The sequence below is a fragment of the Dermacentor variabilis genome, chromosome 5 (genome assembly GCF_050947875.1).
Source record: "Dermacentor variabilis isolate Ectoservices chromosome 5, ASM5094787v1, whole genome shotgun sequence".
Lineage (NCBI taxonomy): Eukaryota > Metazoa > Arthropoda > Arachnida > Ixodida > Ixodidae > Dermacentor > Dermacentor variabilis.
In genome coordinates this window covers 168,045,656-168,189,834 of record NC_134572.1, presented here as the reverse complement: position 1 = coordinate 168,189,834, position 144,179 = coordinate 168,045,656, and the positions used below count along the sequence as shown (strand labels likewise).

The window sequence follows — 144,179 nt, the reverse complement described above, 5'->3', positions numbered from 1 at the left end:
TCATTGTAATAAGTAACATGTATAAAATGTTTTCAAAAACGCTGGCGTGAGTGACTGGTAGAGTAGCTGACTCCCATGCAGTGGGCACGGCTTCGATGCCAGCGGGTACTGGTTCTTCTTTTTTCTCGTTCCCGATTATATCTGTGAGGGACGCTGTCGACATCCATAGTGATTGTTGTAATGATCTTATAACAGCTTACGCCGTAAAATTATTGTGAACCGTGCAAATCAAACCACGCAGGCTCTCCGTGTAGCTCAAAGAAGTACTCAACTAAGTGAATTGCTAAAAGTAAAATACCTCACAAAAGTTGTAAACTACGACTTGCACACAACCTATAGACATGATAGCGTCTCTTTGTAACTTGAATAAACAGGAAAACAAAGTTCCGCTACCCGAAAACTCAAACACCAGCCCCCTTTCCAGCGTTTCCACCATACATATACCGACCACGCCGTCCGATCATTGCGCGCGCCTGCCCACACAAATCTTAGAGGCTACAGAGTGGCGCGCCTGGTTCCTTGCAACACCTCCAGATGGTGCTCACTTCCGCCGCATTTTGGCCCAAGCAAGAGGCCGTGATTCTACCAGAAAGTTCACGTACGTGCATGGCGTTCGTCGCCAGCGTATCCCGGCAAACATTACAATTATATAAGCTGCAGTTGCAGGGAAGCGTGAGATGCCCTCAGGGATCTTTGAATACTATGGCGTTCCACTCTAAAAGGCGAACCTTCCGATTCTCCAAATTTTACAAGTTTGGTATCTTTGTATCTTCTTATCACCGGGCGATACCGAAGATTGTGCCTAATGCCATGGTGTTTCCGTTACTTTTGTGTTTCAAAGCATAAAACAGCGGTTTCCTAAAAAGTAACTGGAATGCCAAGGCATTACATTGGACACTTTGAAACTAATATCTCAAAACCGGTGCTGTCCATAGAATTAGTTCGGATCGGATACGCCGTGCGAACTCAGCGGCTATAATTTCTAGATTGAAATATGTTGTGTAACTAATTATAGAGAAGGTAATTACTGTAACTACATGAATTCTTAAATTGAACGTTTTGATTTCCTGCAGGAGCAATGGCCGCCTTATAGAGCAATATATCTGAGGTTAAAAATGATGTTATCTTCCATAGGCAATGCAAAAGATTTGCTGCAGATAAAGAAAACCTGTTTATATAGATTACTTAGGAATTCAACATCAATCAAATTCTAGGACACCAGGCTTCGAACAAAGAACACCTACGCACAGCAGCCCAATGCTCTAGCCATTCGATCATAGTCTCGAGCCCCCTCATTCAGAATAGAACACCCTCAAGCCTTTGCCGCTGCAGGCCAGCGCGTTAGGCACTTGACTTGTTCTCTAGCATTATCCATTATAGAAGCAATCCATGCGGCATTTCCACTCGTCCAGGTCGTTGATAGTTACACATAAAGGTGCTAATTTCTTCTGTTTGGTTACCTCTTCTGAAGAACATTACTCGCATTAACTGTTCGCTATCCCTATGCGTCAGAATTCGAACACCAGGCGGCGAAATATGTCTAGGCGTGTTTGCACTGCGATCGCACATATCGGCGCACAGAAGCTGCTGTATTCTATGACCTCAGGAAAGACAGATTTGCTTGTTGCAACGAATTGTACCACAGCTATGCAGACCTTGTCATCTCCTGTCATCGTTGTTCCATACGTAGTAGCCATGACCTCTCGACGAGGGGTTACAGCAGCGAAGCGCCACGTCGCTCTTGTCGCGCACACATGCCTCCACGTCCTAATTGTGAGAACGCTCACCTAGAAGCCCCTGTGAAAAGATGATCGCACTGCAGCAAGGAACGTCCGCACACGTCCCATGATCACTCTGTGGTCTAGGAGAAAAAAAATACGTGCTTCTGCGTGTGCCACGCACGCTGCCGTTCAATGCCGGGGGCACTCAGACACGGTGCTGCAAAGCAGGGCGCTGAGGCCAAGCGACAAGGCGGACGAAGCCTTTCAGTTCAAAACTGCGACGTGAACGCCCATCGTGCCCGCCGTCAGCGTGGCGCAGTACAGGAAGCTTGATAGTAATTAGCCAAGTAATAGTGCAAATTAGAGCAGCCAACTTGTCAAGCAAAAGAGCCATGCCATTAGGTCAATGGAAGACTTGAGGCACGCATTCAGAGGAGGTCGGAACGGTTTTCATAAATTGAAAAAGTCGATATTGTTAATATTTACACCCTAAATAATTTCAGCCATTTTCGCATGGTAAAGCTAAAGCGAACCACTTAATAGTGCAACTGGTACGACCTCTGCAGATAGTCATAAGTGACATGACTGCTTGGACCTAACAGGCGCAGTGAGCCAGCCCCAAACGAGTGTTATTTACAAACCGCGATCTAGCGTGCTTCATGCTCACCCGGTCAGGAGGCGACAACAGTCACGTCACTCTTGGGCGCCTAGGAAGGGTGCGCCAGTTGCACTGTTCGGCGGCTCAGTATCGCTTTTCTCGTTGAAATCGGCGGGCATTTATTACGCTGTAAAAATTTGCTGCGGTAACTATTGCTCTGTTTCCCAAAAAAGGTTCTCAGATGATCGGTTGGTAAGCTTCAAGTTTTCCATTGTTATCTACCCCCTGCATGTTTTGCGCAGTATGATAAGTGCTGTAATTTGCGTATTCTTTTGCCAAATTAATTTATCGAGTCATGTTCAAGCGTACGACTATATGTTGAAAGCTATCAAGAGTAAATCATTTATTATCTCCCTTTTTTCATATTTAATGGCCTTTGAACGTCATTTTGTGAAGTACCAGCCCGTTAGCTGGTACTTCCATTTGGCGCTCAGTAGCACCTGGCCACAACCAGCGGCTCAGGTTGGCAGTAAACTGCCAGAATTTGACAAACCGCGAAGTGGAGGGAACCGTCAAAGAAAGCTATCGCTTGATAAAGATGATGTCCTCCACTGTCACTACACAACTCTAGTGTTTTGGACAATACTAAGCCCGAGAGACTTGCTTATGTGCAACACACCGGGGCACCAGTAAGAGCGCGTATGTCTTTACTGTTAAACCAAGCAATAATCCCTAGTTGCACATGCCAATCACTGGTCTATTACATACGAATAACGACTGTCAATTTATTTGAGGTCTTGTGCTCCACGCATACCTTGAGAACGCTTACATTAGTACAAATTCCTTAGCGTGTAAAAATAGACAATAGTGCAGCCACAAAAATACCATTGCGCGCATTGTATAGATTGTGTTTAAATATAGCACTTTTTTTTACTGGTACATCAAAGTTTGCTATAGCGGGTAACTGGCCTATTTTGCGAGTCGCGTAAACACTTGACGTGTGCGGCAGGTGCTAATTTTGAATAAAACAGCTGCTCACACGAAGTTCTGTCAGCTCACAAAATAAGAGTATAAATTTGATCACGAATAATGGCCAGTTAATGTAAAAATAACAGTTAACCTTGTAATGGCGTGGCGTTAAGCTCGAGTGTGGTCCCGCTGTGCTTTACTTGGTCGCGCACCACTCTAGGGAAGACGTACATTGCGAACGCGCCTCCATAGGCACCTGTGAATTTCTAGAGACGCACATTCCCAGTGCCACTAAGTGCCATTGGGTATGTGTCCATGCATACGGGCATATATGTATAGAATGGGTACAATTGAGCTTTGTTCTGCAATTCATTTTTCAGCAAGGCGGCCACTAGATTGTAAAGTAGTTGTCACTGTCTGTTTGCTAGTTAACAACGCACAAAGCTACGTATGAGGTATGGTTCTTGCGTCGTGCAACCATCGTCTACAGGCAGAATGGATGACACAGGGGGACGGGAATGAAGAGTAGCCTTGGGTTTCATATGTACCCGTTTAGGCCCTGCCTGAAGACTAAGTTGACAAGGGCTGGAGTATATGTTGCAGATGCCAGGGGTCCTTTTTTGGGGGGGTAGAACCATTCGGCATTGTGCGGTAGTTCGTATTTTTGATAGCAGCGTCGGCAAAAAGTTGCTTCCTGCACGATTTTGGTTTTCGCCCTCCCATACCAAGTGCTCTGAAATCCCTGGCGTTTCTCTATGACTTGGTGGACACGGACTTCATGATCTTTTAATAATGTCAAAGCATTATACGCCCCCCTTAGCGAAAGTCTGACCCCATCGGTGTGGCTACCGAGCATTGGTACCGAAATTGCTCGACGGCGCCATGAGGAAAAAACACGTCGAAAACACAGATTCACGTCACATTTCTTATAAAGGTTCCTGTAAACAAAGAAAATGAATGGCTGTCAAAAGCAAATTGGGTAGGTTTCGGTCTGGTTGGGAATCAAAGCGGGCCCTTCAGGGTGCGAAGCACTCTTCCTTTACGCCACGGTGACTCTATGGTTCTGGTTTACTTAACGTGCACATTTGCACAAGCCATGTGTCATCGTACAGGTGACGTCAAAATGTTTTGCCTACTCATGATGATAACTATTGGGGTTTTATGGTGCAAGGGCCACTTCTGATCAAAGAGCGACAAACGCTGACGCAATGAAATAGGAATGGTTCCTGAAGTCAGGCGTGTACCATGGCTCTAAAGGTGTCTAAAATCAGTCGCTGTGTAAGCCCATCAAATATATGCGCTAAACCAGCGACAATGACAAATTAGGTATGCTATCACGATAAGACATACCTTATGAAGTGATTGTAAGATAAAAATATAAACGTGCGCAAGTAGAACTAATCACTTACTCGGGTCCTTTGACGCAAGAACCGGGAGGCACGTACTCTAAATTCTACGTTTAGATTAGGGGCAGTGTTACCGATCGCTTGGGTGTATACGGTGTGGTACACCAACATCCTTTAAATGTGCTCGGGTAATTTAACGTGAAAAGCCGCGTAATTACATAGGAACGTTGCTGAATGCACTTGAACTTGATAATGTGGCAAAACGACAGCTGTTTTTCTGTGAACCTCTAATTCAACACATTCCATGAACACGTGAAGGTCAGTCAACGCCTCGCCACATTAACCACAGATAAGTAACTCCTCATCAATTCGCAAGCACGAGAGTTTGCCATACGTGTCACCGATCGAGTCGACACATGAGTACCTCGGCTCTTTGTACTTTTTACATGGGTGGCCAACTAGCTAACTGGTTTAATGACGTGCAGCTTATTAGATATTTCAGTGTGCCTTAAGCGTTGCCAATGACTCGTAAGCGTTTTCCGCAAGAAAGGTTTCATGTCTATGGCAGAGACCGCTACAGAGAATTTCGTGACTTTTGTAGCCATTGATGCGGTCGTCTCGTCGGCAGGCAAATCGCCTTCGATACCTCTAGGGCCAGGTATCCAGCGTATTATGATATGCTTGCTGGTGATTGTACAAACCAGTGAGTAAAGGTGATTAAGGGCAGGAGATTTATGTATAGTGAACGACATTATGGATCTTATCAGACTTAAGCATTCACTGAATATAATAGCTTTTTGAATCTTTGTTTCCTTGGTGTGTTCTTGAGGCTCGACTATGCTGCATAAGCCTTTGTCGTGAATACACTCATTTTCGGATGTGGAATATCTGATTCGGGGATGGAAGGACCAAGCGTAAGACACGCCGGCATGAGATGCGTCAGTGCGCAATTCTTGGACAGAATATTTTTACTTAAAGTCGCCTAAATGCATTCGAATGGGTGCCTCTGCAGCCCGTTTTGTAACTTCTACAAATGATATATCACATTCTGTGTCCGACCAGTGCCACGGCGGCAACGGTGACACTGGGGCAATCAGGCAATAGTGAAAAAGTAGGAAATCCATTTCTTCGCTGAGGCTCTTCAGACGAAAGAGGAAGGCTGCAAAATAAGGTCAACTGCAAAGGTCAAAGGTGACCTGCAAAGGTCAACTTACATTGACTGCAAAGTCAACGTAAGGTCAACTGAAAAATAATGGGGCACTGCTCATGTTGTGTACGCCAGAATAAAAGAGATGACCAAAGTTGGCATTCACTTTCAAAACGTACGTCACGCTGGAATAGTACCGTTGCTGATGGAGTGACCTTTCTTTAGGCTCTACGAACAGGCTTGCCACGGGACTTGTCCTGAAAGCGCATGTGGCAAGGTGAACGCCTAGCGGGTGTACGGGATCCAGTATCTTTAGAGCGCTTGGCGTAGCAGCTTGGTACACTATGGCACTGTAGTCCAAAGGTGTACGTAGGAGAAAGAGAGAGACAGAAGAAAGGGGAAAGGCAGGGAGGTTAACCAGGTGGGTAGACCCGGTTTGCTACCCTACGCTTGGGAGAGAGGGGAGGGGGAGGTAAAGTGATAGCAAAGTAGAGAGAAAGAAAGAAATGAGTACAGACATACAATGATAGTCAATTACTGTCACCGTATGCCATCACGACACAGCACAGTAGCACTTGGAGCATCATAAACATTTGTTCAGGCTACAGCCACTTGTCCAGTTCTGTTGCCCTTAAAGAGTGCAACAATGCCTTCGTCGTGCTCCGCTGCGATGGTTTGCGATTTCGGCATTCTAAATAAGTTCCTCTGTTAGAGGTCTTTGGTCGAATCGCGCTATCACGATTTCAGGCGATCGTCTCTGTAAATTGGAGCGAGGATAGTCACAGAGAAGATGTTGAAGAGTCTCCTCGTTACCACAGCCATCACACGAGGCATCGTCGGCCCATCCGATTCGGAATGCAAAGGACTCAGTGAAGGTCACCCCTAGCCATATAAGAAAAAACAGGGTCGGTTCGCGACGGCAAAGGCCAGCTGGAATACAAAGGCGTAGAGAGGAGTCTAGGTTGTACAGCCGGTTGTTTTGAGAACTTACTGCGTTCCACAAAGAGAACGTCATATCACGGGTGAGCATTCGAAGTTTTCTAGCGGCATCTGTCCTTGATAACGGTATCGGCTCCTCTTCGTCGCCATGAAGAGTCAACCAAGCAGCGTTATCGGCATGTTCGTTCCCCGTAACACCGCAGTGACTTGGAAGCCACTGAAATGTCATGTGGTGTTCTTTTTCAGCCAAGGTATGGATGAGTACTCTAATCTGGAATACCAGTTGCTCGTGTGGTCCACGCCGCAGGGCTGATAGCAAAGACTGCAGTGCTGCCTTCGAGTCACTGAATATTGACCATCTTCGAGGTTGTTCTTCTTGCTAATGAGGCACTTCCTATCGCTACCCCACATACAATGCGACAGCATTTGAATAATGTCCAGTGTTCTTACGCATTTTTTTATGATACATTTTATGTGTAATGAAAGTTAGGTATGAGTACAGTATGATGCCCAGAAATATGTCTTCTTTGGTAACCGACACGTGCTGTCTGTGCGGTTCTAGATTTAGGCGTCCAAACAAGCTTTTCTTTCTAGTGAAAAAGACACATGGACTTTACGAGGATTTCGAGCGATACTTCTGCCCATTTGAGCACTTTGTTAAAGGAAAGCTGAATACGTGACTCACAGACAGCGGGGTTACATGAGTTGAATCCTAACTCTATATTATCTACGTTTCTTGTTTTACAACAAAAAGATAAATTTTAATAACGTACCTTGCAGTACTTTACTTTATTTAATAAATGGCCTGGATAGAGCTTTGCCATGTCTAACACAAAATGTAGGGTGTGGTAAGTAACTTCCAGTTACATTCAGCATATTACCTCCTACACCCGTTTCTGAGAGGTTTCTGAAAATCCCATTTCACCAAGTTGTGTCGTATGCTTTTTCCGTATATAAAAACACGGGAAGAACTGCTAATGGATAAAGGCGTCGCAAATGTTTGCCGCAATCCTCATGAGATGGTCGGTAGTCTACCGACCCACTATGAATGCGCACTCATAAGAGTAAAACATTTTGTTAAATGGAAGAAAATATAAAGGACGACGATTTATCATTTTTTCGAAGTGTTTGCCTAAGCAGCTTGTGAGTGCTATTGTACGGTAACCTGATAGGTTGGATGGGTCTTTAACTATTTCAAGACCGGAACAACAATAGCTTCTTTTGATGTGGATGGACGGTATCCGGAAGATCAAACAGAGCGGAAAAGCTTCACCAGTGTCATCTGCGTGTCGGTGTAAAGGTGTTTAATCATGTCAAAGAGAATTCTTTCACCTCCCGCTGTAGAGCTCCTACATACGCTCGCTGCAATTGTCAGCTCGACAATATTTTAAGGCCAGTTGTACGGTTCATTACGGCCGTATTTACGGGCCAGTGCTTTAACTTCTGATATTTGCTTGTATTTAAGAAATGGTTCTAAGTAGCGCATTGAGCTTGAAACACGCTCAAATTGTATGCCAAGGACGTCAGCCTGGTCTTCCAAGCTATTCCATCGGTCATCGATCAAGGGCAACGGGTGTATGTGCTGCCTCTTTAGCCTTCTGAATCGGTTCCAAACTTTTACCTCCTGCATCTAAGAATTTATGTTTGACACAAATTTCTCCCAGCCTGTTCTGCTAGCCTACCATCGCGTCCGCCTCCCCTTTGATTTGATGTGTTTGAAATTACCAAGATTTTCTGCGTTTGGGTATCGACGCAGCTATCCCCAAGCATTATTTTCTTTCGTCCACGCTTGCTTGCAGTCGTCAATTTATCAAGGCACTCGCGTTTTGTATTAACTGCGACTTGCTTGTAGAATACAGATTTATCATAGCAGATGACGTCAAACCATAGACCCCTTTGCGTTCTGTTTAGAGAAAAATTACACACTTCAGTGCGCCCTCATTCGGGAGGACTAACAGGGAATTTGGGGAAAGATGTTCTCCCATAAGTGTACTTGTCGGCAGAAACGCCAGCCGCCAAGGGTGATGCCCAAGAGGGGGACGCAGCAAGACTCATAAGCAAGTCGTGCCGATGCCATCTGTGCGTCGCTGCTCTAACCAAATATGTACAAATCAGGGTGGTCGTTCCACACAAAGTTAACCCTTGATGCCCGGAAAAATTGGGAGTAAAAGGAAGCGAAGAGAGGAAAGATGCAAAGAAATAGAGAAAGTTGTAGTTTGGAGAGAAGACCAAGAAAAGATAGCTATTTTTCCCGGTCGGGTAACTCCGGACGTGCCGTCTACGTAAAGCGGAGGTCAGAGATGTGTTGCGTCCGCCGAGAAGCCATAAATTTCTGAAAATCTAGCTGTAGATCTCACCCCCCCCCCCCCGAATCCCGTTTCTCCTGACATGGCTCAGCGACGCACGGCTGCACGCGGTAAGCACCACCCCCCATGTGATCGGGTCCTTGGTGTCGCAACACACCAAACACCTGCTTACGCAGACGCTTCTTCGGGGAGGGGTCCCCTAGTCCGTGCGTAATCGAGCTGGTGACAGCGCAGCCAATGAGGAGGAGGTGCAGCCACGTCGTGTGTGTATAAAATCAGTGTATGAATTAAAAAGTGGTATAGTCTAATCGAACGCCGCTGAGTAGTCCTTAGAGTAATGAACTCATCGCGGGCAATCTAGGAGTCCATTAAAGCTACCTTTACAATACGGAATCGAAAACAAGTTATTGAGCAGTTCTGTTACGGAAATTTGTATTTAGTGACCGGACAGCGAAGGCTATCCCATTAGCCAGTGTGCGCCATATTTCAAAAGCACACTTGAGGGCTTAGACATTCTCTAGACCACTGGCACAGGCTCAAAAAATGCTGCTAACTACTGAAAACGTGAAAACCAATCACCTCTATAAGTTTTCGTTCTTCTCCATGGTCGCATTCATTCTTATGACTTTGCTAACAAAACCACTGGCAAGAACTATCTTTTCCTTAAGGTCAGCTTGCGAACTTTCATGCTAATTTGGGAAGTATTTTCTATGATAAAAAATACAATAGGGCTGGTTGTGCTTTTGTGGGCACCTATTTTCAAGGTTTCAGAAATTAGAGCTATATATGCGTATTGGGCAAGTGCCCTAGCACATTCAAAAGTTGATCCTATAGTTGACGCTACAATTCATGCTACAGCTTAGGCTGCAGCATGCGGATCGGTAGCCAAATGGCACCGTTTTAATTCCACCACGACATACATAAACTTTGTCAAACGCCGTTGCATATACTAGTAGGAATATATTCAGCTGCACGCTACATGTTGGTGACGTCTTACCAGACGCGGCACTTATAATGCTAGGTCGCATTTCCATTTCGTGACCCATGCTATGGAAACGTGTGCTCATGTATGCGCAGTTACCTTTTAGGGTATTGCTAACTTTGACGCACACAGGAACAGAAGAAAGCTTGTATGACGTCAGTTTTTTGTGCCAATGTTATTGTTTGTCCCATATTAGCTGTAATTATGTGCATCGGTCACCCAGAACCAACTTTACAATAAAACAAATACAACAAGTATAGCACAAACAGAATTTCGTTCTTTTGCTTCTTTCAGAGTTGTTTAGAGGTAGGCATCACGCAGGTCGCACACTCGGCACTTTCTTTTGTAGGTATTTGCCAGCGCCTATATATGTTAGAGCTTTCAGGTGGTAATGCGCAATTATGATGTATATGTTTGCAAACACAATGCGATTTATGAAGACTGCGGAGTCAGGACCAAGCCACTTTTATGCAGCAGGCGCTCCTTAGGTGCATCTACAATGCCAGCTGAAGGCAATAATGCCTCGGCCACGTCGGCACCCACGCGGGCCCTCATTCTGGCACAGCCGCGCGACCCTGGAACCTTTTGCGGCACCGACAGCGCTGATGTTGAAAATGGGTCCGAACTCTATGAGCGGGTGAGCACCAACAACAGTCGGTACCATACCATCATGTTTACTAATTTGATATTAGACCTCACGGGAATGGCGTGCGTCTGGTTTCAGATCCACGAGGATGAAATTACTAGCTGGGACACTTGTAACCAGCAGCTCAAGTATTTATTTGGCACGTCTGTAGGACGCTACCAAAATATACATCCCCCAGCGTATCCAGACGTGTACTAGGAAGGTTTGGGCTAGTTGGTTTTCTATTTTAGATTGTGCGGTACAGTGCGAAGCAGGGACAAGGGACGCAAGAAGCGCTTGTGCTTGTCTTTCTTGCGTCCCTTGTGCCTGCTTCGCGCTGTACCACAGAATCTGAAAATAAAGTGCACTGAATGCTGCCTCACGTACATCCAGGATGTGCTCGCTCTGTGCCCCAAAGTGGGTCCGATGATGTCCGAAGCTGATAAAGTCGAGCATGTCTAAGGATTTTCTACCATGCATGCCATCGTTAACGAATGCGGTGGTTTGAAGAAGCCAAGAGTCCTCACAATGCCCACCCATTTCCCCGCGTTCGCAATAGGGCTGCTACGTCCACCTGCGAACACCTTCGCAATTTTCCCACGCCCAATCACTCTAATAACATCGTACAAATGATCCGACATAAAATAGAAGCCGGATCTCCTATCACAACCCCAACTCTTGGCCCCGACAAGTGCGAGGCGACCATCTCCCTGATCTAGACCGTTGTGCGCCAGGAATTGGCGAAGGATGGCTTGGCAAACGTCTGCCCAATAAATCGGCCTGACTGTATACACTCCGTCCGGCACTGTCACTAACGACCGCAACCTGAATGCTCCTACGTGGTATCGGAACCCTGCTAAATGGTGCATTCCAGACGACAGGCCTATATGTTTGCCTTGTGGCCGTATCGGCCATAATTCACGTCACTGCCACCCTTCGTAGAATTCGACCCCTGGAAATATGTTCCGACCCACCGTCCGCCTCATACTGCTCCTCGCCTTCCATCACAAATGCAATCAGTAACTCCTGGTTACACTTCTCTGTGCACCCGATCTACCCGTTCTGCTTCGCCGCATCGCCGTTTCTCCAATAGCCTCCTTCCCGTCGATCAGCGTCCCCTAGCTCCTTATGGCGCACACTTCCGAAAAGTTAGCGGGTGCAGCACATGGAGGTGATGCTGCTATAAAGATGCGACGCCAAAATCTTCTTCCGACCTTACCCACACATCTAAGCCTCAACAAAGGGAACGTGGATGATTTACCTGCTGCGGCTCTGATTGACAATGGTGTGCACTTATCTGTGATGAGTGCCAAGCTTCGAAATCGTTTCAAGAAAGCCCTAGCTGCAGCCTCGTCACCTGTGGTCCGAGTCGCCGATGGTGGAACACCTGCCCTTATTGGAATGTGTCCGGCTCGTGTGAGTGTCGCCGGACCTCGTACTTAGGACTGTTTTATTTTATGTTCTATAGCACTGGACCTCATGGCCTAATCCTGGAACTTGACTTTCTGTCAGAACATTACGCCCTGATACACTGTTCTGCTCGTATTCCGCAACTAGCTCTATCTATTACTATGGATCGTCCCGATACTGCTGCCATACTTCTGTGTTCCGCAGAGCATATTCGCCTCGGCAACCTTGCTGTTACGTACAAAGGTGCTTCAGCCGTTCCACCTATATCAGGCGGTGACTACATCGTGTCCCCTAATCAAGATATCTTGCTCTCTCACAACGTTGCGTTTCCTCACATCATCATTGCAATTATGGAGAACAGGTTCTGCCTTCCGTTTGTGAATTAGACTTGGTACTCAAGTTCTATTACGCGACATATCGCTGACGCAAATCTCGCCGGCCCGAGAGTACCACAGAATAACTTCTTATTGGGCGAGTTGGTGTTTACTTAACCTGCTGCTCTCTTTAGCGTAAAAACTAGAAAAAAAGAAGACAGTGAGAGCGAAAAGAAAAGCGCTCGTCTTTTGTTTCCTTTCGCCTCTCACTGTATTTTTGTTCTTTTTTCAGGTTCTTGAGCTAAAAGGAGCAACATGTTCACGAGGCTACCACTTTTCGGCTTTAGCTTGTGGCAGCTCCTCGTGGGCAACTCTTGCTTCACCTCCTGCCCCTTCAGACGCGATGCCATAATGACAATAATTGCTCCCAACCTTCCGACCCTGCGTGCTCATGAACTACGTGACCACTTTGCCTCGTACTGGGACATATCCGACTTTGGACACCGTCCTCTAGGACAAATATCCGTTAACACCGACGATGCGAGCCCGATCCATCGGCGACCCTACCACATCTCGCCTACTGAGCGACACATCATACAAGACGACATCAACTAAGTTGACAAGATGCTTTCTCTTAATATCCGTGAACCTTATTGCAGCTCATGGGCCTCCCCTGTAGTACTAGTTAAGAAGGACAACAATTGACAATTTTGCGTGGATTATCGGCACCTCTTCAGTGTAACAAAGTGGGACGTCGAACCGCTACTACGCATTCAAGATGCCCTGGATTGCCCCCACGGAGCACAATAGTTTTCGTCCATACACCTTCGCTCCGGCTACTGGCAAATTGCCATCAATGGCATGGACCGTACGAAGACGGCTTTTACTGCCTCCGATGGCCTTTATCAGTTCAAAGTGATGCCTTTTTGTTTATGTGATGTCCCGGCCACGTTTCAACGAATGATGGGTCCCATTCTACACAGTTTTAAGTGTGTAGAATGGGACCTGAGCCTGAACGTCTATCGACGATCCTGTTTATTTTCCGTAAGGCGGGGCTACAACTAACTTCATCCTAATGCCACTTTGGTCGTCGCAAAATTTCTGTGCTCGCACATCTCATCCGTTTTTCTGGTGTAAGCCCTGATCAAGAAAAAAAAAACAGGGGCAGTAAAGGACTTTCCCGTGCCTGCGTGCGCCGAGGACTTTCGCAACTTCTTGGGCTTCTGCTCCTACTTCGTCCCTTTGTCCAAAATTTTGCGGCCTCTTAGTCAGCTCCCCAAGAAAGACGCTGCCTTCATTTGGGGCCCTGAACAAGCTGGTGCTTTCCCCGAACCTGTCTCGGTGTTTATATCCCTCCCATTCAGGCTCAAAAGCGGCAATGGTAGTGCTATTCGGCATGCTGGCCCAGAAACAAGGGCAAGAACGTGTTATTCCGTATGCCAGCCGCCTTTTTTCCCCTGCTGAACGCAATTATTCAATCCCTGAACGCGAGTGTCTGGCTCTCGTTTGGGCAGTGGGTAAATTCCGCTTCCCTTTGTACCGCCCGCAGTTCACAGCCATCACTGGTCACCTCGCTATGTGTTGGCTTTCGTCTCTGAAAGATCCTTCGGGGCGCCTTGGCCGCTGGGCTCTGCGCCTTCAAAAATACTACTCAGTTGTATACAAGACCAGCCGCTTTCATCAAGCTGCAGATTACTTGTCCGGCCATCCTGTCGACCCAACAGACGTTTCTACGGCCGGAATACCTGTCACCGTTCTCTCTCTCTCTCACTGCCTTTCGCGATATCGGAAAGGAACAGCATGGGGAGGCCTCCTTACAAGATCTTATTTAGCGGCTGACTTCAACGACGCCTTTTCGCATGTTCGAACTTCACGATGACATATTGTACCGCCCTAACGTGCGCTCTGACGACCCTGACCGACTCCTCATTGTGCCTACGCATCTGCGTCAGACTGTTCTCGCCGAGTTTCACGATGTACCGACTGTCAGTCGCCTTGTCGTGTCGCGAACTTAGAACCGCATTCGTCGGTGCGTCTTTTGGCCTGATCTTTACCGTGACGTCTGCCGTTATATTGCGGGGTGTGACCTTTGTCAACTACAAAGAAAGCCGACCACACTCATTGCTGGCCTCTTTCAACCACTTGATGTATCATCAGAGCCATTCTTGCGTGTAGGTGTTGATCTTTTTGGCCACTTCCCAACGTCTGTTTTGTGAAATTAGAGGATTGCTGTGGCAACAGACCACGCCATCCGATACGCAATTACACGGCCTCTTTCGACAAGCTGTGCAAGCGATGTCGCTGAGTTCCCCCAAATGAACGTCATCCTTAACCATGGTGCTCCTCCACAATTTTTCACCGATCGAAGCCGCTGCTTCCTGTCTAAAGCTGTTCATTCTACGCTCGTGCGCCAATAAACACAAACTGGCTACTTCTTACCAACCACACACAAATAGTCTAACCGAGCATCTAAATCGAACCCTTACTAACATGTTCAACCGTGTATATCTCTGCTGCTCATCACGACTGGCACGACACGTTGCCGTTCGTTATTTTTGCCTATAATTATTCTAGCCACGATGACGCAGGCTTCTCTCCATTCTTTTTCTTGTTTGGCAGTGACCATTAGCTACCTTTCGACACCGTTCTCTCTAGAAGTCTGAAGTTCACATTCGAGTACGCCCATGAAACCATGATCAAAGCACAAGAGGCGCGCCATATTGCCGCATGTAAGCAGGTAGTCTACCTTCGGATCCGTTGTTTAATAGCTTGAAAAATAGTGCAGGGGAACATAAAAAAAAACAAAAAAAAACGTTTAATGCCAACGTTCCGGCCGGGGTCCCGCTATAACCTAGACTCACTCTTGATGAAGTCCGGAGCATTGCCGAAACGTCAAAAGTGAACGTTTGGTTCGGCTTTTCTACGTGCGTCGGCACATCATCCTATTCAAATATATATAATTTTATAGAGAAGCTGAAATAAAAAAACATGTCGTTAATTCAAATGTAGCATTTTCCTCAGTTGGGAAGCTTTCTTACAGCCTAACCCGTATCGGCTTCCTCAGTTGCTTTGTGGTACATTTGGTGGATGACAATGTTTCTTTTCATGAACATTGCTCCGCCTTTCGCGATTCCGCTGAACTGATTTGCCATACGTATTACATAAGTACACACCTAATGTGTTTCACAATACTTTCACTAAACGATTATGCCTTCTTCTTTTCATTGGTCCGTCTTACTTTCTTTTCAGACCGCGTCAACCCAGCTTTCTTGCTCGTGTTACCGCTTTGCTTCTGCGCACATTTACGAGGCTTTGTTTATCCGCCGATCTATTTTATGCTCTAAAACACTGATTTGGTTTGGTCTGGTTTGGTCTGGTTTGATGTGTTTTTTGCAGGAATCGTCGTAGTCCATTATCGTCCAGAAGGATTGGTCAATAAGAGCAAGCATACCTTCTGTCACAGATAGTATGGCTCACATAAAACAATTAATCAGAATCAGATTGTCCGTTAAATATAATTTTGTCAATCCAATAATATTTTCGTGCGCTTTAGAAAAGCTTGTGAGCCGCCATTACGGGTTCAGGTTTTATGTTGGACGGTATTCTTGAAAGACAGTCTTAGCGAGTACGGCAACCTTTACATATTGGGTATGTTTCTAGCTTTTTATTGCGGGCCGTTCCCGGCAATAGCGCAATCTAAAAAATGTTCACACCGATATGTGCTACTCTGACCACTGCTCGCCGTGATGATACCGTGATGATATATATATATATATATATATATATATATATATATATATATAGTGATACATGATATTGCGTGTTGCTTGTGGCCGATGCACGCGGGCACCCCGACGAAGACGGTGAACGCTCCCTGGCTCTCGAGCTGTTGTCGGGTGAACTGGCCAGCGCTGCATTATCTTTTGTAAATATACTTTGTAAATAGCCTCCATTCTTAATCCTTCGTGAGCATAACATGTCGGTGGGGGTGCTTGGTATCGATTTCAGTACCTTAATAGCCAGCTGTGTCGTGGCGCGGTGAATTGTAGGCGAACGTGACAAATGGTAGAGCAATGTCTCAGTCGTGATGATCGAAAAAAACCTACATTGATAGAATGTCAGTTAATGTGCGGTTCAGGCGTTCGTTAAGACCGTTAGTTTGAGGAGGGTAAGCGGTAGTAAGTTTGTGTTTAGTAGCACATGATCGAAGTAGGTCGTCTATGACTTTGGCAAGAACGTATCCGCCGCGATCGGTGAGACGTTCACAAGGTGCACCGTGGTGCAAGATAACGTCGTGAAGCAAGAAATCAGCGATGTCTGTGGCACAGCTGGTCGGTAGGGCTCTAGTAATGGCATAGCGAGTTGTATAGTCTGTAGAGACAGCAATCCACTTATTTCCGTCATTTGATATAGGGAATGGTCTCAGAAGGTCAACGCCAACGCGAAAGAAAGTTCGGCCGGTATATCCAAAGGCTGCAGCAGTCCGGCAGGAGGCACAGCTGGTCTTTGCCGGCGTTCACATGACTCACACGCAGCAACATAGCTCCGAACGGAGCGGCTGAGGCGGGGCCAAAAAAACCGTCGCGCAATTCGGTCATAGGTCTGTGTGACGTCCAGGTGTCCAGCAGAGGAAACATCTTGGAGTTGCTGCAGTGCAATCAGTCGAAGATGAGAGGGAATGACGGTTAGGTGCTCGGGCCCGTTGGGGTGCATGTTGCGGCGATACAGAATTCCATTTTGCAGTACGAGTATGTGAAGGGATGGGTCACATCCCATCCCTTCACACGATCGCTTGCTCTATGATCCGTCAGAGAGCAAGCTTTCAATAATTGGGCGTAACGATTCATCGCGTCGTTGTTCAGCGCCAATGTCTTGCAAGGCAGAGAACGAAAGAACGCAGATCGGTGCGACATCCACTAAACCGTCCGGTACATCGACGGGATGACGAGATAGGCAGTAGGCGTCCTGGCGTAGACGACCTGACTTGTAGACCACAGTATGTGTATTCCTGCAGCCGTAGGGCCCAGCGACCAAGGCCTCCGGTGGGATCGTTGAGGGAGGAAAGCCAACAAAGGACGTGATGATCGGTTGTAACTGTAAATGGTCGACCTTATATATATTTAGGGTCAGAACTTGCCCACCGCCCAAATGAGGGCGAGACACTTACGCTCAGTAATCGAGTAATTGCGCTCGGTGGGAGAGAGGAGCTGGCTGGCCTAGGCGATAACGCGGTTGTGCCCACAAGGGCGTTTAGCTAAAACTGCGCCGATGCCATGTCCACTGGCGTCAGTGTGGATTTCTGTCGGAGCGGAGGCGTCAAAATGGGCGAGAACAGGAGGTGTGGTGAGCAGCGTGATGAGCTGCGAGAAAGCAGACGCTTGTTCCGAGCCCAAACAGAAAGGAGCGTCTTTCTTCAGGAGGTCAGTCAGGGACGGGCGACACGGGCGAAATTTCCCACAAACCTGCGGAAGCAAGCGCAAAGGCCAATAAAGCTGCGAACATCGTTGGCACAAGTTGGTACAGGGAAATTCTGCACAGCATGAACTTTAGCGGGGTTGGGGCGAATGCCTGACGAATCGACGAGATGTCCGAGCATGGTTATTCGGCGGTGACCGAAGTGGCACTTGGACGAGTTGAGCTGCAAGCCAATGGTGCGAAAAACAGAAAGAACAGATGAAAATCTTTCAACATGAGTCGCAAAAGTTGAAGAGAATACGATGACGTCATCTAAGTAGCACAAGTTTTTTGTGCCCCAAGTAGCACAAACAGATGGACAATTTCAAACCACGCAAGGTCATGTCCATCATGTGTTCAAAGGTCACCGTGGCACTGGACAAGCCAAAAAGCATTACCCAGAACTGATATAAGCCGTCTGGTGTGACGAATGCCGTCTTTTCACGGTCTATTTCATCCATGGCAGTTTGACAATATTCAGAGCGAAGGTCTATAGATGAAAAATAAGTGGCACCGTGGAGACAATCCAGTGCATCGTCAATGCAGGGAAGTGGATATACATCTTTCTTGGTGATCGCGTTTACATGACGATAGTCTACGCAGAATCGCCAGCTGTTATCCTTATTTTTGACGAGAACCACAGGGGAAGCCCACGGGCTGGAAGAGTGTTCAATAATCCCTTTGATAAGCATCCTATCAACCTGGCTCTGGATAACTTGTCGCTCAGACGGCGACATCCGGTACGGGCGTCGGCGAACAGGTGCTGCATCGCCGGTATTTATATAATGCTTCACGGCCGTAGATTGACACAAAGGGCCTTCGTTCAGGTCGAAAATCTCGGAGTAGGACTCGAGGAGGCCACGGAGCACTGCGGCTTGTTGGGTTGAGAGGTCCGACGCAATCATTTTTGTAAAGTCGGCGGTCGGGGCCGATGCAGAAGGCGCAGAATGGGCCTTGGTCGAAGATGGCGCAACAGATAGAGCGGAAATCTGGCACTAGTGCGACGGTGACAACGTGGCAAGAGACATGCTTCGAGGAAGTACCTGTGGGCACTGTCCAAAATTTAGGATGCTAATACATGTCTGCTTGTTCGCAACAGAAACAATGGTGTGTGGGAAAGAGACATTGTGAGAAAGCAGGACTGAAGTCGCGGGAGTGAGGACGTACTCTCCGTCAGGTACAGGTCGGCAGCCTAAAACAGGCATGCAGGCTGCTGCTAGAGATGGCAGGCGAATAATATCGGCGGAACAAAGTTTTATGGAGCTTGTGCAGGAAGGTCAATGGTAACAGGTAGAGGTAGGTGAAGTTGTACAACACCGGCGGAACAGTCAATCAAAGCAGAATGAGTGACCAAAAAGTCGAGTCCGAGGATCACATTGTGAGGGCAACGTTCGAGCAGAATAAACAAAACAGACGTGTAGCGGCCGGTGACACTGAAACGAGCAGTACACATTCCAAGCACAGCCGGAGTTCCACCGTCGGCGACCTGGAGTAGTCGAGTCGAAGCAGGAGTAAGTACTTTCTTCAAGCGCGTTCGAAGCTCCGCATTCATGATGGAAATTTGGGTTCCAGTGTCGATGAGTGCTGTAACGGGCAAATCATCGATGCCCACGTGCAGAGGGTTCCGATCAGTAGGCAGGATCAGCAGAGGAATTTCAGGCCGGGGTTCTAGAGCAGCGTCACCTCCAGGAGCTACCCCAGTTAGTTTCCCGTCGAAGAACGGCAACAGTAAGCTTGGGATGGAGACAGACGCAATTGGGGCGAATGAGAGCAGTGACTATGGGGTGAGGGCGAGCGGCTAGTCGCGGTGGCTCGAGCGTAGTCAGGTGCGTCTTCAACCTCGGTGGAGAGCGATGGCGGGCGAGGATTCAGTGGGGATCGGCGGTAGGCGGGACAGCTTGGTCGAGAGTGGGCTGGCCAGGAACTTGTGGCCCGCACGTCCACAGTAAAAGCAGATGGGTCTGTCGTCATGTGTGCGCCATTCAGCCGGGTTGCGATAGCTCGGATATGGACCGTGTTAGCTCCGGTTAACAGGGGCAGAGGCAGCAGACGAAGCAAAGTCAGGACGACTGGCGGAGCCGATGGACCAAAGAACCACATTGGAGAGTTCTTGGCGAATGACCGACTGAATGAAACTCACAAGCGGCCCGGAATCGTCAAATCACTGCGTCGCTGGCGTGCCCGGAGACACTGCTTCGATTTCTCGCCGAACGATACGTACGGCGCTCTCGCAGGAGGTGGGCTCACGTGGTGGACAAATGTCTTCACACGTCGATGAAGCTGCAGTAATAGGGAGGCGCGTAAACTGTTGAACTATGCGGCGACTGTTCGCTTCTTCAAAGCGGCGACATTCGTTAATGATCTCACTGACCATTGTTAAGTTCTTTAAACAAGCAGGTTAAACGCGTCGTCCGCGAGTCCTTTTAAAACGTGGCTGACCTTGTCGGCCTCTGCCATATTGTTATCCACTTTGCGGCATAGAGCGAGGACGTCCTGGATATATGCCACATAAAATTCAGTGAAGGTCTGGGCTCGGGTCCTAAGGTCCTTCTTTGCAGCACGTTGGCGGCCGAACGGCTTGCCGAACAAATCCCTAAGCTTCTGTTTGCAGTGCTCCCAACTTGTAATCTCTTTTTCGTGTGTTTAGAAGCAGACCCAGGTTGTTTTCTTGAGGTAGAATATTATATCAGCCAGCATAAGCGTGTTATCCCACCTGTTATGTGCGCTTACCCATTCGTATTTATACAACCAGTCATCAACGTCAACGTTGTCAATTGCGGAAAACATGCCAGGGTCTCGAGGCTGGGCCAGGATGACCATCAGTGGCGACGACGGGGCCGTGGTTGAACTCTCTCCTTCGGATGACATGGCGGCCAGGTTACGTCTACTGCGGAGCTCCGTCTTACGCAAGTGATTACCCAGCATTTCCACCAATGATGTTACGGGAAGGAAGAAGCGTGCGTCTCTTTACAGATGGCTTTTATTGTTTGAGACAACCAGCGTAGAGCAGCGATAAAACTAAACTCTTCGTCTCCAAGGCCACCATCAGCGTCCTCTTGTTCCCACTATAACGACCGTGAAAACATGTATATATATATATATATATATATATATATATATATATATATATATATATATATATATATATATATATATATATATATATATATATATATATATATATATATATATATATATATATATATATTGAGCAGCAACGCTCTTACTTGAGGCGTTTTTTTTTTCAAAATATCGAGTTAGCGCACCACTACCGGAAGCGCCCAACCTGGCGCACCACCGATGGACGGAAGCGCCCAGCCTGGCCGCAAATTAGGCTAGCTTAGAGCACTGATATAATGGCTTAAGTTCGGAAACATGCCCGGTTTCTGTACCGCTTTAGCGTCGGTCAGTAGGTGTGTCAGCAGGTGTAACGTGGTTGTTCTCTGGGGAGGTCTGTTCTATGAGTTTGTAGGGGCTTATGTACCGATAATGAAACTTCTCGCATAAACCAGGCATTTGCACAAGGGCACAACCCCAGCAGACGGTGTCATCATCATCATCATCCTGGCTGCGCCCATTTGAGGGCAAAGGCCTCTCCCATACTTCTGCAACTACCCCGGTTATGTACTAATGGTGGCCGTGTTCGGGCTGTAAACTTCTTAACCTCATCATTACGTGCTGCCGTACTTGGCGTCTCTGCGCGGCGCGCGTAAATACCCGCACGGCGAACTTGCCTTGGAGGTAGTTAATCTCATCCGCCCCCATAACTTTCTGGCGCCCCATGCTACGTTTCCCTTGGAATCCAGTCCGTAACCCTTAATGACCATCGGTTATCTTCTCTCCTCATCACATGTCTTGCCCATGCCCATGTCTTTTTTCTTGATTTCAACCAAGATATCGTTCTCTCGCGTTTGTTCGCTCACACAATCTCCTCTCATCTTATCCCTTAAGGTTACACCAATCATTCTTCTTTCCATTGCTAGTTGCGTCATCTTCAGTTTAAGTAGAACCCTGTTCGGAAGCCTCCAGGTTTCTGCCCAATACGTGAGTACTGGTAAGACACAGCTGTTATACACTTTTGTCTTCAGGGATAATGGCAAGCTGCTGTTCATGATCTGAGAATGCCTGCCAAACGCACCCCAGCCCATTCTTATGCTTCTGATTATTTCAGTCTCATGATCTGGATCCGCGGTCACTACCTGCGCTAAGCAGATATATTCCCTTACCACTTCCAGTGTCTGGCTACCTATTGTAACTGCTGTTCTCTTCCGAGACTGTTAAAAATTACTTTAGTTTTCCGCAGATTAAATTTTAGACCCACCTTTCTGCTTTGCCTCTACACGTCATGAGCATGCATTGCAATTGGTCCCCTGAGTTACTAAGCAAGGCAATATCATCAGCGAATCGCAAGTTACTAAGGTGTTCTCCATTAACTCTTATTCCCAATTTTTCCCAATCCAGGTCTCTGAATACCTCCTGTAAACACGCTGTGAATAGCATTGGAGATATCGTATCTCCCTGCCTGACGCATTTCTTTATTGGGATTTTGTTGCTTTCTTTATGTAGGACTACGGTGGCTGTGGAGCCGCTATAGATATCTTCCAGTATTTTTACATATGGCTCATCTACACCCTGATTCCGTAATGCCTCCATGACTGCTGAGGTTTCGACTGAATCAAACGCTTTCTCGTAATCAATGAAAGCTATATATAAGGGTTGGTTATATTCTGCACATTTCTCTGTCACTTGATTGATAGTGTGAATATGGTCTATTGTTGAGTAGCCTTTACGGAATCCTGCCTGGTCCTTTGGTTGACAGAAGTCTAAGGCGTTCCTGATCCTATTTGCGATTACCTTAGTAAATACTAAGGTACTAAGTGTCGGCCGGCCGGGTCGGACAGCCGTGTTGGACGGCCGGGTCGGACAGCCGTGTAGGACGCGTCCACAGCTGGCGGGGTAGCCCTGTGACCGCTCGCTCGAACGCTCGATCGCCCCGGTTCAGAACCGCCAGCCCTCCTGGACCAGTTGTCCAGCGGAAGAGAGGGGCCAGGTAACCTCTCAGCGGGCGACAGCGTTGACGCGGACGTGGAGTAGTGACGCGGGCGGCGATAGCTCCTATGGGCCACACGCCCAGCGAGGAAGCTGTTTGGCGTCAAACGCCGAACCTCGCGCACTGCTCTCGCTACGGGGCCACGGGCCACACTCTCGCGCCACGCTTTTTTGAGGCGCCACTTTCGACGCTCTAAATCGCTGTCGATGATGATGATGGCTCTCTTCGCCACCGGACGGCGCACTGTCTTCATATGTTTATGCTTCCAACTCCCGCGTGCCATATATTATCACATCTGTAATGCGTCCATGACTGCTGAGGTTTCGACTGAATCAAACGCTTTCTCGTAATCAATGAAAGCTATATATAAGGGTTGGTTATATTCTGCACATTTCTATATCACCTGATTGATAGTGCGAATATGGTCTATTGTTGAGTAGCCTTTACGGAATCCTGCCTGGTCCTTTGGTTGACGGAAGTTTAAGGTGTTCCTGATTCTAATTGCGAATACCACAGTAAATACTTTGTAGGCAACGGACAGTAAGCTGATCGGTCGATCATTTTTCAAGTCTTTGGCGTCTCCTTTCTTATAGATTATGATTTTGTTAGCGTTCTTCCAAGATTCCGGTGCACTCGAGGTCATGAGACATTGCGTATACAGGGTGGCCAGTTTTTCTAGAGTGAGTGAGTGAGTGAGTGAAAAAACTTTATCAGCTCTAGATTCACTGGTCTTCTGCGGTCTTCAGATGGAATCGTCCATCTTCTAGCACAACGGTCGGTTGCCCTTAGTCCAGGGCTCCGCTGGATGCTGCTGCCAGTTGTGCTCGCCGAATCAGACCTTCTTGGTCGACCTGGCGATCGCTGGAGAGCACTCCCTCCCATTGCTCCGCACTCGGGTTTGGTATAACGGGTACCACGTCTATCTTCTGGCATGCCCACGTTATGTGATACAGCGTGGGTGTTTCGTGGCACCAGGGGCATTTGTCATTGTATTGTGTGGGATAAATTTTGCTGAGTACGTTTAGGTTCGGGTATAAGCCCGTTTGCAGCTGCCTCCACGCGACAGAGTCCTCTCTGCTAAGGGAGTTGTGCGGTGGTGGATACCGCTTTCTGCAGCCCTTGTAGTAATTTAGTATCGCTGAATACTCTTGGGGTACAGGTTCGGTCTCCTCGAGGTCGCCTATGTTGGATGCTCGGTAATAAGTGTACCCTCGAGCTATCCTGTCCGCCTCTTGGTTCCCTGCCACTCCCGTGTGTCCCGGCGTCCATACTATCGTATGCCTAATTGGTTCTTCTTTTGTTTGTCGTTCTGTTATGGGGTCTCCGGAGCGGAGTATGCGGAGCGCTCCGTGCCCTATTCTGCCGCGTAGGTAGTTGCGGCACGCTGTTTGCGAGTCTGTAAGGATTGTTAGAGACCGTTTAGACCGATATCCGGCCGCTGCTGCTAGAGCGACGGCCGCTTCTTCAGCCTCGACTATCGTACAGCCTTGTAGTGATGCGCTGGTGATCTCGCGTAGGGTCGAATCAATCACCGTTGCTACCGCGTTGCTGTTGCTCTGCCCCGCTGCTCTGGCGTACGTGGATGCGTCCACGTATACTGTCGTTTCTTTGGGTGCCAGCGTCTTTTGTAGGTATTCAGCCCTCGCTTCTCTGCGTGCTTTGTGTAGGTTGGGATCCATGTTCCGGGGTATGGGTGCTACTTTCAGTGTGTTGCGATACTCGTCTGGAATTGTTTCGGTCCTCTGTATCTCTTGAAGTTGATCGGCGCAGCCTAGTTTCTTCAGGAGCTCCCTGCCAGATGGGGTCTGCTGTAGTCTGCGTTGTTGGGAGACTAGTTGCGCCTCTTTCAATTCGTCGAAGGTGTTATGTAGTCCTAAGGCTAGGAGCTTTTCGGTTGAGGTGTTGTGGGGAAGGTGGAGTGCGGTTTTGTAGGCTTTGCGTAGAATCGCGTCCGCCTGTTGTACCTCACTCTTGATGGGATTGTAGTATGGAAGGGTGTATGCCACTCGGCTGACGACCAAGCTTCTGACCAGCTTGAGTGTGTCCTCCTCTCGCATGCCGTGGCGTCTGTGTGAGATGCGCGTGATCATGCGGGCCACTTGTAGGGTGGATGCCTTGAGTAGGGCGAGGGTGTGGGTGCAGCGTTGGTTTGACTGTATCCACATCCCCAGGATTCTGATGAGCGTCTTTTCCGGTATCGGCTTCCCCTCGAGGTAGACGTGGAGCTTTAACTCGTCGCTGGTGGGGACTGTGCGGTTTTGCTTGTCCACCATTCTTCAAGAAATCTGCTGTAACCTGATCCTCCCCAGATGGCTTCCCCCTTTGCATAGCTCCCAAGGCTTTCTTTACTTCTTCCGGCGTTGCTTGTGGGATTTCAAATTTCTCTAGACTATTCTCCTTTCCAGTATCGTCGCGGATGCCACTGGTACTGTATAAATCCCTATAGAACTCCTCAGGCACTTGAACTATCTCACCCACATTAGTAATGCTATTGCCGGCTTTTTCTCTTAACGCATACATCTGATTCTTGCCTATTCTTAGTTTCTTCTGCACTGCTTTTTGGCTTCCTCCATTCCGGAGAGCATGTTCGATTCTATCCACATTATACTTCCTTATGTCAGCTGTCTTACGCTTTTTGATTAACTTCGAAAGTTCTTCCAGTTCCATTCTAGCTGTAGGGCTAGAGGCTTTCATACATTGGCACTTCTTGATCAGATCTTTAGTCTCCTGCGATAGTTTACTGGTATCCTGTCTAACGGAGTTACTATCGACTTCTATTGCACACTCCTTTATGATGCCCATAAACTGTCCTTCATTGCTTCAACACTAAGGTTCTCTTCCTGAGTTAAAGCCGGATACTTATGCTGTAGCTTGATCCGCAATTCCTCTATTTTGCCTCTTACCGCTAACTCATTCATCGGCTTCCTATGTACCAGTTTCTTCAATTCCCTCCTGAAGTCTAGGCTAATTCAAGTTCTTACCATCCTATGGTCACCTCAGCGCACCTTTCCGAGAACATCCACATCTTGTATGATACCAGGGCTAGCACAGAGTATAAAGTGTATTTCATTTCTAGTCTCACCATTAGGGCTCTTCTACGTCCTTTTTCGGCTATCCCGCTTACGGAAGAAAGTATTCATTATCCGCATATTATTCTGTTCTTCAAACTCTTGCAGTAAATCTTCCCTGCTATTCCTAGAGCCTATGCCATATTCCCCGCCCCCCTGACTTGTCGCCACCCACCTTCTTGCCTTCCCTGGCGTTGAAGTCACCCATCAGTATAGTGTATCTTGTTTTGACTTTACCCATCGCCGATTCCACGTCTCCATAGAAGCTTTATACTTCCTGGTCATCATGACTGATGATGACGAGATACAAACTGGTCGCAAATGAATGAAAAAGTGCTCACAGCGCCAGAAAGGAAAGAAAAGTGAAGGAAAGAGGCTGGATGGTGGCCGTAGACGAGAAGAACTTACAGTACCCTCTGGTGCGCTGGACAGCGGTGTTTTAGGCAAATGTCAAGAAGGGAAGAATTGCATCCCAGTTACGATGAACAGGTTCGATATACATGGACAGCTTATCACGGAGTGTGCGATGAAATCACTTTGTCAGGTGATTCGTTTGGGGGTGGTAGCCGGAGGTTGGTTTGTGCACAGTGTTGGAACCTCGGAGAACTTCATCAAGCGTGTGTGAGAAATGCTCTTACGCGGTCTCTCAAAACGACGTGAGGGGCTCCGTGGCCTAAGTAGATACATTCAAGGAACAAGGCAGCCACTTATGAAGCAGTCCCTGAGCGGACAGAGGTACCTTCGGCTTGCCGCGTGAAGTGATCCACAGCAGTGACGATCCATCGGTTGCCGTTCGCTGTGGCCGAGAGAGGGCAGTAAAGGTCAATGCCGACGACAGCGAAGGGTTCTGCTGGACAAGGTAGTGGTTGTAGCGTCCCGGTTGGTGCAATGGTAGATCGCTCGCGGCGTTGGCACACAGTGCACGGTGGTTGAAAGACTTGATCAGAAGAATGGTGTTGTGGTTACCGAAGGGGCCAGACTTGGGTTACAACAAGTGTCGTCGGGAGAAGCCTGGAGAACACCAGCACGAAGAGAACGCCGAAGCACAGGAACCCATCGATGGCCCTCCGGGTGAAAAATGTAGCGCCAGAGCATAGGTATTTGAATATTTTTAGATGTTCTTGAAGCCTGTAGTTGCGTGGAAATGAAACACCAATGAGGTGATCCATGATGTCGTGGCAATATGGATCACTGTGCTGGTTAGCGGAAAACACAGAAGGGCGGCGGGGTGGCACCTGGTTCAGGAAACCTATACGTAACACAGAAGACGCGACGTCCGTGTGGCCAAGATGACAAGGTGACGTAACATGATCGAAAGATGGCGATAATGGGTAGCGAGAAAGTTCTTCGGTGCATTGGTGTTTTCTTGCGGACTTGTAAACAATATCGAAATCAGAAGCTTGTAATCTGAGAATTCAGCTGACAAGCCGTCCTGACAAGCTTATGATCGTTCACTACCAACATAAGACATGATTATCGGTAACAACAGTGAAAATCAGACCGTGGAGGTATGAGCTAAATTTCTGCATGGACCATACAACAGTCAGGCACTCCTGTTTGGTGATTGTGTAATTCTTTTTCCAAAAGCGGCTTCCAAACGCGGCTTGCGTATGCGGCGACTTTCTCGAAAGAAGCGCGGTCGTGCTGAAGCGGCACGGCGCCAAATCTTTGGCCGCTAGCGTCAGTGTACAGTAGAGAGGGTGCCTTACCATCAAATTGACAAAGGGCGGATGGGGAGGTTAAGGCATGCGTAAGTTCCTGAAAAGCTGCTTCACATTATTCGCACTGGCAATAAGTCAATGTAGGGGTGCGGCAATGGTGGCAGAGTCCCGAATGAAACGACGGAAGTACGAGGCGACACCGAGCAAGCTGCTACGCAGTTCTTTCCCACAAAGTGGGCGTGGAAAGTTGAGCGCTGCAGAAATCTTATTAGGATGAGGTTGGACGCCGCACTGTTGGTGCAGCACATTAATCTCGGAGCTAGCGAAGCGGTACTTCTTGGCATTTAGTTGAAGACCAGCAATGTCAAGGCACGTGATCGCTTTGTCGAGACGCTACAAATGCTCAAGGTAAGTCGTCAAAAAGACGACAATGTCGTCGAGGTAACATACGCTGGGTTTCCACTTGAGACCGCGAAGAACAGTGTCAATCCCTCTTTCAAACGCGGCGGGAACACTGCATAAGCCAAAAAGCATTAGGTTGAACCCGTAAATACCATCAGGAGTAGAAAAGGCGGTGTTTTCTTGTCATATTCATGCATTGAAATCTGCCCATAGGCCGAAATAACATATAAACTGGAGAAGTATTGCGCCTCTCTCGAAGAATCAAGAGCGTCATCGATACGTGGCATCGGATAGATGTCCCTGCGGGTGATCTTATTGAAGACGTTGTAATCGACACAAAATGTACCGATCTGTCTATCTTTTATACTAAAATGACAGGTGATGACGAACAAATTGCACAGAGGCGTATGATGTTCTTTTCGAGCATGTCGGTAACATTATCCTGGGCGATTTGGCGCTCGGCTAAGGAGACGCGGTAGGGACGACGGCGCACAATGGTTTTGCTATGGGTGTTGATGCTGTGGGATGCAACAGAAATGTGTAGGCAAATGGATGTAGGCAAAAGGATGCCTGTGACTTCGGAAGCAAATATAACGATGCCTGAGTCTGATAATGCAAAAGGGTAAGGGCGGCGCTTATTGCGGAAGCAACGGCGGATGGACTAGCAGATTTTTTCGGCCGAGGGAGAGCTCGAGAAGTATTAAGGGGAAAAACAGAGAAAGGTTGAGTGTCCACGCAGCAACTGACAGTGGTGCCTTGAGGTAGAAGAATAGTCATTTGGGTTGTATTCATAGCGATTATAGACGCACAACTATCTTTAAAACGCACCAGACCTGAAGGGAAGACAACCCTACAGGTCACCATCGGTGATGGCGGGACACGAGAGGGTAATAAGCTGCTTTTGGCCCGGAGGGAGCACTGAATTGGCCGATGTAAAGAAAGGCGATCGCCCTTCGTTGGCGTCAGCAGACTGATAGGTCTCGGTCATTTGGAAGACGCAATGGTGGCAGGAAATTAAAGCGGACGCTGAGGAGAGAAAGTCCCACCCTAGAATGGGTTCTTGAGAGCACGGGAATAAAATCCCAACTGAATGTGCTGACAGATATCACCAATCATGACGCGTGCAGTACATAGTGGGGATGTACGAATAATTGCGTCATCAGCTCCACGCAGTGGCGGACCAATCTAAGGGCTTTTCACTTCTTTAACGCGAGAGCACAAGTCCGCACGCATAATAGAAATGTTAGCTCCCATGTCAACCAAAGGCACTAACCGCACACCTTCCACAGACACCGATCAGATGTTCGACTGGTGCTCAGGAGAAATTAGGAGAGTTCGCGAACCTGCAGCTTTGCCTCCAAAAGCTGAACTCGTTAGTGTTCCAGGCGCTGGACAGGGAGTTGAGAAATCGGGCGAAGCGGAGAAACAGGGCGTTGGAATGGCGATGGGGAGCTGCGTCACGTGGTACAAGAACTCCTGTGCGTGTTGTAGAAGCCGGCCGGAGATGGAGATCGGTGAGAGGACGAATTTAGAAAGAGTCGGCTGTATGATCGAGGCGGAGAATGCACATCGCTCTCAAAGGCAGCATAGCTTCGCCATTCGTCTTGTTGGTGCCGTCTGCAAAACCTTCAGATGCACCCCCGTATATGCCGCAGTGTTAGCAAGTCGGATGCGACTGACGCCAGGAAGAGAAATAACGCGGATTGGGCGCTTGCGTAAGTAAAGGGACTAGCTAACCTTGAACCCGCATATGCGACGTGGCACAAGGGGATACGAGTGGCATTGCAGCAATGTGGGTGCGCGAAGGCCGCGGCAGGCAAGGAGAAGTGGCTGGACGATTGGCGCTGTTTAGAGAGGGCAGCTCCTCTTTATTGATGCCGCGTATGCCGGTAGCAGCAGGATGGACGTGAGCGCTGGAGGAAAGTGATAAATGGTGAGTTTGCAGTTCTTCACCAATGAGAGCTCGAATCATAGCTTGGAGCTTAATACTGCTGGTCAGGGGGCTGTCCGACGAGTCGGACTACAAACAAATTGATTGCAAGGAATGGAGGCACTGACACACAGAGATGGCGTCGCGTACACTCATAGGATTTTGTACCCCAAAGGGCTGAAAGCAATCCATCCGATGCCTTTGAGAAGGTGGTGGATACGGTCAGTTTCTCGCATGGCGTTGTCGACTCGACAGCAAATTGCAAAAGATCCTCAGTGTGTGACGTGTAGGACTAGCCACAATGGTGCAACTTCTCTGAAGTTGCAGCGTTATGTTAGATCTGGAGTTGCTACTTCGCAACTTCAGAGGGGACCGTACGCATGCCAAAAATACACCGAAGATGCTCTTTCAAAGAAGACCGATCACGGAAGTCGCACTCGTGATTCTTAAACCATGTCTTGGCAACCTCAGTGACGTAAAGGCAAAGTTACGTTGTTTAGAAGCATCGTCCTAGTGGTTACAGGAGCTTACTGGATCGTAGTTGTGCAGCCAGTCTGCGACGTCATCCCAGCGAACACCTGAGGATCGCACTGACGGCTGGTTACAAACGAGGAGGGTGGGGGCTGGCAATAGCACTTGGCTGGTCATGCCAATGGGTACTTGACATCCATAATACAAATGCGCGCAACACACGCATATGTATGTATATATATATATATATATATATATATATATATATATATATATATATATATATATATATATATATATATATATATATATATATATATATATATATATATATATATATATATATATACATACATACATATACGTGTGTGTGTGCGTATTCATACGCTTCATATTCTCACCTGTCAGTATTCATCAACACCGCAATGGGGTCTGGTGGTGGGGCTTTCACTCGGGAGAATAGAGAAGAGAATGGCTGCCTAAACCTTGTCTCACGAGGGGTGGAGTTTGCTGTCCGGTTTCTTCGTCCTCTCACTCCCTCTCTCCAGCTTCACCTGCGCTACATCCCTGGAGCTCCGCTGGGGTCGCCGCCTCTACAAACTGCACTCGACCATATACCAGGACCAGCAGACCAATACCACGACATCCACCTTGCCTGCTCCTGCGGGAACTCCTTGGATGGTCACCATCCTTCATAATGATCCACCAATGTTTGCTGGACTTCCAGGTGACGACGTTGAAGACTAGTTAGAGCTACACGAGCGCGTGAGTGACTTTAACCACTGGAACGAATATGCAAAACATGCTCACGTCGCCTTCTACCTAACTTACGTCGCGAAAACTTGGTTTTACAATCATGAGCTCGATTTCGTCAACTGGAGCACCCTTAAACACCACCTACGCCAGATTTTCGCGAACTCGTCTGCCCGCTCCGATATCACCAAGAAGAAGCTTGCTAAGCGTGTTCAGCATTCGGGCGAGTCGTACACTTCGTACATAGAGGACGTCGTAGCCCTCTGCCGCCGCCCGAACACCCATATGGCAGAGAGTGACGTGTACGCCACCTGCTTAAGGTTATTGGGACTGTGGCATTCAATGCTCTTGGAGTGCTGAATCCCACTACTGTCGCAGACATCATCAGTACGTGTCAGCGTCTCGATGAGATTCATATGCTCCGCTTACACCCTGACACATCTTATTTCAAGGCGTCCGACGACAGCGAGCTACGTCCCTGATTCGCTCCATCGTCCGTGAGGAACTGCACGCCCACGCTTCGTCAACCCCTCCTGAGGTCCATATGACGCCTCCTGGTGGCGGCCTACGCCATATCGTGAGGGAAGATATTGTCACGTGGTGGTGACGTTGAAGAACACAGCAGCAAATATTGTGAAAGACAAAACTAACTTTTATTGGGCGGAACTGTGCCCACAAAAACAGGCTACACTTATAGCACAACAATAGCGGCGAACACGGTCGGCGATGGTCGAAACTCTGATCAGCGGAACAAGCGCGTCGGCTTTTATAGAGCAGTCGTCGAATGTTCCAGACTAATCGTTCGGACCCGCGTGCGTTCCAGAAAGTTCTACACCATTCGCGTCAGGTGATGAAATCAGATAACATAAGGTTCGGCGACAACAGATAGCGGATAGAAGCATCGATAACTTTCCAGAAACTTCGGATACATGCAGGCGCGTCCCACGCTGCGCGATTACATTTATTAGGCGGCGAAACGTGGTTGCCCGATAAAGATAAGTACACGTGTCAATACCATCCTCTCAGAAAGCATCGACCCGATGCTGCAAGCAAACGAAAGTAATAAACAAAAGCACTTGTAGCACAGAAAAAAAATAAAGAAGTTCGTCAGCGTTCGTAAAAGGGTTTAAGGCGCACCACGTGGACCACTTCAGATCGTGCGCGGCGCCGCTGTGAATGCGAAATGCCGTTTGGGACGACCTCATAGTCCAGTGCGCCAATACCTCGGATGACCATGTAGGGTCCGAAATAGCGTCGCAGTAGTTTCTCACTGAGTCTTCGTCGGCGTATCGGGGTCCATACCCAAACACGGTCGCCGGGCTGGTACTCGACGAAGCGTCGTTGGAGGTTGTAGTGTCGGCTGTCGGTCCTCTGCTGGTTCTTGATCTGCAGGCGGGCGAGCTCTCGGGCTTCTTCGGCGCGCTGGAGGTAGGTAGCGACGTCAAGGTTCTCCTCGTCAGTGACGTGCGGCAGCATGGCGTCGAGCGTCGTCGTCGGGTTCCTGCCGTAGACCAGCTTGCACGGCGTGATCTGTGTTGTTTCTTGCACCGCCGTGTTGTAAGCGAATGTTACGTATGGCAGAGCGGCATCCCAGGTCTTGTGTTCGATGTCGACGTACATCGCTAGCATGTCGGCGAGGGTCTTATTCAGCCGCTCCGTAAGACCATTCGTATGCGGGTGGTAGGCCGTTGTCCTCCTGTGCCTTGTCTGACTGTATTTCAGAATGGCTTGTGTGAGCTCCGCTGTAAAGGCCGTTCCTCTGTCCGTTCCTCTGGTGATGAGGACTTTTGGGGCGCCATTTCACAGCAGGATCTTTTCGACAAAGAATTTCTCCACTTCGGCTGCGCTACCTTTCGGCAGTGCTTCTGTTTCAGCGAAGCGGGTGAGGTAGTCCGTCGCCTCGACGATCCACTTATTTCCGGTTATTCACGTCGGAAAGGGTCCCAGCAAATCCATCCCGATCTGCTGGAATGGTCGGCAAGGAGGCTCGATTGGCTGTAGTAATCCGGCTGGTCTTGTCGGCGGTGTCTTGCGTCGCTGACAGTCTCAGCATATTCTGACATAACGGGCGACGTCGGCGGTCAGTCGCGGCCAATAATACTTTTCTGGTATCCTCGATAGCGTCCGGGAAAATCCGAGGTGCCCAGCGGTCGGATCCTCATGTAGGGCGTGCAATACTTCTGGACGAAGTCCTGACGGGACAACAAGAAGGTAATTGGCGCGGACTGATGAGAAGTTCATCTTCACGAGTAGAGTGTTTTGAAGCGTGAAGGAAGATAATCTGTGCTTAAATGCCCTGGGGACAACGTCTGTGTGCCCTTCCAAATATTTGACGAGGCGTTTTAGCTCCGGGTCTGCCCGTTGCTGTTCAGCGAAGTCTTCAGCGCTTATCATTCCAAGGAAGGCGTCATCATTCTCGTCATCTTGCGGCGGCGGGTCAATGGGTGCGCGTGATAGGCAATCGGCATCGGAGTGTTTTCGTCCGGACTTGTAGGTTAAAGTGATGTATTCTTGTAGTCTGAGGCTCCACCATGCCAGTCGTCCTGAAGGATCATTTATCTAGCGAACACAACGCGTGATGATCACTGACGACTTTGAATCGCCTGCAACAAAGATAAGGGCAAAATTTAGCTGTAGCCCAAACGATGGCGAGGCATTCCTTTTCGGTCCTAGAATAGTTTCTTTCCGCTTTTGACAGCGACCGGCTAGCGTAAGCTATCACCTGTTCGACTCCGTTTCTTCTCTGGACTAGAACGGCACCGAGGCCTAGCCTACTGGCGTCAGTATGGAGTTCTGTATCGGCGTACTCGTCGAAGTGCGCAAGTACCGGCGGCGACTGCGTGCGTCGTTTGAGTTCTTCAAATGCGTCGGCCTGCGGCGTTTCCTACTTGAACTCAACATCACATTTAGTTAGACGTGTTAGGCGATGCGTGATTAATTTAGTTAGGCGATGCGTGAAAAGTTCTTAGTAGGCACACATGCCAAGGAATCTACGCACTGCCTTCTTGTTGAAGGGTTGCGGGAACTGTGCGATGGCAGCTGTCTTTCGCGGGTCTGGACGGACACCAGATTTGCTGATTACGTGGCCGAGGAACAGAAGCTCATCGTAACCGAAGCGGCATTTTTCCGGCTTCAGAGTAAGCCCTGACGACTTGATGGCCTCTAATACTGTCGCAAGCCGCCTGAGGTGATCGCCGAAATTTCCGGCGAAGATGACGACGTCATCCAAATAAACCAGACAGGTCTGCCACTTCAATCCCGCTAACACGGTGTCCATGAAGCGCTGGAACGTTGCAGCCGACGAGCACAGTCCGAATAACATAACCGTGAACTCGTAGAGGCCGTCTGGGGTGATGAAGGTCGCCTTTTCGCGATCTCTTTCGTCGACTTCTATTTGCCAATAGCCAGACTTGAGGTCCATCGACGAGAAGTATTTAAGGTTGCAGAGTCGATAAAATGCGTCGTCTGTTCGTGGGAGGGGGTATACGTCCTTCTTCGTGGTCTTGTTCAGACGACGGTAATCGACGCAGAAACGTAGGGTTCCGTCCTTTTTCTTTACCAGGACCACAGGGGATGCCCACGGGCTTTTCGACGGCTGGATGATGTCGTTGGGCCGCATTTCGTCGACTTGTTCTCTTCATTCTTTATTCAGTGAGTGCCCCGCTTTGCCAGTAAGGCGTTACAGCAGGGGGAGTTACAGACTTAAATAGAACACTTCTTCATCTATACAGCACACATATACCTGCACGTTCTCGCGGCGAAACTGGGTAAGGGCTCTGGCGGAGTGGTCGAGCGCACTCCTCGGTGATTATGCGATGCTTGGCGATGGTGTTTGTCGAATCCTCGATGACGTCTAAAAGCAGCCTTTGTATCGTCGGAGCAGACTTCTGAGCTGCTGTTGCTTAATCACGGGGAGACGTGGATTAATGTCGTTGTCCGGTTCGGGAATCATCGTCGTCGGTGTAGATGCGGCGGAATCCGAAAGGACAAACGCATTACTGGTTTCCAGAATTTCCTCGATGTACGCGATCGTCGTGCCCTTGTTGATGTGCTTGAACTCTTGGCTGAAGTTTGTCAGCAACACTTCAGTTTTCCCTCCATGCAGTCGGGCGATCCCTCTTGCGACGCAAATTTCACGCTCCAGCAGTAGACGTTGGTCACCTTCGATGACGCCTTCTACGTCAGCGGGTGTTTCGGTGCCGACCGAAATAACAATGCTCGAGCGAGGCGGGATGCTCACTTGATCTTCGAGAACACTCAAGGCGTGGTGACTACGAAAGCTCTCCAGCGGTATCGCTTGATCTTCCGACAGCGTTATCGATTTTGACTTCAGGTCTATGATTGCGCCGTGTTGGTTCAGGAAGTCCATGCCGAGAATGACGTCTCGTGAGCACTGTTGGAGGATAACGAAGGTGGCAGGGTGAGTCCGGTCATGAACGGTTATTCTTGCCGTGCAGATTCCAGTCGGCGTAATGAGGTGTCCTCCAGCGGTTCGAATTTGGGGGGCCCTCCCATGCAGTCTTAACCTTCTTCAACTGGGCGGAGATGTGTCCACTCATTACGGAGTAATCGGCCCCTGTGTGGACTAAGGCAGTGACTGCGTGGCCGTCGCGAAGTACGTCGAGGTCGGTGGCTCTTTGCCTGGCGTTGCAGTTGGGTCTTGGCGTCGGATTACGGCTGCGTCGCGTTGAACTGAAGCTGGAACGTCGCGTCGTCAAGTCGTCTTTCGTCGGTGTAGTCTTGGCTTCCTGATTTCGTCGGGACGGCGGCGTGTCGTTATGTCGTCGAGGTAGCTTCTTCGGTGTCTTCGTCGGCGGCAGAGGATCTTCATCAGTTCGACGAACAGCAACCGCACCTCCATCGGTTACTGCTTTTAGTTTTCCGGATATGGGCTCGCAGACCGGCCCCGGGCTGGGCCAGTGTATGGCCGGCGCTGCGAAGACAGGTAGCGGCCTGGTGATGGCGAACGCGACAGTCGTCGAGAGCTCCACGGAGTAGCGGCGAGGTACTCAGCGATATCGCGAGGGCGTTCGCTTTGCTGCGAGCGCGGAGCGTTCACGGCGAAACCTCGCAGTCCCATCTCCCAGTATGGACATCGTCGGTAGACGTGACCCGCTTCTCCGCAGTGGTAGCAGAGCGGGCGGTTGTCAGGAGCGCGCCACATGTCCGTCTTCCTCGCGTAGGTGCTCTGGGCGACGGGTGGTCCTGCTGGCGGCGGTGCCGGCGGACGACGGAACTGCGGCGTGACAGGGCCCTAGCGCGGTCGTGGAGGGGGACCTTGATGGCGTGCGACGGCGGCGTAGGTCATCGCTTGCTGCTTAGGCTGCGGCGATTCAGGGGCTACTCCAAGTTTTTGTTGGAGCTCCTCACGCATGGCGTCGGCAATAGAAGACACTTGAGGCTGTGATGATGGGAACAGCTCTTGGAGCTCCTCCCGCACGACAGCTCGGATAGTCTCGCGTTGGTCGTCGGTGGCCAGTGACAGAACTCCGGCGTAGTTTGTCGAGTTCGTGCGGCGGTCAAATTGCCGCTTTCGCATGTCGAGTGTCTTCTCGATGCTGGTGGCCTCGCGAAGAAACTCGTCGGCGGTCTTCGGTCGGAGGTTCCCTGGGCTGCTGCAGCACGATGGGGGACGCTGGTGCTACTATTGGGGTTGCCTTGGCCACAATCTTCTTGGTCTTCTCAGGTAGAAGTCCGTGCTCCGCGGGCAGCTGTTGAAGACGGCGGCTGGCTCGATGCTCCGGGACTACGTTGGTGGTCTCTTTGCGGTCCGGGCTTGGATCACAGCTTGTCGGGGGCGTCCGGTACTTGAATGAAAAGAACCTCCATCAGATGTCACGTAGTGGTGACGTTGAAGAACACAGTAGCAAATACTGTGAAAGACAAAACTAACTTTTATTGGGCGAACCTGTGCCCACAAAAACAGGCTACACTTATAGCACAACGATAGCGGCGAACACGGTCGGCGATCGTCGAAAATCTGATCAGTGGGTCAAGCGCGTCGGCTTTGATAGAGCAGTCGTCGAATGTTCCAGACTAATCGTTCTTACCCGCGTGCCTTCCACAAAGTTCTACACCATTCGCGTCAGGTGATGAAATCAGATAACATAAGGTTCGGCGACAACAGACAGCGGATAGAAGCATCGATAACTTTCCAGAAACTTCGGATACATGCAGGCGCGTCCCTCGCTGTGCGATTACATTTGTTTGGCGGCGAAACATGCTTGCGCGATAAAGATAAGTACACGTGTCAATATAGCTGCATTTACCTGCCCGCAAGTCCCGAGCCCACACTATCCCTACGCCAACTTACGCTCAGGTTACCTCTATAGTGCCACCTTCCCAGCAGCCACCAGAACAGGCACCTGCACCGCACATTTCCCTGAATCCTATCAATACAAGACCACCACCTCTTCCGTCTTACAACGCATGGAGCCCAGCTCGACCGGTTTGCTACAATTGCGGCATCCGTGGCAACATTTCAAGGTTTTGCCGATGCCGTCAGCAAGATGAAAGGCGTGGCTATGACGGGTTTTAAAATGATGAGTTTTCTGGCCCTGTACCACAACGTCGGCTTTCTTACTGCGATTATTATCCACGACGTTGCCCATCTCCACAGGACGTCAGCGCTTCCGGTTCATTGCGTTTCCCGCATCGTCGCTCCCCATCACCGAGGCTATCGCTTGATAGAGATGATGCTCTCCACTGCCACTACACAGCTCTCTTGTTACGGACAATACTAACCCCAGCACAGCTGCTTATGTAGAAGGCACACTGGGCCACAGTAACAACGTGTGTGTCTTTTCTGCGAAGACAAGCAATAAATCAGTAGTTGCACATGCTAATTACTGCTCTATTAGACATGAATAACGATTGCCAATTGACATGAGGTCTCGCACTCCACACATACTTTGTGAATGGCTGTACCCGTAAAATATTTCGCATGTCATGACAGAAAATATCGCAGCGGCGAAAGTACTATTGCGCGTATTCAGTAGAATTTCTTTAAATAACGAGCATTCCTTACAAGTATATTAGTTTGCTGTAGTAGGTATCTGGCATCTTTTCCGAAACGCGAGAACACTCTTTGCGTGCGCGTGACATTAATTTCGACTTAAGGAGCCGTTCAATCAACTGATTCTCTCAGTCTGCGAATTAAAAGTATTCATATGTCAGTATAAATGATGGCAAATATATGTAAAGTCTAACAGCTAAGATTGTAATGGCTCGAGGTTCCGCTCGAGTGCCGTCCCGCACTGCTTGACCCGCACCACAATGCGCGACAAAGTCTCGCAATGCGCCCGCTGCTCCATACGTGCCTGCCGATTTCTAGAGATGCGAACGCCCAGTCGCATTGAGTACGTGCCGTTGATTATGTGCCAATAGCCAAATGTATATACGGATACCGTGTGTTATTTATTTGGGCTTTCTTCACACTTCGTTCTGTCAGCATGCCGTGCTGTAGGTTGTTCAACATTGGTCGCTATCTTTCACGGGCGCGTTCCGGCCGCCGCTCGTCGAACGCTGTCCGTTCCTCGGGGGAACGCACAACGCGCCACCATCCCATCCGTTTTCCGACGCTGAACTCAACGGAAACGAAGCCGGCGTAGCGCTCCCGAAACCCCTTCCTGCCCTTTCCCTCCGGGCTGCAGCAAAACAGCTCTGATTGGTTGCGCGCATGGCCCGAACGCACGCCTATGCAGCTGGAGTCCTCGCTAATGACTCACGACCCGGCGGCGGCGCACCTGTCAACTCATTAAACCGCCCTTTGCCGCAGCTGCTCGGCTCTGCGATTTTTTCTGGCCACGACAACGCCACATGTGAGCTAAGAAAAGTTTAAAAAATGACCAACGCTTCCCCTACCTGAAAATGGGGGAGAGCGAAGCCTGTTGAGCCGGCACGTGACCTTCGTCAAGGTTAAGTAACCCACTGGCAACGGCGCCGGATCGCTTTGGCTTCCCACTCCTTCAGCTTGGGATCTTCTCGTTACTGTTGGATTTCTTGGATTCGGCCGTCTCTAAGGGCTGGATCGGCGCGCCGACGGCCAGGCCTCTCACGGGCGACTTCTCACCGCCGCTCGTCAAACGCTGCCAATTCCTGGGGCAACGCACAAGGCTTGGCCGTCGCATCCATTTGCCGATACGGAACAGAGCCGGCGCAGCACGCGCGAAACCATTTCCTGCTCTTTCCCTCTCCGGCGGAAGCAAAAGGACTTCGAGAGATTTTGCGCGTGGCTCTAGCGCACAGTTATGGAGCTGGAATCCTTGGTAATGACTAACGCTCCGACACTGGCGCAGCTGTGGACTCATCAAACCGCCCTATAACGCAGCTGCGCGGCAATGGTAGCAACTGATTTTGTGTGTGCGTGTCCATGTGCGTGTGTGTGTGTGTGTGTGCGCGCGCGCGTGTGTGTGTGTGTGTGTGTGTGACTACGACAACGCCATTTGTGAGCCAATGCAAGCTTCCCTTGAAAAAATCTCATTTCTACAACAATAAAAGGCATCATTATTTATGCATTTGTTCGTTTTTTAAGTGACATCTTTTTATACATGTTCTGCGGTTACGTGTAAGATTTCATGTCTTCATATTCTGGATCCGATTTCTCAATATTGCATTCTGCAGCTGCGCCCCCTTGCAATCAAATTATGTTTCTGGGTCCTAAGCCTTCTCCTTATAATGCATTTTGGGGAATCAGCACTGCAATATTTGAGTAATTGCACTAAAGGGATCGAGGAATAGATAGGCGAGCAAACAAGATGGCAGCCTGCACTTGGAGAACATGCTATTGTCATAGTTGTTGAGCGCAGAGGCCAACGAAACGGTGCAAAATGCTATTTTTTCGTGCCAACGAAGGGTTTGCTTTGTTAGTTCTACATGTAACACAGATCATTGCTTGCAATATTTATTTGAGCAGTGGCGTCGCTAGGAAGTTTTTTTGTAGGTGGCAATAAATTGAACGGGGACAAAACGAAGGTGGGAGGACTAGTCAGGCAGTATGCTGGCACGCATCGTTAGTGTTAGGGGAGGCGTCGAGAGGGGGAACGTGTCCGTTGCACCTCGTGCTCCTTTGGCTACGCCTCTCTAGGTCAGGAAAGAAACCGAGATACGTTATGCTTAACGGCACATGAAAGTAAATTGCATATAGACGCAGAAATGAACGGCATGACTGAGTCTGCAGTCAAAGTTCTGCGGTGTTTACCTACATTATGAACACACGAAACGGTAGCTTCATAGAAGAAGTATCTGTTTCAAGACTCATCATTTCCAAACAGACTGATTTTCATGGATACCATGAGTAACATGGTTACGGTACAAACTAAAAGTGAAGCTGCCTATCATCTAAGGCATCGCAAAATTAAGTATCGCCAGTGAGAAACCAATTTCACGTGTAGAAAGGCAATTGGTCTTGACAGCGATCTTGTTTATACATCGTTTTCTGTCTTGTAACTATTTGAAATACATATTTCTATGTAATTTCTGCAACGTAACAAGTTGGTGAGTGGTGGTGGGTACCCACGAGAAACAACAAGGGAGCTCAGCAGTCGTCGTCACCTCGAACTGGACATCATAACTGAAGAAACTGGACCCGACATTGCAAAACCCACATCAACGCCTACAACCCCGACGGTTGTGCTGGCTCAGCCGCGGGATCCAGGACCGTTCTGCGGCACCGACCAACTCGACGTGAAGACTGCATCGCCAAGTATGAGCGTGTAGGTGCACACAGCAAATGGGATCCGACGACTATGTTGGCTGACTTGGTCCTCTACCTACAAAGCACAGCGAAGGTGTGACAGCCACGAGGAAAAGCTTAACGACTGGAACACATGCAAACAGAAGCTGAGGGATTTGTTGGGCCGTCCCACTGGGCGGAAGAGCACCGCTAAGAAAGAACTAGTGACCTGCGCCCAGGCGTCCACAGAATCATACGTCTGCTACATTCAGGACGTGCTTGCTCTGTGCCGTTAAGCCAACAGCAATATGGCTGAGTCAGGCAACGTTGGAAATGTAGTGAAGGGGATCGCTGACGATGCTTTCAACATGCTCATGTGCAAATATTGTGAAACAGTACAGGGCCTCATAAAACAGTGTCAACATTTTGAGCAGGCCATGAGCCGCCCAATTACAACTCCGTTCGCAAGTCTGTCGAAGACAGCTGTGACACTCTCTTGTAACAACAGGCAAGGAGTGCAGCGACCACCATCACCACAAAACCTGACACGGGTTGTATGGCTTCTGCAGCCTTAATTCTCGCCCCAGTGAGCCGAACAACTTCTCTACAGTATCATTTGTGTAGGCAATATTCCGCGAAGAACTCGCATATCTTAGTGTTTATTACGTATGTACCATTGCCTCTTCACAGCTCTCTCATGCTCCAGGTTCATCGATTGGTCCGCAGTATCCTGTGCGCTATCGAAATCCAGCCGTGTGGCGAACGACCGACGATCGGCCAATCTGTTCTTCCTGCCGGCGTATCGGTCACGTACCTCGCCACTGTAACAACTGCACTGTCTCCTCCCCTCTGCGAGCGCCATTCACCATTTATTATAACTCCGAACAAACCCATCGTTCTTACCAGCCTCCATCTCGCTACGTCATTCCGACGTCACCAGTCCTATTCGCCACCAGTTCGTCGACCATCGTCCCTATAGCCGCAGGGTCATCGCACACCGTCCCCAATTCAGCCCTTACGCCCGCCTTTGGATAACTAAGCGATGCAGCCCATGCTGCTCCCGGAGATGACGTTGCACTGGAAACTCGACTGCAAAACCCTCTGCTAACCTTGCCGACCGAACAGAAATTTACGGAAGCTTTAGTAAATGGCGTTAGTGTCACAGCATTCATTGACACTGGCGTTCACCCGCTGTATCACGCGCTCTCCGCGTTGCTGACGGGGGCAGGGCTACAGTGCTTGGTAGGTGTATCGCTCGCGTTGGCGTCGCGGGGCACCTAACGACTGTTTTGTTTGCCGTTTTCGAACGATGCCCTTACGACATTATACTCGGCTTAGAGTTTTTTGTCCCATTAAGCCCTCTTTGATTGCGCGTCTAGTGTCATTCAATTTGAACTGCCTCACGGCTGCTGTAGTCGACCAATCACACAACCGTGGTTATGCTCTCCCAAAGACACCCGCCTGGAACCTCCTGCCAATACGTACGTCACTATACTGTCGCTCTCATCTGTTCTTGACGGCGTCTATGTACTGTGTCCCACCGCTGGCGTAATGCTTGAAAGAAATATGGCCGTTCCTGATGCCGTGCTCACTGTGAAAGCAACCAGGCTTCGCTTCTTGTACTTAATTTTAAATGCTCCACTAAAATTCTTCCCAGAGGCATGTCTTTAGGCGACATCTCGCCTGTGAGAAATTGCCGGATAGCAGTTCTTGACGCCTAAATTTTTTCGCCTTCTACAGGAACCTCCAAATAACCTACTCACACAGACGAACTTAGCAAGATTATTGCTCCTGATCTTCTCCCGGCATGAGTTGCTGACCTACACCCCCCGCTGGGGCGTTGCCGTAAGCAGGCGTTTGGTGTTGCGACACCACGTGCCCGAGCACTCGAGGGTTGGACCATCCCACGTGTAGCTGTGCGCGGCTTAGCCGTGTCTGGGGGAAAGGGGGTCCTGGGGGTTGAGCCAATGCAGGGTGTTTAGACCTTTAAGGCCCCCCGGCGGAGGCAACACACCTCTTCGACCTCGGCTTCACATAGACGGCACCTCCAGACTGACCCACCTGCACAAAATCGGCAGTCACCTTTTGCTGTCTCTCTCTTCCTACCAACCTTCGTCTTTCCCTTACTTTCCACCTTTCCTGTCTCCTTCTCTCTTCTATTTACTTCCTTCTCCTTGGCGGCAAGGGTTACCCCTGTGTGGCTATCCAACGTTCGGTACACGATATTCGGTTATAGTGGCGGCGTACGACTGGCGTCGTGCAGACTTATGTGCAAGCTCTGCCGCGTGCCCTCGTTGGGCTCTGTGGTAAGCGGTCGGCGCTGTTGCCGAATGGTTATATATGTTCATGGAAACTGCTTTCCCCGACTTTCCTGGTCGCCCTCAGAAACGAGGGTGCACCGAAGATGTCTTCAAGTTTTTCGGACGCCAACTCCAGAATTTTCCCCGCTTCCATGTTATTCACTCTGAAAAGTCAAACAAAGCAGTGCGAACCATTTAAATATTCCTTGTTTTAAAGTCCTTGACTGATGTTTTTGGTCCAGGTGACAAGGCGTCGAGGATGGCAAGCGGTGACCTCCTCTTGGAACTCCGCGATCTGAAACAATATGAGAAACTACCGAAACTAGTGTCATTTGGGGAGACCCACATAACAGTAACCCCGCACCGTACAATGAACACCACCCGTGCTGTTGTGTCGGAGGATGATTTGCTTGAGCTGACTGAAGCGGAACTCCTGGAGGGCTTCAGTGAGCAAAATGTGATCAATGTCAAAAGAGTTAAGATGAGGCGGGATGGCAAAGAGATTCAGACGAAGCACCTAATAATTACCTTTGGTTCATGTGTCTTGCCCGTGTCAATCGAGGCTGGATAAATCAAGCTCCGTGTTACGCCGTACGTGCCAAGTCCACTCCGTCGTGTCAGGTGGGAGCAGCCGAGGCTGCCCCGACCTCCCCGGTCCCTTCCAGCGCTGGCAACAGCCGGCGCAGCCAAATTCCTCAGGAAGCCCTATCGACCTCCGGGCTGGTGGGCACAGGGGTCTTGCCCTCCAAGGCGGGACTCTCTCTGGTAACCTCTCGCTTGCAAGAGCACGTGTCCGGAGCCTCACTAGAGGCAATGGACACTACACCTATCGTTAAGGCGCACCAAACGCCTAAGCAGCGGCGAGGCTCCCTGGAACGCTTCAGAAAGGGCAAAACTCCGGTTACAGGGCCTCGAAAGAGCTCTCTAATCTAAGGCATCACTTCCGTTTCCGTACACATAGCACTTATTTACTTCCAATATGGATACAAAAATTATTTAATCGAACGTCAGAGGTCTCCTTATAAACCTTGATAGTGTGCTAGAACTCATCCACAAGCACAATCCAATAGTGCTGTGTTTACAGGAAACACACATAAACCAAAATACACAAACATTCCTCGACAGTGTTACTTTTCGCAAGGATAGCGATGATGCAGACGCATCATCGGGCGGTGTTGCAATGGTAATTCAAAAAAAGCATAGCGTGTCAACGTTTACAGCTACGAACCGCCCTTGAAGCAGTGGCGGTTCGAGTTGTTCTGCGAAACAAACTTATCACTATTCGCTTTATATACCCCCACATTACAAACTTCGCAAACATGAATTTCAGTCCTTCATAGATGAATTGCCAGAAGCCTGTGTTGTTCTTGGCGATTTCAATGCACACAACTACCTGTGGGGCGACCCTCGTGTTCTGGTGCCTGCCTGTTGAATAAGACGGAACCCACATATTATTCTCTTGCAAACAGAACCTGTTCTTCAATACATCTTAGCCTAGTTTCCCTGTCTATTCTGGCTGAACTTGAACCAACAACCCAACCAACACAACAAACAACAACCCTTACGGCAGCGATCACTTCCCTATACTGGTAAGAACATCTAAAGAAAACGGATATCCACCACAGTCTCCTAGGTGGAAGATCGATACAGCCGACGGAGAGAAATTCCGAACTCTTACTAGTATATCATGGGCTGACATGTCTTTGTTAGTAATTGATGCTGCTGTGGAGTATTTTACAGTCTTCATAGTAGATGCCGCATCTAAATGTATATCTGAAGTAAGTGGCTTGGCATACAAACGGCGCGTCTCGAGGTGGAACGACGAATGTAGGATCGCTCGTAAGAAACAAAACAAAGCGTGAGGGTTGATACGCGCCTCCCCCACTTTGGAGAATCTTATTAACTTCAAAAAAGGAAAATCCGAAGGCAGGAAAACGCACCGACAGGCCACAAGAGAGAGTTGGCAGGAGTTTTTATCGAGTATCAACTAGTATACAGAGGCGGCCAAAGTATGGAACAGGGTTAATAGGATAACAGGGCGACAAACATACTCCCTCCCTTTGGTAAACACACAAGGCGACACAAGGCGGGAGAGCAATTTGAGAGTGTCAATTTCAACCAATTATTCACCATCTTTTTTTCAAATATAAAGAAATAAAAGAACGTAAGCCAATCACAAGAAAAAGTCGAGAGAATGAGCCTTACAACCGTCCTTTTAGTATTGCCGAGTTGAGAGCTGCCCTGAGCGCATGCAAGACCTCTGCACCGGGATCTGACAGCATCATGTATTAAATGATCAAAAACTTACACAATGACACCCAAGTTACATTACTCACACTTTTCAATACAATTTGGGCTGTAGGATACCTTCCAAGTGCATGGAAAGAAGCCATTGTGTTGCCCGTTTTGAAACAAGGCAAAGATCCATCCTCAGTGGCAAGCTACCGCCAGATAGCCCTCACATGTTGCCTTTGTAAGATATTTGAAAAAAAGATTAATCGGCGACTTATTCACTTCCTTGAACTGAGCAAAATGCTTGATCTCTATCAGTGTGGCTTCAGAGAAGGGCACTCCACAACAGATCTTGTACGTATTGAAGGAAATATCCGGGTGCAGCGGTGGCGTAGAGGTAGAACACCCGCCTCGCGTGCAAGAGGTCCGTTGTTCGAATCCCGGTGCCGGCAATTTTCCACCGGAAAAAAAATCCGCGTGTTGATAAAATTGCACAAACAGGCCTGGAGTGTGGCCTGATCCCGGTGACCAGAACCGGTAACGCACTCCCTCACCAGAGCAGGATTGGCCACCCTGGTGCAGTACTTGGCCACAACCTCCTATGAACACAACAATCCGGGATGCAATTGTACACAAACAGTTTTTCTTATCTATATTCCTATATATGGAGAAGGCGTACGACACAACGTGGCGTTAAGGAATCTTAAGAGACTCGTCAGAAATGGGCATCCATGGTAATATGCTAAACCTAATAGAAAGCTATCTGTCCAATCGTACCTTCCGGGTAAAAGTCGGCAATATACTTTCACGTCTTTTTACGCAAAAAGCGGGTGTAACCGAAGGAGGCGTGCTCAGCTGCACGCTCTTCATCGTGAAGATGAACACGCTTCGTGCTTCATTACCACCGGCCATCTTTTATTCTGTCTACGTGGACGGCATACAAATAGCTTTCCAATCCTGTAACCTCGCTGTGTGCGAGAGACAGGTACAGCATGGCCTGAACAAACTGGATTTAAAATCAATCCTAACAAAAGTTCTTGTGTTCTTTTTACAAGAAAGAGCGGCCTGATCCCAGATCCCTGCTTTGAACTGTGTAGATAACAGATACCTGTAAACAAAAAGCACAAATTTCTAGGTGTTATACTTGACTGCAGATTCACTTTTATACCCCACAATAAACTTCCTAAAGCGATGTTTAAAAGCAATGAAAATAATGAAAGTTCTATCCCAGACTCCATGGGGTAGTGACAGGAAGTGTTTAATGAATCTCTATAAGAGCCTCATTCAATCACGATTGGACTATGGTGCCGTGATTTATCTCTCTCCCGCCCCGAGCGCGCTAAAGATGCTAGACCCAGTCCACCATCTAGGAATTCGACTGGCCACTGGGGCTTTCAGAACAAGTCCCATACAAAGTTTATATGTAGAATGAAATGAGTGGTCACTTCATCTGCAGAGAACATACATTACCCAAACATATTTTCTGAAAGTCCACTCTAATCCTCAACGTCCGTGTTTTAATACCGTTAACGATATGACATACGCTACACTCTTTCGTAATTGCCCCTCCATAAGACAGCCTTTCTCGCTGCATGTGAGGGAGCTTAGTCATGAAATGCACGTCCCACTCCTCGAGCTTCACCTAATGCATCCAGCCAAGCTGCTACCTCCTTGGTAGTGGCAGCTGATACAATGTGATATACCTTTCATGCAAGTTACAAAACACGCTCCAGAGATTGAAATCCAAATGCATTTCCGGGAACTCCAGTACAAACACTCCTGCACGGAGTTCTACACAGACGTATCGAAGTCACACGACGGGGTGTCCTATGCAGCCGTCGGTCCATCCTTCTCGTAATCCGATGTACTGCATCCGGAAACCAGTATCTTTACGGCTGAGGCCTACGCACTGTTGTCGGCTGTAAAGCATATAAAGAAATCAAAACTCCAGAAATCAGTTATATATACGGACTCTCTTAGTGTTGTGAAGGCCTTGATGTCATTGTGTAACCACGAAAATCCGGTAATAATGAACTCTACTCCATCCTGTGTAAAGCATATATATCTAACCAACATGTGATTATATTCTGGGTGCCTGGACATAGGGGCATCGAGGGTAGCGTTCTAGCGGACCAGATGACCACATTAATTTCATTGCATGCAGTTAATCCTACTGCTTCGGTCCCTGTCACAGACCTGAAGCCTTTCTTAAGAATGAAGCTGCGAAACCACTGGCAACGTATGTGGGACGCAGAATTAAATAACAAACTGCACGTGATAAAGCCACAGTTCGGTCCTTGGCCCTCCGTAACAAAATCACGGCGAACAGATGTCCTATTCAGTCGCCTCAGAATAGGACACGCATTTGGCACGCATAACTATTTACTCACTGAAAATGATCGTCCAACCTGCGGTGGATGCGGGGAGAGCCTGACCATCCTCCACGTCCTCCTGAAGTGTCGGGCAGCCGAATCTGAGAGAAAGAAACATTTCCCCCTAGCATACCGGTGGCACATCCCCCTTCATCCTTTAATGTTACTCGGCCCAGAACCGCTATTTGACACCAACGAAGTCCTAAGTTTTCTGAAAGATGTTGTGTTTCATGTTGTTGCCCCACATGATCGTAGCGTCTCCTCTCTTCAAAGGATGCCGCTGTGATAGCTCTCTTGTATAGCACATGCCTCTGGGCCCTCGTGTTTCAAGGGCTCCGGCGAGGCAGCAGTGCTCCAGGTAATTTTACCAACTCATATATTTTCTATGTTGCATCATTTTTTACGATGGATTTTGATGCTCATAGAACACGTCATTTGTCATCGGCATAATATTATTACCAATAGCTTTTACGCACTCTAGAGCGACTATTCTAAGGCCCCTTTACAGCCACGCCAGACCTACCTCATACCTACATTGCAAACTCATCACCGCGGGCCTGGCGATCTTTGGCCATATCTGGCCCTTGCGCCAATAAAAACCATACATTCATTCATTCGTTCATTCATGACCTCCACCGTTTCTTGGAAACTTACCACGACATATTTTTTTACCTTGACTGCCGCCTTTTGGCCCAGACATCGGTGGCCAGTCATTGTATCTACACAGGAGACGCCAATCTGATACGTCGCCGGCCACACCGTGTTTCACATGCTGAACGGCAAGTGTTACAACGAGAAGTTGATAAGATGTTGACTAAAGGCGTTATGGAACCATCTTGCAGCCCGTGGAAGTCCCCTTTGCCCTTATCAAGAAGAACGGCAGTTGGCGCTTTTGCGTAGATTACAGACACCTCAACACAACCACACACAAGGATGTCAATCCCTTGCCGCGTATTGATGACGCCTTGCACTGCTTGCAAGGCGCCATGTACTTTTAGTGGATAGACATCCGATCAGGCTATTCGTCAATCTGGGTAGATGACATGGACAGTGAGAAAACTACCTTCGTACCACCTGACGGCCTCTGCCAATTCAAAGTCATGCCGTTCGGCCTTTGTGATGGCCCGGCAACATTCGGAAAAATGATGCACTTACTTTGCGGTTATAAATGGTCCACATGTCTGCGTTATCTAGACGATGTCATTGCCTTTTCACCAACTTTCAAGACTCATCTAGCGAGTCTATTGGCTATTCTGGCTGTCTTTCGGCGCGCCAGCCTGCAATTGAACTCATTCAAGTGCCACTTTGGACGTGATCAAGTTACAATTCTTGGGCATCTCGTCGATGCCACTGGCATTCAAGCCGCTCCTGATAAGATTCGCGCTGTCCAGAACTTTCCTGTTCCGTCTTCCGCCGCAGACGTAGGAAGTTTTTTGGGCTATGCTGGTATTTCCGTCGTTATTCAAGAATTTTGCAAAAGCCGCTCGCCCACACGCCGATTCACTTACGAATGACTTAGCTTTCACATGGGGCTTTCCTCAAACCAAAGACCTCTGCGCCCTCATATGGGTGCTCACGGCTCCCCCATTGCTGGCTCATTATGATCCCTCTGCCGCTACTGAACTTCACATGGATGCCAGTGGCCATAGAATAGAGGCTGTAATTGTTCAATTTTAGCGTAACCCTCAGCGAGTAATTGCATGCGCAGCCGCCTCTTGTCTGTCACCCGCCACGAGAAATACTTCAATTACCCAACGGGCGTGCCTGGCGATAGTTAGGCAGTTGCCAAATTCCGCCCCTAATTTTGTCGCAACACATTTCCGGGGTTACTAATCACCACGCCTTGTGCTGGCTCTCCTCACTCAAAGACCACACTGGATGATTCGGTAGGTGGTTGCTACGGCTCCAACAATATTCATTTAGCTGTTTCTTACGACAGCCTGTTCACAAGGTTGCCGACTATGTGTCCCATGATCCCATTGAGCACCATGCATATTATGCACATCGCATCAACTCTTGCGTCCTGGTCCTTTTTAATCTGCGCGACATCCGCAATGAACAACAGCGTGATGACTGCTCACGTGTTCTCATCGATCGTCTCAATTCTGGAGAAAGCGGAGCCCGCGATGCGCATGTTCGTGCTCCATGACGACGTTCTATACCGTCGCAGCTAACGCCCTGAAGGACCAGAATTTTTACTCGGTGTACCCTGCCATTTCCCAACATCAGTCCTTCAGCAGTTTCATGACGCACTTCTGCAGGCCAGCTCGGCGTTTCGCGTACATACGACCGCTTACGGCACCGCTTTTACCGGCCCATTCTGCATTCTTCTGTGCACCGCTACGTTGCAGCCTGTGCGCTCTGTCAGTGCCGCAAGAAACCTGCTGCGCTGCCCGCTAGCAGCCGTCACCTCATCATTATGCCCTCAGAACCATTCTTTCGCCTCGGTTTCCATCTTCTCGGCCTTTTCTGACGTCAAAGTAAGGGGGTCGTCGTCACGACTGATTACGCGAGCCGGTACGCGATGAAGCGAGCTTTGCGCACAAGCTGTGTAACTGAGGTGGCAGATTTCCTTTTACATAACGTCGTCCTCCATCACAGCGCACCCCGGCAGCTCCTCACTGATCGTGGCCGCATCTTCTTGTCCCGAATAGCTGAAGACCTATTCGTTCCTGTCCGGCCGAGCATAGCCTTTCGCATAGCCACTCCGCCAGCCGCAAGCGGACTGACGGAGTGGCTTAATCGGACGTTGAAAGAAGTGCTGTCTATGTGCGTTTCTGACGACCACAGTGATCAAGACAGCACGTTATCCTTCGTGACCTTCGCCTCTAATTCGTAGCGTTCCATGACCACTGCCTTTTCACATTTTTACGTTCTGTTCGGCCACCACCCTTCTTTTCTCTTTGACAGTCGACGAACACTCCCACTGAATATGCTCGAGACGTCTTTACCCGGGCTAACATGGCACGCCAGATTTCCGGCTTCCGGCTCACTGAGTCTCAGGCCACACAGAAGATCCGGTACAACAGCAGACATCAGGGCGTTCTATTTCCTCCTGGCTCCGCTGTCCTCCTATTGGTGTCCTTACTTCGGCTTGTCTGAAAAGCTGCTGCCGCGCTACACAGGGCCCTACACGATATTGCGTCAGCTTGGCGATATGAACCACGAGATCACACCGCTGAACTCGCGTCTCCCCACGGACGTCGTGCATGCATCCCGGCTGAAGCCTTACTTTGCCGCGAGTTCACCTCTCTTGTGCTTAGCGTCGAGACAGCCCCCTTACAAGTGGGAGTTATGTTACGGCGCAACCCAGGTGGCGCCACTCTAGAAGAAGAAGATTTGACGTGCAGAGGTAGAATCGGTCTAGACAGCTATCTTGTATATGCGCCGTTGTCTCTCTTCTAAATATTGTCAATGTACCTTTATATGTGACTTCTGTAACCTAGCGATATTGCATACTAAGTGCGCACATATAATTTTGGAGCAGCAGACTTCCCGCCTGAGTCACCTCTTGTGAAGAAGCGGCAAAGGAGACCCTGGCCAAGAAAGTTTGATAATTCACAAAGAACTTATTGCGGCGAAAAGGCTAAATAGGAAGAGAATAGTTGCAAGCTATTGCGTTCTTGTAGTTTAATTGTTTGCGCGTACATCATCCATTCGCGACAATAGCCAACTTATCACAGCGCTGAGCCATCGCGGTTAGTAAGTGCCGGCTGCCTTTATTCCATGTGGGCGTGGTGAGTTCACTTGTTAAACGGCAGAAACGGTTGAATCAACCGCGAATAAACCTAGGCTGGTTTCTATACACCAGAGGTCAAGATATGCAACGCTATCTTCTCTGCTGTCGGCTGTGGGCAGGAGTAGACTTCACTAACTCTACAACTATCGCATCGGAATGGCGGACTCAACCATGTGCACTAAGTGCGAGTGTGAAGATACCATCGATCATCTTCTCTGACACTCTTGTGGCTTCGATAATGAGCACCAGATTCTCGAGTGTACCTTGAATAGACTGGACGATAGGCCATTTACAGGAGCAAGGGCCTTAGGAGCCTGTTCTCACAGCACACCAGCCCAGAAAGCCATTCGAGCTCTTTATTCTACGGTGCCTGAAGGCGGCAGACTTGAGTGACCGAGTTTAGATATCCTGCACCTGGCTTAGTGCTCGTGAAAATGTGATAAGGACTTATGTCTTCTCTCTCTTTCTTTCACTCCCTCTCCTCATGTGTAGCGTAAACTGGACAAAGTCTGGTTCACCTCCCTGTCCTTCCTTCGTCGCCTATCTCCCTCTCTCTCTCTGGAACGCTAGAACCTAATTAAAATGAGGAGGTTTTGACTAAGATGTGTTAGCCTGCTGACGATAAACATTGTTTGAAACGAACTATCTATACTAGTTTCTCCGCTCTGCTTGAAGTGTTTGCAAAGGAGATGCTTAGGCGTTGCGTGTCTCAACTACTTAATTTGCGCTACAGTCGCACGGTAAATGTTATATGGAAAAAGAGAAACTTGCGGTAAAGCACTCAGCGTGAACAAACATATTTACGTACAAACAAAAGTAACTGCGGGAAATGCAGTTTTCTTTCAAATTTCAACGCAGGAGCTCTAGTCAGTGCCTGGCTCTTTCCGAGAGAAGAGGCAGCAGTCTTGGGTGACGTCGTTTATTCAATACAAATGGGCTTTCCCCTTACCCGTAACATTTACTGTCCCAAGGCGACGTGAAGTGATATCGCCTGTGTCGACACAGGCAGCGCCGGCGTCACACAGCGACCGTCCGAGAACAGCTCTGATACCTACTTTTCGGACGGTAGTTGAGTGTGCAGAGAAAAAATGAGCGTCGAAGCACCGTGGTGATTGTACTGACGAGTAATATAACAAAGACGGGCCCATGGCAGGGGTCTCGACACTAGACCAGTCGTAGTGATTTTTTTTTTTGCACGAGGTAAGTACGGCATGGGGGGGGGGGGGGGGCCTCGCACAGGTGCGTCGGTCTCGTTCTCGATAGTTCGTTTCATTAGCTTACTTGACTTTACGATTCTAAAATAACTGAAGATCGGAGTGCAAAGAAACAAGCACGACTCCGAAAAAAAATTATATATAGGGTTGTTCGGTGGGGTTCGGAGAGTTTATTACGACGCCAATTAGTGGCCGATCTTCTTTAAGAAAATTTGAGAGCCTATCTTCCTGCGCACCTCTCGTTTCACAAGCACTGTCTAGAATTAGCGCTCCGCGGCCTTGTGTTTCTCATAGCTTAATGCCCCAAAATGTTTGGTAATGGACAAAAGCATAAATAAATATGCATATTCCGTTTGAAAGGCACAATGCAGCAGCCACGTTTTACGCAATTAACGTTCTCCGTCATATTGGTCACAAAAGCCACAGATGGAAACAAAGAAAGCGATAAACGCGGAAGGCTTAATCACGCCAGTTGCCAGAATCGATAAAATAGTAAATGTATATAAAAAAGTGCATGTGAGAGTTTTTAATTCCTCTTATTTCAACGCACAAGCAAGGCCATGTATCAACTTGAATACAGCGCCACTACTTTGTGCTATGCTATAAGCAGGTTTGCTAATTCTTCACGTGCTGAAAAAAACATACAATTTTGTCTCATTTGCCTTTGCTCTTCAGCCATTTGCACGTTGATCTTAGCGGGATCGCAGAAAACACTATTCATATTGGCCACGAAAATGTCCTGGATCTCACTGAAATAAATGACATATGCGGAGTAAGAAAGGTCGCTTCATTTACACTAAAATATCATCAAAATGTAAGTCGTTTCTCCGCTTTATTAAGGCAGCATTCTTGAAACGAAATCCAGAACTGTTCTCACGCACGTGTGCCCTCGTGGCAGACCGTGATGACGGTGGCAGTGCTCTTGTGGTCCTTACTTTGTAATTTTGGCTTTTCTTCGGCAATGAGAGGTACGTGTGGCTTTGTTTTAATAATTAATTCAGTTGATGACCGGGTTTATAAGACAGAGCATTTGATTTTTTGACGATTCTACCTTCGTTGCACTAGCTGCACTGCGGGAAAAGAAGAGGCAATAATTTAAAATTTGTTATTAGCGTTTGTTAGTAACATCTATTGAGCTAGTCGCTATGTAGTATTTATAAGTTGCCCCTAATCGTAAAATAAAATACATGATAAGTAAGAGAGCGTCATTTCAGTGACCTTGTTTTGCCTTTTTCCAGCTGCTTAAATACGAAAACACAGAAAAAAGTTAACACTTCGTATTTGCGCGTTTTTTGTTACTACCTTATTGTGCCACGGTTCTTCCTCCGCTCAAGAATTATGGGGTTTTACGTTACAAAACAACTTTCTGATTATGAGCCATGCCGTAGTGGAGGACTCCGGATATTTCGACCACCTGGGGTTCCTTAACATGCACCTAAATCTAAGTATACGGGTGTTTTTGCATTTCGCCCCAGCAAAATGCGGCCGCCGTGGCCGGGATTCGATCCCGCGACCTCATGCTCAGCAGCCTAACACCATAGCAACTGCGCAACCACGGCGGGTGTATGATTCTTTGTTATGGATCAGCTTAGTGTAAAAACAGAAAAAAAACACGTACTGATTGTTCGAACTTTCATTCCGATTAACTCCGGCATTTTTTGCAGTCATGGATGTGTGGCGCGTGTACGACCATTATTACAATCTATATCCGCGGTTAATTCCAGAGACTTACGTCAACCTTTTAAAACCTTTTGATTAACGCCGTCGCAAAATTCTCCACGGTTAATTATGTTCTTACGCTACACACGGAATCCCATCCAACGCTAGGGCTAGTTAATTCAAGTTCAGAAACGAGTAGCATTCTTTAAGTGGATTCCCCACCAAATTACAGCGTAATAAACCGATTTATGTCACGAAAGCGCACTGCGGACACATTTGTTTTGGCGTTTATACGTTTTTTTTATACAGCGCTATTTCAAACCCTCAAGCTTCCGTCATGCGTTACGCCAATGAAACAACATTGCTGATTGCAAGCAGGGCACAAAACAACGCTTGAAGGACCTTGTAACGTGTTTTACATCGCTTTATTTATTTGTCGGTAAAAAAGAAAGTTTCAGCGGAAGCAAGAAGCGTGGATGGAGATAGTGAAGTTAGTGTGGTACTCGATATCTTCGGCGGGTGTGATAAATTGAGATAATCCCTGCTGGGTAGAAGGAACAGTGTCCTGGATCATAACCCCCACGTGTCATGTACCCCCAGCTTCAAGAGATCCTCGGTATCTGTACTCCGCAGCGTCGACGAAGCTTGCGCTAATGTAGTGACGCTTGATCTGTTTGAGGGCGGCTGCTGCTCTGGCCTTGCGTCTGTCCTCGTTGTGGACGGGATGGACGTTTCGGGGCACAGGGGCCACTACGAACTTGTCTCGAATGCACCTAGGGATCGGGGTACTGACCATCAAGAATTCCGCAGGGTGGTAACCCAGCTCTTCGAGGGTGCGTTTACCTGCCGCTGTGGTGGCCAGGCGACTGAGTTGCGTGAGTTCTTGGGCTTCGGCGTCTTCTTAGCGGCTCGAGTCCGCATGCTCTCACAAACCATTCAATTCACTGGTTTCCCGCTCAAGTAGGATCGGTCGAGGGTGCTCCCCCGAACCTCAATGAGTCTGCCCACGAGGCTGCGCGTGACCTCACCGACCGGGCTTCCTCTATAAGGAGCACTGACTCCCCTCCTTTCTACGGTCACAGGGAAGCTCCCGCTACTCACAACGACATAATTAAATATTTCTACATGTCCAGAAGGGTCTTTCCACCCCCTCACCCCAAGTTGAATAAGGCGCAAGCCGTTTCGCTTGGGCTCCTACAGACCAGCACATATCCGTGTCTGTCCGCTCTCCACGAGGCTTACCCCGACGTGTATCGCGACGACGCCTGCCCGTCCTGCGGCCATACCTCCACTCTACCTCACATGCTCTGGGAGTGCGAGTCGACATACTCCAAGTTCATCAAGGAGGAGTGGGACTCGCTTCTGCGTGGCCCCGCTCTAGAAAAGCAAATCCTGGCCGTCCGGCGTGCCCGCGACCGGGCCGGTGGGCTAGACCTGCCGGTCCCGACGTGGGACTAGCCGCGTGCGCGACGAGTTCGCGTCCTCGCCGGACCTACAATAAAGATTATTCACTCACTCCCCACGTGTCTCAGTGCGCTGGCGTGATGAGCGTTGCCAGTGGGTTCACCTCTATGATGCACGAGACGAGGCAAACATGGGCGTTAGTCAGCGCTTAGTTAAGTATTAGATAACGTTAGCTTGAAGTCTGCTGCTCATACTAGACCATACACGCATCGCCTTAGCAGGAACACTGGTGTGCTTTCCTACAACGGTCATGATAACAGCTCTTGACAGCTGCACTTGCTCCGCCACCAAAACGAGTGGGCGTAATACGTTTCTCTTACAAAATCAATGGTTCTTGATATTCTGATTACATTTCGACACCTTGATGCATCACAGTGTTGTCATAAACTTAACAGATGATAAGTCAGCTGATAACGTCAAGTTGGCAGCAGTCATTATAGTCAGTATAGAATATATGTAAGTTTTTTTCAGACAAACCTATGCTTATGTTCAGCTTACATGCCTGATGTATAAACACTAAAGACAGGTAGGCCAAGTTTACCGAGGTCACTCAATAGAGAATACAAACTAGGATTTTGGTCAACAAATGTACAGGGGTTTCTGTAGCATTTACTAATGTATATATAGGTTATTTCTATATCCTCCAACCAATACACGCAGTTGTTTATATATATGAGGTTGAGGTTTTATTTCCTTCAAAGGACAAAAAAAGGATCTGCGACAAAAGGCGGTTAAGCCAAACGAGGTCACAGTTCCCCAGACCAGTCGATACAGCAGTGAGCAACACAGAAATACATATCAACATAGTATGATAGTGAACAAAATACAATGCGTCAAACGACAGTATTACCATGAGAGACATTACTTTTGATACAGACAGTGCACCGTATATGAAAGGCAGTGTGTTAACATGGCATGAAGTCATATATATATATATATATATATATATATATATATATATATATATATATATATATATATATATATATATATATATATATGCTACCTACGTTAGATACGTACATATATGCGCACGCACACGCACACACACACACACACACACACATACATATATTGCTACGGCATGAGCCGGGCGAGAAGAGGAAGAGGACGTGAGCTGGTGCAGCCTCAGGACGCCATCTTGACTTTACCATCAACCTCGTCCCTTGAATAAAGCCGGTTTAACATTAACGGTAACAGTTCTGTGGTGGAGGTGCTGGGTAGTTCGACCAAGACGACGGAGCTGCTGCAGCAAGTGCCACGCCGGAGCCGACGCCTCGCTCGACTGCCTCCAACACCACTTGAGATCCCGATGTCCCACAGCGGCGACCATCAGCCTTCTCTGGCTGCTCCAGTGCGAACAACCGGCGCGTGGATGCATCAGATGGAGCCCCGCCCTTTCTCTGGAAAATTCGGCGAGGACGTGGAGGAATGGCTCACCCACTACAAGCGTGGGAGCAAGTACAACGGCTGAAACTCCACGACTGAGCTCGACAATGTGGTTCTGTTCCTCACAGACACTGCGCTAGTGTGGTTCGAGAACCACAAAGATACGTTCACAACGTGGGACAGCTTCGTTACTCACCTCACAGAGTGCTTTGGCGATTCCACCACGAAAAGGAAGCGGGCGGAGCAGACATTGCTTCAGCGCGCTCAAGTACCAGGTGAGACTTGTACTACATACATAGAGGCAATGATGAAGCTTTCTCACCTTCTCAAAGGCCTAGCCGAGGATGTTTATAATTATTTAAACGGAAAGGAGAGTCTCGCCTCGACCGCCGACCTCATCAAGCATTGCCGCACATTTGAGGCCTTGAAGCTGCGCCGTGTCACGCCAAAGTTTGGCAGGTTAGCAAATGTCACAACAGTGGCAAGCGTTGACGAAAACGACAACTACAGTTTTCAATTTCACCTTGCGGCTACTATAAGGCAAATTGTCCGCGAAGAAGTTGACGCACCAAAGGGGCGGATGTCGAACAGCTTGGTTGCTCTTCCAACCAACCTCCAGAACATGCATCTGCTGTGTCCGCATTGTTTGCCATGCCAGGCGTTGCAGACTGTCGAGTCGATCAGCTGCGACAGCACCGACGTACTTTTCCCGACGACATGATGCACGATCAACGAACTCGTCGAGCTACCACCAGGAATCGGAATTCGGAAAATCGCATTTATTATTCACAGCGTCTTAGGGTTGACTCCGAGACTCAAAACGTCGGTCGCGCATCGCCTGTGTGTTACAGCTGTGGCGCCTCAGGACGCATTGCTCGTTCTTGTCGCTGGCGCCGACAGACAACAACGTATGGCCCACCAACAACTTCGCCTAATTTTGAACGTGATAATTATGATGACCGTTGGCCTACAGACCCTGCAAACACCACAGGCGCGCCACCCCGGAATACCTTCCGTCAATATAGTAGAAGGAGTGGCTCGCCAGCTTCAGACCGCAGCCTGACGCCCCCAACCAGCCGCCAATTCCGTTCACCGTCACCACGGCGACGTGCTGCGTCTCCACCGCCGTCGGGAAACTAGCCGGCGTGGACGATGGAGGAAAGGTCGCCGGACAGTCTGCGTCTATGCGAAATACTCCTCTGCCCATTATCATGGTGAAGAACAAAGTGCGTGTGTTAATTGATAGTATACCTCTAACAGCATTAGTGGATACTGGTGCTACCGTTTCCGTCGTGAGTGTGACTTTCAAAGAGAGGCTGGGTTGCAAAGTTATGCTCCCGTGGAATGATGGTGTAACGTTTCGTGGTGTCAGTGGAGAGTGCCTAGTTCCCCTTGGTATTTGTGTTGCAAGTGTGTTATTCGGAGGAGAAGATCCTAAAACAGAATTACTCGTACTACCGCGATGCACTCGTGATGTGATTCTCGGCATTGACTTTCTTCAGAATTGTGGTGCATCCGTTAACTGTGGCAGAGGTATTACTTTGAATAGCACGCTTCTCGCCACCCTTGCCGACACATCTTTACCAGTGAAAAACTATTGTGTTGTTTCGAACGATTTGCTGCTACCGCCTTGGTTGCTGTCACGTATCCCTGTCAGTTGCGCTGCTGCCGACCTTTCATCGTTTGACGCGCAAGTCCAGCCACTTACATGGAGCTGCGCAAAGAAAGAGGTACTTGTACCACGCTCATTCGTTGCAATAGTGAACGGCGCCTCAAATTTGTGGGCTTTCAACTGTTCTTGCGTCCCTGCCGTTCTCCCGCGTGATCTGAAGCTCGCTGAATTTGACGAGATTACTTACAGCTCCACTACAGTTCTAAGCGAGGAGGAGCAGTCTCATAGTGGCGATCCCCACCGATGCCTTTCTGAAGAGCAGATCCTACGAATGATCAACAAGGCACTGCCCTCACATGAGCGCCACGCTCTCACACAAGTTTTGTGGGCACATCTTTCTGCGTTCGATTTCACACAAGGCGACAAGCAGGCTTCGCTCCCGCGTTCTCGTGCTCGCCACAGAATTGACACCGGATCTGCGCACCCCATTCGTGAAAAGCCTTACTGCGTTTCTTCAACAGAGAGGACAGTTATTGCTGAACAGGTGAAAGACATGCTGCGGTAAAGTGTTGCTCAAGAGTCTTATAGTCCGTGGGCAGCACCAGTAATTTTAGTAAAGAAGAAGGATGTATCGTGGCGGTTTTGCGTCGATTACAGGAAACTGAATGCGGTCACCAAAAAGGATGTGTATCCGCAACATTCGAACGATTCATGGATACTATCCTTCGAGGACTTAAATGGGAAATTTGTTTGTGGTAACTCGATGATGTGGTGAATTTTGGCAGCAAATTGAATGAGCATAACAGCCGTCTCAATCTTGTTCTGGATTGGGTCAAACAAGCCGGCTTGATCCTAAATTCCAAGAAATCTCGTTTCGGAGAAACCTAGACGTTAGTACTTGGGCATCTGGTCGACAAAAACGGTGTGAGGCCAGATCCACGGAAGATTGCGGCAGTCAGCTCCTTCGAAGCACCGAAGTCAGTGCGGGAGTTGAGGAGTTTCTTGGGCCTGTGCTCGTATTTTCGTCGCTTCGTTCCAAGATTCGCCGACGTGGTGTACCCCCTAACATGTCTTCTGCAAAAAGCCGCCCCTTTCAAATGGACATCGGCTTGCGACGACGCGTTCCGCCAGCTAAAATTTCTACTAACATCAGGGCTCATATTGCGTCACTTCGATGCATCCGCACCTACAAAAGTGCACGCTGATGCCAGTGGCATCGGCATCGTTGCCGTACTAGTGCAACGTCATCAAGGAGCTGAACACGCTGTGGCTTATGCTAGTCGCTCTTTGACTAAGGCGGAACGCAATTACACTGTGACCGAGCCAGAATGCTGGGCAGCTGTTTTCGCTGTCCACAAATTTCGACCCTATATCTACGGATGCCCGTTCACTGTCATTACTGACAACCATGCGTTGTGCTGGTTGGTGAATCTCCGTGACCCGAGTGGACGACTGGCACGTTGGGCTCTTCGACTGCAGGAGTACGACTTCGTTATTTCCTACAAGTCCTGGCGTCGCCACGCAGATGCGGACTGTCTCTCCCGCCTTCCTCTGACGACGACGGAGTGTGAGGAAGACAATTTTGATTACTGTTTTGCTCCTATTTCTTCCACATTCCCAGACTCGATGACTTTCAAAGCAGAGCAGGAAAATGATATTAGTTTGGAACCTCTGTTTGTAGCCGCATCGCGTCCCGGTCGATTTCGTGTCCGCGACGGCCTGCTTTACAAGACCAATTATTCGGCTAAAGGCGCACGCTTCCTTCTGGTGATGCCGCAGAATCTGCGAACGGACATACTGAGAGCCATGTACGACGATGTGAACTCTCACCATCTAGGATTCATCAGAACATTGAACCGGACACAGGAGCGTTTTTATTGGCCCAGAATGCGGGACACAGTCATGCACTATACGTCGCCAGTTGCGAACAATGTCAACGCTACAAGCGCCCTACGACCGCTCCGCCAGGTCTTCTCCAACCTCTGCCGCCGCCTCGCCTTCCATTTGAACGAGTGGGTATCGATCTTCTGGGCCCATTTCCCCGATCACCTAACGACAACTGATGGGTGATCATATGTGTCGACCATCTGACTGGTTACGCGGAAACGGCGGCCGTACCATCTTCAACAGCTGCGTCCATTGCAACGTTTTTGCTTCGATTCATTATTCTTCGACATGGTCCTCCCCGTGTCATCATTAGCGATCGCGGTCGTCAGTTCGTTGCGGACGCCGAAGAAGAACTGCTTCGTCTGTGCAGTTCGCAGTTCCGTCATTCAACGCCTTATCACCCTCAGACAAATGGGCTTGTAGAAGGTACGAACAGAACTCTAACATACTGGCCATGTACGTATCTTCCAATCACAAGGACTCGGATGACGTACTCCCTTTCATCGCCTATGCTTACAATACTGCAAAGCATGAGACGACCGATTACAGTCCTTTTTATCTCCTTTACGCACGTTCACCGCTAAGCTGCATTGACACTATAATACCGTTTGACTTTCACAGCGAGTACTCTGTTGCCAAGACGCTTTGTCTTGCCGAAGAAGCCAGGCGTATCGCTCGTCTTCGTACTGTGGCATCGCAACACCGATCGAAAGAGCGCTATGACAGCCGACACCAGTCTGTCTCGTACGCCAAAGGAGACTTTGTGTGGTTGTGGGATCCGCAACGTAAACGTGGCTTACGCGAAAAGTTTTTACCCCAGTACACGGGCCGATTCTTCATGGTAGATCGCTTGAGTGACGACGTACGTGATGGCACGCTTGACGTCGGCTGGTCGTCGGTCTAGCCGGACCCAGTTAGTACATGCTGCCCGTCTTAAGCGGTTTTACCCTACGCTTTCCGAGTGATTTGGACTTGCCCAGCGGGCTTCGTCTGGCAACCGGGGATTGCTACGGCATGAGATGGGCGAGGAGAAGAGGAAGAAGACGTGAGCTGGTGCAGCCTCAGGACGCCATCTTGACTTTTCCATCAACCTCGTCTCTTGAATAAAGCCGGTTTAACATTAACCGTAACAATCTATATATATATATATATATATATATATTAGTTATATCAGAAGACGGCAACAAACACTGACACCAAGGTCAACGTAGGGGAAATTAATTGCGCTTTAGAAATCAAATAGGAAAACGATAAATTAACGGAAATGAAAGTGGATGAAAAAGCAAATTGGCGCAGGTGGGGAACGATCCCGCAACCTTCGTATTTCGTATGCGATGCTCTACCAATTGAGCTACCGCGGTGCTCTTTCCCCATCCACTTTCTTGAGCATTTATGTTTCCTAGTAAAATACTTGGAGTGTTAGCCAGCGCCACCTATCACAGGCCTTGGTGGCGGATGTGGAACATCCTTTCTGCCCCAGGCGTCACGAGAACGTGATCCTTTCTTGAGTGAAGGCAACCGGTCAATATACCCACGCATGCCACCTGAAGGCATCAATGTTGCCGGATTCGGGAACCTCGTTAATATCTCGCGGTCGTTTACGATTCCTTGTGTGCACTACGGCTTAGATACGCGTACTTTGTATACAGTTCGTAGTTATCTCCAAAGATGTCGCTGCTCATAGCACTACAATGCACACACCTCACACGCTATCCCATACACCTCATACGTAATCTATCTCGTACACGTCGTGAAGTCTGCGTTGCACATCGGACAGATCTTGCTCATGTTCAGCGATGTCTCATTGAACACGCACAGCACATATTTCACTTCTCGTCAAATCCGTGCGATATGCATGCAGCTCGCACGTTTCTCAAACAAATATCATACAAATTTTTCAGTATTGTTGTTCAACACCACTTTGAACTCCGTATGGCAGTCACATACAACCTGCGCATATTTAAGCGCTAATAATAGTTCAATACGAAGCAATGTATACCAAGACTGCCCGCCAGGAGCAGTCCGGAGTGAGCATGCGCTTGCATGCATGCGCGTGGTCTGACTGGAAATTTCGCTTGGTGCCAGGCTAGTTGAGTGTTCAAAACTAGTCGAAATTACCGAGACCCGTCAGCTACGATACCGACAGGCAGGGTGGCCAAAGTTTGATTCCTAAGCGGCTGGTCGCCGCTGATCGTGAGCAGACGACAGTCGGCTTCTTCTAGAAGTACGCAATCATTATCGAAGTTCGAAAGCAGATTTTCGATTACGTCAGCCTGTGTATTAAACTGTGCGTGCATTTATTAACTGTGCTAATAAATGTACACCGTAACAGCGCGTAGAAGCGCACTGGCCCAAACCATCTTCTTAATTGATGTTAGCTATTGGCCAACACCAGCCTCGTATCTGGTATATCACAAAAGAAAGTGTCCACAAAAGACTGAGGAGCAGGCCTTTGTTGTAAAGAGAGCGTTTGTGAGAAAGGTGACTTCGAGTTACGTTCGCCGCGCACGACTAAAAAAATTTGCTTGATATGTTGACAGCAGCACGCATTGGGTTTTCCATGGGCTGGTTCCGGACCCCTTTGAACTGTGTACATAAAAAATTTCCAGTTCTGCCGGAAACGCCAAGCAATGATTGCGATAGCAAAGTAATAGATTTTTGTAGGAAGTAAAGATAGTAGTTTTATCGTTCGTATAAACTTGTAAACATTTGCTTACTAACTAAATCAACAATGATAGAATGCGTAAGCGTGAGTCAACTAGGACGTAGAAAGAAACATACAAGGAGACAGCGCTGTCATTATGTGCCTGCTTCTTTCTACGTCCTACGTCCTACACATTCTATCAAGGATTCAAACCAACTAGCCCGTTAATGCGTTTTAACTACATTAACCAGCAAGGTTTCACGCGCGCACAACTAAACATGAACACGCATCGCTCGATGACAGCGGAAACTGTCTGTGAAAACGCTGGAGTTAGGAATCGCGGCCGCATCCACGAGGCAATTGATCTCCGTGCATATGTCGCTTCAACGCGTACGAAACGTCGAAAGCGCAGCGCATTCAAAGCTACCAGCCCTACGCGCACTCTGCAAACATCGCAGATCGCTTTGAAGATGAAGCCCGCCGGGCGCGTACTCTAGCCACGTCGCAGACCACTTTCAAGACACGCGAGCGCCGGCAACGCGTCCCCACGGCTTACGCCAAAGGCGTCTACTACGACGATGATAGTGATCAAAAGAAGGTAAAGTCGCGTGATTCTGCAATCCGTGAGGAAACCCGGCGAAGCGTCGTCAGGGTAGAGGGAGTAGGAAGTGAAAAATGACAGAGAAAGAGGGAGGATGTGGCCTAATAGACTTCATTATGCGCTTAAGGTGGCAGTCCTCAGTAAGGTTGCCAGCGTTGGCGGCCGCGATTCGCGTGTCCAACGCAGTAGTAGACGCCGCTGTTGTCCGGAGTGGTGGGTGAGCAGGACATAGAGGAACCGTAGCAGCCGCCGGAGAAGAACGCCCCTGCTCCCTCGCATCACCCCACTGCTTGCACACGAGACTGAACAGCGCCATCTAGAATTTTCAAGGCCTCCGCACTCCCGTCTTTCGTGCCTGTGACATCACTACACTTGGCCCTAGCCGAAGCGGGCCTAGCTTTCTCGGCTTTCCGACAGGTGGCACTGACGGTCAACAGCGCGTTTTTTTCTTTCTACCTTTGTTGACCAGCGCATGTGCACACTTACGCTTGGATGTTGTATTTCTTGAACTGTTTCGTGATCATAGTGCAGCACGTCGCGTGCAGACTGCACGAATAGTCTTTGAAGTGAAGTGGTGGTGTGGGGAAGTTTCCAAACAACGTTGACACTGCTCGTAAAGCCGACGACCAGGCTGGAATCAGTGCGTTAGGCCTAACCTTGCGGTGTGGTACGAAGGTCTGCAAGGTTTCTGCTCGCGTCGAGAGCACGATGGGTCGGTGCTGCGTACCCAACTGCCGCAGAAATTACGATAAGGGTCCTAAAGTTAAACTGTTTTCATTGCCGCGTGACGCTGCCCGCAGAAAGCAGTGGGTGAGTGCCATCCGTCGTGACGACGTCGACATCGGCACCTTACGCGATCCCAAGGCATGTGGTACATCCACATGTTCTCTTCCGTAGGCGCCAAGTTTTAAAGCAATGTCTATCGTTTCTTGAATCAATGCATTTTTTACGGAGACATTTTGTTTACTGTGTAAAAATGGTGAAAAAGACTTTCTTTGGTTCCTGGGCTGCCTGCTAGCTTCGTGCTGAAATCGAGTTGAGCTAGTGGCATATTAATGAAATAGAGTTGGCTTCTGTTTGCATTTGTGGTAGAAATATTGGAATTTCGTATTTAATGTTTTGGCGTGTCACTTGTGCCTTCTGTACTCGTCTGGAGTGCTTCTTCATGCTGAATCTCTGATCTTACACTTGACACGGCCCTTCTTGACTACTATTTGCTGAAGAATCTATACGGCGCGTTATATATGAAAACAAAAATGCCGGTGGAGATGGTGAACGAACCCAAATCTTAATAATTCTTCTTTTTTTTGCTGTGAAGGTTTGCGAGCTACATTTCAAGCCAGAGTTTCTCAAGACCACCTCTAGCTATACAGCTTCTGATGGGAGGACAGTGGAAGCACCAATGGGACTTACACGTCTGACACAAGAGGCTGTGCCAACCATTTTCCCCAAAAGCCCTGCCTACCTATCACACTTTGCTCCAGTGCGTGATGCACCGGAAGATAAGCGAAGGTGCCTTGAAGAATCCAATCTGGATGAAGCCGTGCAGTTATCACTGGCAGCACATGCTGAAGAAGAGCACAGGAACAAGCTGGCGTCATATAATGATCTGCTTTCACGGCTTCCAGATGTTCAGCTGTGCGATTTCTGGATGGCGAAGACTGTTCAAAACGCTGTGTTTTTCGTGCACATTGCAGGTGACTCAGGAGAACTAGAGGTGGAGCGCTCTATTATAGTGAGTGACCTTATGAAGGTTACGGCCTTCTGGAGGAAGGCAAAACTCTCTTCTGAAGATGTAACTATGCCTAGCAAGCTAGATGATATGCGCACTCTTGAGTCAGTGTTAGAAAGGGTAAAAATGTTCAAAGCACCATCGGTATGTCACGCAGATGAAAAAGTGAAAGCGTCTTTTCAGCTAGTGTGCTCACTTCTCGATGACATTGCGAACGAGGATCTTTTGCCACAAGAACAGTTAGAGACAGTTAAATTTTTAACGGAACAGTTGCGCTTGCTCCTTAAGGATAAAAGTGCTTTGAGGTATCCAGCAGAGCTTATGATGTTTTCAAGCATCCTTTCTACCATTTCTCCACATGCCTATAGGTTCGTCCGCAGTACTAGCAAAATAACTGCCACACCCTTCTACAGTGATGAGGATTTGTGGCGAGTATCGTGCTAGTCCTGCGCAGGAACAGACAGATGAACATTTCTTGAACTACATCAAAAGAAGGACCAATCATCTAAAGCAACATGAAAAAGTCGTCATTCTCATGATGGACAAAATTCACTTGACGCAGTACTTTAATTACAAAGGTGGCTCATTGACTGGCACAGCAGCAAACTGTTCTGATGCAGCAAAAACTGCTCATGTTTTCATGATTCAGAGTTTGCTATCAGGGCACAAGGATGTTGCACATATCTTGCCTGTTTTTAGTATCGAAGCAAGGCAGTTGCACGAAGTCCTCAAAAAAGTTATCTTGGAGCTTGAGAAGGCAGGACTCACAGTTATTGCTGTCATAACAGACAACAATGCAATAAACAGAAAAGTGATGTCCATGTTTTCGCCGCATAACAGGTTGGATATTGTTTAACCTCACCCTGCTGACAAATGTAGGCCCCTATTTTATGTAGTGGATCCTGTTCATTTATTAAAATGTGTGAGGAACAATTGGCTTAATCAGAAAAATCCTGGAACATGCATTTTCTATCCGGAGTTTTCTAGTGCAGCATCATTAGTTCGCATTATTGGAGCTTCTTTTAAAGCACTCTGTGACATACATGAATTTAAAAGAAAAAGTCTATCAAAGTTTGGCTATGGGCTTACATACAAAGCTCTCCACCCATCCAACATTGAAACACAGAACGTAAAAATAGCATTGAAAGTTTTCAATCCATTCATTATTGAAGCCCTGAAGTCACTTGGAGCAAAACTTGGCCTGTCCTGTGCTGAAGGAACGGAAGACTTTATCAGTGTGATACTAAAGTCGTGGCACATTGTCAACGTAAAAACGCCTAAAAAAGGCCATCGGCTAAGATGTCCCTGCCAAGAACCTGTGACGAGCTTGTATGGTGTGCAAGTGCAGTTCCTGAGTTCTTTTGTCAGCTGGTTAGATGTATGGAAAGTGGTGAAAATGGACACCGGTGCTCTGACAACTGATACGCATGCTGCACTCAAGCTCACAACTTATTCCCTAATTGAGGACTGCCGCTATTGCATTGACGAGCTTCACTTGGAGTATGTCTTGCTTGGCAAATTCCAAACTGACAGCCTCGAAGAAAGGTTTGGAAGATACCGTCGCCTTTGTGGGAGAAACTATCATGTCTCCATACAGCAAATATATGAGGCGGAAGCGAAGCTAAGGCTCCAAGACTCGCTTACCTTCCCTGAAATGAGAGACATGTGGAAATCTAGCAGCAAAACATTAGATGCCAGCCGCCTCATAGAAGACTACAAGATAAAAATAACAGAAGAAGACATTAAAAGCAAGGAGTCGAGCTTGCCAGCTATTACATACATAGCAGGATTTTGTGCACATGCAGCTCCAAAAAGATTCCTTGCACAGCTTGTGCAGAAAACCTTACTGCACAGGAAAGAGAAATGGAGCTGGATCGCAACATAATGATTGAGAACCTCTCCCGGGGTGGTTTGAAGTTCCCGAGGCCTGTAGTCATAGATGCCGTGCTGCGAATGCAACTAGTTCTTGGGAAATTGACTACACAAGAAAATGTTGTGCAGTTTCATGCTTCCAGGCATCAAAGGGAATTGCTGATTAGTTTGACACAAGAAGTAATAGACGATGAAGGATTCGATATGTGTTCTTAAGGTCATCATCCTGATGATGTCTATCAAAATATACGGTGGGCAGCAGCGAACACATTGCTTAAAAATTATGTCCAAATGAAGACAGACCTCTTATACACTGAACTGTCATAAAAGAAACAGCAAAGAAAGCTCAAAACGCTTTCGTAATGCAGACCAGCTGCAGACAGGTTGCTTGGTTCAAGGATTTGTTTGTATTGTTTGTAGTCAGTGTATTGTAGTGTGTCTATAGAGTGTTTGTGAGGACTCCCTTTTCGTTCTTCAGTGTACATTTGAAGTAAATCTGTCAGGGTATTGTTCAGTGTTTCTTTAATCAGTTCTAGTATTGGAAAATAAATCTTTTTTCCTTAATGCTACTGTCGCCCACTCTCTCGCTTGCATGACAGCATGACACCGTTAAATAATGGTTTTAACCGCGGGCCTTTAACTGGAACTTCATGTTGGTATGAGAAATAAATTGACACTAAATACTGGTCGTGCATTTAAATTCTTGGACGCTCCCATTTCACTTCGGTTCAAAGGCGAACGGGCGGTAGCAAGCAGGCGCACTCCGGCGGGGTCGGGCAAGGTACGTGACTTCACGGACGGAGCGCATAGGCCTTGAAAAAATTCTAGGTGGCTTTGGACTGATCCGCATTCGCCGGCTTACCCTCACGCTCTTTCGCTCATACGGAACCTCATCGCGATGGCGACGGCAGAAATCGGCCTAGAGCGTCCATATAACTGCTATCGCAATAGAATGTATAAGTCGTAGGACCACTAGTTTGCCTCATCGATTACGGTTTCTACATGCAGTGCGTTTGGTGTAGCGTCGCACGCTGCTCAATCGCGTCTGACGTAGCCAGGCTAGCGTTCTGGTTTGTACTGAGCTGGCATCCCCTTTGTGCGTAAGCGCATGAGCGCACCTGCCGAGAAGCTGTGTGTGCGTGTTACGCAGTCGTGACTGCACAGCCTGTGCTGAACGTATGGTAAGTCTTTCTTCGAGCGCTGACAAACGCCGACGCTTTTCCTTCAGTGACATCTCCTGCGCGCTCGAAGGGTGATGCCTGCAAAGCTGTTGGTGGCTACATTCCTCGCGCCAGCGTTCTGAGGCGCCTTCAGGACGATAGTTAACATTATGACCGCTTTAAATCGTGTGGCTTTGGGTGAAACTGCCTTTTTATTTCATGCGCAACACACTTTGCGTTAGTATATATATATATATATATATATATATATATATATATATATATATATATATTGTGTAAAACTGCTCAAACTTAGCACAAGCCAATTGCCTTCCTGAGGGAGCACAAGCACTCGGCATGACTCAGAAGTTGCGCAATCTTGCCAGAGCTGGGGGGGGGGGGTATTCTGTAAGGGCCAACCTAGTAGACTGTCCATTTTAGCCGCTGCCCCTTGGATGAAGCTGTACGAGAGAGGAGGAGACGAGCGGCCCTAGCCAATCAGCAGGGGCCGAAATGGACAGTCCACTAGGTGGACTCTTACAGAATACCCCCACTGGTGGCGCCTTATTTTGGGCACCCTTCCAATTAATTTCTGTAAATGTCCAGGTGTCTTTAGTGTATAGAAGAACATGATTATAGCCGATATATTTGATGGACAATGTATCGTCTCAGTTTCATTTATGAAGATTTCTCTTGGGAATCTCTAAATATCAGCTGCAGCCCCTTTGCTGTTGCACTTAATACGAAAACAATGAATCAAAAAAACAGTTTGGGAACCCTACATTTGGTCACTTGTTTTTTGTGGCAAACGTGTTTGAACTTGATAAGCTAAATGTATCATATTCGTATAGCGCACCATCTATCGTTGTTTATTTATGCATACCTTTTTTTGAAATTTCTTTGAAACAGAATATGGCATTGTCTATCCAACCTTACTTAGCGCACGAGGATCTGACGAAGAAAAATCTTTGAGAATAAATGAGCATATGACTCTCAATCTGAAAAAGAGCGAGGTGTTCACTGATGACTTCATGTTTATATCTGAGGAAAATGGTGAACGAATACATCTCCCCGTAAGTGCATGTGCTGTTTCCTAGCCGTAGTAAATATTCACTCAAGTTTAGCTCTGCTTTTCGCAGTTTCCAAATAACAACCTTCATTTCTTCGCAGATGCGGAAGGACAACTACGAGAAAGATTTGTATCATGACGCGGAGTTGATGTCTTCAGTTGTGGTTCGCACGGATGACGGTGTCAGTGTGGTAAGGGCCGCTTACTGCTGATAAAGATTTCAAAATATAGGGGAAAGCTAAGGCAGTAAACCCTATCGCTTTTTACAAACGTAGGCCCTGGATGGCTTCCAGTCTTGCTCCCTGACGTAGGCCACTGAATGTAGCAAGCAAAAAAGGCATTCGTGGTGACATCGAGTAGCAAAAGTGCGTTAAAATCTACGCCCACACTTTTTCAACATGTTTCCTCTGTACATAACGCCTCTTCTTAATGTGAAGGTTGCCGTAAGCTAAGCAAAAAATTTGATGTCGGTCTTGAGGCAAGTGTACATGTCTTTTGTCTCAAAACCTAAAAATAGTCTTTCCGCACTTTGAAAAAACTGAAAAACGTGCGTTCGGTTCCGGCACGGTAGACTGATAAGGCCCGTTATCGGAAGTTCTCTTGGTATTGAGGCCGCCCTCCAGCTGCAGTTGTCGCGCGAGGGAAACCGTCTGTACAAACTCTTTTGATGGACTTATTTTTCTCATAGCTTTCGTACGACGCTGCTAACACTTAAATTGTGCCGTATCATAAAACATACATGTTGTGATAACCAAGGCATAACTGCACTGTTTTAGCAATGTTTCCATACATACAAGAACTAATGGTGCCCAGCTAAGCACATCTTACAGTGGACGTTCTGCAAGTGATGTTGTTCGCAGGCTCGTTCCTGTTGCGGTTAAAACCATGCAGGCACTTTTCTGAGAAGCTTAAGTACACATTTATTCTAACTTTCTGTCCTAGTATTGAAACAAAAATGCAGTTTGGAGCTTTGAAAAAAAATACCGCGAACCTGTCAAGCTGAATGGTGATAATCAAAGAATTTTGCGTCATATACTTTGCTAGGTAAAGCGGCAAAATATTTAAACAAGTTTCCCAGTTTTGACGTAATGAGACGTCTTAAAAGGAAGCTTTAGCTAAATAAATCTAAATAAATCAATACATGTAAAACAAGAATTCGTTTTCGTTGCAACAACTGCACTAAAATTGACGAGGTTTCTTGCATTTAAAAAAGAAACTTAAAACTCTAGTGACTGTTTGCTTCGAATTGTTGATTTAGGTCATCACTTATTTATTAAGAGTGCCAAAATTGAACATTTTCTGAAAACGAAACTATGAAGTTTGCAACTCTGTAACTCAATAGTGAAAAATTATATCACAATTATATGGATTACATATGATAGTACATCTAAAGCGGACAAAATTAATATGTTACACATGAATCTAAAAAATAAGTGATACGGAAATACAGCTTTTGCAGAACCATTGTACGCAACGCAAAAAATTCACGTAAATTATAAAAAGACAAAATGAATTGGTACGTTTTCAACGGTCTATTGGACGCAGTTTACAGAACCGCGATATCTGTCCTTGATGCAGAGCTATTGATTTGTAAACTTCATGTTTATATATTTGTCAAACTGTTGAACTTCTAAAAATCCTTTAAACAAAATTAAAGCTTGAAATTAATATTCCGCTTTCAACAGTCACTAGAATTTAACTTTCTTTTTCAAATACAACAAATTTCATCAAAATCGGTCCAGGGGTTAGCTCAGAAGAGTGTTTTTGCGCTTTACATGTATTTGAATAGGCCACATCAGAGTTGTGCCCGAGCTAAAGCTTCCTTTCAACTCTTTATAATGCAGCATATAAAACTTTTGTCCGTCAAGAGCTTCAATACTCAAGACCAATATTTGATTTTTCGCCAACATTAAGTCTCTTATGATCATATGAGAGCACGTGCTAAACATACATGTTCTTGCTTGAATATTCGCGATTATTGAATTTGTGCCATTTCTATCTGAACACATCTTTTGATAGGGTTGGGAATTACATCTAATTCAAACGTTAGGATCTATCCAGAGCCGTGCTACCAGCTTGTTATTTTTACCTCAATAGTATCACTACACTGCACTCGCAAATTTACCTTCGACCTCTGGCCGATGGTCGCTAAATATCTCGACTAAGTTCATATCCCAAGATTTTTTTTTCATTCGCTATCGCTTAGCAACTAACTCATCGTACCCATATATATCGTGTTTTGTACCAGCCACCGAAATGCTGTCGTCCCTGCACGTTCCCATACCGAATCGTTGCAGCAGTCATATATAATACGTACTGCGATTTACTGAATTTGCATTCCCAGCCGTTTTGCGACAATACCTCATCCTGCTGGTTTGAAATACATATTCGAAGAAACTATGTCTGCCTAAAATAAGGCATAGGAAGGTTTACGCTGCTGCGCTGTAGCTTACGTTACTGTACTCAATTTGACTGTAGGCCCCGCTCATTAAATGTCTCTAGTGGAGCGCTTGGGATACTATAAACAAAGTAAAACAAATAATTGAGAACGCAGTTACTCCGAAATATCAGTAGGTGGCCAGTAGGTGGCACCACAGCGCGGAGCATTCGACGCCATTTGTATATGACTCCCAGCAGGACTAGAAGCTTGCTACTTATTTGAAAGATGCTCCAAGCATGCGAAAAATTTAAACACGAAAATGCAAAACACTTTTTTGGTAGACTTAGGCACGCAGTCCTGAAATGTTGAAAGCCACAGTAATGAGCAAAGGTTAATGCTTTCGCTTACTCTCGACGCGGCTTATGCGAAGAACAACAAGCGAGCTTTAGTGAGAGAATTCGTCGTTTAAGTCTTGCAGCAGCTGTCCTAGAACTCATAGAATGAGCCGCGCACTGATTTAACTGCGGCATCATACTGATCGGCCACGGGAAATGCGGGCCAGTGAACGCCAAATTAAGATGCCTATTGCCTCCCAGTGGTCCGCCTTCTAAATGCGGAAACAAATAATTTTGCTGCATTTTCGGGCTATTTTTGCGAGTAGGTGGACGTTTTGTGCAAAAAGAGCTGCCTTAAGCTTTAACTTGAATTCACTATTGGCAAAAGTTTGCTATTTTTCGTGATTTCTTTATGTTCAGTGAATTTACATTGAACTTAGCTTGGATTTCGACGACGGGTCTACGACAGCCCCCGCCATTTTTGCTGCTATGTAGCCCGTTTTTGTTCCGAGTGACAATTTAAATTAAATGAAGCTTCATGATGACTGGTATACAATGAAAACAATAACAGAGAAGGCGAACTTACCGATTGCTCGATTCTCAGCCGCTTTACTGTTTTGTCCTGTTTCCTGTATTAACTCAAGGCCCTCATTCATTCTTTTGCGTCACGATTTAGCAGGCGCCAGGCCTTTCTGGCACCCAAGCTATGCAGTCGTGACACCCGACGGTAGTCTGCTTCGGCGCAAAACGGCAGTCATCACGTTGTAATGAAGATGAACACACTAGCGGAAAACGGTGAATCACGAAACTTACTCTTTACTGGAACACCCTGTGGTCATAAAAACGAACCGTAGTCAAGCGCAGCGAAATCTGCGAGCACAGTCGGCGATCATAGAGAATCGGCCCAGCGGGGCAAGAACGTCGGCTTTTATGCGTCTCTCGTGGAAGGTTCCACCGTAATCGCTAGTGCCCGCGCACCTCCCAGAAACTACTGCAAATCTCGCGCCAAGCATACAATCACATTACACAAATTTAAATGACAACAGGCAGCGGAGAGAACCACGAATAACATTCAAACTACTTCTGATGCATGCAGGCGCGACTTGCTTCGAGTGATAACGTTTACCATTTGTTAGACGGCAAAAGGCGGCCACCGGAGGACCATAAACAAGTACACGTGTCAATATCACATACCTCTTGATGACAAAGAACGCATGAACGGCTTTCGGGATGAACCTGCCACACCAGACAAGGCTGCGGCTGCCTGCTTAGGAAGGGAATTTGAATTCTCGAGACCACCTAGCGGGTTTGACAGAAAAGCTTCACATTCAAGGTATAAAAGCTGAAAATTTGGTGGCAAATAAGAGCACTCTAAATAGACAGTGGACAGATGAATGCGACGTTCCTGAGAGTGCTGAGCCGTTTCCGTTTGTTAGGATGCTCGTGTTTTTACTACGGTTCAGCTACAAAAAGAACCGTAGGCCAGGTCCTAATGTAATTTGCAGGCTTATGCTAAGCCCGTTGTCATAATGTTGTGAAGTTGATCCTAACACTGGGGCAAAATAACTGTTAGATTTAGTCGTAGTAAAGCCACTTGTTACGCGCATCACGATTGATGGCACGGTTTTGCGCTTGCAGCGTCATTCGGAACTAGCCATAGGCTCCGTGCGACGCTGACATTGGCTAAAATCCCAGTTGATGCGCAAGTGCGGGTCTCTTGTGCGAGAAATGTTGGCCTCATAAACAACGTTCGGTTTGCTTACAGCGACGAAGAATTGCCAGATAATCTAAGGGATATTTTATCAATCTCTCGTCACCAGCAGTCGTCGTCCCGGCAACCCGACAATGGTGAAACCTAGGCCACATTCTACAAGAGCGTTATACTATATTTCCGTTTCCGACCGATCAATGACTGCTCGTTTGATATCGGGATTTACAAGTGATCAAGTTCAAGTAACGCAGTTCGCTGGCGTTATGCAGGTTTTTGTCAGCGATGACAAGGTCATGTGGCAGCGTACTCTCCGGGATCACAGCGCCTCTAGGTATGAATGGAATCGCATAGCTGCAAGGAATGCACCCTTAGATGGCAATGTCATTGCGCAAAGTCAGCGGTCCACACCCTTCTTATAGAAGATGTCCGTTGAAAAAGGCTGCTGCCGAGCAGAATCGGGAAAATATGTTGAGCGCCACCAGAATACAAAGCGAACCATCAAGAAACCGAGACTTAGTGGGAGATTCTGGATCATAACGTCGCCCTTGCGAGCGCTGCAGCTCTGTCTCGGAAGAAGGGGTCTCTAGCTTTAATACCTTGGTGTCTCAGCAGCGTCCCCAAATTGCCGCCCCGAGAAAACATTTGAACTCGAAGTCAGCTGACCAACGAATAGTTACACTGGAGGAGCACATAGCGGAATATATTGGGCGATTCTTACGGCCTCTAATATTTGCGGCATTCAAAGCTATAGTGAGTCGGTCAAGTGAAGGGAGACTGAGTAGCGCAGGCTTTGGCGAATATCAGTAGGCGCTTTATGACGTGGTGTTATTCCAGTAGAATGCCAATAGCCTGAAAGCAAAGCTCAGTAATTTTGCCGTCTAGTTTATGAACAGCTCTTGCCAGTTTAGTCACTTCTGAAGGCCGTACAAATTCCAGCTTTCGCCTTTCAATCTTTGTCGTCTGTCCTTCCTCTCGCCCGGATAGCACACCAAAGAAGCTGTTTTACGTGTTTGCAAAGACTTCACGTGCTGAGTCATGGTATCTCGTAGCACTGAAGTTCCTGAATATGTGGCAAGTGGTATTTAATGTGACAAAGAAAACTGTGTCATCATCACAGCTCGCGTTGAGCCTACGAAACAAGTAACAATCGGAGCCTGTGAGCCCCTGTTAGATTCACTGCCTGGTTGCATGATTATCTGTGGGCATTTTAAGGCACATCACACCATCACAAATTTTTCGTTTAAAGGAGCTATGCCATGAGAGCGGCCTTCAAATCAAGCTGTTATGGTTTAGCTGAGGATCCTACTTTATCTTTAGGTCGCACACTGCTTTGTGCAGCTTTCGCGTTGTCTCTCGTTATTGCAATGCAGTACGAATAGGTAATATTTTGTGGACCAAATGGCGTTGCAGACAGGAAGTGAAGATTCTCTACCTCTATTCCAGAAGTGTGGACAGTTACACTTGCATCCTAATAAATCCATATTGCGAATAATGCAGAACATTCCGGCTCACTTTAGAAGTATGACGGCCAGGCTCCAAACTGGCATATCTATCTACATCAGATGCGGCAGCGACTGGTGTTGCATGAAAAATATATCTGCACAAAGTGAAGAAATAAATAATTTACGTTTCATTGAGAGCAGGCAATGCGTAGAGAATATTGTTACAATATCGTTGTTTTTTCTTCAGAGGAAGAAAATGTTAGCACGTAAATAGTATATTTATTTGATTTTTTCAAGAGATGCGCACATGTCCGGACAGTTGGCAATATCACTAGCCATCTCCACACCCAACGAAAATGCCGTATCTAAGCACTAGAAATCTTGCAAGAAATATTGAAACACCGCTAGTTCCCGATATCTAACCGCGTGGACCCCTGGCCACAAGTCACTGGCGGGAAGCTAAGGGGCACAGGCCGCATCTCTATGTAATAGAAGCCAGGCATTCCTACCAGAGGGGTTGCAAAAGGCGACGAGGTCCGACAACATTCCCAAGAAATGCACGGATATTCGGCAGCTTTGCCAATTTGAAAGAACTGTATACCACTTACCGCAACCCATACTAACTAGAGAAAAGACGGTTGCTCTGCTGCGACTTCTAACAAGTCCCTGTGTACACATCATTATAACGAATATAATTACCCAACCCGATTTCCATGCTTGTGCTGGTCTTGCGTGATAGAACACCCTTCGTAACATGGCGATGGGGTGCCCTACACTTGCAGAACCCAAAATATCTGCAGATTATGCAGATTAAAAATTATGCAGACCCCATGCACTCTGATAATCGATGTAAGCGAAGCTTTCTGTGCTTGTTGCTTTACGGTAATGTTGACGGCGAAAGCTTAAATTTCCTAAATGTTTAGTCTAACACGAGAGAGCTGATTTGATGATAAACGTTACCTTGCATGAACCACACAGGAAGGGGTGTGTGCTTGAGGCGTTATTGTACGCCATATTTCATCACTTTTGAGAGGGTTGAGCGTTGTCATCGCCTCACATTGCATATTGCATTGTCGCAGAAGTAGTAAACTTCAATTGGATTATGGGACTGTACGTGCTACAACCACAATCGGATTATGAGACACGCCGTAGTAGCGGTCTCCGGATTAATTTTGACACCTTGATGTTCTTTAACGTGTCCCAAAATCTAAGTCCACGTGCGTTTTCTATTTTGCCCCGTCGAAATGCGGCTGCCGCGGCCGAGATCAGATCAGCGACCTCTAGCAAAGCCATAGCCACAAAGTTACCACCACGGCAGACAAATAAGTCTTGGTTTCTCGGTGAACCACTTCCGTAGTGTCGCCTGGACCATGAAGTGCTCTGTAATGAATGTGGCTCAGCTTCTGCACGCCCTGCGTAAGTTGTAAGCTGCGTTTCACTTGTGTGACCTGCGTTTGACATGTTCGCAAGACGTTTATTTTACAGAAATATCAGGAACGTATTGTACCGTACTTAAGCTTATCCAGCTTTCCCGCAACCACTGTCATATAGTAGTAGGGTTCCCTTGCCTTCTCATGTCACCTTTCCCCTCTTGTATGGAACTGCCACAGTTCTATCTACGTCCCCTCTTGGCTCGCGCGTTAGTAGAAAGGGAAGCGCTGCTTTTTCTGCAATGTTTTTGAGGGGGTTAACGGATAACTGCAGCTGTCAAGGGGCTGTCAAACATAATGCAGGATGCCTCAGCGAGATATGGGGTGTACGCACGACTTATTGATTGCATCGGCCATAGATCAGAAAAGAATGGTAAAAACCCGCCGTAGTTGCTCAGTGGCTATGGTGTTGGGCTGCTGAGCACGAGGTCGCGGGATCGAATCCCGGACACGGCGGCCGCATTTCAATGGGGGCGAAAACACCCGTGCACTTACATTTAGGTGCACTTACATTTAGGTGCACGTTAAAGAACCCCAGCTGGTCAAAATTTTGCGGAGTCCACTACGGCGTGCCTCATACTCAGAAAGTGGTTTTGGCACGTAAAATCCCAATATTAAATTTTAATGATAAAACGTACATAACATTATTCTATGAGCGACACTGCGTTGTTGCTTTTAATATCACTTGTTAAATAGTGATGTCGCCTGTATGAAGGACGCGGCACTTATATTACCTTCATGAGGCTGTTTCCTTCAAGCTAGTTTACGTACTGTTTCGCCATATCGTAACCTTGCCTATGGTCTTTTCTTTCTGTCTGTAGGAAGGCCTACTCAATGACACTCTGCGCATAAAGCCTCTGTTGGAAAGGTCCCGGTCTTCAGATGGTCGCATTCCCCATAAATTATACGAAATGCCGCCCAAGACGGATATGCCTCCGCATCATAGAGACTACAGTAAGACAAACTGTTTTACGTGAAATGTACTTATGTGACTAAATTTATTTCATTATTATGTTACACAACGTTACCAATTACGTTATTGGCGCTTATTATGTCTTTTTTGTCTTCTGTGCTAGGCGATTTTTCGCGGCAGCAAAGGGAATATTTTTCTAAGCACTGAATGTGTTACACAGAGATATGGTGTTGCACTTATTCTGAATTCCTTTCGTCTACAATTCGTCAGAGCTGATTCTACTTTTGGCTCATGAACAACAGTCGTGCAGTATGTCGTAGTTAGTCCTACGAATGCCATGCTCTCACGCTTACTTAGTCCTGAAATATGTGGAAACACTAAGGCCTTTAATTTAAAGTTGCAGCGCACATTTTCGAACATTTGTAAAGGTTACCTGTGCCAGATACAACTCTAGCCTATCGGCTGGCAATGTGCGCTGGAACGATGTTTCATAATGCCAATCACAACCAACTAGCCCATCTGTCTATACTTACCTAGTGTTATCCAGTAGCTGCGGGGTATCTCGCATAAGCTTAAGAAGATAAAGCAGAGAGCGGGAGTTTTTGTGGCGTTTTCTGTGCCTCACAGGTTATGTCAGCTGTGCGCTAGGACAAGTGCCGTGAACAAAGAATCAAGCAAATGCAAAACAGCGCACAGAAAGAAGTTTGTTGAATGCTCACTAGGCGTCGTATATGACATACCCTTCTGCTGTGGACTAAGGTGCGTGGGGCCAACAGGCAGATGCTTGAATGTGAGACTACAGTAACATAGCCTGAACACACGAGCAGAGAAAGAGGTATTTCTTGATTTACATTGTAATCAATGCTGCAGCCTACCGACATTTGAAGAGATGGTACTAATAGCTAGGTACGCATGTGCCAATAATAGGATCATCATAGAAACCGCGGATACTGCAAAAGTAAACCATTGGTCGCCTTTAGGATAAGGAAATCTTATTTCTAAGTTCAGCTGTACGCGGTGTGCTTTCTAGGCTTGTGCGTTTTCCCAGATTTAAATTATCTTTTTTGTTAAGCTACTAGGGATCAGGGGTTCTCGTTCTGATTACTTGTACGGGGGTATGAATATGGGTGCTTCGTTTTAAATAAGAGTTAAAAGTCAGCGCTTGCCCTCGCTTGCTTGCTTGCTTGCGTTCGAGATTGGCTCATACCCACTATTGGGGATTGGCGAAGAATCGAATGATTTCGAGTTGAAACGAATAAATTCATATACAATTTAAGAATTTAGCAGAGAAATCGTCCCGATTCAATTATATATCTCAAAACAGCTGCATCAACGACCCAATAATAATTTCTCAGAGAACAGGATGCAAAATATTATCGCGAATCATATTCAATCCGGCACTATGAAATTGTCGGGCTAAGGTATGTTTTATTAATCGCAGTAGGAGCACAAAGAGGAGGGTGTCAGACCACCTCAACGCATATAATAGCTTAACATGGGTATTCTACATCAGAGTTTGGTAACCATGACTCAAATTTTTCAATTGCGGCAGAAAATTTTGCTCCAAAAGAAAAGGAGGTTTCGTTAATCAGTTATATTTGCTAATTATGGGTTCTAAGAGTCTTGCATGACTGCCCGTCTCCTGAACCTACCATCAGTTATCAAAGCTGATACAGGAATCGCAGGGAGAATTAGACCACTAAGGGCAACCCTCACCAAGCTGTCTGCTAATTCACTTATAACTCATTCTTTATGATCACCAAGCCATACCAATCTATTAGCGTTAAGTGAGAACGTATTTGACAATGAAATGTACGTGAAATATGTGAGCGACTATTTGCAGTAAGAGCTGAGCCTGGAACGATCCCTTGCTATTACCACTTCCTCGTCGTTCGTTTTTCGTCTTTGTCTGCCGCGCTGTCCACATTTTAATGGAATACTAACTAGATCAGTCTCACAACTTGCTTTAGCAACTCAGTGTCTGCCTCGTATCCATGTCTCTTCTTGGTTACTTCTCCAGAATGGGCTCATCCCACTACGATTCCCAAATCAAGCTGGAGATGTACTGTTCGTTCAGAGATATTTCTAAAAAACGCCAATTTGATAATATAATGGCCATCATGTTTTACGGATTCTCTGATTTACTCTTCTTTATTTAGCGATTTCGATTTCGTAGGCACTGGGAGCGCGCTCGTTCTTGGCCAATTCTGAAGAATAGGTATTCGCTACGGCGACACAAGAGCTATCCAATCACTAAATGTTGGTGGGTACGTTTCGTACTTCTCTGCGCCATGTACGCGTCGCCCTCTTTCTTCCTTCGACAAGCATCACACATCGCATTCGTCGTTGTGACATCGCTGCGTATGCGTCTCATACTGTGCATCTGCGTGATTTGGACTTTGTATTTCGGCACAGTGTACGAGCGATGCAGTTCCTAAACAAAAAAATTTCATGGCAATAAAGCTGTGACATTTGTTGCGGATATACATCGTTGTGTAATGGGGAACTCAGCGCTGTCGTTCATATAACATTTAAGCAACCACCTTACGAAAGCTACCTGTGCGGTAGATTTGTGATTTCAAATGTTAACATTCGTACGGTACTTCGCGCACCTACCTGGGGATATCTATTTGTGTATCTGTGTATTCTTGCATACAACCGTTTTCCCGCCAGCCTAGATAACTGCGTAGTCCCTGGAGGAGTGGTTAGAACACCGGGCTGCTTTGCTTCGACAGCAGAGCTCGAAAACAAACGTTGGACCAACTGGGCATGTGCAACTGGGCAAGATACTGGGCATGTGCCAGTAGCTCTGTGCCGTTATTTAATTAATGCATTTGACGCCATTTTGGGGAACTCGGTATGTGCCAGTGAAAAGGTGCCACTCTACAATGGCGAAAAAGGTCCCTTAAATTTAAACGATGTTAAGCAGAATCGAACCAACGTCACAACTCAAGCACAGCGACACTGCGCTTAAGCAGGCCACGCCGAAAATGCGCTAAGTATGTCCCACTTTTCAACGAAGATCTTCCACACCAGCGCTTTGGAGAGCTCCGCCATTAATGCACTGGTTATGCACCGGTCTATAATGAACCTCTCGCCACCTTCGGTCGCCGAGGATGTTGGCTAGGCGTGCGGCAAGCTAGAGAACCAGTCTCAGTGTTCGGAGGCACCAGCGCGAAACGTTTCTTCAATGCCACCAGACAGCGCGACGCGTCCAGAAAGAAGCGAACGGAAGGATCAACCGTTAAGCATTCGAGATAACCAAGAGATATTTAGAGTATTCGTGGGAAAAAAAGCCAGAAAGAGATTGATACGCCGGATCCGCTTCAGGCATAGTCAGTCGTAGAAGTTAGATAGCGAAGCTTTGATGAAAGGGAAAAGATTAGGGAGATGCATACAAAAATGCTAGAGTGAAAAGTAAGTATAGCATACGTGAATGACTCAAGCAGGCTAAGTGACTACGTTTCTGCGCCCCGTTTCAAAATGGATGCGAATTAATGACCATCCTCATCATCAACAGACGAGAGTGGAGCATGGTTGCCGCATCCCGCTTCTCTCAGCGTTCGCACGCACCGGCAGGCCTTGCATCTCGGAAGCCACGCGCAGGCGTCGCGACACCTTCGATAGATGGTGCTTACTGTGTTTATCGAATTACATTGTTTATAAGAAAGGCATGGAACATGGATCAAAATAAACGAGCGGCTAAAGTGAGCAAGTATCTGTCCCTGAAACGCGTGGAGAACGGAAAAGAAAGAAGGAAGAGGGCAAGAAAGTTGGCAACCCAGTAGAGGGTTATTGAAAGTGTATATAGACAACCAGGAGTCGTCAAAAAGAAAGAAACAGAAACAGCGAAGTGGATGCAAAGAATGCAAACAAAGCGACCATGGATATCTACAAGAACGGAAAGAAATCAGAAGGCAAAATCTGTACAACTAGAAGCAACACCTGAGTAAGATTATGGCAATTCATGTTTTGGTAAGTAACAGCTCTAAACGGACATGTACTTAGGCAAAGAATAACACCACACGGGCGTCCGTGTCATGTTCTTCTTTCTCCGTTTAGCGCTATTACTTTTGAAAACATGAATTGTACGAGCACACAAGGGACGGTGCCTTGCAACTTGAGTTTCGAGCTGGTTGCCGAAGCATAAAAACATACCGCAGCAAATATTCGCAACCGAATGAGGCATGTACACGGTGCAAGAAAACTCTGGAAACCAGTCATCACTTCTTAATTGAACTCAAAGGGATTCACCCAGTGAGACCCGGAGGTAACGGACACTTTCCGGGAGCGCTTGAATTTAAATTGGACGGAAGCATAAACCGACCCGCAATTGAGATAAGCGTGAGACATGTAGAGTATTGGTCGGAAAAAAACGAGGAAGAGATTCATACGACCACATTCATTGCAGACACAGCCAGCGACACAAGGTACACAGAGGAGCTTTCAGGGGCAGAAGAGATAATGGAGATGCATAAAAAATGCAAGAATAGATAGCTTGTAATGTATACCTGATTAAATCAAGCAGGCTGGGTGACTATGTGTCATCGCGCCGTTTCACAGGGGAGGCCAATATTTCATCAACATCATGACATTCGTCGTCCTTGGAATCTTGGAAAAACGCTAACATAATCCTAATCCATAAGAAAGGGGACTCCAAAGACTTGAAAAATTATAGACCGATCAGCTTACTGTCCGTTGTCTACAAAGTATTTACAAAGGTAATTGCAAATAGAATCAGGAACACTTTAGACTTTTGTCAACCATCGTGGTCATCGAAGAGTAAAAGATCGAGTCCAGCTGCAGCACCCGTATCATACATAACTCGTTTCGACGGTGACAATACGTTTTGTCCCTATATTGATTCATTGCTAAGCGCATTGACATTGACAGTGATCATGGGACGGGCTCCGCCGATATTGAAAAAGAGAATGAAGGGGCCGCCTGGGCCTCTAAGCCACAAAAAAGAATAACACTTAGCATCCAACCACCCCAAGTGGTTTAGTATACCAGTTTTTTAAGAGCCACAAACTGGTTCGTTTCTACTTGTCATGAACTCGCGAAGCAGAATTGAGTCATGTGACAGCTCAAGAATTCAACATTTTCACACATAGTCAGGCCCACTCGGTCGTTTGTTAGGCTCGTACATTGGCCCATGCAACAAATAACAGCATAGAATTTGACCGAGCGAGCCGGAATGAGTGTCAGAACCTTGCAGTGTCCTGAGCCAACGTGATCACATTCTGTGTCATGCCTACACAATACAGTAACCTCCTGAGAAATAGAACGCTAACTCTCCGTAGAAGAAAACTATTACACTATATTCTTAAGGTCCTGTTAGGATAGCGAGCTCTTTGTTATGTCAAGTTAAAATAATTTTGTAATTAGCACGATTGCTTCTCTCCTTGATAGTATATTTTTCCAAGGTAACGGCTGGTAACATCAATATAGCATTGCTATATGGTTTTATATTTGTTGTTTTTGGTGTCATATCAATTCCTTCTTTTGCAGAATCTGCGAACGTAACTGCAAGGGATGCTGGGTTCACGCCTTTCCTAGGTGAGCTATTATTGTTTGTCTACTGCCATCCTTCTGCAATCCTTTCGTAGGAAGAAAAATAGTACAATATAAAACAAATCGCATAAAAGTACTGAAAACCGTGTGGGCGGGTCATAAAGTTTCTATATACCTTTGTCTTCAAGTACATTGTTATAGAATCCTATATACTAAGGAGTAGCTCTACCAAATGCCGATCATTGTTCAATTTCAAAATTTCCTATCCTATGGCTCAGTCAGAAGAGTCTACGCACTTTGCGAATGTATTTGAGGATAGTACTTCGATAAGTCAAATTAAAAACTCGCTTACTTTGTTGCTTGCATCACTTGAGCGCACCTTGGAGCCCAACTACGAGAATATTAAGTTGCATCATTAGGCTGCTTAGATATTATATCAGAACAATAAACGCGACCAAGGCTCATGGACTATTTATCAGGTGTGACCATGCATTGCCGATCGACCAGCGGCTATCTGAGCAACTCGAGGTGGTGCCGCATGCATCGTGCGCGCTTTTAACGACGGTCGATTATGCCTAAACCTACAACGCTTCTCAACCAATTGTAGTGGTATACATACAAGTGACCCCGTGTAACTGTTGAAAGAAAATAGTGACAGCGAGCAAAAACCTAAAGCAACAACTGTAAAGCCAGTACTCATGGGATTGCATGTATCGCGCATGAAGAGAGAGCTGGAACTGTGTTATGGTCAAGACATTCGTGGGGGAGGGGGCTTTATAAGTGCGTCGCCAAAGAAGGAAAACCTAACCTCCTATTTGATGCCAAGCTTGCTTCGTAAACTTTTATCCAGCGTAAATAACTCAGAGCACTTTCTGTTACGGCACGGTCACCGGGCAAGCACATCAAGATCAGCATGTCGACTGATATTGGCGCCAATTATCGATAAATTTAGAGCTATAAGGTTTATTCAAAATCTTCATTGAAGCGCTTCCGCTAGGGGTTTTCGCTAAGGGAAAGCATGAGTAGAAATATAGCAATTAGCTCCAGTTCCCTTTACTCTGAGCTCCCCATATTTGTAATAAATAATTCCATTATCATAACTAATGAATCGTTTTGTAATAACACGAACAATATTGCAAGTATTTAGTCCTATTGTAACTGCAAACGTTGAAGTAGACGCAAAAAACTATTTGAGGACACTACTTGAAAGCTAAGGAAAACGTTGACGTTCAACTAACCGTCCAATGACGCAATTCGTGTAGGTGTGGTACTGTAATCATGGTGAACAGTGTGCGTGTGTGTTGTTGGGTGAGGAAATATAGATAAGCAATTCATTCATCTAGAGGAGAGAAGCACACGCAAAACATACTACCCTGAAATACACATTGTGCAAGACTATGCCCACGCTCAAGCATTTGGATTCAAGAAGGCTGATGTCATCCTCTACTTCGCCGTTTTCTGCAATGCCGTAAGTATTGCACTTTTTACAGTGCTTTGGGCTATTTTGCGGCGAAGCTATAGCAGGTAGTGGTGGCACAATGGTTTTCATCCGGCAGCGGCGACAGTTTCAACGAGTCACATGTGCATTGCTTAGAGTGGAGCCGATACCGTCAGGCCGCCGCAGCGTGTACACGCATTCGTGAGATATAACTCGTAATATCGTGCGGCACGTGTAGTGAGAACTGGGAGAGTTGAAATATGTTCATGATCTGCCACCGCTGGCGATTGTCTTTTTTTGTCTTTGTCATGTGGTTGCGCTGACACATCCTGAATATGGAGCTACTAACGCTCAAATACGATGAGCAAAATGAGAAAAAGGCGAAAGCAGGAGCCAACGTCTTGACGAGTGGACCTGCCTTTTTCAAGGCGACAATTCCACTTGTAGAAATGTTGGCCGGTGCTTTCACCTTGTTCTCATTTTTCTCATCGTCTTGAATTTCAATCTCCAGCATGGGGAGTGTTAACGCTAAATGAGATACTTTATTTAAGCGAGGGCTTTATTTTGTTACCTTGCCGATGTCGATTATGCAATAACTCGGCCTTCTGGGTATGTGGCATTGGGTACGCGCGTAGCAGATATCATGGCCTTCTTGGCTTGTACAAGTAGGCAACAAGCAATGGGCATCTGCCCTTGCAAATGTATCCAAAGATACAAGCTGTGCTTCTGAGTATGTGTAGCTTCGCATGTGACCCTATAAGCATGTAAGCATTGGGTGTTCTCATGCTGCCTCACCATCGGAAACAGGTAGCGAGAAAAAATTGTGGAAGCTTTCTAATGAAAAACATCAGCCCAAATAATCGAGCCAGCCATCGATAAACCTCTTCGACACTTACCTGTTTTACAACTTTGATGACAACAAGAAAGTGCGGTTGTTTTCTAGTTTTCGTTTCGCGGCTATTCAGTGCACAGCACAATCATTTTTTGCTCTTTTTCTTCTTTTTCGCTCTTCGGCGTTCTGTTGTACTTACCCACGCGGTTAGCATGCGATATATAAATGTTTAATAATGAATTTGACAGTCGAGAGCCAGCACATTGTCCGGTCATACGGTCTCTGTCGTTCCTTGTCAGTTATAGCGGTGCCCTTAAAACGTAAACCAGCACAAACTCACCCAGTTTACTATTGCGCCGTTTGCGCCAACGTGTCACATATACACGTAGTTGCAACTGCCTCTCAAGAGTTTAAGCAGAACGGTATGTCTTCCAATAGTAAACAGTCCCTCGCTCTTGCGCATAACCGCATGGCTTTTTTTTCACTGCCAGGGCTTACATACTACAATTATTGAGTACGCTGTACCATATACAGCAAATACGCCCTGCTTTGCTTGGGCAGAAGCAACTCTGTCAAGTCCACCCTACACTGCTTGATTAAGGGGGTTGACTTTGTGTGCCAACGCGCAATAGCAATAATCACCATCGCAGACTAGAGGAAATTTCGCACCGCCATTTCATCGACGATAACACGGGTGCTTTTTCTGGTGGAAGCAGGGAGGGCGGGTGCAGCAAAAGGACGTGGCCTCGTTGTTTTCGGGCTGAACCACGCATCGTACATGACGCCAACGCCAAGTCTATCACTGATGAAGAAATTACGGCCACTGACCAAGTCAAGGTGAAAGAACACACAGAGACGTTTCGGGACCCGTACGGGTTCCTTGATCACACTAAAAGCGGGCAAGAGCCGCAAGTCGTTTTATGCCAAAATGTGACGTAGGGAACGGGTGTAGTTAGCAGGAAGATTTCCATCAGTCCTGTTGATACTGTTGTCAGTAGTTTGAATAAATGACTGCGATTATCGGCGTGTTATACGCGCCGATAATCGCACTCACCGCATCGATTGGGAAAACGCTGCTATAATAGCTAAGGAAAAGAATTCGATGACGCGACTCTTGTTAGAATCTTTATTTATTCAAACTACTGACAACAGTATCAACAGGACTGATGGAAATCTTCCTGCTAACTACACCAGTTCCCTACGTCACATTTTGGCATAAAAAGACTTGCGGCTCTTGCCCGCTTTTAGTGTGATCAAGGAACCGGTACGGGTCCCGAAACGTCTCTGTGTGTTCTTTCACCTTGACTTGGTCAGTGGCCGTAATTTCTTCATCATCATGTTACCTGACCAGACGAACTTTCGTCGAACTCTTGACTACAAGTCTATCACTGCTTGGTCTACTCTTAGTAAGAGCGAAAAAAAGCTCATTTTTAAATTTCATGACCCTCGAAGGTACCTTGCAGGTTATCTGTCAGGACTGAAGTGCGCTCGTTTTCAAGTTCCCACTGCTGGGCCTGCAACAGCGGATTGATTATTTCAATGATTGGAGATGGGTAATTACATCATCGGTAGCCTCCAGTGATGACAAAAGGAAGAGCAAACCTTGCCTCTTTTGTGAACAAGCTCTAAAATGTCCTCTGCAACTGTGTTGCCCTCACGTAATTGTATGAGACAAAATGCGTACACATCGCAAAGCGAGTCAAAACGACAAAATATTTTGCATGTGCATGGCGTGCAAGCTTGCAAAGATAAAAAAAATAAACGCCACGAGAAGCCGTGCTCAGATATTTTATCTTTCTTTCTCAACATATCTCTGAGGCAAACAGAAGTCACGCGATAGAGCGTCACCTTTTCATGGACATGTGGAGTCATCTACAGCAAGTACAGATGCAAAAGCGTATGTTACCCACGTGCACTCATGCAGTGTCACTATGCTGGAGCATGGTAGCCAAAATCTGAGCGTGCGACAACGTAAATGCGCTTCTACATACTGTTGTAGCTACAGATGTCAAAAAGAATACGTAAGAATGCTGTCAAGCTACAAAAGGTGTATGTCTCATTGTCGTGGCCATGCCGTACAAGCTGTAGTTCTGAGTGCGAACTGTACTCACCAGGTATTTCGAGTGATAGGCGCGAGGTATAATTACGTTATATAGTAATATAGTGAGGTATAGTTACAAATACACGAACACATAGGCCGCCTGAAGTAAACGACTATTTCGTCGAAACTTTCGCGTTGGCATCCTTATGTCTGAGAATCTACGTACGGCGCCTGTAACTTTGGACATGTTGCTGTAACCCGGCTTAGTGGCTTTGGAGCTAGCTGCTAAGCCGGAGGTCGCTGGATCAAATTCTAGCCACGGCGGCCGCAGTTTAATGGGTGTGAAATGCAATCACGCCCTTTTACCGTGCATTACGTCGTGTTGAAGAATCCCAGGTAGTCAAAATTTATCCGTAGTTCTTTCCTACGGCGTGCCTCATAATCATATCGTGCTTCTGGCACGTAACCTATTATTATTATTATTATTATTATTATTATTATTATTATTGTTATTATTATTATTATTATTATTATTATTATTATTATTATTATTATTATTATTATTATTATTATTATTATTATTATTATTATTATTATTAGATACGGATAGATACAAAGCACAAAGCTGACAACTGCAACCGTGAGGGGCACGACGCCTGCCTAATCTTTCGAGAGGAGGGAATGAAACGAGGAGAAGGTAGGAATCAAAGAAATAGGAAAGAAAATATGAAATAACGAAATGACAGAGACACGGGCAAAAGAAAGTAGGAACACGAAAAAAAATGTCTATGAACGGGAGGCCAAACCAGTTTTCTGCATGAAACTTAGCAAGGCTCTATGGGTCTGGTTGCATTGAGCAACAGTTCCTCTCGGAAACAGGCAATAATCAAGGGTCGTATACTTGAGTCCAACCAGTCCATATACCTTAGTTGTCAGTGCACGGTGTGTGACGAATGCATGCCACTCCAATATAAGGTGTTAAAGTATCTCACAGGAGCCGCAGGACGCACACGACGGACTGCCCACACGTCCTTGATACAAACGTTCGCGCACCAACACAGAGCCAACTCTTAATTTCACTAACAGTGCTCTGGCGCTACAGGGCAAGCCACGACCATGAACACGGGGAAGGAACAAGCCGTTTACAACACGCTGGTCTGAGCGCTGCTTTAGGAGGTATCGGCGGATTAACACACGAGCTTTGTCAATCATACAAGAAATTTCTGGGCAGTCACTCCCGTTGTAAGCACAGCTTGAACCGTGGCTATCAACCGTCTCATTTCCAGCAATACACACGTGAGAATGTATCCACTTGGCACTGAGTGACACTGCAAGAGAAGTAATTTTGTAATATATTGCGATTGTAATATAGAAGTAATATATTGCGGAGGATTGGACTATTGGCATCCTTTCTCAACAGCCTGCTAAAGGCAGCACGGGAGCCTGTTAGGATGACGACCTTCGATATGCTCATCTCTTCCTTTACGTACTTCGGAGCAACATCAATCGCTGTATGCGCCGCTGTTGATGAGGATGGATGAGGTATTCGAAACACCCTTCTTATCTCAGTCGAAGGGCAGAAAAAAGCTGCTGCAGTGCCGTGAGCGCCACTGCTTACCGATACGTCCGTAAATACTTTGAGATGGTCTCCATATTTTTAAATTAAGTGCCATTGGGTCAGCTGGAAAAGTTCCGAGACAGGCTCGTCCGATTCGGTGTATCTCGGCAATCGAAAGATGAATAGGGAAGGGGCATTTGTTGCATTCCTTCGGAATCGTTAGTAAGGTAGTATCATCTGAACGGCCAGAAATGGCAACGAACAATGCTGCCATTTTGCCCACGTGAGAGAACGGTCGCTGAATCAGGCGGTTAATAAGTGCTGGTCCATCTGAAGCTCGATGCAGACGCTCGACGTGATGTAACGTTCTCTGGCGTGCTTGCAGCCTCAGGGACAACTGGTGTGCTTCAGTGAGTAATGGAACAGACTGCGCCTCACGAGGTAAGCCAAGAATGACTCGGAGGGCAACAAGATGGTCCCGATCCAATTTAGACACCAAACTAGGCGGCACGTTCCACACTGGGAAGGCATACATTATGCCAAAAAGTACAGATGATTGGTACACCTGTAGTGTTGTCATTAAGTCACAGCCGTCACCCCTAGCTGTGAAGGTGGCCGCATATCTGAGTAGGGATGGTGATCTGCGCCGGACAGAAGTGACGGCAGGGCGCCATGACTGGCGATCATCGATAACTACGACCAGGTAGCGGCGTTGCTGTATCCAATCTATCGGTGTATCTCCGAGGTATAGCCGGCTATGGTTCGACAAGCGCATTGTCTAGGATGATACGCAATTGCGGCTAACTTAGCTGGTAAAAGCTGCAGACCGACTTCATTCACGCAGTCTCATCTGACATTCAGAGCTCTCTGCAAGATTCCGCAAAGACGTGGACCGTGTTGCGAAGGACCGCTGATCCACAATGCGATTGCTATGCCTATTGGAAAGTCACATCCTTGAGGCAACCGGCTTTGAAGTCCAGCAAGTACGCTGTTGAAGAGAAGCGGCAATAAGACGCTGCTTTGCGGGACACCACATCTAGCAGTGCGAGATTCAGGTGTTGCTCCTGCAATGTGCACGGTCATTTCGCGCTCCGATAGGAAATGGCCCACAAAACGAAGCAAACGGTCCGAAATTCCCGCAGTCATAAGTGCGAACACAATCCCCCTATGTGGTACCAAATCAACTGCTTGCTGGATATCTAGGAACAGTATATATGCAGAGTGCTTTTTTTCTCGAGCGAATTCAAGCGATGATACAAGGTCTGCAATGCTGCCAAGGGCAGAACGGTGGCTACGAAAGCCGCTCATGACATCAGGAAAGAAATTCAGTTCTCAGTTCCTGTAATCTGCTATCTAGGCGAAACAGTACCATTCGTTCCATCAGCTTGACAACATTAGATGTTAGTGATATTGTCTGGTATGACTTCAGGTGTTTTGCAGGACGCACGGTATATAAAGCAGGTATCACCACAGATGATTTCCATTCGTTCGGGATCAGGCTCGTTCGCCGCACTACATTATATTCGTCCAAGATAAGGTGATGAAAGGCCTCATCGATGTTTCGTAAGGCTTACTATGTGACATTGTATTCGCCTGGGGAGGTGTGGCGTTCAGAAAGACTAAGCGCATAGCTTAGATCCTCGAGAGTAAATTCTGCCTCATCCATCTCGCAAGCAGGACCAGAGCAAGAGGTTATGGCACCATGACTTGTCAGACAATTAAGGTTGCCGTTTGTATTGTCTCTTGACATAGGAGATACGAATAGGTCGTCAAAGGCTTCAGCGAAAATTTTTGGCGACCGGCCGGTCATTATGCGCAAAGCACCAGTTGGATTCGTGCAGATCTCAGGAGTTCGGAGAGCCTTCAGCATGCGCTACACACTTCCGAAACCACTTGGCGTATGCAGCGAACTACACAGTGTGCCCCAGCTCTTTCGAGGAAGATGTTTTGCGTGCCGCCGTACAGCTGCATCTAGGCGGTTATATCATAGAGTAACATAGTAAACGTAAAGAGTGAACACTCCCATAGGCGCCTGCGGCCGTCTTTTGCTGTCAGCGTACCATCGACCATAGTGCAAATATGCTGCCTATAACGTGGCGCCCACAACGTTTCGTGGTTGGTCTTTTTTTTTTCTTTTGCTACAGTGACTTGAAGGTTGGTGCGGGTAGCTTTGGATATACTTTTACGTAGCCACTATCGCCGTGATTTTAGGATAGCTCTTTGAGAAACTAACGATACGTTTGCAAAATTTCCAGAGCTACCCTAGACTCACTAATAAAATTTGTCTTTCTTTCTCTTTTTTCCCTAAGGCCTTCACTCACGGTGCGGCTTACTAAAATTCTACTCAGCCGGGTGCGCTTGATGTCAAACTCACCACGTATCTACTCAGCCGGCCTCACTCAGGCTGACATATTCGTCTGAGCCTCAGTGATTCTTATTCAGTCCACTGATGAGCTAATCAGCCATTCTAGGGTCAGAAAAGTGGATGAGATTAAATTTGCGGTTAATGTGCAAAACTATATATGCGTTAGAGACGCGGACACGGAATGGAGAAAGATGTCATGAAAGTTGAAAATTACGTACAGGGCGACCAAGTGTAATCAAAAAGAAACTGAGAGAGAAAAACGATGGCAATTTACCTCCAAAGGATGGAGACAAAAGACCGTGGACATTTGAAACACGTACCCCCAATACCACACAGGGAGACGTAAAGCCAGGGCACAAGACATGTACCAGAGTTACTCCAATGACAAGGAGGCGGTCTTCACCGACGCAGCGCGTTATCGACACTGGGAGAGTTTCACGGCGGCAGTTACTAGCCACCGAGACAACCACCTCACAAGCATCACAGTGAACACGGCACATGCCGAAGCCGCAGAGGAAGCGGCCATAGCACTGGCCCTCACACAAACCAAAGCTACATACGTGATCTGCTATTCCCAAACAGCAATTCGCAATTTTGCAAGTGGGCGCATCTCGCAAGAGGCGTATCACGCACTCCAGCGACATCCAATACATCAGGGAGAGGCCGACTTCGATAACCGAAGGCATTTGCTATGGATCTCGGCACACACTGGATTAAGCACCCCCAACGAAGCGGCTCACCGCGTTGCTCGAGGCCTCACTCACCGAGCATCATCGGAGTAAGAGGCCCCACGGGGTATTGCAAACGTCTGGGCTGGGAGGTTCGTATGACCAGGTTCCACGACATCACTACACACTATCTGTTACAAAAGTACTTCTTCTTGGGCAAGTTGGTGCTTAGATTTTCTAGGTATACTTTGTGGCACAAAATACATTTCTTGAAAGGGACAGAAGAAAGGAAGACAGTGACTGTCACTGTCTTCCTTTCTTTTGTCTCTTTTCAAGAAATGTATTCTGCGCCACAAAGTATACTTAGGATACCAGTTACAAAGACGCGTATACCCATTACCTCACTCTAGGTTAGACAGGACGCAAGCAGTACACTGCAGACAAATAAAAACGAATTCTCACCGAAGCCCCAGACTCACGCACGCCATGTATCCAGACATGTACACTACAAACAGATACACATCGTGTGGTGTGGTTGCCACACTTAATCACATGTTATGGGAGTGTCAGGACTTAACAAACAAGTCGGGCAGTGCCGACTCCTCTGTCTCTTCCACGGCCAGCCTCCGCTCGCGCTAGAAGACCGCACAGCCAACTCGAACCTGAGAGCACAACTCTGGGCCGTCCAGCGAGCCGAGGAAGCCCCTTTTAGATAAGGTCTCCGAACCGCATCCACGAAAGGTGCCCACACCCACTAAAAAGACGCCGGACTAAAATCGCATGGATTTGAAAATAAGGTTTACGTTCTTCTTGTTCTTCTCTAAAAATGTGGCAAGAAACAAATCAGTAGGGAAGATCATCACGATAACACAAACGAAAGTGCATCGGTCTGACGTCCGAGCCACCTGGGTCAGAGCAAAAGCACACCAGTGTATACATTGGAAACAGCTATGGCAAGCGCCTCCTGCATCAAAACGCCGGAACTACCTCATCATATTGTAATACAATGCCAATATATTCTCCCTGCAAGACCTGTAGGAAACGTCGAGCTTCCGGAAGCACTGGTACTCAAAGTGGATGGTAGTATTAACTGGTCAGGGCAGCTGAGAAAATTAGGAGATGCTTAGAGTATTGGCGGGAAAAAGCAGCGAAGAAATTAATTGAATCGAAGTCGCTACAGTCACAGGTAGAATTTATTAAAGAAAGGAAAGATCGAGGGCATAGGCAATGTGGCAGACTGTGATTTGATAGAATAAAATCTGGTTAGATCAAGCAGGTTCGGTGACTGTCGGCGCGCCATTTCATAGCTGTTGCCAATAAAGATCATCATTATGATCGGCCTGATGGAGCCGCTGTAGCAAAACATGAGGCATTTTTCTGAAGTATGTATCCTTATAAGTTTGCTGCTCTACCATGCTTCACCGGCATCATATAAGCGACCTTTGCGCTTGGTCATGCACTCCATAAACGCAAGATGACAAGCTTTATATTGAAAATATGGCAGGTTCATTTAAACAAAAACCAAGCGACAGAACAAGCTATGCGATCTGTCCAGCAGACCATTTAGGCTGAAGCCTTTCTGCTCCAACCACCTGTAGGTTGACACCATCCCTGACCCTCACTGCTAAGCTATCTGTGGCCTGTGTCCTTGTCGGCCCATTTTTAAAGGCGCTCGCGTTTATGTCATATAAATAGAAAGCGCACGTGATCACAAGACTGCGCTATTTGATGCAATACGAGGTTAGCTACAGATGACTGGAAGTTGACTTGGTATTCTGGTATGAATAAAATAGGCACGAGATGATGAAGGCGATGACGTTTTCTATGTGTAAAGAAACCGTTTTGTCTCACCAGGTAAACATCAGATACGCTTTGAACAAGTCACCAAAGATACAGCTCCGAATCGCCGCGATTACTATGTCAACAAAGGTGAGCGCGACGTTATTGATGATTCTAGTTTTATCCTTGAAGATTTTAGTTACAATACCTAATTTTTTTCTTACAGGTTGAGCAATATCTTGTTTATGCAGGGCAGAACAAGCATCAAATTTTAGACGAAGAGACACTCGCTAAATTCAATTCGTATTATAAAACAAAAGCTGAGTTCACTTCCACTGACTTGACATATCTGATCACCGGGTAAGCTGTGAGAGTTATCAAGTTTTGGGTATTCAGCTTATGCAAGAAAGCCAGCGTCTACCCGCAAGATTGTGCCTGTTGTCTAAATTCAGTGTAACTAAGTAGCAAGAAAGCGTCATTTACCAATGAGAGAAAAAACTACCATTAGGTAATATTTAACGTCTAGGTTTCGCGAGCACTAAAGCATGGCTAACACGGATTTCGTCTCAATAGCATGGTTTGCATAAATCTTTGTTTGATATTATTAAGCGAAATGGTAGAAAGCGAATTACGGCAACATTCAGAATCCGGATATAATTTGTCAAATAACTGTATTTTTTCCAGGCTAGACATGGCCTTCTATGAAAACGGAAATCTCCAGGCTTGGGTGGGAGGTACGTGTACTTGAAGTGTGTGCTCATGGTAACTTGTTTCGGAAAAGTAAGCCTGTAACTGTAATTAACTACAAGGAATTGGTGAACAAAGTGGATTGACGCATAAGAAGTTAAGCAGCGCTTCAACCATACATTATGCTTTATGGGAGTATTCCAGAATACTTTTCATCCTTGGGTACTTTAGAATGGTCCTGAAGATCATTTGCACATCGCACTCTCGTTCGGAAATTGACACTGCATCCGAGAACTGTTTTCGCGTTGGTGATCTCGTGTTCAAATTTACGTCTCGATCGTTATTGGCATAACCTCACAGGTAGTTCAAACAGTCAAATATAATATACAATATTACCGCTTAATGGAAGTCTTACATTATTTACGAAGCTTTGACAGGTCTCCCATTAAAAATTGGTGGTGTACCTAAGAGCATAGCATATTACATTAATTTTTTCCATTTTAAAAGTATTATCAAGTCCAGCTTGCATAATAACGCCATTGTTTTTTATTGCTGAGTTATAGACTTGAAAGCTAATAAAGGTGTTCAGAAATTATTTTAGATAATTGTTTGAAAACAGTTTTCAGCTGTAATTGAAGATTATCTTTGTAACATTACGGCAGATATACTTTTTCCTTTACAAGCAAGAAAGGCCAACCAAGATATGTGCATTACTTTTCAAAAAAAATGTTTTCCCTTTATCAGCGTATATAATTGGCAAGTTCCGAGCTAAAGCTTCATCTTGAGGAGAAACACGCATCTCATGCTGAAGTTAATACACAGGTGAAAGCCATCGAAATGAACATAAAGCTCTAAGCCATCGAAAAAACATAAACCTCTCCAGAATAGTTCAATACTGATTTGGCAAATCTGATGCGCGCAAAACAAAATAGGCCACTTAATCCCCAAGAAACGTCGTCATGATCACGTTTTGATTAAGTGGCAGTAATTTCTCTCTTAGCCACAATGGCTGTGGTTAAGCAGTTTGCGAGCGGAGTTAATGCTTGCCAAGGTCGTTCTAGAACGTAGGTAAAGGTCGTTCTAAGGTTGTTTCCCTGCAAGTCAATGAGCTAGCCCGCCGTCACGGTGCCCACCGTCTAGGCAAATAACCACCCAAAATATCACCCAATGATAAAGAGTATAGTAATTCATAGGCCCGCGAAATCTTATTTGAGTTTGCTAACTCACAGAGAGGCTCCGCATAGTTTAAGGGGACACTAAACGGAAAAATTAGGTGGATTTAGATAGACAGATTCGTTTTCTGTAGCAATTAATTCATCAGTCGTAGCGAGAACAAAACTTTTCTTACCGAAAAAAGGATGAAAATGAAAATCTTGCCGTGGCTCCACCTGTTGGAAACTGTAGTAACTATTATGTCGCGTCTAAACTACCTGATGCACGGTGAGTGGCATAGAGGGCAGTCACATGAAGATTACGTCAGTTCATCCGTATGACGCGGGGATTCAAACTTAGATGCCGTGGTGGGAGGATCGGCAGCAATATTCGACGCAACAAATTGATATGTCAGGAGACAGAAAACGATGATAGACTTCTCGATAAATCATCTATCGATATGGCTGAACTTTTCCACGAGTGTCGCTTTAAACACAGCCGCACAAGTACAAAAGAACACTGAAATATAAGAAGTGTTACAAGTAGCACATGCAGCCAGATTGTACAAATGAGGCGCAGGACCATGACGACGGTGTCAAACTTGCATGATAGGCTCACGATTCCTTTTTACTTCAAGTTGCGGGGAAGCAACTGGCCATGAATAAATTCGTGAGGTGACCGTTCTTTGTGCGCGTATTGGTTGCTCTTTCAAGCGTGGCATCATTATCTTGCACATCGACATACTTAAAGGCAAGTAATATCTCCAAGTAATAATAAGCCTACCCGTTGACTGATATTTCCGATTTTCGGCTTCGTGATAATATCAAGCCATATAGGGCAAGTCACTGCTACCGAACGTATTATTGTGCAAGTGGCATGCCTCTTGCTGTATTAGAAAACATTCAGTCGGTATATGTTCACATCCCTCTTAATATAGGGCTGGCTACTGAGGCCCTCAACTCTAAAGACATACCTCCAAGCACTTTATGTGGTCCACATTTCTATGTATCCATATGTTCTATATATTCCTATGCCCCATATGTTAATAATCTCAAAGAGGAGACTCCTAATAATAAAAAAAAGATATGTTTGCACGCCTGCATCCTTCTTGGGAGACTTCATTTTCCCAATTTGGTAATGTCTTTCTTTTCCGAACATCGTACCCGCCTCTTTTATTTTCCCAACATCAACTGTATTCACTGTTCTACCAATCAATTATTAACCTCCACTTCAGGATGCAAGGAAATTGTTAAAAATATGTGCTGGGTTCTCGTTAGTTGAAATAGAAACACAAATGACAAGGGTATCATCAAACTCACCCAATGATGTTAATTGATGTCGTTTTTATTCATTTCCCTTGAATATGATTCTGGTGTTCAAGGTAGCCTTGTGGTGACCACTTCGTCCTAATGAATCTGTCTTGCTTTATGCTCCGATCGAAACGTCTCAAAAAAAAAAAACATGAGTGAATAAGAAAGAGCTATGTCTTATGCAACTGGGAGAAGGATTGCGAACTTGTTATTCTCATTCTAAAATATTTAAATATTCATAATGCACAATAAGTATATTTGGACGATCTCATCTTTGGATGATCAATGAGGCAATTGATAAATCTGCAATATAACGAAACATCTCTACATGACTCTCGTAGGTTACGAACATGCGTTCTATCAACTGCAAATGCAGCCATGACGGCACTGGACACTCGTGACACAACAATTAGTATTGACAACGACACGGACTGTGCATATCTCAGCAATCTTAGGTTTCGAGATAAGCTTGTCACTCGCGGAAACGCTGGAGGGGTCTTGAGAAAAATTTTGAACCAGGAAAACTTAAGAGCAGCAATGAAGAATAAGATGCAGAAGAGAAAGGAAGCATTAAATAGCCTGACCGGTAAATGGAAACTCGTAATTAACAGTCAGCATACAGAATCCTTGCAAGAGTACTTTAACGTAAGCCAACCACTTACAGGCGGCCCGCTTTACCAGAATAAAACTTGAATAATAAAAACATGTTTGAGCGCGTACGCCATGCGCTACCAACTCATATATGACGGGTTGTCGTTTCCTTTTATAAGGACACTGCACAAACACTGCATTATTTGTTGCTATTATTTGGAACGATACGAAAACGAAAAGAAAAAGGCTTCAGGAGAAGCTAAGAACTACGCAAACGAGTGGTAAAACAAAAACGATAGGTGTAACGCTGAAGTACAGGAAAAGCGTGGTGCTGATTCGTGAGGAGACTGAGGTCGCCAATGTTCCACGTGACATTAAGAAGAAGAAGTAGGCTTGAGGTGGCCATGCATTGCGTGGTCAAATTGCGTGGTCAAAAGTTGGTGGTCAAATGATGTTACAGCGTTGACACGAAGAGAAACAAAGCGCATTCGATGACAGCCAAGAACAAGATGATGTGATGTTATTAGAAAATTTGAACACATGAAATACGGATTGCAGGCGCAAAATATGGCTACTAGAATTTCGCTGCGATACGCGTCCTACATGCCATGAACAAAAATGAGATGGTGATATTTATGTTAAATATAATGTTATTCCAATTCATAATGTGTCTTGAAACTCGCCGACGCGCCTATACAGAAGCCATGCAAAGTGCCAAACAATGAAAGAAATTATAGCCGCGAGAAAGAGTCGCCCAATCGGTCACATTGGAAAGCCTAGCCATTAGCATTCAACTCCTACGTAACTGCGTTTAACACCGCTAAACAATATTCTGATCAGCCACGTTATCGCCTGCGCAAACAGTAAATATCAGAAGTTTCTAGTTCCTCAGACGTGCCCAATCAGGTTCAGACTTCTATCCGTGCAGCCGCTCAAGTAATTCTGTTCCAGAAAACCAGTAAGCCGCTCTTACGTTGTTTCGCTTTTATGCAAAATTTCGCACGCGCCACCTAAATATTTGTCGTGACTGGATGTTGCCATTTCAGTATAATTCCGGGGATTATTACAAATCTTTGTGTGTCACGGCCGATACAAACAACAAAGCTGCATTTGCACGTCTGCCTTTGGCGAAGCCAATTTATTAGGTTGTGTGATAATAAATTACAGAAAATATTTCTACATACTATTATGCAACTAATGAGCTGTGTGAACGGAAAATAGAGAACTTCCGCAGTAATACCTCTAATGAGCACATCGCCAGCGAATTATAATTCGCCGGTGATGTCAGTAAACAGTTACTACTGTGGTTTGCTTGAACACATACTTTCTTTTAATTATAAATGTAGCCTTAATTGGGTGAAACTTCCTTTTTGAGTTTGTTGCAACACTAATTTTACAGATTGTGCAAATGTGAAAACTTAACTTTGTATACTTGTTCTGCCTGAATTACACACGATTCTTCACAGCTCATCTGTGAATGATTGCGCCTCTAGAAGTTTTAAACGGTAAGCCTATAAATAAGTTATGTCTTATTTGTTATTTTTATAATTTTCTTTAAAGCGTTTGCTAAATTCTGCCATAACATTCTACTTATTGAACTGTGGAAACGAAGCCTTGAGCACGACCTCTTAAACTAAGCAGTATAATTTTCGGTGACCGTTCTTAGCTGTCAGTAGTGGCTTCTGCTTACAACGCACATCACATCGACGCAAGGTCACAAGGTGACGCAAGGTGTCACAAGTGTGACATTAGTGTCGCAAAGTGTGGCTGTCAAGCGGCCGTGAAGACGCGTTCTTTGATGCCATTTTCTGTTATAAGACCAAAATCACGGAAATCTGTTCGCCACATCAGAGGCACCGGCAAAAGACAGAGAGAAACCGAAAAAAATCTACGGAGGAAGAATATGAACTTGGCAATGCGAAAGTTTCGGCTAGTTGGTGGGTCATCCCTAATTGGAACTGCAAAACATTACTTTCCCACTGGGAATGGAGCCCTCGACCAAGGCATGATTGCCAGAGACATTATGCCAGTTCGATTTTTTCCAGTTGTGATGTTAACCAAGTGCTGCGGGGTTTGCCACAAGAACTTTGTTGAATTCCCCGTTTCAAAGGCCCACTTTTGTGCGCTTTACCAACATTATGCTCTTAACAGTTTGTACTATAACCTCTTTGCCGCCTAGAGTCGTCTCTAAGCACCTCTATAGAATAGTGAGCCGTCCGCCACCATAGCATTGCTTGAAGTCGATGTGTGCTATGCTACGCTTTCCTGCCTCTTGTGTGTGTAGATTCCTAGCTCTGACATCTGATTTTGAATTGAGTGTTATTTTTCGTTCATTCAAACGAGGGTAGACTGAGACTAAAGACATAAAGCCTGGCAAAGGTCTCAGCCCCCACGAACGACAGGTCTGACAGCAGATCACACACATATGCACAATTTTGCGCGTTACAACAGCGTTGTTTCCAGTGAAAATTCATGGTTGCAATGTCCATGGTCATTCGATTCTTCAAATGTATACTACGATGTACAGCAACGGCTAAGTGCAAGTAAGCATTCGAAATTCTAATGCTATGCTAAAATTATACAATTATACACGAAATACACGTCAGTGAATTTATTCAGCAATATAGAGCAACAACATGCGCAAAAAAAAACAAAATAAAACATCCTAATTGTGTGCGAAAAGTAATAAATACCTGGGAACAGCGCGTGGTTGCAAACATATTTGTGTTAATACAAAACCCAACATTAGATAATAAATGAAATCACATGTGAATCCTGAAAAGAAAATATATGTGATTCATATGGCAGAGAAATTTTTCATTTTATTACACGCATTTATTCAATTTTAAAGCATATGTCTTCCCTATCTAAACAATACCTTATTCCTTCTTTAATTGTATCTAAAGAAGTGTTTAAGGACATAGATGCACTGTAACTGTTCATTATTTTTGTGGACTCATAGAGAAACGTTTGTTTCCCGTAATTGGTCCTTGCTTTTGGTGTGTGTCGTGAGCTGTGTCGCAAGGAATATCGGGAGACGTTACATTCATTACAATGAGCACTTGGATTTCTCTTTCGGATATTTAGAAGAATTTGCATATGATATATTCTGTCCGCACGCAGCATGTCATATTTTGAGAATAGTCGACAGGTTCTTAGATGTGAAAAACGGCCATAGTAATTTGCATATAAGCGGATAACTCTTTTTTGTAAGGTAATCAATTTCGTGTAATTTGTTCTGGTGGTTGTACCCAAACCAATATATTCTAGCAAAGCTTTGAATAAATAAGTGCACTATACAGTTGTTCTTTCGGCCATAGAGGGATCAGGTGTGCAGTTTTATATATTACACCGGTGTTTTTTGACAATTCACCGCAAAGGGAATTTACATGTGTATTCCATCACAATTCTTCACTGAAATGTATTCCCAGAAACGTTTGACCTGTTTAATAAGGTAGTTGTTAAATTTTATTTGTATTCTACCATCAATTCTTTTATTAGGTGCCCTAAATATAATGTAGGTTGTTTTAGTTTGGTTAGTTTTAGTTTGGTTTGGTAACGATTAGTCTGGAACATTCGACGACTGTCCTTTAAAAGCCGACGCACTTGACCCGCTGATCAGATTTCCGACGATCGCCCACCGTGTTCGCCGCTATCGTTGTGCTATAAGTGTAGCCTGTTTTTGTGGGCACAGGTTCGCCCAATAAAAGCTAGTTTTGTATTTCACCGTATTGCTTCTTTCTTCACCGTCACTACCACGTGACAATATCATTAACCTAAATTAGAAATAGTAACTGTCGTAACTTTGAACCTTGTGGGACACCTTGATGTAGGTTAAGCATGTCAGATGCAGTAGTACCCATCTGCACGAGCTGTTTTCTATTAGATGTATAACTTTTAGAGCGCAGCTCTTTGGCGTCCGTTCCTGGGTTTCGCGTCGTCGTCGGCGTTGTCGTCGGCCTCGTAACCAGCTCCGCCCCCCTTTCATCCCCCCAGCGCTAGCAGCGACCGACTGATACCGCTGGATGCCGCTGACGCCGCTAGAGAGTCAAGATAACGTGACTGCATAGAACACCGTCGCCGCCATGCAGAAAGAGGAGGAAAGGGTCCCCCCCCCCTGTTCTTGTGTGGCGGATAGGGTGCTCTTCAGTTGCCGACGCGCCGGTTATTTCACGTAGGCCCCGGCACGTCGACGAATACGTGACCACCTTCCCACGGCTAGACCTGGTTCTTAGCGCTGCGGAAGCGAGGGTATCATATTGTTTGTGTCGGCATCGGCGGCGTTGTCCCTGAAACCAACTCCGCAGCTGGGGTTGACTCACTATCGGCGTCAGCGGCATCAGTCAGTCGCTGCTATCTCTTCCCTCCTCCCTTTATCGTGTTGTCCGCTTGCGGCGCGCGCTTCTGCCCCCATCGCTTGCCGCTGGGTGTACACGCCGCCCCCCTTCCCCCTCTTCCTGCGAGTCTCCGGTTGTCAAAGCGCCGGCTCGAACTTAATTCCTTTCTTCGCTCCTCCTCCAATGCAACCCCTGTGCGGTGGCAATCAGAGAGCCAGATCGGTGGCGGGGGATCTGTATATGTGCACCGCCCGAGCCGAAATTGCCGCTGCCGTTCGCCCTGTGCGGTGGCAATCAGAGAGCCAGATCGGTGGCGGCGGATCTGTATATGTGCACCGCCCGAGCCGAAATTGCCGCTGCCGTTCGCCACTGCGAAATTATCTGCCAGTTCTTTCTGAGCCATGAGCGAGACGACCGATGGAAGTCCTCCGTCTGCTGCTGCTGCTGCTGCTGCTAAACGAGCTGCCAGAGCAGAGGCCCAGCGCCCTCGCCGTCAGAATCCAGAGGTGCGTGCCGCCGAAGCAGAAGCTTACCGTCGCCGCCGTCGAGATGATCCAGGAGTACGCGTCGCCGAAGCAGAGGCTAAGCGCCGCCGCCGAGAAGACCCTGCCGTTCGCGCCGCCGAAGCGGAGGCTCATCACCGCCGTCGAGAGCAACCAGCAGTAAGCGAGGCTGAAGCAGAAGCTCATCGCCGCCGCCGAGAAGACCCTGCAGTTCGCGCCGCGGAAGCGGAGGCTCATCGCCGCCGTCGAGAGCAACCAGCAGTAAGCGAGGCTGAAGCAGAAGCTCATCGCCGCCGCCGAAAAGACCCTGCCGTTCGCACCGCCGAAGCGGAGGCTCATCGCCGCCGTCGAGAGCAACCAGCAGTAAGCGAGGCTGAAGCAGAAGCTCATCGCCGTCGCAGAGAAGACTCTACCGTTCGCGCGGCCGAGGCCGAGGCCAAGCGCAAACAAAGGCTCGCAAACAGATTTCTTTGCCTCAATCTATCCAAAAGGTGAAACACCTTATTTGCTGCGCTCAAATTTCGCATTAGGAAGTAACGTAATCGTCGGTAATTTTAGAGCGCAGCTCTTTGGCGTCCGTTCCTGGGTTTCGCGTCGTCGTCGGCGTTGTCGTCGGCCTCGTAACCAGCTCCGCCCCCCTTTCATCCCCCCAGCGCTAGCAGCGACCGACTGATACCGCTGGATGCCGCTGACGCCGCTAGAGAGTCAAGATAACGTGACTGCATAGAACACCGTCGCCGCCATGCAGAAAGAGGAGGAAAGGGTCCCCCCCCTGTTCTTGTGTGGCGGATAGGGTGCTCTTCAGTTGCCGACGCGCCGGTTATTTCACGTAGGCCCCGGCACGTCGACGAATACGTGACCACCTTCCCACGGCTAGACCTGGTTCTTAGCGCTGCGGAAGCGAGGGTATCATATTGTTGGTGTCGGCATCGGCGGCGTTGTCCCTGAAACCAACTCCGCAGCTGGGGTTGACTCACTATCGGCGTCAGCGGCATCAGTCAGTCGCTGCTATCTCTTCCCTCCTCCCTTTATCGTGTTGTCCGCTTGCGGCGCGCGCTTCTGCCCCCATCGCTTGCCGCTGGGTGTACACGCCGCCCCCCTTCCCCCTCTTCCTGCGAGTCTCCGGTTGTCAAAGCGCCGGCTCGAACTTAATTCCTTTCTTCGCTCCTCCTCCAATGCAACCCCTGTGCGGTGGCAATCAGAGAGCCAGATCGGTGGCGGCGGATCTGTATATGTGCACCGCCCGAGCCGAAATTGCCGCTGCCGTTCGCCACTGCGAAATTATCTGCCAGTTCTTTCTGAGCCATGAGCGAGACGACCGTTGGAAGTCCTCCGTCTACTGCTGCTGCTGCTGCTGCTGCTAAACGAGCTGCCAGAGCAGAGGCCCAGCGCCGTCGCCGTCAGAATCCAGAGGTGCGTGCCGCCGAAGCAGAAGCTTACCGTCGCCGCCGTCGAGATGATCCAGGAGTACGCGTCGCCGAAGCAGAGGCTAAGCGCCGCCGCCGAGAAGACCCTGCCGTTCGCGCCGCCGAAGCGGAGGCTCATCGCCGCCGTCGAGAGCAACCAGCAGTAAGCGAGGCTGAAGCAGAAGCTCATCGCCGCCGCCGAGAAGACCCTGCAGTTCGCGCCGCCGAAGCGGAGGCTCATCGCCGCCGTCGAGAGCAACCAGCAGTAAGCGAGGCTGAAACAGAAGCTCATCGCCGCCGCCGAGAAGACCCTGCCGTTCGCACCGCCGAAGCGGAGGCTCATCGCCGCCTTCGAGAGCAACCAGCAGTAAGCGAGGCTGAAGCAGAAGCTCATCGCCGTCGCAGAGAAGACTCTACCGTTCGCTCGGCCGAGGCCGAGGCCAAACGCAAACAAAGGCTCGCAAACAGATTTCTTTGCCTCAACCTATCCAAAAGGTGAAACAGCTTATTTGCTGCGCTCAAATTTCGCATTAGGAAGTAACGTAATCGTCGGTAATTTTTATCAAGTCATTTGCAACGCCTCGTACTCCGTATCTTTCCAATTTTTCAGTTAAGACATATTCGTCAATTGAATCAAACGCCCGTTTCAGGTTCAAAAACAGGCCAAGCGTTAACTTCTTCTGTTCGATGTTAGCAATTATTCGATCTATAATATCCAGTAAAGCTTGCTCAGTTCACTTATTCTTTTTTTCAAAACCGTATTGGCATTGCACAATAACGTCGTGTTTCGAAAAAATTCAATATCTTGCATAGATAACACTTTCAAAAAGTTTTGCAAATACCGTGAAAACTGAAATCCGCCTCTTTCATGGCGCGACGGCGCATGCGCCCTACCCTAGCGGGTTAGTCGCGAAACGTTTTGGCAGGGTCGCGCGCGTGGCCGCGCGCTGGAAAGCTCCCCGAAAAAAAAAGTGCTTGGACGCGCGCTGCTGCAAACACTCATGCCGTGTACGGCGTTGAAACTCTACTGGTAGCTCGACGTCGGTGCGGTGCAGAAAACGTGCGTAGCTTAAGACCGCAACTCAGCTTTAAAAGAGAAAGCGGCCAGGGCATCGTCCTAGTTGTCCGGACTGCACCGTGAGCCAGGTAGTTGCCGGCTTTCATGAATGGCTCGCTATTTTAACGAAAAACCCGTGCGTTGCACTTGGGCGACACTTAAGTACATCACGTTGCTGACGAAGCCTTTTTGCAGCGTCGGTCCTCACTTGCTGGTGGTGGCAGCGCGTTCTGACTGCACGTACTCGTAAGGCCCAGCACCACTGGGTCGATACGAGACCGACAAGACGCTCACTCCTATGACTGACCGACTATTGTGCGTCACTGAAACCTTTTTATCATACCAGGTCGACAACGACGCAACCGACGAGGGCGAGTTGTACTGCGGCAGGCTTTCTTGTCGACGGCACCGGTAGAATCAGCGTGCCGACCATCGTTCTACCGAACCCCGCGTGATCGGCCGTCGAACCGACAACGCAATAGCGACAGCGTCTTTGCTTGTATATTTAATTAATCGTGCTCAAAATGAGTCAAGCACACCTACCAAGTTGACATGCACAAGCTTTAACCCTCTCAAGCCGTGCCCACGAAGTTTGAGCCAATGTCGATCCTGTTCAGCGAAGGTTAACCTGACGCCGTCGAGTTCGTGCACTCGCTACCAGCGGACCTGACCTGACAGGTAAGCAGTCAGGTCGAATGAAACTACTTTTATAGTTCGATGGCGGCCTTAGCGATTTGAAATCAGCTACACTTCACTTCGCACGGCTCGTGCACAATAAGCGGTAAGCGTCGACACAGCGTTGTGTCAACATCTGTACGTCCCCGCATACTTGTAGGCTGTCGGCCGCATTCGCTACGTATATGGGTGGGCCTGTACGTGTTGCTTTGCCGACGCATTTCTCAATTTCAGAGATGCACTGTTTGCCTCTGTGTCCAGCGGCAAAAAAGAGACGGTGCCTTGGGCATGCAACAGCATAGACAACCGCCTCGCTCATTTATACCAACGCCGTGTGAGCGATGGCATCCGCGCTTCTTCGTGAGAGAGCGACATGGCCTACAAATGAGCACATATGCGAGCAGTTTTCTCTAATAATGCTCTATGGCACGCTAAAACTGTAAATATGATGGAGTTAAAGAAAGCGAGAATGAGTTCATTAACAGCCCGTAATATAAGTATCTCGATCACAATTGCCGTTGTTTAAGTGGTTTGGCCGCTCATATTGACTCGTCTCAGGGTGTAACAACATGACACATATGCGCTGATATGTATGTTTTGCTACATTTTGACGCTATTTCATATCAGCGATGGACGCAGTATTTGACGATAACAACGACATGCGGCTGTAGATGTCGATGTAAACAATTGCACCGCTTTAATAAATCCGAAAAAGAATACAAAGAAGTGATGTCCAAGTGAAGAAATCAGTGACAAATTCCAAGCAGCCGTGCCGCCTTTATCAGCAGCACTGTTTGTAGAACAGCGTACTCAGGCCTGCTCACCCAGTAGTCATTGAGTGGTACACGGCTTCAGGAACGACATGCTGTCGCAAAGAAGCCACGAATAATGATTCGCGATCCACGAAACGCACAACCGACGCACACTCAACGTAGGCACACGTACACAAATCAACCGGCGAAAGCCCCGGGACACTTCCAAAACGTTTTCAGCGGCGTGCGGCAGAGGGCAGCACAGGAAAATGAAAGAGGCGGATTTGCCTGTAGTTCGACATTTGGTCTGCACTTCCCCCTTTATAAATTGGTGTGACACGCGCTATCTTAAGCTCGTCTGGAAAAACGCCTGGGCTAAGAGAGAAGTTTATAACATGAACGAGCACTGGCCCATTATTGTGTGACACATATTTAACCGGCATAGAACTGACACCGTGTATACCAGCTGAAACATCATGCTTTAATGTCTTGATAAGATCACTTACTTCACCCACACATGTCGGTGTCAAAAAAAAGTGAATTTGATACACGTGGTGTGGAAAACTTGTGATCGTTTCCGATCGCGACGGGTGCAGGGTTCATACCAGCGGTAATAAAATGCGTATTCATTCAGCTAACCATTTCCGCACGTCCTATTTCCCGTCCGTTTAAGCGTGTCATTTGCTGATGCGTGTTTGGGCTTTTTCCTGTTATATCATTAAAGGCATTCCATAATTTTCTCCGGTTGCTTCGTATATTCAAGAAAAGGCGCGCGTAGTAATCACAATTTCCTTTCTTTAAATCACTTTCTATTTCATTCCTAAATTTCTTGTACGTCACGAATAGGTCAGGCTGCCGCGTGTGTATGAAGATGTGATACATAGCGTCTTTGTTTTTGATGCGTTCGTACAAGTATTTGTCGACCCAAGGTTTGCGCGCCTTCTTATGTTTCTTTCCAGAAGCCGCTGGCTGAAGTGGAAAAGGCAAATCATAGCATGCGAGCACATTTCATTGAAACAGAGCAAACGCTCTGTTTAGATCTGTTTCATTATAGATTTTTGCCAGTCTACGCACTGGAGGAGATATCGGAATTACTCTACAGTATTTTACCAGATTATTCGGCGAAATCGCTGTTTGCAGTCATTGTTTGTCAGGGTCTTTAGGTTAAGACAAAACACGGGTAAATGGTAACTTACATCTGCTAATAATACTCCCGACTTGACATCACATTCATTTAAGTTCGACACGCATATTTCTAACCATGTAGCACTACTGATTTTTACCCTTGTCGGGGCACTAATGTAATTACTGCAGCCATAACAAGAAAACAATGATTTGAGTTGTAGCGACCATGCGTTACCAGTGATCACGTTAACATTCACATCCCTCATAATTACACAAGTATCACTAGTCGATCGGGTCAAAAGCAGTTGCCTTTCTATAAAACTACAAAATGTGTCCTTGTCTCCAGTTGGGGGCCTACGTACGACACTTACAATAGTTTTATTTAGTTGCACGGTGAAGCATTCTACATCACTAGTAATAACGGAAAATTCATCAATGACAACTAAATTCCACGGCTCTTTAGCATAAACTGCTACCCCTCCAGCGGCTTTATTTTCTCTTCTTACATGAGGCGAGCTATACCCTGGAAACTGTGAAGCAGGGTCATTTGCAGTTAACCATGTTTCCGTGAAAAACACAACATCAAATTTTCCATTTATTGATTGTATTAACTCATTAATTTCATCCAACTTATTTCTGATGCTTAATGTATTATTATGTATACAGCATAACGTCTTGCATCCGGAATATTTTTTGTTCAACTTTTGCATTTCATAATAAGCATCTGTCACTTGGTGATCAGAGGAATGAGTAGATGCCATATTACTGTCATAGGTTATCATTAGGACATTTTAGATAAGTCCTCAATAGTGGTGATTCGCAGAATGGGTGAGCCTTCATCTTTCCGAGCAAGCACCACGCCATTGGCAGTCCAGACATATTGCCACTTTGTTTCCTTCATTCTCTGCCGCGCAGACGCGAGAAGCCTTTTGTTTTGTTGCTTGAAATGCTACTTGACGTACACTGAGTTGTCTGAGGTGAAGCCAAGATCTACAAGTTAGCTGATTTTTTTTTTGACTTCATGTGCACATGGTTTCTCTTCATTCTTTGCACGAAGCGCACAACAATGTTTTTGACGCCAGTCTGCAGTTGACACCCAGTGATACGTATCAATATCAATTTCTGAAATGCTCTCGCCAACTGCTACTCCAATTCTTTTTATCACTGTCATGACGTCATTTCCACCGGGCACACCTTCAATTTCTAAATTATTGGCTCTTTGATACTGTTCTAGTTCGTTTGTTCTCTGTGACAATCTTTAGTTCTCTGCTTTGTAATGAACATTAAGTTGCACTAGCTCCTTGATCTCAGTCCTCAAATCAGCTATATCTTTCGCGAGGCCCTGCGTTTTATCGCCTGCAGTGGAACAAGAAAATTACGTTGCCTTTCAATTCTCTGAGTTCCGTTCTCATGTCCCGCTTAAAATTCTCTAGTTGTCGGCACAACTCTTTCACATCCATTTTGCCTGACTAGCTCAGACAACAAAGCAAGTATACATCAGTATCAACACACACTTTGTTCGGCAGCAGCGCACAGGACAATCCAATAAAACGCTCGACTCCTAAACAGTTAGCTCGCCTCCGAAAGCAGACGATGGACATTGCTTCTTTTTTTTTTTTTTTTTTGCTGCTTGTCACAATCTATGTATGTCGATCTGCTTGTTTTCTTTACTCTGTGATATCTTTTTTTTTCGTTTTTTTATATCTCGAGACAATTTAGATTGTTCAATGGTTATCTTATGTCTGCTTATGACTGCTTGCTGAACTGTATCTCGGAGCAAAAGCCTCTGTCAGGCTGTATAGCCTTTTGCTTTTGCTTCGATTTCTGTTGATGTACAAAAAGAAATCAATAAATAAACTTCAAACTTCAAACGCTGTATGGACGGTCCGCTGCTGCCGAACTGTAGCCCGTGCCAGCCGTTCCTTCGCATTTTATAGGGGCACGGTGACGCCCTTTTCTGGAAGTTGGCAGTGGTAGCCCCGGCTGTCACGTGATGCCTCCGATTAGCCTTTGTGTCGCTCCCTCGCTTGTTGCTGATACGTCGGATCAGTTGCAGCACGCTTCCTGCGATAACAGACGATGGCTATTAGCGCTGTATGGACGGTGCGCTGCTGCCAAACTGTAGCCTGACTGGAAGGTACGCGTGTATGATAATAAACTCTGTGCATACTTTAATCACTGCGTTCGGAAGGTAATCCGAAGCTTGGCAGTATGAGGCGGCCGCAGAGCGTTCTGCTTACGAATCCGCCATACCGACGTATCTTTAAGGCGACATAAACTGCATTGATTGCGCTTGCGTCCGACACAGCCCTAGGCATGTCGTTTGGCAAAAGGATACCTGGAGCAAATTCTGGTTACATTTCTTTTAAATGATTTTGTGTGGTTGTGTGCAAAATTTTTGAGAATGTAACAGTACTAAGCATTTAGTCTATCAAGCTGCTTTAGCCTTGTAGCTCTTGTGTTTTCAACAAAATTGCCAATTTGCGTTAGCGTTTTTTTTTCTTTCTTACCTTATTACCAGGGTATTCATATGTTGGAGGTTTTTGCCAAACGAGCAAAGTCGGCATGAGTGAAGACCCTCCTGCGAGCTACTTTGGTGTAACGCTGTTTGCACACGAAATTGGGCATTCGTAAGTTTTGAATTTTCAATTTTTAAGCCACCATAAAGTCACGAATAGCTGTTTGGTTACGTAAGAATGTGCAGCTGCTAAGGCGCATAGCGCCACTAGACTTGCTATTCATAACGATTGACGATAAAAGTCAAGCACCTGCAAAACGCGGCAAAGAGATAATCCGAGCATTCGTAACACTATACTCACAAGCAAATTATGAGACCTCGCTATAAATGGCGGTTGGGTAGAGTGGTGAAAAAAACGCTGATGAGTATTTCGCCACAGTGTTCACCAGCCACTACCAATAAAGTGGTTTTAAGGAAGCTCTCTGGTTGCGCTACCCGAGAGCACCCGTAAGCTGCGGTCCTGGTGCAACATTTTCGTTCTTCGGCAGTGCCATCTTAGGCAACACCTTTGCTAGTTTTGAATCTGAGACGCACGACAGTCCATCGCACGGCCACGCCAGCGCCTTAAGCGGCCAGATAGGTGACAGTATGCGAAAGTGCACTCTCCCCTATGAACATTGTCTGGTACGTCCTTTCTATAATGAGGACACCGGCCCTGTCCGTGTTATTTGGGCAGTCCTGTTTGTGAAAATCTGGTGCAGTAAGGTCTTGCACATGGGTGTGGAAACACGAATAGGACGCTTCATCTGCGATGCACTTTTAATTGTTTCTTTATTTTGCAGAAGCTTGTGCATCTGCCGGAAAATAACGATTTAAAAAATAACATTTATGGGCATGAGGAAAAAATTTCCTGGAAAAATTTGCGAAGATTGCAATACTCCATAATGAAATATTCTAGCGAAGCTGTATACATATTTTCATATGGGTGGCGCAGACAATCTGCCTCGTGCGGCACGTTCCAATGTGGAGCTAAGTATGGCGCGACTGCCTCGCTAATGGTGACGCGTGCGTGCGATTCACAGCAGCCACCGCAGACAGACTCGCTCAGGCAGCGCTTTGTTTGCACACAGAGGACGCGTGCTACTGCGGTGCCGTCTTGTGCCATCTTGTGCCGTCTACTCTGGTGCCGTCTGGTGCCGTCTTGCACGGTGTTGTGCTTTTCTTTTCGCGCATTCGCCAAATCCTCCTCCTCGACTTCCAGTCTCTTGGTGCAGCTTCACCCTCCTACTCCGCTTTCCTCCTCGCACTCTCTTCGCTATCGCCGCCTTTTCGTCCGCGCTCCGCGCTCGCTCGTTTATCCGTGCTCTTTCGCTCAGTTACAAGGACGCCGAGGGACGACGCCGAAGCTCGCCGGGCATACGAGCTGCACTCTAAAAAGCAGAGGTGATGATTGCGAATAGTAACTGTGTGACCTGGCTGTTTTGAAGCAATAACAATATTTTCTGCAGCGCGTTCAGTCTTTATAATCCTTTATATCAAAAGCAGGGTGTGAGCGCTCCTGAAGTGAACAGTGTAGCGGATGACACTTGATCTAAAAATTGCTTATCGCGTTTGCGCTTATTATCGCCGATGTCACCGCTTATCGCCGTTCCAACGCGATGATATGTCATGCTGTCGATGTTCGTGTGTTCTGGTCAAACATTTCCAAGCTTCTAGACTTCTGCAATTCCTCCTGCGCTCTGACCCGATTTGCAACCACGATTTGTCCAGATAAAGTTGTGTAACCCAAATCTACCAACTGAGACACTTAATTGCTAGGCATGAGGTTAGGCGTTCCTGCACAGGCGCCTTGGTAATAAGTAAAAAGTAGATATGGTTGAAAGAGTGGAAGTTTGGACATGTTGGTATTCCGTAACTTTTACGGTTTTAGCGCACGAAAAACGACGAGAGACAGAAGTACTTCTGTCTCTCCCTTTTCGTGCTCTAAAATCGTTAATGTTGTAGATATGCTGTATTATCTTCACTCCGGCTCTTGTAATGCAAGTGTCGCCCGAGTGGACAAAGGATGCTCTCAGATGACAATAAATACATGTATTGCTTGACAGCGCTGCAATATATGTTCACATTTATTTCACAAGACATGAGAATTCAAGGCACTTGAGACCTATGCGTAGAAAAGCGGTGTTGTTTAAAACATACAAAGCTGGTGACAGTCCACAGCTATTATTACCTTCATCACATGGCAACACGCAGCCACATTAAATGTTTATGTTTATTCTCAGAAAGGCAACACCTTTATTCATATGCAATATATTCCGAACAAAAGAAGGGGTGGATGAGCAGTTTTAGACATCTACAAAGCCAAGTCACGAAGATCGTAGGGATATCTGATGCTTCTCTGAGACTAATGATTACGATATTCCTATGAACGAGGAATTTTTTTCTTTTTTTTTTAATTATGGGTTTTTACGTGCCAAAACTACTTTCTGATTATGAGGCACGCCGTAGTGGAGGACTCCGGAAATTTCGACCACCAGGGGTTCTTTAACGTGCACCTAAATCTAAGTACACGGGTGTTTTCGCATTTCGCCCCCATCGAAATGCGGCAGCCATGGCCGGGATAGGCCATGGCGGCCGAGTAGGCGTAAGATTAACTTCAAGATTGTGTGACACCTGTACACCGTTTAGTTTATGTGTGTCATGAAAAAAAAAACAGCGATGTACTGCTTACCTGAACAAATGTGGCGATGCCAGTGTTTTTCTGACAAAAAAGAAATGAACAGCATCCGTTGCCTACCTGTGAGTAACTGTCACTTGAGGCATTTGAGGATACCCTCAGCAGTAACCTACTGTAAAGGATTAGTGTGCCTTACGTTTAACAGCATATATTTGTCTTTTCAATAGTGCCGATGTAATAAAAACTGCTAAAAAGTGCGACACCAGGAGTGAAAAAAAATCGTTTAGACAGCAGGGGTTCTTTTTCTTTCGTTGCAACTATTACAAATTATAAGTCACTACTAGAGAGACTACCTAGCTCTTGCGAATTTCACGCAACACTTGCCGTGTTGTGAATTTTATTAGTGTGCTTAAGATATATATGTTAACCAGTTCTGGACAAGTAGGTGCACACAATATAAAATGACGTGTTTCTTTTTTTTTTCAGCCTAGGTTGCGTTCACGATGGAAACGGAGCAATTTCACATTTGCCCGGACACAAAGGTTCCACGAGCTGCCCCTGGGGAGACGGGTATATGATGAGCTACGAGAGAAAAAATAGAAACCAGTACAAGTTTTCGCCGTGCTGCATCGCTGATATAAAGAACCTGCTGAGGTATTTCAGGAAATACATCTGTACAATCCTTAACCTTTAAGCTTACCCTTTTAGCAGTGTGTTTGTGGAAGCGTAAGCAAATTCAATTGTTTTACGCTCTAAACTCTAGATTTAGCTTGAATGTCGATGTTTCTCTGAAGTTACCTATTACAGGACGCCTAATATAACCTGACATTTCTTTGCACTTGCTAGATGTGCTCCGGAGTTTCACGGTCTAGCAGCCTTTATTTATTTATTTATTTATTTATTTATTTATTTATTTGTTTGTTTGTTTATTTATTTAGAACCCAGAGCACCCATTCAGGAATTACAGCGGGGGGGGGGGGGGATACAGATGAACAAACGAGCATAAAAATTACAGGTTTGCATAAATTTGTGTAAGTGAACAACACATTATTCCACGCCGACACAAAAGCACACAGCCAAGCTGCACGCAGCCACGTCGGACACAGGCACGTTGCAGATGTCACATCTCACATGTGGAACAAAAGTACATAAAGCACAATGATTACAAATACTCATAATAAAAAAAGCAAAAATAAACAAAGCGAATAATAAGTTGCAAAAAATGCGGTGATTAAGGTACAGTGCGACAAGGTGAAAAAAGAGGCACTAAAAGCAAATGTCATTTAAAACTGGGATTGCTTATAGGTGATGATGATTGCTTGACGTACACGCGATATTTATCAAGCCTTAGGGATCAAAAGATTCTATTGTTTTTAATGCAGAAAAGAACTTGTTAGGACAAGAAATTCCTACAACTGAGGAAGAAGGTCGGTTCCACTGACTGATGGTTCTTGGGAAAAAGGAGCTGCTAAAGGCCGATGTATTACATTTGTATTCTCTTATCTTGTGTTCATGATCTTTGCGTACTGATGTGTAGTGAGGCTGGTTTATGTACACGTCACGCGAAATTCGGCTATGAGAGTGATATATGCTGTGTAAAAGCTTCAGTCGAAACGACGCTCTTCGGTGCTGGAGAGATTGCCAGTTTAGCATTGCCTTAGATTTAGTAGCACTAAACTGCCTGTCATACATTGCTATAAATTGTACATATTTTGCCGCCATGGACTGAACTTTTTGTAGCCTTTCTTTGTTAGTTACTGATGAAGGGTCCCACACAGAGCATGCGTATTCGAGCGCAGGTCTTATATATGATATATATATATATAAACGAGAAAAAAGGGGGTTAACCGAGGGGCCCGAGTTTTATTAGTCATATCATAAGAAGCCAACAAACACTGACACCAAGGACAACATAGGGCAAATTACTTGTGCTCAATAAATGAAATAATGGAACCATAAATAAATAGAACTTAAAGTGGATGAAAAAACAACTTGCCGCAGGTGGGAACCGAACCCACAGCCTTCGCAGTTCGCGAAAGTTATATAGTAACTACCGGGTTTGTTGTGGAAACACACGTGTATTTCGTCGTAAAAATCCGAAGCTCCGACAAGCTTAAAACGAACGATAAAAAATAGCTTAAAAGAAGCCTTAAAAGGAGAGATTTCCATTTTAAGAATCTGTAATTGCAGATGTTTGTCATTGTATAATACCCAAAAATTTAACTGTGCGCTTTATTGCGGGAATGCGTGGACGGAATGGGATCGGTTTCTGCTACTGCTATAACTTTTTTAGCTTACGATGGTTTAGCATGGTTGACTTAGTTTATACCACTTAGTTCATTGGCAGTAGCTTGCGCGCGTTGTAAATCTTCGTTATATGGCTGCATTTCGAATCATATGACTCTAAAAGTTATTCCTTTTACTTTTTTATTGCACGCAATTTCACAAGTGTTAGGATAGGATACGAATAAACTTTATTTGTCCAACGGTTATTGATGTTGGTGCCAGGGGCTAGGCTGCCAAAGTCTATCGCCCGAGGAAAAACTTTCGAGATCCTCGGCAACGGGCCTGGCCCGCTGGACGGCCCCGTCCAGGTCTTCGGGTGCCTCGCTGAGGAGGGTGGCTTGCCATCTCTCAGCGAGGCGCCCTGCTTCAGAGGGTTATCTTCCCCCTTCCTCCTTGTCCTTCTTCCTCATGGCGTTGGTATTCCCAAAGCACATGGGCCATATCGGCGCGTTCGTGCTTGCACCACGGGCAGCCGGGCGACGGGTGCAGCGCGGGCCACAGGCGGTGCAGTTGGTAGGGGTTGGTGAAAGTGCCCGTCTGCAACCGTCTCAGGTCGACCGCCTGGGACCTGTCTAGGCGCCTGTGGGGTTCTGGATATTTTCTTCGTTCTTTCCTATAGTGACCAAGCACCTCTCTGTACATTGCCGGAAACTCCTTGACATTGCAGTCGGCGTCCGCGTGATCCCCAGCTCCGTCCGCCGCGATTTGTGGTGTGTTGGTAACGACAGCGGCCGCGCTAGACGAGGTGGCCGCCGCCGTTGCCGTCACTCCTCCGCTGGGGGACTTGTTTGTAATTGTGCCAGATCATAGGTCCCCGGCCTGGGCGTTGAGCATGCGCGCCACATCCGCGGACACCCAACCTTTGGTGTATTTCCGAATCGCTGATTTGGAGTCGCTGATCATCAGGTTACCCTCCGCACCTCCGTGGAGAGCCGCGAGGGCTATGGCCCTCTCCCGCTGCTTCGGCCGACGGCAGCCTCGCTGATGCCGTGACTCGGATCGTTCTCTTTGTATCTACGACTGCCATGGAGAAGGCGGGCGCCGCCGCCGTCGGCCAGCCGCGTCGATGTTGCCGTTGTTGCAGCTGCCGTTTTTGTCGTACTGGTAGTAGTGATGGTGGTGCTGGTAACTGCCGTTCATCTCGCACATTCCCTTGTAGCGGCGGCGTTGTTTGACGTCCCTCGTCGCCATCAGAGTCACCGACTGGCCGCGGGTACCTGGCTGTATCGACGAAGACGACGCCTTCTCGTCTTCATGCTTCTCGAGGACTGCAACCGCCCTGCGTATACGTCAATGCACGTCATGCACCGGGTGCATATTCTTCAGCATGTTTTCCGTCTGTATGGCGTCCCTGACTTCTGGTAGCAGTGATTCCTTCAGTCCACGCGCCTCGTGATATCGAATCACGAGCAAGTCTAGGATTCGTCTTCACGTTACGGTGCTTGAGAGCCTCTCCAGCTGCGCGATTCACTGCGCCTCGGCGATCTCCTCGAGCCTGTTGTGTACGCCTAACTCAAGGAGCCTGTAGGTTGGCGTGAACTGGGGTACTCCCAGGGCGATCTTGTACGCCCTGCGGATCGCCATGTTCAGCTTGTCGGTTTTGCTCCTGTTCCAGTCGACGTACGCGGCGATGTACGCTATGTGGCTCAGCGCGTACGCCTGTATCAGCCTCGTAACGCTGTTTTCGTTGATTCCTTTCCTCTTGTTCGCGACCCGCCGCACGAGGTGTTTAGCGGCGGCCACTTTCTTTTGCCGTGGGGCAACCAGCTCCCAGTTGGCACCGTTCTTTTCCGGCTACAGACCAAGCACTCGCAACTTGGACACCGTCGGTATTCGGGTCCCCTCCCTCGTCATGACGTGGACGCCCCAACGACGGGCCTCTAGCAGGCCCTGCGGAAGGCGTCCTTTCTTGCGCGGCCTGTGGAGCAGGATCTCCGACTTGTCGGGTGAGCAGACGAGTCCTGTGTCTTCGAGGTGCTGCTCCACCTCCCGGACGGCCTGCTGCAGTCGGTCTTGCATTTCGCCGACGCTCGTGTTCTCCGTGGTCCACACTTTCACGTCATCTGCGAAATCGTATGATTGGTTGATTGATGCCCTCTATCGCGTCAAGACGCTGCGGCAGTCCATTCACGACGAGGTTGAAAAGCATAGCGGAGAGTACGGAGCCCTGCGGCGTTCCCGCACCACCCATTCGGACCGTTCGTGGCGGGGCCCCGTCGATCTTGACTGTCGCCTCGCGCCCATACAGGAAGCTGCTGACATATCGGTGGAACCTCGCCCCGAGATCGAGTCGGTTGATCTTGTCCAGTATGGCCATGTGCTTCACAGTGTCGAAGGCGCTCTTGAGGTCTAGCCCGAGCAGGGCGCACACGGGCGTGCTCGGAGCGTTCACGACCTGTTCCATGATTGCAGCATTGCACCCTGCGTGGAAAGTCCCTTCCGGAAACCGATGATGGGGGTACTGAAGGCGTCCGGCTTCTCGAGCAGCGTCGTCACCCTATTAAGGTAGGCGTGCTCCATCACTTTCTCGACGCAGGACGTGAGGGAGATCGGCCTCATGTTTCGCACCTCCAGCGGTTTGCCCGGCTTTGGTATCAGTATAACGTCCGCGGTCTTCCACTCTTGCGGAATTCGGCCCTCCTTCCAGCACGCGTCGATGTACTCGCAGAGCTTCTCGATGGCGTCGTCGTTCAGCTTCCTCATCATTTTGTTGGTGATCCTGTCAGGACCAGGCGCAGAGTTGGTCTTCAGTAGCTGGAGGATCGTTCTAATTTCCTGTACGGAAGAGTCCGCGTCCAGCTCCTCGTTGGGAGCCCCGCGGTACTCTGGGTGACTCTGCCCTTCCGGGCGTGCGAGGTGCGTCTGCACGATCTCTTCCGCGAAGGCCTCAAGGTTGTCCTTGTACTTGTGTCGCAGCTTGGCCATCTCTGTACGGGTCGCCGTTCTGGTGCTAGCCGGGTTGAGCAGGTGCCTGAGAATCTTCCAGGTGTATCCAGCGCTCATGTTCCCGTTCATCGTGTCGCACAGGTCCTGCCATTCTTGCTCGCACAGCGGGCGCAATGCATATCGATCTCCCGTTTGATTTCGGCAATCTTCTTGCGTATCTTCCAGTTGAGTTTTTGCCTACTCACTCTCCGTTGCATAGATTTCTTGGCCGCAACGAGATGTGCCAGCCGGCTGTCAACTCTGGACGGTTGGGGAGCGCCGTCGTCCACGGCTGCGCGGGATCTGTCTGCCTCTTCTTTGGGTGGTTCTGGTCGCCAGTCCGTCCATTCGATCTCATCGGTGGCTTTCTCGACGTCCGCGAGTAGTACTCTCCACCATTCGCTGATGTCTTCGATCGGGCCCTCCTTCTTGTTCTCTATTTTTCCGGAATCTGTCCCAGTCTACGATTCTGGCCTTTCGGCAGGCGTCCTCCTCGCTTTCATCCTCTCCCATGGTCACACGCAGAATCCTGTGGTCACTCGCCAGGTCCTTGAAGGAGTTCGACCTAGTGACCACGCCCGCGCCTGATCAGACGGAGAGGTCAGGGGATGTGTCGCGGCACACTTCCTCTCCGATCCTGGTGTGCGAAGCCGGTTCGTTCAGTACAGTGAGGCCGAGCTCGTCCATCAGTCCGGCTAGCCTCTTCCCTTTCGGAGAGTCGGCTCCGTATCCCCGTTGCGTGTGCGGCGCATTGAAGTCTCCACATATCAGCAAGGGACTGGAGGCGGCCTTGGCCATCGCTTCGCGAAACAGGGCGTCGAAAGTGTGAGTGCGCTATCTTTTCGAGGGGGAGCTATATGCGTTGAGCACGAAAAGGCCGGTTTTCCTACTTCCAATAGTCGGCACGACTTCGATCTCTACGTGGTCTATGTCCGCCTCTTCGTGGAGCACGAGTTCATGTTCGATGAAGGCCGTCCCACGCTTAACCAGGGTGCACACCCTGACCTCCCTCCCCATGCATTCTTAGGGGGGGGGGGCGGGACCGCACGTCACGTAGCCCGGGAGCTGGACCCGGTCGAAAGGTTCCTGCAAGGCAATCACGACAGGAAGTTTGTTATTGGCAAGCGTTTTCACGTATTTCACCATCGTTGCTTTCTTGTTTTTGAAGCCTCTGCAATTCCACTGCCAGACTATACGTCTGTTGTCGGACTTGCGGGACACAGCCATGATTGTTATGCAGAGGTGTTGGAGGGACACAACTGTTCGTGCGTCCCTCCTGCCTCGGTGCGGGTGGTGTTGGCGTTGTTGTCGCTGGTGAGGATGGCCGGTGCGTTTACCGCTTGGGACGATGGTACCCCGGCCCTTCCAGGCAGGTGTTGGTGATGTTGCTGTTGCTTCAGGTGCATCGTCCCGCGTTACAGATCTTTAATTCGCTTATTCATGGCCGCGAGTTGGGTGTTAACCGCGGCGTACGGCGCATTCCGTCGCGCGTCGGATTCGTTCAGCCTTGTCAGGAGTACGTCAAACATTCGCTCCGTCTTGTCCGTCAGTTTGTTCACCATCTCTTCGATCGCGTCTATCTTTCTGGCTCCTAACCTGGGTCTCTTCAGTGCTTGTGCGTGGTCTAAGGCGTCTTCCGTAGGTGGCGCATCGCTTGTGCCCTTGCGCTTGGAGGCCACCGTCACCGGCGCTTCTTCTTCGCCGCAACACATGTCCATCTGGCTTACTTCGCCTCCTGTCGCGGTCGCATCGCCTCGCTCGGCGGCCCCGCGGGAGATGAAAGAGGAGATCCTCTACATGAGGGGATTCTGTCATGCCCTTCAAGATTTCGTTGAGCGTCTGTTGTAGCTCGTCGATTTTCCTCGCTGATTCTTCGTTCTGCTTTCTGGCCCTGCCCAGCTCTTCTCGAAGTTCCTTATTCTCTCGCTCCATTTTCTCCATCCTCACCGCCAGGAGGGAGTCGGTGGCTTCTCTCGTGCTGCCAGAAAGGGGGGGGGGGTGCTCTCTACAGAGTATGCATTTCTTCCCGCGACTATGTAGTACCAGGTGACCTTGCGCGGCCCTGTCTGTATCTCGCAATGTGTGGCCCGCACGCCATCTGGAAAGGGGAGGATTCGCTTTCGGTTGCGGCTTTCACTCCGACTCCGGCTTCGACTTGTGTTCTTAGGTCTGTTACGACTTCGGCTACGTCTTCTTATCGGCGAGAGGGATCCGGATCTCGAGCGACTTTGGCCTTTTCCCTGCGCCATACTGTACCCATACTGTACCCATACTGCACCCTGATGGTGATGGGGTCCACTGAAGGGTCGTCTTTCCTTCTTCCAATGTGTGTTCCCTTTCTTCTCTGCTTCTCGCCCGCCACCTTCCCTCCTTCACTATGTGTGGCATCTTGTATTTTTTCTTGACATTCGGTCGGCCGTGGGGTGCGCCTCGCCGCAGATACGGCACCTGGGCGTGCACTCGTGTTCGATGCTCGGGTTCTTCGATTCGCAGGCCGGGCAAAGTTTGATCTCCTGTCTTGGGCGTACGTCGGTTCGGTGGCCAAGCCTGCCGCACTCTTTGCAAAAGTCAATCTGTTGCCGATAAAATGATACTCTTATCATGATGCTATTGAAGTAAGCCCATGTGGGGACTCTGTTTCCCACATGGGAAACAGTACCCCAGTCAACGGCGTAGCTTGGGTATTGATATTCGTTTGTATATTCAGTGATTATGTAGTAAAGGTATCTTCAAAAATCGCATCTGACATTAATCGCAATTGATGAGTTAGTTCATTGTTAAAAGTCTTTTAAACGCTACCCTTGTTACCTAACTCGAATAGCTAACAATTTCTGTCCAATTTTGTTCTTATTGTATTTTATTTTTTGCATCGCCTCTTGAGTTGGTGTGCGCGTCGTGATGGATCACTCACCGGGAAGTGATATAGTGGGCTCGTTACGGGCGACTGTGCCCCGCTTCTACGCTTGCTGCAGATTCGCAGGATGCATCAAACAACAATATTTTACGGCTCACTTGTTCTCCAGTATAGTTGTTGGGAGACCCTAATGTGCCTCAAATTGATTGAAACGGGGCAATTCCTGCTATTTTCAGTACTTCCTGCGAAGCAGACACCCTGTTGAATATCTGCCCTGATTTCGCGATGTCTCAGCTTGTCAAAAATATAACGTTTTCGATCTTCGACTTCCAACATGCTTCAACTTTTTCTGACAGACACCCCCAACGTTGGCTCTTATTTACAGTTTCTTGCAGGGTTACATGGTCGTTCTTTTATTTTCTTTTTAGTAACAGAAATAGTTACGCAACCAGGTCGCTAGCCAAAGTACGTGTAAGGCTATACCAAAGCAAGCCATTCTTCGACAAACAGGGGTCTTGAAACATGTTGAGAGGCCTGCATGCCTCCGTTCAATAGCATGCCTCCGTTCAAATCGAGCTATTCCTCACAACTATGCCAACCTAAAATTCATTCTGCAAAAAATTATATCGTTCAATTGCACAAAAGCTTATACATTAAATATAAATTATAATATGTAAATTGTGGTGTCTGTGTTGCTACCATTCGCGTACCGATAGGAGCAATATCTAGATAAGGCCTGAATTGTGTATTTAAGAAAGGTGCGTTCATTAACTACTCAATAGTTAAACTTAGGTGAATAAATCACATGAGTATTACGGCCCCGCTTCCACAAATCACCTAGCCGGAAGAAAATGTTTTCACAAGCTAAACCCAATTAGGAGCTACGAGAACAAGTATATCAAATTCGAGAAGTCTCTGAAAGAGAAACTCGCACTCTGCAAACAGAGAGCATCGAGAACATTCTCTCCTTGAAGCGAGGCTGATTTGGCGTCTTAAGCTACGAAAAAGCGAGCAGCATAAACATCAGCAACCATTGTTAGTGCGAGAACAAACTTGGCTCGTCAGTTTGATAATGTGGTGTAGTACCCATACAATACCGTAAGTAGCCTTTTAAATTGGCATAAACAATCTCAAAATAAATACAACTAAGTCAAAAGCTATTATTTTCCGCTCTTTAAATCGTCACATAGGGACTAACTTAACCATTAACCTAGGCAATAATATTATTGAGGTTGTCAGCCACCACAAAACACTGGGTGTTATATTTGATGAGCACCTTCGATGCACTGAGCACCCTAATTACGTAGCCCTAATTTTATCAACAGCTGTTGGAGCACTTTCCCGGTGTCGTGGAATTCTTCCAGTACACATTAAGAAACAGATTTATGTTTCATTATTTCATTCAAATTTTGCATCTCGTCATCTTGTTTGGGGTATGGCATCACCGAATAACATGAATAAAATTGTGAGCCTGCAAACGAACGCTATTCGTATTGTTACAGACGAAGAGTACTGCGCAAACTCCAAACCGCTTTTTATTCGGTTAAAAACTTTGCTCGGCAATGGCATGCCACCGCAAATAAAGTGTTTCTTTATTCACGACTAAAGCCACGCTTCGTACTAACTTCCGTATCACAATATCAGCGCTCAAAGAACGCGTACCGGCAGCCAACGCTCGACAGTAAGAAAAGTGGTGTCTTCCGAAAACTCGAACGAAAGACAATAAACAAGTGTTAATGTATGTAATACCTTACACCCTGAACGCCAATACAACTTTAATTGATGGCCCCGCAGTAAATAAACGTGCTTTTATGGAACACTTTTTAAACAGAATTGCTTAATCGGTAGCAGATTCATATCATGTAGTTTACATTCGGCGTTGTGCGTTGTTTTGTGTGGATTAGTTTGGAATGATTTTGCAGGTCTAATTTCACTTTTATGTCTCCCGTTCTCCGTTTTTGTAGCAGTTCATTCTTCATAAAATATCTAACTTCAAGATACAGATGTGTGCACTTGAGTGGTGATATGTATGTCATGTGCGTATATATATATATATATATATATATATACATGGGCGTATGCGCGCCACTTCTCCCGGTGTTTGCGCGTGTACGTGTAAATATAACATGTGAGTGTATAACATAGTTTTGTAATGGTGTATGTACCTGTCATTTTTTTCTTGTTCTTCACAACTTCGTACGAGCAGTTGCTTTCCTTTTTTTATTTGTTTCTCGTGTTGCTTTTTTTTTTCTCGTACGGGTGTACGACATACACTGCTGTTTTTTCGCTGTTGCCGCTGCCTGTAGGGCTTCAGGCCTCGCCAAACTGCTCAATGAGCAGCGTTTTTTCTGGGGTCCATTTTTCCTTGAGAAAAAGAAAAACTGTTTTTGATTCCGATTTTTATTTGTGACGTTGTTATGATGGCGGCATAACCATGTTTTAAACGAAGCTCCCGAACATAAAGTTATCAACATTGACCAACTGTGTCATTTGTTGATTTCCGTTTCCTAGACAATCTCAATGGGTATGTCTCAAGAAGAGGCAGCGTAAATCGATCAAACGTTACGGTTTCCCCGGTCAGTATGTCTCGGGCAATGACTACTGCAGAAGAGTCTACTCAACTATACCCGACATGCAGTACAAAAAGGTAAGAATACTAGTTCTTTATGCTCGCAGGGAATACCGAAACTCATCCCTGTTTCCAAACTGAAATGTTTTTCAGGAATATGGCATCGTAGACTGCAAGGCACGCTGCGAAGACTCCCAGCATTATTATCTAATTGCCGTGCCCGACGGCGTTCCGTGTGATCAGGGGCGAAAAGGACGCAAGGTATGCTCTGTTAATAAAAGAATAACTGAGACAGAAAGAAATATTTTCTAATGTATCTCTAACGTACGCAATGAGAAAGATTACTTCGTACAAGAAAAACGCACTGGGCAACACGATGACGGAATGCGGCCAATATTTTTGATATTATCAGCAGATTAGGTGCACTGTGCTGTCTCTGTGATTGTGACGTATGTACTTGTACTGCAGGTGTTGCCAAGAAAACACTCAGCAAGATGAACGTGTTAGTCTGAATGAATTTAGATTTCAATGTAACACTCGTAAATATTAAGTGCCTGTAAAATATAAGAGGCGACTCCCCAGTGTCTGCAAACAATCAAAAGGTGATGACGACGAATGACTGAGTTATCATTCGAGAAACATTTTCGGGCTACCACATATGGGCGTTTTAGTGTACAAGGTGCGTCTTTTTGAAAGGGAACACCAGACTTTTGGATAAACCTTATATATTTGCTTGTTGCATTAGAATAATAGCTCCACGAGAAGGATGCATCAACATCTTAGTTACTACATAGTAAACAACAGTAAATAGGTTTCGGACTTCAACATTTCCAGCAATCGCTCTCTAAAGACAGAGTAAGTGTTCTGTTTCTTGTTGGTGCTTAATGTATTACTAATACAGCATATTTATGTGTGTGTGTAGATATGTAGAGCTGCGCAAACAAGTTGTCTCTAAAAATAGGTCACCAAAATTTCATTCGCTTTTTACTACCTGTTATAGGCATGTCGCCGCAATGGTTCAATGTCATCAAGTGGTATGTAGGCGTATAGCAACTAGAAAGAAAATTTCCAGTCATTCATTGTTGCGAGTGCATTATTATTGCAGGCTGCTTGGCAGTGATAATTATCGATCCATATACATAAAAGTTGATTAGGCCCTTGATTCACGCGGTGATTCGTGCGTGTTCATATGTTTTATTATTTTCAACTTTCTAGCGTATTGCATTACGTGCGAAACCCCCAAGTCGCGTGAAAGGTGTATCGCACCAACTGCGTCAAACAGGGCTACATTGAATAGGAAATTTTATATTTCAGCAGCGCACGTAAATACAAGTATATTCGATCAGAAAAATACCCGATCATTAACAAGACTTCGGAAACGCGGTGTGCTGGTATTAGATGCGATATCGTTCGAAACTCTGCGTCAATGATGTTTGTTGCTTAATGAGAGCGGTTACAGAACTGCCTATATTTGGATGTCCACTTGGGTAACAGGTGTTGGTTGCTGAAATCTCACGCTTTTTTTTTTGGCTACGAGTTGATCGATAAATAGCGTGATCAGTGAGTGTCCTGTCAAGCAGAACAAAAGTTAATTCATGATCTAGATGGCGCGCCCCCCACCCCGGTGGCGAAGCGCAAAGCACGGTTATATTTTCTTCCTCTTTCTTCTATATTTTCTTCTATCAGAGAGAAGAATATGGGTAACCGAGGGGTTCAATTTTAGTTAGCCCCAATCATACAAAATGACAGGCCTCCGGTTAAATGGTCGTTCCACATCCGCTGCCTTTTACTTGAGCGGCTCTGGCTTAACACTCGCAAGGCTAACCTTGCCCACACACAGCCACAGTATTGACTGGAAGGAAGGCTCCACGTTAGATTAATAACGCGCAGCACCGCACGCGGGTTGTGCTGCGGTTTTGGTTCCCTCCTTCGGCAAGTTACTTTTCGTCCTCTTTCATTTCCATTTGCCTTATATATTGTTTCCACATTTACCTTAAATATAATTGTCGTCGCACCGAAAGTCGGTCAAGGATTTGCTGACCTTTTTACGTGGCAGTGGCCTATTAGCAAGACTATAACAATCTGATCCTTTTTTTAACGCCTTTCTTTTTGTCCCCGCTCCTCTTTCTCTCTTTACTTCCCGTTTCTCTTCCCCTAGTGCAGGTTAGCAAACGGGAGGCTTTTTTTTGGTTAACCTCCCGGCCTTTCTCTAATTTGCATCTCTCTGAATATATTAAATATAAAGAGTGACTTGTTCTGTACTTTCACTGAATCCATTCTCTCTCCTTTCGTATGATTCGTACGTATTCTGCCACATTGCAATTTAGAACAGACTTCGTTTAAATTGTTTGATCTCGGTTCTCACACACATGTGCTCGTCACCGTGGCGCCATCCAGTGATTACACCTTGCACCGTTACCACGCTCTCTGGCCGCCGCATTCTTGTCTGTTTATGGTACTTAAGTGCAAGCAAAGCAGCACACTGAGACGGATACTTAGCAAATGCTCAATAGATCTTGTGAAAGGGATTCCTAGTGGGCTGTAAAAAAAAGAAAGCTGAGGCGCCAGGGAAAACTAGGTGGTTCGCAGCGGAAAATGCGATTGGCCGTCGCAGCTATACAATAAACGAGACGTTCTTGTTTGAATTAGAAAGTAACATGCTCAAATTTGCCATATTTGCTGCAGTTACTACTGCTGACTGCACGGCACAGGAGGAAAGCAAAAGAGCGATGCCTGTCTCAGCGGCGTATGCGCATTTCCCATAAGCACTTGCGCGGCCTCTGGTGGCGCTCGCGTGTCGGAAAAAGGGCTATTTGCCGTTTTGTGACGCGGCGAGTGCTGAAAGTAAAATGGTCAGGGAGGTTTACTAGGACACGAAGGAATGGAAGGAGGCGCCACCCATTGAAGTCTCGGGGGGGGGGGGGGGGCGGAATGAGTGGAAGAAAGTGGAGGGTGGAGAAAATAGCGCGCTCCGCCAGCGCCATCTGCATAACACGAGTCCTATTCGATCTGCTTTCCGACGTCATGCTAGTAGACCCTAAATTTTCGCTGCCAAGCCCTGCGTGACGAAACCGGCGACGACAATATCGCCGTGACTTACACGGGAGCACCCCCGTTAAATTCTACTTTAGTCGAGGCAGGTAGCATGACGTCATAGACAGGAGTGCACAGGTGCTGTGCCATCTCGATAGTGTTGGCTCGCCCCACTATGGACGCTGACTTTTCGCCGCATACTCGCCTTGATCCCACAGAAATGCCCACTCTATCAGCCCACTGGCTGAACGCCCGTCTGCTCATCTTTCAAAATGTGTATGGTTCGACAGGTTCATAGAGCACAGGCTCGCACGAGTACAAAAGAAGGTGCATTGAACGCACAGCGTGCAATGCAGTGGCGTAGCTAGGTCGTCTGGCACCCGGGGCCCATAGGTCTTCTGTCAGTCCCCCCCCCCCCACTCTGCTGTAGTCGAGGAAGGCGAGGATATCGACAATTTCCGGGTTTCATACTGGGCGCCGCCCGCAGTGCCAAAGTAGTGTAGGTTGTAGCATCCAAAACGATTTTGTTTAAGAAGTTTATGTTGAGTTAATAATATGACTTTGAGTCCTCAATTCTCGGATTGAAGTGCTTCCTTTATAACTACTAATTACAGGATTATTAAGGATATGGTTATTACTTATCTGCCATATTTTTCGCGCCACCGAATTCCTAGTAATCACAAAAAGACATCACTTCATAGAATCTCGATCGGCAAATATCCTTACAAAATTCACCTTTCCTTTTGTTATAAAATTCTGTGCAGCTGATACAGACACTGTGCTTGTGACATGAAGTCACACAACAACAACAGTTTTCTGAAACTTTCGAGGGTAAGAAGGAAAGCGTGAAACATAACGGCAGGTTTCGCAGCGGCTTCTCGGAGCGAGCGGGAGAGGAGAAGTAAAAGCGAGCCGGACATCAGGGCGAGCCCACGACTACAGCCTGTCGAGTCATACGCCGCCAAACTCTTCGGCCGGACCGAGTCTGAAGACGAACCAGAGAATCCCATTCGCGACTTTTGATGGCCCCATTTATGCAACGTCGCTGTCAACGAACGCTTCGCCGTAAACGCGAGCGCCGGGCGCGCTGGTTGAATGCCCTCTTGCTGCTGTCTTTGTTTGTCTTCGCTGCGCGTTCTGAACGGAAGAGGGACCCAAGAGCCCCAACACCTTACAACGCCTCACTGTATGTTTCGCGATTCCTGCTCCCAGCATGAACGCACAGCACGAGCGCACCCCACATGAAACGTTCCGCTAAGGCGAGCAGTTTAGCGAACATTTTGCGAATTAAATTTGGTAGCCTGCACATTCGTGCAATTATTTCGTGGGGTGTTGATAGAGCTGCAGTCGACAATTCTGCGGCGCAACGCATCGGGTGCCTGAGCTCGGGCTACTGGATACCGGAGTATTCTTTGCAATTTGCGCCCAGTCAAGCCGGCGGAAAGAGGGGTGCATTCAGGCGTAAATGACACCCCCCCCCCCACTGGCCCCTTGCACCCGGGGCCCACGCCCCTCCCTCCCCTGTTGCTACGCCACTGGTGCGATGTTCTATGGGTACGCGTGCGTAATGACGTGGGAACTCTAACCACGTGACCTCGCCACATACCCACTCACCGTAGCGTCCAACATACCTATGACGCCTGGTAGCCTCCGGCGATCCGGCGTACTGTTCATGATGCGCAGCAGCACAGTTGTCATTTGCTTCCTATCGCTGTCAATGTTTCCCCCTCAAGCAAAGCTCTAAGTACGGCGAGAGTGTCCACATTTACGATATGTGTATTGCTACATATGCGACAAGACTGCCATTGCTTAGAAAACATCTTCAACTTTATTGCTATGGGCAAATCTTATGGGAGAATGATCAACCAACTTTGCCATTTCCTCATCCGTAAACATTGCCGTCCAAAGACTTGACCCTCTATGTAGTTGTTTCGGAAGCTCGTCCGATTCATTACACTAACCTACAAATTAAATGAAGAATTCAATCCTATGTAAGCTGATGCGCTTACTTATATGATCAGCATCGATAGTTGCTGTATAATTTTCTGTATGGCTGCGGCACCGTTTAGCGTTCCATGGCACTGAATGTTTACGTTCTTCCGTTTGTCTCTTTTCCCACATTTTTGTTTCAAAATTGCGTTAAAAAATTGTCGCAGTGAACTTTAGGATTGTATTGTGATGAGCCCTGTCTCTACAATGATGCCCCAACCCCCGTCAAATTCCACTTGCATAACTGAAAACGACGCGCACATAAGTTGATAATTGGGTTTTCCGCATCTTCACGACAGGAGGTCGCTCGAGCGTATCTGCTCATATTTACCCCAATTTATACCACGCTGAACAGTCCATTACCAACTCCGCCTAATACTGCGCTTGATATCACGCAAGCGCTTTGCAAATATCTTTAATTGTTCAACGTGCAGAAGAAGCAGAAGCGGTACCACCTGAGTAATTATTAGCGTACCTATTCACTTATGTTTTGTTAGGAGAGTATTGTCTGCAATTGCCGCGCACTTTAACACGTTTCTTCTCTTGGAGAAGACGCTGTTATTTACCACATTATTATCATCTTGTACTTATGGCTGTAATTACTCTCTCTCTCTCTCTTTCCAGCGATGTTTCCTTGGAAAGTGTGCCAAACAGAAGGATGAATGACGTATCAGAAAAACAGTTCTTTTGTTTCTTTTCATTTTCCATTTAACGATTACTTTTAACATCATCTAAAGGTCATGCAGTGGAAGTACTCTGAACTCCTATTTTAATTATTTCCAGCAAAAATAAAGATATATTGTCAGCAATTTTACCTGAATTTTCTTTACTGTAGCCTTGAAGGTCAACATTATTTTATTCACAGTGTCGTGCATACACTACATAACAAAAATTATAACAACAAAGAAGAAATAATAGAAAATCAGCGGATCTAAGTATTTGCTATGCCGCTGAAAGGATCTAACACCACTGCACGAGGCTGTCAAAATACATACCGCTGTTATGAAGGCAATAATTTCATTGCCCTGCACCCAGCTTAGCCTTCTGCAGCAGTAGTTTCTCGTAGCTGTGGCCTCGGAAATACATGCAAAGATGCCACTGCCAACAGTGCGTGCGTGATACAAAAATTAGTGATGCAAAAATAACAGAAACCACCATTGATAGCAACTATAGTCTCTTTAAACTGTATATAATGCACGATTACTATCAATAGTATTATTATCGATATTACTAATGATACCCGCTGCGGTGGCGAGGTGGATTTGGCGTGACGCTGGTAACCCCAAAGAGCGTGGGATAAAATCCCGGCCGCGGCGGCTGCATTTATGCAGCAGTGCGCATAAGCGAACTCCAGGTGGTTAAATTATTCCGAAGTCCCCTGGTAGGGCGTATCTCATAATGATATTGTGTTTCTGGCACGCAAAACCCCTGAATTCTATTTAGAGCGGAGCCGTTAGGCGCCCGATCGTGCGGCGAGCGACAGAGTTGTCCGACAATGTCGGCGTCACCGAGTGAACGAGCGCCGCGAAGAACGAAAACGAAAACGAACGCGGAGCGCAGCGCGAGATGAAAGAAAGACGATAGCGCAGGAGGAGGGTACAGGCGGAACCACGAGGTGTAAAACGCAGGAGTGGAGGGAGATGACTTGCGCATGCGCAGAGTTGCCGGCGGCCTAGGCAGCCGCGGCCGCGTTGACGATCTCATCTGCACTTCCGCTGGGGGGGAGGGGGGGGCGCAGGTTGCCGGGATTTGGAGAGTGCTCATCCGCGGCGTCATCTGCCGAGGTCACTCCGTAGTACCAGCGCGTGTGACGGGGATCCCTGCTGCTGCAAGGGGCGATGGTGAGCAACTACGAGTAAGGCTTAATGTGATGCTCCCTTGGATACCACTTACTTACACCACTTACACGCGAGGAAGGGACGCTCTCGACGTTTTGACGTTGGTGGAACGACAGCTTAATAAAAGCGTAGCGCCGTGCAAAACGGGCTGTGCGGCGACGATGTCTGTGGTATGGCACCAGAGTAGCGCGGGTCCTCTCTATGGAAACAAAGCGCTGCATGAGCGGAGGTCTGTCTGTGGCGGTTGCTGTGAATAGCACCCACGAGTCACCAACGCGCTACCTCTTGCGAACTCCCGATTAGCGAGACAGACGCGCCACACTTCGTTTCGTTTGGAACGTGCCGCACGAGACAGATTGTATGCGCCAGCCAATATATCGCAAAATGAAACAAGTATAGAGTTGCGCTCAAATTTCCTGTTGGAGTATCGTAATCGTCGATGAATTTTTAACTGTGATTATTATTGCAATTCAATTTGGATTCAATATATTTCTGCACCTCAAACATCAGAAATGCAGGGAACAAGGACGAAAAGCTTTGTCAATTGACAAGCTTTCCCAGATTCCTGTACACTTACCCTTACAATACTCGGCTGTGAAACTATCGATAGCATTGTGATAGTTCCATATTGATGGTGTGATTACAAGAAATTGTGCGATAACTGACAGTCTCCAACGCTTGCTTCATGCTGGTCGGGGCAGGGCAAGATTGGCATGTGTATACTAAGCTATTTCCGCGCTGTACGCAGTGTGATTTTACATTACCGACATTGCACTATCGATAATATTGTTACGGTGAAGGGAACGAAGAAGTTGGATTGGAATAGACGAAGACGGAAGTCTGGCAGTTGCCTGAACACCATATACGCCAGTTGTAAGTATACGTTATTTTACACTCGGTGGCCTGCTTTCTTCCCGCAACATTTTGGTGGAAGGTGCGGGGTACAATCACCTAACTTCGCAGCGGACATCATCTACCTGCCGCCACAATGGCAAATCGACCGACACAAGCGACAACGCCTCAGCAGCGCGTGCCAACGGTCACCCTCACTCATCCGCGGGACGCAGGGACATCTTGTGGCACGGACAACGCCGACGTCGAGGACTGGCTTACGATGTACGAACGAGTGTGCGGCAACAACAGGTGGGATCCAACAATGATGCTAGCAAATGTGATATTTTACCTAAGAGGAACTGCGAGGCAATAGTACGACACACACGAAGCTGACCTAACGAGCTGGGATGTCTGCAAATAAAAAATGCGAGACCTGTTTGGCAGAGCTGTCGGTCGTCAGCTGGCGGCAAAAAAAGAACTTGCGTTTCGCGCTCAAACGTCCACAGAATCCTATGTCGTCTACATACAGGATGTGCTGGCCCTCTGTCGCAAGACTGATAACAACGTGACCGAGGCAGACAATATTTGTCACATATTGAAAGGTATTGCAGACGATGCCTTCAATCTCCTGATGTGCAAAGATTCTGCCACTGTGGATGCAATTGTGAAGGAGTGCCGGCGCTTCGAACAAGCGAAGGGCCGCCGTGTCGCTCAGACTTTCGACCGATTGTCCAATACCGCCGCGACATCTTCTTGCGAAGACCCGCCGCGCTTCGTTCAGCCCACAGGACCGGAAGAAATCACGCGCATCGTTTGCCGTGAGCTTGAGGCCATGGCTCCGGCTCCAGTCCGTTCTGACTTTCGGGAAAACGTGCCGGCTATCTCCCTTATACAAGCGGTCGTTCGGGAGGAAATAGCAAGTTTGGGCATTCCATCTCCCTGCTCGGTCCGCCATACGAACGCCTACCAGATTTCCCCGGCCGCTCGCTCCCAGACGCAAAGCTTTCCGCCCCCTCGTCGCAACCCAGCTGACTGGTGCACAGCGGATGATAAACTTATCTCTTTTAATTGTTCCGGTATTGGACACATCACCCGTCATTGCCGCAACCATTGGTCGTCGCCTCCTCGGTGGTCGTCTCCGAGACACTACCGCCAAGTACCAGACAATCGTACTTTCTCGCCCTATACGACGACTAGGAACATCAACGCCGACAGTGCTCCACCAAGATCCAGCCGCTCCCCGTCTCCGCGTGGTCGTAGGTCCCGTTCGCCTCTCGTTCACCGCTCTTCGTCCCCTTCTGCAACCGGTCGCTTCGCTTCGGGAAACTAGGCGGTGCAGCTCCCGGAGGGGAAGCTGCAACTCCGAGCCGGCCCACAAATTTCTGTTGACCCTGCCTACTTGTGGAAACCTACTGGACATTGAAGTTGATGGCGCTCCTGTTAGATCTCTCCTTGACACAGTAGCGCAGCTTTCAGTTATGAGCGCTGCTCTCCGCCGAAGGCTCAAAAAGGTTCTGACTCCCGCCGTACCGTGCACTGTGCGAGTCGCCGATGGGAGTACTTCACGTGTCCTTGGAATGTGCACAGCACGTGTGACCGTTGGGGGCCATTATGCCGTTGTTGTATTTATCGTCCTTGAACACTGTCCACAAGACCTAATTCTCGGCCCCGACTCCCTGTCAAAGCACTCTGCCCAAATTGAGTGCTCCGCAGGTGTTGTACAGTTGGATTTGCCGCTTCCTGCCGACGCAACAACTTGTGTTTCACACCGCTTATGTTCTGCTGAGTTTCCAAGGCTGTCTCCACAAGCGGCTACAAATGTCCTCCTGACGTCCTGTCCTCCCGTACCTGATGGCGAGTACGTAGTGTCGCCGCTTACTGACGTGGTTTTGTCGCGCAATATTGCCTTACCGAGCACCTTAATCCGGATCCGCGAAAACTTCGCTCACGTGCCCATCCTCAATTTTGGATTTTCGTCGCATGTGCTGCCACAGGGTATCGCCATAGCACGTATCACTCCTTTCGAAGAATTTGAGATTTCTTCTTCGACCTCTGAATCCTTCGTCAGTACCAACGGACTTTTGTCCCACTCCTCGGTACTCGACACTTGCTGAAGTTGTTTCTAAGATGATCGCCCCTGACCGTCCTTCCGAGCAAAAAACAGCTCTTCGTCACCTCCTGTCATCTTTTCGGGACACCTTTGATTTGGACGACCGTCCACTTGGCCAGACATCTGTTGTCACGCATCGCATCAACACCGGTGACGCCAGCCCCATTCATAGGCGGCCATATCGTGTCTCCGCAACAGAAAGGGCCATCATACAGAAAGAAGTAGACAGCATGATGGACACCCGCCGTGGTTGCTCAGTGGCTATGGTGTTGGGCTGCTGAGCACGAGGTCGCGTGATCGAATCCCGGCCACGGCGGCCGCATTTCGATGGGGGCGAAATGCGAAAACACCCGTGTGCTTAGATTTAGGTGCACGTTAAAGAACCCCAGGTGGTCAAAATTTCCGGAGTCCTCCACTACGGCGTGCCTCATATTCAGAAAGTGGTTTTGGCACGTCAAACACCAATTATTATTATTAGGATGATGGACAAGGACATCATTGAAGCTTCCGGTAGCCCTTGGGCATCACCGGTTGTCTTAGTAAAGAAAAAAGACAACTCGTGGCGCTTCTGCGTTGACTACCGTCACCTCAGCAGGATAACAAAGAAGGATGTTTATCCCCTGCCGCGCATTGATCATGCTCTTGACTGCCTTCACAGCTCCCAATACTTTTCACCAATTGACCTCCGCTCCGGCTATTGGCAGTTTAGTGTCGATGAGATGGACCGCGAGAAAACAGCCTTCGTCACACCGGACGGTCTGTACCGATTTAAAGTCATTCCGTTTGGATTGTGCAATGCGCCAGCTACATTCGAGTGCATGATGGACTCTCTCTTGCGCGGCCTGAAGTGGTCTACATGCCTCTGTTAGCTCGACGACGTCATTGTGTTTTCGCCGAACATTGAGAGCCACCTGCGGCGTCTCACAACCATACTCTCCGTGTTTCGCAGGGCTAGCCTTCAGCTAAACTCCTCCAAGTGCCATTTTGGTCGCCGTGAAATTAACATGCTCGACCATCTCGTAAACGCCGCCGGAATCCAACGCGATCCACAGAAAGTTCACGCCGTGCGAAATTTTCGTGTACCTTGTTCAACAAAGGATGTCCGTAGTTTTCTGGGTTTATGCTCATATTTCCGGCGATTTGTGAAATTTTGCCGGCATTGCTCACCCTCTCACTGACCTTCTTGAGAAAGACGTCTCTTTCTCTTTGGGACCTCTGCAGGAGGAAGCCTTTTCTACCCTGATTGAGCGGCTTACAACTTCCCCAATTCTGTCACACTTTGACCCTTCTGCGCCCACTGAAGTACGAACTGACGCGAGTGGTCATGGCATCGGCGCTGTCCTCGCTCAGCGTCAACAGGGCCAAGACCATGCCATCGCTTACGCTACCCGCCTTCTTTCCTCGCCCGAGCGAAATTACTCCTATACCGAGAGAGAATGTCTCGCGCTCGTATTGGCGGTTGCGAAATTCCGACCGTGCATTTTCGGTCGGAGCTTCTGCGCCGTAACCGATCATAACGCCCTCTGCTGGCTCTCCTCTTTGAAGGACCGAACTGGACGACTTGCACGTTCGGCATTGCGTCTACAGGAATATACATATTCTATTATGTATAAGTCAGGGCGCTTGCATAAAGACGCTGACTGCCTGTCCCGCAATCCCGTGGATCAACCGGACGATACCGATGCAGACTCGGACATCAGTGTTCTATCCATCTCTGACTTCCTCCATATTGGCGATGAGCAGTGCAAAGATCCTGTTATTCGAACGCTTATGGAACGCCTAAGCTCCTCGCCCAATGACCCGTCCCTCCGCATGTTCACCTTGCGCGATGGAACTTTATACCGTCGTAGCGTTCGTCCTGACGGTCCGGAGCTCCTCCGAGTCGTTCCCAAGCACCTTCGACTAGCCGTGCTCCAGCAACTTCACGACGCTCCTACTGCTGGACATCTGGGCATCTCTCGCACATACGACCGCCTGCGGCGCCGCTTCTGCTGGCCCGGCATTTATCGCTCTGTGCGCCGTTACGTAACTTCTCGCGACCTGTGTCAGCGCCGGATGACGCCTGCTACGCCTCCCGCTGGTTTGCTTCAACCAATCGATATCCTACAGAGCCTTTCTTTCGTGTGGGCCTAGACCTCCTGGGCCCCTTTCCAATTTCTATCAAAGGCAACAAATGGATTGCTGTAACAACCGATTATGCCACGAGAAATGCCATCGCGCGAGCGCTACCAAGCAGCTGCGCTACAGATGTCGCCGACTTCTTACTATACGACGTCATCCTGCACCACGGCGCCCCTCGCCAGTTGCTGACGGATCGCGGCCGCTACTTTTTATCGAAGGTCGTCGATGACCTGCTCCGCTCCTGCGCAACAAAACACCAGATTGCTACCGCGTATTACCCTCAAACGAACGGGCTCACCGAGCAACTCAACCGCACGCTAACTGAAATGCTGGCCATGTACGTTTCCGACGATCACAGTGATTGGGACGTTGCTTTATCATACATCACTTTCGCATACAAATCGTCCCGTCACGACACTGCCGGTTTTCACCATTTTACCTTTTGTATGACCGCGACCCCACATTGCCCTTTGACACGTTGTTACCTTCCACAGTACAATCACCCAGCACTTGTTACGCTCGCGATGCTATTGACTTAGCCGCCCAGGCCCGAGATTTCGCCCGTCATCGCCTCACAGTCTCGCAAGCTTCTCAAAAGCGACGCTACGACCTTCGGCACCGAGACTACCATTTTTCACCTGGTTCCCTTGTACTTCTCTGGGCGCCTTCACGTCGCGTCGGCTTGTCGGAAAAACTACTTTACCGGTATTCTGGTCCGTACCAGATCTTACACCAACTGTCCGACGTGACATACGAGATCGCCCCAGTCGGTCAGCCTTCAGTGCATCGCAACGTCACCAGCGATGTTGTTCACGTTGCCAAGCTTAAGCTCTATGTCCCCCTATTAAGTGAGGATTTGCACCGGGACGGAGCTACTCCACCGGGAGGGTGATGTTACGGTGAAGGGAACGAAGAAGTTGGATTGGACTAGACGAAGACGAAGTGTGGCAGTTGCCTGAACGCCATAGACGCCAGTTGTAAACATGCGTTATTTTACACTCGTGGGCCTGCTTTCTTCTTGCAACAATATTATCGATATCAGTAAAGCGATATTGACCTTATTATATATTGTGCGCTACTAATGGTACTATATTCAAAAGATTTTAACGCGACAGCATTGAGAAGCTCCTGTCGCAGAAAAGCCGGTGCCGTCGGCGTCGGCGGCGTTGGCCATGAGCAAAAAATGGCAAGATGGGCTGGGTGGGAATCGAACTAGGGTCTCCGGAGTGTGAGACGGAGACGCTACCACTCAACCATGAGTTCTTTTCTTTTTAACGCGATAGCGTTAAGGAGCTCGTGTCGCAGAAAAGCCGGTGTCGTCGGCGTCGGTGTCCGCGGCGTTGGCCGTGAGCGATAAATCAAGGCAGGCACTTCATAAATAAAAAGCAACTTCCAAGATGGGCTGGGTGGGAATCGAACCAGGGTCTCCGGAGTGTCAGACGGAGACGTTACCACTGAGCCACGAGTTCGATGCTTCAAAGCGGTACAAAAGCGCCTCGTGTTGTTGCCTTAGAAACGAGCTGTTTCTAAGGCTCAGGCGTGCGTCGCTTGCTCAGGCGTACATTTCGTTGTCGCGCCGAACGCTGCGTTGCTCGACGCTCACCGCGTCCGATGCGGGGCGCGTAGTCGCTGCGCCGTAGCCCATTGTCTTACACCCCTTGGCGGGTCGACGGGAACGCTGTCGCGTTCCACTCTTGAAGGCGAAGCTTAAGCGTCCTCCAATTTTTCTTTCTTTCGTGGTATTTATTACAGTAGCAACAACGCGATATTCACAAGTTGTGCATAGTCAGAGAACGGAGAACACAATGAAAGTCTCACAGAGAAAAGGCATCGCTCATACTGTGGGTTGAAATGTCGGTTTCACTTTAGAAGGGTAGTAAGGATAGGCGCCTCACTAAAATAGGGTACCAGTCCGGCTGTGTATCAAGTCCATCATAAACCTGCTTTAGGTGTAGTGTCATTTGAATGAAATGTACCCTTGTAGGGACAACCGTTTCGGCGTTTTGGTCCATCATTCGCGTTTTCCACAAACTGTGCATTGCGATGAGAAAGAACATAGCGAAAGGTATACGATTATCAGAGGTCGGCCGCAGGTATCGCACAGTAGGAGCGTTAATATCAAATCCTTTTTTTAAAGTCCGTGGGAGGACATCCCAAAATAGTTTGGAGTCGGTGCAGCTAATAAAACAATGTTTAATCGTCTCTGGCACGGCACAAAGGCGACACTTAACAGAACAGACAAAGATACGCTTTTCCTGTAGCCATGTTTTTGCCAGTATGGTTTCACTATGAAGTTTATAGAAGAATGTTTTGCAGCAAGGGGATATATACATTTTACCAACTCGCTTTAGTGCATCGTTACCTGACCATTAAATGTGTAGTGATCGGTAGAATGGAGGTGGAAATAGCATGTACAATAAATATTTGTATAACGTTTTACGCGACACAGAGTACAAGTATTCGGTGAAAAACCAAACTGTCAGGAAACGAACCACTAAGTAAACTTCTTGAATGAACCCTCACAAGCATAAACACGAAGGAAAATCGGAAGAAACAAATCTCGGTGACGCATTAACAAGTGTGACTTGCTTGAATGACCGAATCATAGGATGCGATGTATCGCAAAAAAAAAGAAGAAGCGAGGCACTATTTGCCGCACATAAAGATGAACTAAACCGAGCCCACCTTCACTAACGGGCCTGAAAATATCGTCTCGCCTCGTGTGCTCAAAAGATGAAGACCATACGAAGGTTGCAAACATTCGGTGAAAGCTTTGGATGTAGAGCCTGGCACAATGAATAACTTGCAATACATAGTAAATTTTTGTTGCCAAGAAATTATTCAAGCCTCGGCTTTCCCAAAAATAGAAAGTCGGTGTGTCTGGGCGTAACTTTGCCGGGCCGAAACCCGTTCTTTCCAATAGTGTGCACTTAATTTATATGCATCTCGCGGCACGCCAAGATACTTTGGCGGGACGCCGGTCCACTTAACGCTTGCAAACTGTTCTGGTGTATACCACCATGAGTAAAACCATAAGCCTAAGCTTTTTGCGGAGTTTATTAGTGCTCCTGATACGCTGCCAAATTCCTCTATTTTTGATACTACCTTTTCAACAATGAACTTATCCATGCAGAAGAACGCTAAATCATCTACATAAGCTAAGACATTTACTTCATTACCCAGTATATTGAAGCCATGGATGTAACTCGACTGAATTAAGCTTAAGCATAGCGGTTCCAGATAAAGGGCAAATAGTAATGTCAACATTGGGCATCCTTGTTTTACTGAAGAGCAAATGAAAACGGGTTTAGAGCGTTGGCCATTAATAACTAAACGAGTAGTGCAACGCGTATAGCAAAGCTTAACGCCTTTAAGCACAGCGGAGCCAACATTGGCATGCTCCGGAAGAGAAAATAAATAGGAGTGACTGACACGATGAAAAGCTTTATCAAGGTGTACATGGAGCATTGCAAACTGCTCAGTGGAACCGTAACAGTATTGAAGAAGTGGGCGGGCGATATGTATGTTGGTTTGAATGGATCGGCCCCTAATTGTACACGTCTGATGGAAACCAATGAGAATTGACATCGCAAATTGCAATCTATTCAATAAAACTATTGCAAAAATTTTATAATCCATGTTTGACAATGCGATCGGTCGGTAGCTTTCAGCATAACGCAGTTTCTCCTTATCTGAACTTTCGGGAATTAAATCTTTGTAGGTTTTGCAAAAACATTGCGGAAAAAGGGCGTCTACCTCTAAACTTGTCATAAAGATGTCCAATAATATGGGACTAATAATTGATTTGAAAGCTTTGTAAAATTGACAGGAAAGTCCATCAGGGCCGGGTGTTTCCGACAGAGGCAGCTCATCAATAGCTAGCTTAATTTCTTGTATCGTAAGGGTATCACTAATCAATACACAGTCATTATCCTGTAAAGGTTCTACAAGAGACGCAAAACCCTCTGACTTTTCCATCGTGATCATCGGGCCGGGCACTAAACAACACACTGTAGTAAGTTTCGAGCTTAGAATTTATGTCATTCGTATTTGTTAGAAGACTGCCCAGCGCAGTCATTTGCTGCCTAGCCATTCGCTGGCTGGGCAGCAAATGGCTACGAGGTAACGGGTGCTTCTTTCTCTTTGCTACTTTTCTTTTCAACGGGCAGTTCTGCGATACCATTGTCTTTAACATATAGAGGGACCTTACTGGCACATCTGGTATCCGCGGAAGGGGGAACGTCTCCATTCGCGTCGAGAATAAGTAATATCCATTATGTGATCCTGCAAGCTTTCATCCGGAGGCCTTGTCCTGTGTCGTAACTTGTCGGCGTATGTCACAACACATTCTTCAGCTGTGTGGCCAAAGCGTCGGCAGACTTCAAAACGTGGGGTTCTGCAGTTTCGACGAATGTGCACAACCTTGTTACAGCGAAGACAAAGCGGGGGCCGGCCTGGAATCATTACAAGGCTCTGCACTCCACAAACATGTAGCAGATGTGGATCATCCCCTACGCCGACTCCATCGGCAAGAGTCAACAACACGTTACGATTAAGGGTATGAATTTGTTCCACTTCCGATGCTCTCCACCTTTCTGCTGGTATAGACTTCACGTTCCCGTAAGCCTGGAGTGCATCTCGGCTGTAATCGTCTTCCAAACGCTCAGGAAGCCATTAAAGCTTCATTTTTACTTCCGTGGGCTCGGGGTAAATAACGACGCATCCTCTACCTTTCACGAATAATTCTCCGCACGTGACTAGCTTTGATTTTGTTATTGCTGATTTGCACGTCACCATCCACACGTGTGACATCTGAAATTGACCGATGGACCTTATTTCCTTCTGGTCAATCACGTTCCGAAGGGCGTCTCTGAAGTCTTGGGCTCTGTACGGTCGACTACTTAAGTCAGCATGCAGGAAAACGGAGTCCACAACCGGTAGTCATTACCGGTACGGGTACCGGTAGGAAGACGAGGTAGCACAACACGGTAGTCATTGCTGCTGGCTGAAACCTGAGCAGCACCTCGACCAGGGGCCGATAAATCCTTTGGAGCGGAGAACATCAAAAAGGGACCGTTCGGAACGCCGTCTTCTTTTTCCCTCAGCCATGAGTTGATGGTTGAAAGTGCGACAAAAGCGCCTCTAGTGAATGCGGTGTTGCCTTAGAAACGAGCCGTAGAAAGTTATACTGCGGTGTATATCGGTAATTATGAGCATGTAAATTACAGAAGCTGCCGTTAAACGAGTAGCGAAGTACGTTTCCGCTACATTTCTTTTGCCCTTGGCGCACCCGCAGAGCTATATTGCGGCAAACACACAAAACCCCCTCCTCGCAATGTACGGCGCTGCCCCGACAGCTGGCGCGCCACTCGCCCGCGTCTCCCCTTCGTCTAGTTTGAGTGCCTTGGGGCCGTGCGGGAACCGGTGCGAGGATGCCCCAATACCCTTGCTTTTAATAAGTTTTCGCGCTCTTTCCCTTCCAACTTGCAGTGTGCGTCACTCGAAATGTCATGTTTAGGCGACGCGGCTCTTCTTTCCGCTCACAGCGCGATTCCTAGGTGCAGCGTTCGATGCGGGACGCCTCTGACGTCATCGGTGTGCCGCAGCGCGTCTGGTGGGAAAGTGTCCCCTTCGATGTGTGCCGTGCTGCTGGCGAGAAGTCATGCGTCTGCGTGGTGCTCCCAAGCGAGATGGAGGACGATCCCATCGAGGCGTCAGCCCCGTGATCGCATCCGCCTTCATGGCGTGTCGCCGCCCGGCTGTCCATGCCGATCACTACGTTTGGCTCGCGCAAATTGTGTCACCCTCCGAGACACCGAGTTCTTTGATTCATTCCGCTTGCTCAGGTGCACGTTTCGTCTTTGTGTGACTCAAGAGCATGCCGAGCGAATCAGTGGGCGGTGCGTAGGGGGTGCGAACGGGGGGCAATAGCGCTATCGCGGTCCACTCTTGAAGGCGAAGCTTGAGCGTCCTCCAACTTTTTGCACTTCTTCGGGCAGACGGCGAGCTAACTCTAAACCTGAAGCCAAAATCTACTGCAATCTACAGCAACCAATCACCAACTGCAACATGTTCTTTCCTCGTATTTCTATTCGGCGCCTACATGCGTGTTGACTATGAAATAAAAAGTTGGTAAGAAGTCAAATGCGTAATGGCTTCTCTGCTATAGCGTAAGCAAACTGTTTCATTGGGACGCAAGTGGCGAATGTTGCGCTTAAATCTCAGGATGAGACGGAAATGGATTTTGGCGCGCTGTGACGATTGTCTTTATAAAGCGGGACCGCGGAGGCATGCAATGTGAAAGAAAAAGACAGAGGAGAAAAGAAGGTACGGCGCAGGATAAGGGTAGTAGGTGAGTGCTGCGGTTGACGTAGAACTTGATGCGTGACACGAGTTAGGAAAAAAACGTAATTCGTAGCCGGTGGCCGATTTTAGGGCAAATGTCCCAGGTGGTAAGTCATTGTCCCTGAAGAACACACGACATAGTAATAACCGCGGAACTACGGCAGAAACAGTGGGTTGTCAAGCAAGCCGTACAACACGTCGAACCAGAACGAGGTCTCCAGACTTATACGACGGAGGTGGGCGGGACTTCTTTGTAATGGTTACTTAAACACGAGCGCTAGCGTCAATTATGTGTTGCCTGACATGCAGATAGTGCTGAGCAACCGCTTGTATGGTGTTGACTCGACATTTCCACGGCATACAAACAGCGAGTCGAGGGGAATCGAAGACATTTGACCATGAAAGAGAGAGAGAGAGAGAAAATGATGTAGAGAAAGGCAGGGAGGTTAATCAGAGGTAGTTCCGGTTGGCTACCCTGCGCAGGAGGAAGGGTTAAGGGGGATAAAAAGAAGAAACAGAGTGGAAGGGGGAGATAGAAAGAAACGGAGACCAGCACGAACAAAGCGCGTACACTACAGAGCGGAAGGGGGCGGCATTCTTAGAGTCTGTCGTGAAGCCCCGTAGACCTCAAGAACCTTAATAGCGCGAGTAAGCCTTCAACGCGGATGTTATTTCGGAGCATTGACCTAAAGCCTTTAGTTCTGAAAGTGGACGATTGTCCAACTGGTCCAGTACTCTGCACATCATTTGTCTCTCAGCATTGTATCGCGGGCAGACACAGATAACGTGTGCGAGCGTCTCGTCGATACTACATGTGTCGCACGTGGGGCTGTTGGTCATTCCTATGAGGAAAGCATATGAGTTTGTAATGGCAACGCCTAGCCACAGACAGTAGAGCATGGTCTGTTCACGCCGTGGTAATCCAGGCGGAAGGTGCATCCGTAGGTCCGGAGACAACGAACGCAACCGACACATGACGAAAACATTTGAGTCCCACATGGGCAAAGTACACTCACGGGACATCAATCACAGCTCAGCCGCAGCGTCTGTTCGCGAAATCGGAATGAAGACTCGTTGACCACTTTCATGTGCAAATCGGGCGGCTTCGTCGGCGTGGTCATTCCCGCTGATGTTACAATGTCCTGGAAGCCACTGAAAGATTATGTTGTGTCCCTTGTCATTGCTTTCATGATATTTGTGCCGAATTTATGAGGCCAGTTGTTCATTGGGTCCGTGGCGCATGGGGCTTCGTATGCACTGAAGGACTGCCTTGGAGTCACTAAAGCCTGTCCATTGTTGCGGTTGCTTCTGCTTAATGAAATCAAATACAGCACGGAGCGCCGCGAATTCTGCACCCGTCCATGTGATCACACATGAAGTTCTTAATTTGATTTCCTCGGATTGTGCCGGGATGATGACTGCAGCAGCAGAGCTGTTGAGTTTTACTGAAACATCTGTGCATACATGTTGCCGGAATCTGTGCACGTTGTGAGTGTGCTCCAAAGTTGCTTGTTTAAAAGCTTGCAATGGCGCTCCAGCTTTCTTTCTGACTCCTGGAATTGTCAGTTGCACTTGCAGCCGGTGCAGACACCACAATGGATCTCACAATCGTGTAGCGGGTGTAAATTCTGATGGCAAGGAGGACTGATGTCTTACAATAGTTTTAGCAAAAGTTGAAAGTGGCGTTTTTGCTGGCAAGCAAGCAAGATGGTGTGAGGGAATCCGAGTCGGGTGTCAGATGTGTGCTCTCAGGACCTCTGTATCAATCTAGACTGTCAAAGCAGCGTCTCTGGCTGTGGCCACTGTCGCAATTGATGACGTAGTTTTGGGAAGACCGAGACAAGTCCTGAGTGCTTGGGCTTGCACACTCTGGAGTTTGCGAATATTCGTAGTGCAAGTATTTCCTAGTACAGGTAAACTGTACCGCAGGAAGCCCAAAAGCAGTGCTTTATATTGTTGCAACATTGACGGTACTGTTGCGCCCCAGGACTTCCCGCCGAGAAACGCAAGAAGGTCCACAATGGCGGCCAAACGCTTTGTCATGTACGAAATATGAGGGCTCCAAGACAAGTCTCTATCAATGATGACGCCCAGAAATCGGTGTGTTCGTCTATATCGTATAATTTGCTCATTAATCCGCAAAGCATACGGGGCCATCGCTTTGCGAGTAAAAGCAACGAGTGCACATTTCTCAGCGGAAAGCTCCAGGCCTTGTCTTCTTAGGTATGTTGACACAGCCGTTGAGGCTTTCTGAAGTCGTGCGCGAACTTGTACATGTGTCGCGCCTGAAGCCCCATATGCAAATGTCGTCTGCATATACCGAGAGCTGAACGATTTGCGGTAACGAATCAGTGAGACCAACGAGCACCAGGGT

General features: G+C 47.4%; 1 protein-coding gene and 1 pseudogene across 1 annotated transcript; both read left to right on the top strand.

Annotated features, from left to right (window-relative positions):
• Positions 1–53,556: 53,556 nt before the first annotated feature.
• Positions 53,557–129,358, top strand: LOC142582029 (A disintegrin and metalloproteinase with thrombospondin motifs like). Its single transcript, XM_075691451.1, has 14 exons — positions 53,557–53,644; positions 69,606–69,769; positions 69,867–69,956; positions 77,885–78,017; positions 83,488–83,535; positions 84,834–84,958; positions 94,247–94,321; positions 94,398–94,531; positions 94,856–94,905; positions 110,288–110,396; positions 113,388–113,555; positions 123,478–123,613; positions 123,689–123,796; positions 129,182–129,358. Exons 1-14 carry the CDS (start codon positions 53,581–53,583, stop codon positions 129,221–129,223), a joined length of 1,446 nt encoding a protein of 481 aa, XP_075547566.1. The 5' UTR covers positions 53,557–53,580; the 3' UTR covers positions 129,224–129,358.
• LOC142582100 (uncharacterized) lies at positions 67,319–67,863 on the top strand (annotated as a pseudogene).
• Positions 129,359–144,179: the final 14,821 nt, after the last annotated feature.

What these genes read in the sequence shown, in the direction of transcription:
- LOC142582029 (XM_075691451.1), top strand. Translation starts at nt 53,581, where the DNA reads ATGACGGTGGCAGTGCTCTTGTGGTCCTTACTTTGTAATTTTGGCTTT. An exon ending in TTGACATATCTGATCACCGG is followed by an intron (nt 94,532 to 94,855) that starts GTAAGCTGTGAG and finishes TATTTTTTCCAG; the next exon opens with GCTAGACATGGCCTTCTATG. An exon ending in AGGGGCGAAAAGGACGCAAG is followed by an intron (nt 123,797 to 129,181) that starts GTATGCTCTGTT and finishes CTCTCTTTCCAG; the next exon opens with CGATGTTTCCTTGGAAAGTG.